The sequence below is a fragment of the Balaenoptera musculus genome, chromosome Y, assembly GCF_009873245.2.
Source record: "Balaenoptera musculus isolate JJ_BM4_2016_0621 chromosome Y, mBalMus1.pri.v3, whole genome shotgun sequence".
Lineage (NCBI taxonomy): Eukaryota > Metazoa > Chordata > Mammalia > Artiodactyla > Balaenopteridae > Balaenoptera > Balaenoptera musculus.
The window spans coordinates 2023789-2167967 of NC_045807.1; the positions used below are offsets into that span (position 1 = coordinate 2023789).

General features: G+C 41.3%; 2 protein-coding genes across 2 annotated transcripts in view; one reads left to right on the top strand and one right to left on the bottom strand.

Annotated features, from left to right (window-relative positions):
* The first annotated feature begins 58453 nt into the window (after positions 1-58453).
* Positions 58454-115835, top strand: LOC118889464 (BCL-6 corepressor-like). The gene is made up of 12 exons (XM_036841227.1): positions 58454-58474; positions 69768-72584; positions 73672-73855; positions 77022-77282; positions 77736-77972; positions 78600-78913; positions 79254-79508; positions 92688-92854; positions 112146-112291; positions 114038-114115; positions 114329-114485; positions 115547-115835. The coding sequence occupies exons 1-12, from the start codon at positions 58454-58456 to the stop codon at positions 115833-115835; spliced, it is 4926 nt and encodes a 1641-aa protein (XP_036697122.1).
* Positions 115836-128498: 12663 nt separating this feature from the next.
* LOC118889465 (lysine-specific demethylase 5D-like) overlaps positions 128499-144179 on the bottom strand; it is a 52919-nt gene continuing 37238 nt past the window's right edge. Inside the window, exons 7-20 of the mRNA XM_036841228.1 lie at positions 135804-135923; positions 135487-135681; positions 135032-135213; positions 134825-134949; positions 134552-134699; positions 132998-133094; positions 132122-132480; positions 131563-131701; positions 130960-131139; positions 130667-130804; positions 129901-130488; positions 129543-129621; positions 129214-129413; positions 128499-129102 (exon numbers count right to left, since the gene is read on the bottom strand). Coding sequence (XP_036697123.1) covers positions 128749-129102; positions 129214-129413; positions 129543-129621; positions 129901-130488; positions 130667-130804; positions 130960-131139; positions 131563-131701; positions 132122-132480; positions 132998-133094; positions 134552-134699; positions 134825-134949; positions 135032-135213; positions 135487-135681; positions 135804-135923 — 2904 coding nt within the window. The 3' untranslated portion in view covers positions 128499-128748. The remainder of the gene's footprint in view (positions 129103-129213; positions 129414-129542; positions 129622-129900; positions 130489-130666; positions 130805-130959; positions 131140-131562; positions 131702-132121; positions 132481-132997; positions 133095-134551; positions 134700-134824; positions 134950-135031; positions 135214-135486; positions 135682-135803; positions 135924-144179) is intronic.

Consider the following 144179-nt stretch of genomic DNA (forward strand, 5'->3'; position numbering starts at 1 on the left):
AAGGTCAAATGTGATCACAACTCATTCATCTGGTTTTAGCAGGTCACAGGGAATGACAGTTGTGGTCTTCTGCTGTCAAGTAAGGACCCAGTGCTTGACAACAGGCACAGTATTATAAAAAGGCTTTGATTTTTGGCTTCATTTTGCTCATGGCTAGGGTGTTCTTCTCTTATCTCTTGGTCATGATATTCTGCAAGGATAGGATTTATAGGGCATCACATGTTCCCGTGGATGTCCCCTGGGCCTTCCTCAGAGGGTGAAGGATCTTCTGGTTTCAAACTTCACTTTCCACTTTTTTCTGCTTCAATCCTCAGCAGAACTACAAAGGCCCTACCTGAAAATCCAGGCACTCCCCTTTCCCTATAGCACATACCTACAACTAAATTGTTCCCTGAAATGCAGTTCCTTCTCTGTCCAGGAGTCATCAGCAATAGGTGATATTTAAAGCCATGGGCTTGGATACTATGGTGGTGGGGAACAGGGGATGCCCAAGGCCCAAGGCAATGGGTAGAGTACAGAGAAGAGTAAGAAGGAGACTGGAAAAAGTTCAGAAACCCAGGGAACAGAAAGTAAGGTAAACTTACTTCCAAATTTTGTAATAAGCCTAACTTCTCTCCATTCTCTCACATCCACATTTATTATCCATGATTATTATTCCAGTTGATCTCTGCTTCATCCTCCTCTAGGCCATCCTCCACACAGCAACTAGGAAGATCTTTTAAAAACATGTCAGATGTCACTGTCCCAGTAATTCCCATGGCATTGGAAACAAAATACCAAATTCTTAGCAAAGCTTACAATCCCTGCCACTTCAGTGCTTGCCATGGTTTACCTCATTGTCCAAGGGCCAACCACACAGGCCACTTGTTGGCTCCTTAATAGGTTCTGAGAGTTCTTCCTTGGACAGTTATCTCACCAACAAGACTGTATACACTTCTCTATAAGGACAGGGCTGTGTCTGCTGAAGCCAAGAGAATCAAGTAATTTATAGAAGTAGTGCTCATGCTTGTTGAGTGTTCCTGAAAGGCCAAGTAAGGGGAGGTGTGACAAATACCCATCATTTTTGAAAAGAAGGAAGTATGTACTGATCCTGAATACTTTCTGCAGAATGTGGTGGAAAGATGGAGGAGTTAGTTGAAATTGATGTTACCTATAGCACCACAAAATTCTGTTATCATTGGCAAAGAAATGCTGTAAGACATGTCTACAAATTTCACAAAGGAGGTACCAGACAGCAATAACGGGTTCTGATTTATGAAAACAGAGGGAGAAACATGCCTTCATGCTTGTATGTCCACTGTTATCAAGGGAAGCCTATAGGGAAATGGCTGAGAAATGGAATGTGTCTCCTATTCTTGCTGCGTGACCTCCCAGATCCAATTTCTTGCTTTTTCCAATGAGATATTTAAAACACATTTTATACAAATTGTTGTATGCCACCCCTTTTTTTCTTAGTAACAGTCCTTGGGATCATTATCAAGGGATCATTTTAAAGTACAGATCTATTTAATCAAGAATAGATTTGATATTCTTATCTAGAGAACACTCCGTTGTATGAATGTATCATCAAAGTAATTGCTGGACATGTTCATTGTTTCTAATCTTATGCTATAAAAAAGTTACACTAAATAACTTTATGCGAAAATCTTAGAATAACTTTAATTTACAAGCATAGGAGGTAAAGAAGTAGTCTCTGCTGGGGACAATAGACTGCAAAGCCAGCGGCAGCTCGTTAATGTTCAAGCCTGCCCTGAGGCATCGCAATAACTGACTTGCCAACCGCGGCAAGGTGCGCAGTTGAAAGGCCTGGAGAACGGTAGTTCCTGGAGACAACCCAATGCACTGGTAGGACCCGCCCTCTCCCTTACGGCTTCCAGTTTGCTGGCAAGTGTTCGGCTCCCGACCCAGGGTGAGGGCCTTGCCCTGGCTCCGATGACTTGGCTCTGATCGCAGCTCCCTTGCCAAACCTCGCCTGGGGTTAATGATTGATTTACTGGCTCCACGTGGCTGGCGCCATCCCAACTACTTGTCCAAGCAAGAGGAGCTGCTGGTGAGCAACAGAAAGGCCGCGAATGCTGGGGGGGGGGGGGGGGGGGGGGAGGTCGCCCGGGGAAAGAAGCAGTGGTGCAGACTAAAACTAGCGGCCAGTTGCCCGAATGTGGGACGAACCCGCTGGAGTGAAAGGGAGCACCGGGTAGCGCCACACGTGTTGGCAGCTGGTGATTAGGCAGCCCTGACTTGAGTCCTAATATGCCTGCCGCCCAATGGCCCCTGCTCACTGTGGACGCAGCGCGGCGGGGCCCAGGAGATGTATAGATCCGGGTCGCACAGCGCAAGATATCCTGGGGTAATCGCACTCCTCTTACTTCTCGCCAGAGGCAGTACAAACACCCTGAACTCTTTCCAACAACCGGAAACTCCAAACATGAGGCATCAATAAGGAGTTCTCCTCCGTGCAACGCACGAAACACTTGTTTTATTTTTATGCAGATTATGACCCCCAAATGATCTCGCAGGTGGGGAAGAGGGGCAGGGGGATTAGAGAAACCGAACCCCCAGCTAAGAAGAGATGACGGGGTCAAAGTTGCCAAACCCACACTCAGAGACCCTCACGGCCTCGGGCGTAGCAGAACTCAAAGCTGCTGGCACTGGCCAGGTCCGACCCGCCTTATCTCCCCACCAGAGCGGTCAAAATTGTGGCGCCTCAGCCTGCCAGCAGAAGTGTATTACGGAAGCAGCGAAGCGACCTAAAATGGAGCTACAAGGCCACGTGCGACTGCCAGGATCCATATTAGCAGGGGAAAAGGCAGGCTTTGCTGAACAGTAGGTGCGCGCCAGGGTGGAACGCCACTGGAGGGGTCCGACACCCCAGCCCTGGGTTTGCCCTCTCTTAGATGGGGAGACTGGCTGTCACTCCCCGCAGTCTGTAGAGTCGCCCCACAAACGTCCTAAATGAATGTGGATGATATGATCCAACACCGAAAACTAGTTTTCATCTTCTTTCTCCTTTAAATCTACATTTCCTTCTCCCGGTACTATAAAGGAGGCAAGCGCAGTTGTGGATGAAGAATGCCAACAAATCCCTAAAATCATACACCTGAAACCCCTCTCCACTGGCAAATACAAAACCAGAGTGGCCATTACCCTAAATAGCCAACATATTTTGAAAACTAACAAAGTTGGAAGTCTCAAACTTACTAATTTCGAAACATACTGCAAACCTACAGGAATCAAAATAGGGTTTGACTGGCAGAAAGACAGATAATAGATTAAGAGAATAAAAAGTCCAGAAATAAACTCTCACAAATGTGGTTAACGTGGTAAAACCCGTGCAATGAGGAAAACACGGTCTATTCAACAGTGTTGTGAAAACTAGATATCTATGTGGAAAAGAATGACATACGACTCCTACCTTACACCACACCAAAGATTAATTCAAATGTGATCAAAGACCTGAATGTATGAGCTGAAACTATAAATCCTAGGGAAAAAGTGGGGAAAAAGCTTTACGACATTGGATTTGGCAAGGGGTTTGGGCATATGACACAAAAAGCATTGTCGACCAAAGCAAATAGACAAATGGTACTACATTACACTTAAAAACTTAGTGCATTAAAAACCCACAATAATCATAGTGAAAAGGCAACTCACAAAATAGGAAAAATTATTTGCAAATAATTTATCTGATAAGGGGTTAATGTCCAGAATACATAAAGAACTCTTACAGCTCAACAACAATAAACAACCACAACAACAAACAATTAAAAATAGGTAAACAGACATTTCTCCCAAACAATATAAGTCAACATATGAGAAGATGTTGTACATCACCAATCATACAGGAAATACAAATAAAAACTGCAATGAGATTAGGATTGCTAACTTTTTTTTTTAAGAACAAATGTTGGTGAGGTTATGGAGAAATTGGAACCCTTGTGCACTGTTGGTGAGAATGTAAATTGCTGCAGCTGTTATAGGAAACAGTATGGGAAATACCCTGGTGGTCCAGTGGTTAGGACTCCACGCTCCCACTGCATGGGGCCTGGATTCAATCCCTGGTTGGGAAACTAAAATCCCACAAGTTGTGCGAGACAGCCAAAAAGAGAAAAAATGAGTAGAAAACAGTATGGCAGTGGGGGGAAGGGATAGTTAGGGATTTGGGAACTGACATGTACACACTGCTGTATTTAAAATGGATAACCCACAAGGACCTACTGTGTAGCACAGGGAATTCTGCTAAATACTCTATTATAACAAACTAAATGGGAAAAGAATTTGAAAAAGAATAGATGTATGTATATGCACAATTGAATCCCTTTGCTGTACACCTGAAGCTAACACAACATTGTTAATCAGCTATACTCCAATATAAAATAAAATTTTTAAATAATTTAAAAATTAAAAAAATGAAACAGTATGGCAGTCCATCAAAAAACTAAAAATAGAATTATCATATGGTAGAGCAATTCCACTTCTCAGTATATATCTAAAAGAATTGAAAGCAAGTTTTGAGGAGGTATTTGTATAGCCATGTTCATTGCAGCGTTATTCATAATAGCCAAAATGTGGAAGCTACCCAAGCATCCACTGATGGACGACTGGATAAACAAAATGTGTTTTATACATATATACAATGCAATATTATTCGCCCTTAAAAAGGAAGGAAATTCTGCGATATGCTACAGCATGGATGAACGTCACCCATGACATTATGCTAAGTGCAATAAGCCCATCACAAGACACACACCACACACTCATACACTACCGTATTATTCCTCTTATACAAGGTACTTAGTGTGATTAAAATCATAGAGGCAGAAAGTAGAATAGTCCACTACTAGAGGATGAAAAAGAGGGGGCATGGGGAGTGACTGTTTAATGGGTATAGAGTTTCTATTTTAGAAGATGAAAGAGTTCTGGAGTTGGATGGTGTGGTATGGTAGCACATTATGAGTGTATTTAATAACTGTAAGCTGTCCACTTTAGATGTTATATGTGCTTTTCCACAATAAAATTTTGGATAAGTAAATAAATATTTATGTAAACAACATATGTATGTACACACACATAAGAGTTGAGATTTTTTAGGACATGATTCTTGATCATATTCTGAGTTTAATTCTTCTAAGATCTCCAATTTGCTTTGGTTGCACAACAATGTGAATATAGTTAACACCACAGAAGCCTATACTTGAGAAATGGTTTAGATGGTATATTTTGTTATGCTTTAAGGAAAAGAGAAACACAGTTAAAACAAAAAACAAACAAAAATGAGTGGCAAACAAAAAGATAGGTATCAGCTGCAAAGGTTGAGATCACCCAGTGCCCAAAACTGGATGCTGGCTGACACAAACTGTGGCCTCCTTTTACTGGTCACAGCTCCTCCAGGATTAATTTGCTGGGCCACTGAGACTTCTGGAGGAGAAGGGAAAGAGGGAGGAAGTGAGGGTAGGTGGCAGGTAGGAGGGCCTGTTAGTTTGTGGTTTCCCCCAGTTTCTGCGGTGTTGCTGTCCAAATTTCCCTGACAAAACTTTGGTTTTAGGAGACATCAGGACAAATGCAGATGTTCTGTGCAGAGTACAAAATAATAGTGAAAAAGATGTGTGAAGCTGTGGAAAAGTGGAAAGCAGGGTGTTAAAATTGAAAAGCCCAGCTGGGCTGGTGGCAGGCAGTTGCTGCAGTCTCTGCCAGCATCTCACCTGCCTAGAAATAGCCGTCCTCCGTGCTGCCTAGCTGTGTGCACTTACATTAGAGTAAAGAGGGTTGTCTATGTTGAACTCCCCCAGTTCTTCCCATCCAGGAGATCAGGGATGGGGTGGTAGTAGTGTGGCAGATAAGACAGGGTTGCAGTGAAGGAATGAACGAGGATGGGGAATGTACCCTATTTAATATTTTTCCACTGGTAGCTGATTGTTCTGAGAGGGTGTCAGTGCCACCAGGACCTAACGAAGCCCCATACTGAAGGTTAGTTTGAGGCTGAGGTAAAAATGAATATTCTTGTTTGCAGAAATAGAAGGCTCCCACAGCAGGTTTCTGCCTACTTTGTCTTAAAGAATGCCCTCATATCGCATAGCCTGATACTGAGGCAGCATGTCCTCAACCCTGAGAAGGACACCTGGACCGCAAGCAGGCAAGCTGGCTTGGAGCTGGATAACCCAGACAGAGAAGCCAGAGGCCAAGATGGGTCGTGCGTCACCTAGAGCTTCAGAGCTCCATTTTCTCTTCCACATCTGGGCAGTTTTTCCTGGCTGTGCATCACTATGTGCAGTGCTTAGGAGCTAGTGTTCCATGACATGAATGCAGAGGCTCTGCGGCCCTCGCCTCCTAGCCCCTCCTAGCCTGGAGCTTGGTAGAGGGGTAGTATGTTGGGGTGGGGAGGTGGGGAGTAAGGTGGAGAAGATGCCTGGTCCAGTAGCAGAGAGAAGTCTCCCAGCTTAGATGGTTTAAATGGGAATTGGGCTGTTTGCCTGAGGCCAGGATGGGGGGTGCTGTGTGGCTGACCTGAAGGCCAGCTGCTGGTGGCACAAGGGCTTATGGTTTGGTTTCCTTAACTGTGGCACATCCCTGGTTTCATTCACCCTCAGTAAACAACAGTCTTATCCCCCAGGAGAACATCTGAAACCCAAACCCCGTTGCTGAAGTGCCGAGTGGATTTCCTTCTGACTTAATTCCCTCTCCCCAAACATCCTTTTTTGAGCAAGGCTGGGAGACATGACATGCTGTAAAATGTAAAGGTGTATGGAAGTGTCTGCAAACACTTAAAAAAAAATTTTTTTTTAGAGATGAGTAATTTTAAAAATTTAAAAATCTTATTTTGGAGTATAGTTGATTTACAATGTTTTGTTAGTTTCAGGTGTAAAGCAAATTGATTTAGTTGTACATAAACATATATCTATTCTTTTCAGATTATTTTCCTATATAGTTTATTACAGAGTATTGCATAGAAGTACCTGTGCTATAATGCAAACACTTTTTAAACGGTGTTTCCCCTCTAAACTGGTATATTTAAACACCAGAGTGAATTGCATTTCTTCCCACTCAGTTTTTTTCCTGTGTCATCCACAGGCCTTTAATGGCCAGACTTCCAGGTGCTGTGCATTATGTGTTAGCTCCTCGTTTGATGCACACAGTGTTCTGTCCAGCCTCTGATACAATAATCTTGACAACCCCTGACCCCCATCCACTCCCTGCATGAGCAAAAGCTTTGCTCTTGGCTTCAGACTTCCTGAGGTAACCATCCTGTGCCGCTCACTTCTGTTGTTTATTGTGAGTTACTTGGAGACATGCCAAGGTTGTATTTGCTGGCTACTAACCAATTCCCAACCCAGAAGAGGTTAGGAATATGGACACAGGGCTGGCAGAATCGTCTGTTTTTCTCCAGTCCCAGAATGCTGCTGACTAAAAATCTAGGGATGGTGCCTCTCTGAAGAGGCCCTGCGGAAGTAGAAGAGCAAAGATATGTATAGTTGGTCTTAGTTGCCCCCTTTCCTGAGGTTCCCATTTACTGCCCCCAATCCAGTAAAGGAGTACTGGTCTGAGCTCAGCAGATTCCAGGGGCTGGGTTGAGCAAAGAGGTCACCTCCTCAGAGTCGCCATACTCACTAAATCCCTGTGCAGCCTGTGTTTGCGTCCATTGAGCTGACACTAGAACTCTTGCCTGACTCTGCAGTATAGACACCAGCTCACCCACTGGTGCCTCAATTTGGGGGCACTAAAGGTCTGACATTAAAGTAAGCCCAGGCCGGAAATTCTGAGACAATATTACTGATACTATGTTGGGCCTGCCCTTTAGGGCCTCTTTCCTAAAATGCTCAATAATCCTTCAAAAAGGACAGACAGAAAGAATAGCCATCTTCTCCCTAGTGACCCCCGGACTCCAACAGTTTCATTCTCTGGGCCCCAGATCCAAGCTCTAGATTAGGTAGGTTTCCCCGGAAGACAGTGACCTTAGATACTTCCTGATACAGAAATCCCTGAGAAAGAATAAATCTTCAGATATTATTTCATTTACCAGGGAAAGGAAGGCAAACAAAAATATGCTTGAAGGTAGCTGGCAGGTGGAGAAGAAGACCTGGGGTCAACGGATCTTTTAGTGCCATTCAGTAGCTGCTTACACTTCTTTGACAAAATGACTGCAAGACTTTCATTGTGTTTGTCTTGTTGTCTTATATTGCTGTTTTACACGAACAAGCTACTTTATACTACGTAAAGTAAAAACACAATATCTGTAGTCACCCGAATCCTCCTGATGAAGTAAGTACTCGTGTCTCCGAGCCCAGAGCAAAGCTTCTGGGAAGGACCACTGGACAAGCCTGTGAGGTTGCCTATTACAAATCAACCCCAAGACAGAGTTGGAGCCACCAGTCTCCCATATAAACAGGGTAAGGGCCTCACCACAGGTGTAGTAGCCTCGCCCTTTAGCCTGAGAGGAGCGAAAGGGTCCTGGCTGATCTGCCAACATCAGTGTGGTCTGAAAGCAGTAACTAGGATAGAGAGGCCTGCATACAGTAGCATCAAGCAGAGTATAAGAGGGTTAGAGACTGAATAAGAATCTGCATCAGGAAAGTACCTCAGATGGAGCCACGTTTTATAATCACAGGATCTTCTGCCGGTGGAACCTCACGCCTTTATTTTTTCTCTGCTATCTGATGCCCTCCACTCCCTCCACCTTGCTGGTTCTAGTTCTCTCTGTCTCCTTCGATTTCATTAAAATTTCCCCTTTGCTGAGTGTCAGGTAGAGTAGTCTGACTACCTTCTCGGTTTTTAAGGGGCTGGCAGAGGGTTAGGATGCAGAGAGAGAAAGGGAGAAGAAGGGTCTGGCGATGCTGCACAATAAGCAGTCTATACGGCCATCATGGAGAAGCTCAGCCTCAGTTCCTTGACAGTGGCAATCGTTGGAGATGGTGTATAAATTGGTATTGTTCTTTTGCAGCTTTGTGACTTATTTCTCTCAAACCGTTTCACCTAACCAGATTCAGGACTCATAACGAACTGTAAATATCTCAAATGGATAAAGAAAATCTCCCATTTTAATTTCCATTAAATCCCGTTCAGTCCTCTTTAGAATTTCTCCCTCTCTTTTTCTTTTCTTCTTTTTCTGTTTTTTTTTCTTTTTTGCCACGCAACGCAGCATGTGGGAACTAAGATCTGACCAGGGATCTGACCAGTGATTGAAGCCAGGCCCCCTGCATAAGCACGGAGTCTTAACCACTGGACCACCAGGAAAGTCCCTAGAATTTCTCTTAAATCATTCAAAACTCTTTAGAATGCAGGATACAGTTGGGTTTCCTTATAATAATACTTTAAAAAGTCAGTGGAATTGGAAAATGTATTCCTTTAGAGATGAAAAAGAAACACTTTTAATTCCACCAGCCTGTGCAGAATACAATGGAGCCAGGCTCACTTTTAAAAAGGATGGCTTAAAGAGCAAATTACCTCAAAGGCAAATTTACTGGCCTGTTTGTCCCCAGCAACAATTTTTTCCCCCCCATAGTCAGCCCTCCTTGCACGCTTGCCCCCTTTAAAATACTCCCTTCCTATTCATTTTACCTCCAGAACTTTGAAAGGTAGACAAACAGGCCCTTTTGTCAGCCCTACCCCACCCTCACCCCTAGAGGTCCTTGGACTCAGAGAAGCATCAGGCTCCAAGCTCTTGCTCAGTTCTTGGTTTTTCCTGTTACTTGTAATTCTGGGGAAAGCCTGTAGCTTGAGGGGGGAGTTGAGGAAGCAAGGGGTGGAGGAAGAGGTTTTTGCACGTCCATAGGGTAGCCTAATCTAGCTGGAGGAGGCTGGCATGACCTGTGCTCACCCAGGTCAGTGCTCCTCAGCAGCTCAAAAAGAGGGATAGCGCCTCCTTACCTGGAGGCACATTCAGAGGACTTCCTCAGAAATTCCCAACTCAGTCATCTGATTATTTTAGACTTGTTTTGAATGAAAGGAGACGCTTAAAAATAAATGTCGTTATATAATAGAACAAGAGGCCTTTCTGCGTCTGTAACTCGCATTCAGTCTAAGAACTTTTAATATTTGGACGTGAATGTCTTTATAAAAATTAGCTGTCTTTCTGCTTGTTACCAGGGATTTTTAAAACAAAAATGTGTGGGTTAGCTTTCAGAGACATCCACCCCCCCAAAAGAAAAGAAAAAGGTACGCATTCTCTTTTGCCTCCTAGGTGAAAGTGTGCACCAGTTGCCTGCATTGGCAGTCCAGCGCAAGTTGGGTAGTGATCGGAGGGCAACTGCCCAACTGTCTTTTTTTTTAATTGGGGTATAGTCACTTTACAATGTGTTCGTTCTGCTGTATAGTGAAGTGAATCCCCTATGTGAATACATATATCCCCCTTTTCGGATTTCCTTCCCATTTAGGTCACCGCAAAACATGGAGTAGAGTTCCTTGTGCTATATAGTAGGTTCTCATTTTGCATCAGTGATTATAAGCAGGTTTGGACTGTGAAGGTGTAGTTGTGCCTTAAGTTTACGGTTTCAGCAGACAGAGATGTTTCACTTCTAAAAGACCTGTTGTTATAGCTATGCACTGAGAAGTAAACAGAACGAATACTATCTAACGTAAATCCTGCTGTGAATAATACTTCGAGATTTTAAAGGTAAATATCTGGTACGTAGAGCTGGTTTCAGTCTTGATCTTGACTTAGGAGTCAACTTACTATTGATTGCTTTTAGAATGCGGACACGCCAGGGTATTATTTTAAAACTTTCAGTGTGGATTCACAAGTTACTTCCATTTCAAACTGATATTCTCATCGACCCTGCATAATTCCGTCCTTAGGCAGGAAGAGAGTTCCTGACCCTAGCATAAAAAGACCTCAGGAGGAGACATCTTTGTCAGCGATGTCCTTGTCTGCAGTCTCTGAGGCTTAAACTGGAGCACTCCTCCCCGCGCGGAGGAGGTGGGAACTTTGCCTCGCTGCTTTCCGCTGCCGCCTACCGGCTCTCGCCCTTGTTCCGTCCCCGGATCCCAGCAGCTGAGCAAGAGGGTCTCAGTACGTGCCAATAAAATCGATCCGCACAGTGCAGGCTACACATGGAGCTCAAGCACAGACCAGCACCACCAAACAAGACGAAAGGTATTAGAGAACATTGTAAGCCAAAACTTTTGCTCCGTGCCAAGAAAATAAAACGCTGAAGAAAATTTCCCAAGGCCAGGGAGAGGAAGCAGGGCAGATCCAGCAACCATCTGAGGTGCCTGCGAAACGGTGAGAAATGAAGGCGGATTTCCGCTACTCTGTCATCCGCTCACCTAGTGCCCCACGGGTATTCCCCCTTCTCCTCCCCACTCTTTAAACAATTACTGTACGATCAAATCATCCCAGGAATTCGGGCGTTGAGTTCGGGGGACCGGCTACTATTTTCTAGGTAGTGTTTTCTTGAGCACTTGACAGGGAAATGCGAATGGGCGCCACCGGGAGGAAATGGAGATCCGGCGTGCGGGTGGGCGTTGACGAGCACTCGCCAAGTTCTGTATGGTCCCGGAGAGGACTCGAGGCCTGGAGAAAGTAGCGCAGGTGACAAGAGGCTGCTGCCGATGGTATTTGATAACTTGGCTGAGTGGAGCGCTAGGTGAGTTATGGCAGCTGTGGTCCTCTACAGGCCTTCTGGATAGCGAGGGATTCCTTGGAGCACGGCTAGGAATGCTCCCCGCTAGTCCCCTGCTCCGGCTCCGAGGGGCAGCTCTCGCCACGGTTGCGTACGCGCGCTGGCCAACTCTGCCTGGTGGGGGAGGGGAGAACAGGGGGAAGAGGAGGAACGCCCCGGAGTGGCCGGGGATTGTGATCAGAGAAGCTAAACGGTCAGGCTGTCGACGTCCTGGGAAACTCAGGCACACCTTCCCCTTGTGAATCACCCGTCCAGAGAACCCAAAGACCGAGGAGGCCGAGGTGAGGGAAGGCTGGGGGGAGTTCAAAACTGCAACTGGAGGCGGTGGTGGGAGGGCGTTTTCTCTCCAGCTACATTTGCCCGGGGCGGGGTGGGAGGGCGGAGGGCGTGGGAGGGAGTGGCTAGTGGGAAGGAGGGCTGGCGGAGGGAGTGCAGTGAACCCACGAGGGAGACGCACTGGGATCGCGGGGTGCAGCGGCCGGCTGACTGAACTCCGGATCTTAGCAAAAAGGTGAGGCAGAGATGCATTCCTCGTTGAAGGCAGGCGTAACTTCGCGGCCTCGCGAAAGAGGCGCTGGGGCTCGGACAGCCACCGAGAGCTGGAAAACGGCAGAAATCAGAGAGGAAGCTGATGAGCCTACTGGGGCCCGCCTAGTCGCTGGGTCCTGCAGGGTCGCGTAGGGTTAGGTCACTTGCCTAAAGTGGCGGAGCCCGCTGTCTCCACCTCTGCCCAGAGTCCAGCCCTCTACTAGTCGGACCTGGACGGCACCTGGCTAAGAACAGGTGACAGGGGCGAAAGCAACGTCGGGCACTCGGAGATGGCAAACTTTGCTGCTCCCGAAGCTTCCTTAGCCGGGCTCCTTCGCTTCTTAACATCCCCCTTTCCATGACCCAGACCTTTCCCCAATTACGCAACTTCCCTCTCGATCCACTTTTCGCCAGTCCCTAGCGGAGGACTTCAGGTCAGCGCCGGAACCCTCTCTCTCTCAGGAGGCCGTAGCTTCATATTCTTTTAACGAGCTTCGGGCTGTAGTTGGCTGCCTTTCCTCGGACTCCCGCACAGGTTCTTCTCGGATTCTTTCACGCATCCTTTGGCTGCATTGTTCGCTATCGTTTTTATTTCATAGCTATAAGTAATTAAAAATGCAGCCAACTTAAGCAGCGCCGCATGGAAACCGGGGGAGGACGGGAGGGGTGTGAAAGGGACCCCGCCATTTTCCTGGGGACTGCGCTGCGGCAGATGTTGGCCTAAGGGGAGGGAGCTGCGATGGAAGCTCTGCTGAATTCTCTCGAGAACAGGAAAAGAAGGCGGCGGATTTCCACGGCTTTCTTTTTTGTACTTGGTTCTCTGAAAACACGCCGCCTCCCCGGCGTTACCTCTTGGCGGATGGATAGTTCCCTAGAATTAGTGCCACGGCGCGTGCGTGTTTACGATTATGTAGCGAGCGTCCAGAGCGCGGTGGAGCGAGACCTACGCCAAGGGTAGCGGCTCGGCGGGCAACTCTGTGGGAGAGACCGAGTTTCTCTCGGCGTGCTCCGAAGTGTTAATCTCGTAAACTGGAAAAACCAACTGCCAGGAAACAGAACAAAGTAAGGGGTTCCCATTCGGTTGATCCACCGTCGGGTTAGACATGTTGATAAGTAAATACAGTTTTACGGCTGTCTGCATTCTCAGGCGTTGCTGTTTTGAATTTTTGGTTATAAGTTCAAGGGACTGGACGAAGAATATCCGTGTGCGGCGTGAGGTCGTGGTTTGGGGTTGCGGGTGGATACTCGGTTCCCCTGTTGCGTGCAAGGAGTTCGGCTGGACGCAAGCATTGTTCCGGCTGGCTCACCGCCTGTCGCTTGCTAGACGGCACATTCCGGGGTTCTGGAGACAAACACCTTCCCTGGCTTGTAGGCTCAGGCCGGGCAAGGCTTAATTTACCATTAAAGAGGTTTTTCCAGAAAGTTCGCGATTTGCAACTGACGCTGAGTGCCTGTATTGGCGTTCGGCGTCTTAAGGGTGGCGCTTGCAGAATGGATGAGGGGGAAGAGGAAAGCAAACGGAGAATTACTTGAAGAGGTGTATTTAAATACGCGAGGACTGCATTTTAAGACAAAGCTTAGAGAGGAATTAGCTCGCTTCAAGTAGGTATTTGTATAGAGTAGTGCAAATGAGACAGCTCTGTGTTTTAGCTGCATTTGTCCCCTTTTGGGATGAGGCTAGGGCAGGACAAGTGGTATGGGTTCCCTGGAGAAGCTTCTTGACATGGGACTAAACATGTGGAAGAAACAGCGTCATCCCAGAAAGTGTGCTGAGTGGCCAGCACAGATATATTTATTTCTGACACTTTCCCTACCTCTGAAAATGGACGCTGCGTCTGTTGGATTTCTTTTGCTGTGACAGAATTCCGTGTGTGGAGGGCATTTAAATGGTAGGTCATTAAATAGATGCTCATACTTGGAGATTTCAATTATAACTAGCTTCTCCAGCCTTCTCACTACACTCCCACCCGGTGTGTGGTCTGGACTTTCTCATGTTTCCTCTCGTATTTACTTTGGACACATATTTCACTGCTTAGAGGAGCTCAGGAGATGGCGATTATTAATAGGTGGTTGATGTTTATTCCTAGACTGGTCGCCCTTGTGTAACTAACTTATACGCATCCTACACCGGGATTGCCCTCGGTTGGGAAGGAGGTCCTGAGGCTTTTTGGCGCTTCGGCTGGGACTGTGAGGGGCACAGCGAGGTCCTTGAGGCCCTGGGTGCTGAGAGTTAATAAATGTTCTGATGAATGAATTCGACAGGTCATTGGCTATTCTCTCTAGACTTCTGAAGTGCGGGCCAGTTCTGTGCCTCCTGGGCTGGGCCCCTGAGGCCCCGGTTGAGAAAAGCGCCGCTGCCAAGTGGAGGGTGACTGGCAGTGAGGACGGCCATGAGGCTAGCATAACTTATCCGGACGGACGCGTTATACGCTGCGCCTAAAGGCCAAGCACTCGGCCCTTTGTTCCTACTCTTAGTCGCCTGGACACATGTCTAAACTTGCTCCGATTCGCGTCGCTGCCGACCTGCCCCTCCTTGCCTCCCTCCCTAAACGCTTGTCGAAGCACTACGCTTGTGCTCCTTGCCCGCTTGGGGATTAGGCAAGAAAAATAAATAAGTGAACAGACTTCATACATAGAATACATACGTGTGTCTATATCCTGGAATGCAGCACTGTGACTGAGCAGGCGGCCAGGCTGGCCCGGGAAGGAACACCTATGCACTGGTGCCTTCGGGTGCGTGTATGTCCCCGACCCCACCACGTAGGCGTCATCAGGGTTGCCTGGTTGTGTCCGCCCGTGAACTGTACCGCGCCATCGAGGGGATTGTTGGTGTGCTTGTAATAGATTGGTTCGACAGAAACGGACACTCCTGCTGGCTGAAGAAGGGGGAGAGGAGAAGACTGGTAGCTGGGGGAAGGGTGGGATGCAGAAGCGCTGGCCAACACCCACTAGCAGGATTGTGCAACCCAGCCTTCCAGGTCTCATGGAGCAAAGTGGAAGGAAGGCTTCTGGGTTTTCTTTTCTCTTAACCCTGTAGAGGTACTGGAAATTGTATAATGGACAAGGTGGTGGAGCAAAGCCTAATGGATATTCCTGGAGGCAGAGTATCCTCCATAGGGAAGGGATGGCAGTCTTGGCCTACTACTTCCTTTTCTTTTCTGTTCACATCCAGGTGCATGGGGTTTAATTCTTGGACGTACCAAAAGCAGGTGCTAGAGTGTCTAGTTTTACTTGGTCATTCTTAGTGGGGTAACAGTGAGCATACACGACAGGCATGCTCCCTTAAGGAACGGAACTTGGTTGTACTAACCCCAGCATTCACAGGAAGGATTCATGCTGGTGTTCAAATACAGGAAAGTCTGCGTACCGCTCTGTGGTTGCATAGAGACCCTGACCAATGTTGATCCAGAAGGAAGACCTAAGCCTAAAATAGCAGAGCCGTGTGTACAGGTAGCCACTGGAGAGAACAAAGGGGAACCTTGAGTCATGTGTATAAATAGACACACCTTCAACCATGAACTTCTGGGGGAGACAGGTGAGAAATGGGCAGGGAGATAGCCTCCAAACAGGAATTGGAGACTAATATGTGGATGCTTTGGAGCCAATATTGGATTGGTCTAAAAACTTAATATACTGATGCAGGTATTGTCTAGTTCTGTCCAAAACTTGATTTAGTGGGTGGATTCTATCTAAGAGGATTGATGGGAGGCTGTGCTGTATCATTACTTTAGATTCCACATATAAGTGATCTCAGATGAGATGTCTTCTTTGTCTCACTGTACTTAATATGATAATCTCTAGGTCCATCTTTGTAGCTGCAAATGGCGTTATTTCATTCTTTTTTATGGCTGAGTAATATTCTAGTGTGTGTGTGTGTGTGTGTGTGTGTGTGTATGTATATATACACCATATCTTCTTTAGCCATTCATTTGTGGATGGACATTTAGGTTGCTTCCATGTATTGGCTATTTGTAACATGTGATAGAATTTTTTAAGGCTGAATAATATTCCATATGTGTATATAACACAGTTTATATATCTATGCATCTACTGAGAAATGGATAATGGTTTCCTCCTTTTTGCTGTTAGGCATAATGCTCCAGTGATGATGGTTGTGCAGATGTCTTTTTAAGACTCTGCCTTCTGTTCTTTTGGATATATATTTAGCTATAGGTAATGTGTTTTTTAATTTTTTGAGGAACCTCTCTATTGTTTTTCTGTAGAACTAGCATCATTTACTTCTCAAAAACAGTACAGAGGGTTCCAGTTACTCCATATGCTCACCAACATTTGTTATTTTCTATTTTTTTGTTTGTTTTCTGTTTTTTTTTTAAACGGCCCTCCTAATGGATGTGAAATGCTAGCTCATTGTGGTTTGTAAATTTATATTTATATCATTTTAGAGAAATGTCTATTCAAGTCGGTCCACATTTTAAAAGTTGGGGTTTTTGTATTGCTAAATTGTTGAAGTTCTTTGTATCTTCTGGATATTAACCCTTTATCAGATATACCATCAGCAAATATTTTTCCCATTTTATAGGTTTCTTTTTTACTGTGTTGACTATGTCCTTTGATGCAGAGATGTTTTTCACTGATTTAGTTCCATTTATCTATTTTGGTGTCAGATCCAGGAAATTATTGCCAACCTAATGAAGCCTTCCTATATTTTCTTCTAGGAGTTTATGGTTTTGGGGTTTTACGTTTAACTGTTTAATCCATTTGATTTAATTTTTGAATATGTTATAAGGGTCTGGCTTTATTCTTTTACATGTGAATTCCAGTTTTCCAACAGCATTTGTTGAGGAGACTGTACTGTTCCCAGTGTGGTTTTTGACACTGTTGTTGAAGATCAACTGACCATATAAATATGAGGGTTTATTTCTGGGCTTTCTGTCTGTTCTGTTGCTCTGTTTCTTTCCTTATGTACTGGTGCCACGCTATATTGATTACTCTAGCTTTGTAATATGTTTTAAATCCACAAAGTGTAAGTCCTCCAACTTTCTTCTTCCTTTTCAAGTTTGTTTGGGCTTTTTGGAGTTCTTGAGAATCCATACAATTTTAGGATTTTAAAATATTTCTGCAAAAATGCTGTTGGGATTTTGAGAGATATTGTGTGAATGTGCAGGTTGTTTTGAGAAATATTGATATCTTTACAATATTAAGTCTTCCAATTCATGAACATAGAATGTCTTTCAATATATTGTATCTTCTTTAATTTCTTTCAGCAGTGTTTTGTAGCTTCAGCATACAAGTCATTTGCCTCCTTGGTTAAGTATTTTATTGTTTTTAATGCTGTTGTAATACAATTTCTTTGTTAATTGCCTTTTCTGATTATTTATTGTTAGTGTACAGAAAATGCGGCTGACTTTTGTGTGTTGATTTTGTATCTTCAGTGTTGCTGAAAATTCATTTACTAGTTCTAACAGCTCTTTTCTTGGTGGAGTCTGTTAGGTTTTCTGCATAAAAGATTATGTCATCTATGAACAGAGAAATTCTATTTCTTTATTTCCAATTGGATCACTTTTTTCCCTTTGATTATTTTGACTCGCTTTGACTTTCAATACTGTGTTTAATAGACTGAAGAGAGAGGACATCTTTGTCTTGTACCTTTCTTGTTCCTGTGGAAAAGCTTCCAATCTTTCACCATTGAGTATGAAGTTAACTATGGACTTTTCATATTTGGCTTCTATATGTTGAGGTAGTTTCCTTCTACTTCCCAATTGTTGAATTCTTTTTATTATAAAATAGTGTTGAATTTTGTCAAACCCTTTTCTGCATCAGTCGAGATGATTATGTGTTTTTTTTCTTCATTCTGGTAAGGTGTTTACATTGATGGTTCAATATGTTGAGCCATGCTGGCATCGAAGAATCAATCTCCTGTAACTTGTCGTATAGCATAATCCTTTAAAAATGTCATCGAACTGTAATCTAGTGTTTGTTGAACATTTTTGTATAAATATTCACTAGGGATAGTTGTAGTTCTTGTTTTTGCAGTGTGTCTCATGTGCATGAGACAGTATTGCTCTAACAGAATGAATTTGGAAGTCTTCCCTTCTTTTCAACTTTTTGGTAGAGTTTGAGGAGGACTGGTGTTAAATCTTTTTAATTGCTTGGCAGTATTTTCCAGTGTGGCCAAGTGATCCTGGCTTTTTTTCTTTATTGGGAGGTTTTTGATTCTTGATTCAGTCTCCTTACTGGTTGTAAATTTGTTTAGATTTTGTTTCTTCATAGAAAATTGGTAGGTTTTATGTATTTGCTTACAGTTCTTTTTATTTCTCTGACAATATTTGTAATGTTTTCCCTTTCATTTGATTTAGTTAATTTGAATCTATTTGTTCTTGGTTATTTAGCTAAGGATTTGTCAGTTTTGCTGGTACTTTTTTTTAAAGGGCTTACTTCCTAGATTTTTTGTATTGTTTTTCTTTTCTTGATTTCATGATCTCTACTCTCATCTTATCATTTCCTCCTTGTGCTAGCTTTGGGTTTAGTTCTTATTTTTCTTGAGGTATAAAATGAAGTTATTGATTTGAGATTCTTGTTTTTCACTCGAAGAATTTACAACTATAAACTTCCTCTTTGTGCTGTTTTCACTGCATCTCATAAGGTTTTATATATTGTGTTCTCATTGTCTCTGGGTATTTTAAAGTTTCTTTTTGTGATTTCTTCTTTGACCCATTTTTTACGGAGTGAGAGTGATGTTTAATTTCCACATATTTGTGGGTTTTTCAGTTTTCCTTCTGTTGATTTCAGGTTTCATTCTATTGGGTCTGGAAAGATGTTTGGTATGATTTTGCATCTTTTTAGATTTAGTAAGAGTTGGTTTGTTCACTAACACATAGTCTGTCCTGACCATGTTCTCATGTTCTACATGCTCATAAGAAAAATGCATAATATTCTGCTGTTGGATGTAGTGTTTGGTATATATATGTCTGCAAGCTGTAGTTGGCCTTTGGAGTTAAGTTCTTTTCTTTTCTTATTCATCGTTTGTCTGGTTATTCTATCTATTATTGAGTTACTATTATTGAATTGCAGGCTATTCCTACCTTCAATTCTGTCAATGTTTTGTTTAAATATTTAGCAGTTTGGTGTTTGATGCATTTATATTTAAAATTGTTATTTCTTCCTGGTCCTTGTGAATTTGCCCTTTCATCATTGTATACTGTGTGTTCATTTGTCTCTTTTTTTTTTAAACATCTTTATTGAAGTGTAATTGCTTCACAATGGTGTGTTAGTGTCTGTTTTATAACAAAATGAATCAGCTACACATATACACACATTCCCATATCTCCTCCCTCCCGCATCTCCCTCCCTCCCTCCCACCCTCCCCATCCCACCCTCCCAGGCGGTCACAAAAGCACCGAGCTCATCTCCCTGTGCTATGCGGCTGCTTCCCACTAGCTATCTATTTTACGTTTGGTAGTGTATATATGTCCATGACACTCTCTCACCCTGTCACATCTCACCCCTCCGCCTCCCATATCCTCAAGTCCATCCTTTAGTAGGTCTGTGTCCTTTATTCCCATCTTGCCACTAGGTTCTTCATGACCTTCTTTTTTTTTTCCCGTAGATTCATATATATGTGTTAGCATACTGTATTTGTTTTTCTCTTTCTGACTTACTTCACTCTGTATGACAGACTCTAACTCCATCCACCTCATTACAAATACCTCCATTTCATTTCTTTACATGGCTGAGTAATATCCATTGTATATATGTGCCACATCTTCTTTATCCATTCATCCGATGATGGACACTTAGGTTGCTTCCATGTCCTGGCTATTGTAAATAGAGCTGCAATGAACATTTTGGTACATGACTCTTATTGAATTATGGTTTTCTCAGGGTATATGCCCAGTAGTGGGATTGCTGGGTCGTATGGTAGTTCTATTTGTAGTTTTTTAAGGAACCTCCATACTGTTCTCCATAGTGGCTGTATCAATTTACATTCCCACCAACAGTGCAAGAGTGTTCCCTTTTCTCCACACCCTCTCCAGCATTTATTGTTTGTAGGTTTTTGATGATGGCCATTCTGACCGGTGTGAGATGATACCTCATTGTAGTTTTCGATTTGCATTTCTCTAATGATTAATGATGTTGAGCATCCTTTCATGTGTCTGTTGGCCATCTGTATATCTTCTTTAGAGAAATGTCTGTTTAGGTCTTCTGCCCATTTTTGGATTGGGTTGTTTGTTTTTTTGTTATTGAGCTGCAGACCTGCTTGTAAATCTTGGAGATTAATCCTTTGTCAGTTGCTTCATTTGCAATATTTTCTCCCATTCTGAGGTTGTCTTCTGGTCTTGTTTATGGTTCCTTTGCTGTGCAAAGCTTTTAAGTTTCATTAGGTCCCATTTGTTATTTTTGTTTTTATTTCCATTTCTCTAGGAGCTGGGTCAAAAAGGATCTTGCTGTGATTTATGTCATAGAGTGTTCTGCCTATGTTTTCCTTCTAAGAGTTTGATAGTGTCTGGCCTTACACTTAGGTCTTTAATCCATTTGAGTTTATTTTGTGTATGGTGTCAGGGAGTGTTCTGATTTCATACTTTTACATTTACCTGTCCAATTTTCCCAGCACCACTTATTGAAGAGGCTGTCTTTTCTCCACTGTATATGCTTGCCTCCTTTATCAAGATAAGGTGACCATATGTGCGTGGCTTTATCTCTGGGCTTTCTATCCTGTTCCATGGATCTACATCTCTGTTTTGGTGCCAGTACCAAACTCTCTTGATACTGTAGCTTTGTATATAGTCTTAAGTCAGGGAGCCTGATTCCTCCAGCTCCATTTTTCGTTCTCAAGATTGCTTTGGCTGTTCGGGGTCTTTTGTGTCTCCATACAATTGTGAAATTTTTTGTTCTAGTTCTGTGAAAAATGCCAGTGGTAGTTGATAGGGATTGCATTGAATCTGTAGATTGCTTTGGGTAGTAGAGTCATTTTCACAATGTTGATTCTTCCAATCCAACAACATGGTATATCTCTCCATCTCTTTGTATCATCTTTAATTTCTTTCATCAGTGTCCTATAATTTTCTGCATACAGGTTCTTTGTCTCCTTAGGTAGGTTTATTCCTAGACTTTTATTCTTTTTGTTGCAATGGTAAACGGGAGTGTTTTCTTAATTTCACTTTCAGATTTTTCATCATTAGTGTATAGGAATGCAAGAGATTTCTGTGCATTAATTTTTTATCGTGCAACTTTACCAAATTCATTGATAAGCTCTAGTGGTTTTCTGGTGGCATTTTAGGATTCTCTACGTATCGTATCATGTCATCTGCAAACAGTGACAGTTTTACTTTTTGTTTTCCAACTTGTATTCCTTTTATTTCTTTTTCTTCTCTGATTGCTGTGGCTAGGACTTCCAAAACTATGTTGAATAATAGTGGTGAGAGTGGACATCCTTGTCTCGTTCCTGATCTTAGAGGAAATGCTTTCAGTTTTTCACCGTTGAGAATGGTGTTTGCTGTGGATTTGTCATATATGGCCTTTATTATTTGAGCTATTCTCTCTATGCCCACTTTCTGGAGAGTTTTATCATAAATGGGTGTTGAATTGTCAAAGCTTTTTCTGCATCTATTGAGACGATCATATGGTTTTTATTCTTCAAGTTGTTAATAGGTGTATCACATTGATTGATTTGCGTATATTGAAGAATCCTTGCATCCCTGGGATAGATCCCACTTGATCGTGGTGTATGATCCTTTTAACGTGTTGTTGGATTCTGTTTGCTAGTATTTTGTTGAGGATTTTTGCATCTATATTCATCAGTGATATTGGTCTGTAATTTTCTTTTTTTGTAGTATCTTTGTCTGGTTTTGGTATCAGGGTGATGGTGGCCTCATAGAATGAGCTTGGGAGTGTTCTTCCTCTGCAATTTTTGGAAGAGTTTGAGAAGGATGGGTGTTAGCTCTTCTCTAAATTTGCTAGAATTCACCTGTGAAGCCATCTGGTCCTGCACTTTTGTTTGTTGGAAGATTTTTAATCACAGTGTCAATTTCATTACTTGTGATTGGTCTGTCCATATTTTCTGTTTCTTCCTGGTTCAGTCTTGGAAGGTTATACCTTTCTAAGAATTTGTCCATTTCTTCCAGGTTGTCCATTTTATTCGCATAGAGTTGCTTGTAGTAGTCTCTTAGGATGCTTTGTATTTCTGCGGTGTTCTGGTAACTTCTCCTTTTTCATTTCTAATTTGATTGATTTGAGTCCTCTCCCTCTTTTTCTTGATGCGTCTGGCTAATGGCTTATCAATTGTTTATCTTCTCAAAGAACCAGCTTTTAGTTTTATTGATCTTTGCTATTGTTTTCTTTGTTTCTGTGTCATTTGTTTCCGCTCTGATCTTTATGATTTCTTTCCTTTGCTAACTTTGGGTTTTGTTTGTTCTTCTTTCTCTAGTTCCTTTAGGTGTAAGGTTAGATTGTTTACTTGAGATTTTCTTGTTTCTTTAGGTAGGCTTGTATAGCTATAAACTTCCCTCTTAGAACTGCTTTTGCTGCATCCCATAGGTTTTGGATCGTCGTGTTTTCATTCTCATTTGCCTCTAGGTATTTTTTGATTTCCCTTTGATTTCTTCAGTGATCTCTTGGTTATTTAGTAACGTATTGTTTAGCCTCCATGTGTTGCTTTTCACGTTTTTTTCCCTGTAATTCATTTCTAATCTCATAGCGTTGTGGTCAGAAAAGATGCTTGATATGATTTCAATTTTCTTAAATTTACTGAGGCTTGATTTGTGACCCAAGATGTGATCTATCCCGGAGAATGTTCCGTGCGCATTTGAGAAGACGTGTAATCTGCTGTTTTTGGATGGAATGTCCTATAATATCAACCAAATCTATCTGGTCTGTTGTGTCATTTAAAGCTTCTGTTTCCTTGTTTATTTTCATTTTGGATGATCTGTCCATTGGTGTAAGTGAGGTGTTAAAGTCCCCCACTATTATTGTGTTACTGTCGATTTCCTCTTTATAGCTGTTAGCAGTTGCCTTATGTATTGAGGTGCTCCTATGTTGGGGCATATATATTTATAATTGTTTATCTTCTTCTTGGATTGATCCCTTGATCATTATGTAGTGTCCTTCCTTGTCTCTTGTAACATTGTTCATTTTAAAGTCTATTTTGTCTGATACGAGTATAGCTACTCCAGCTTTCTTTTGATTTCCATTTGCATGGAATATTTTTTCCATCCCCTCACTTTCAGTCTGTATGTGTCCCTAGGTCTGAGGTGGGTCTCTTGTCGACAGCATATATGTGGGTCTTGTTTTTGTATCCATTCAGCAAGCCTGTGTCTTTTGGGTGGAGCATTTAATCCATTCACGTTTAAGGTAATTATGATATGTATGTTCCTGTGACCATTTTCTTAATTGTTTTGTGTTTTTTGTAGGTCCTTTTCTTCTGTTTGTGTTTCCCACTTAGAGAAGTTCCTTTAGCATTTGTTGTAGAGCTGGTTTGGTGGTGCTGAATTCTCTTAGCTTTTGCTTGTCTGTAAAGCTTTTGATTTCTCCATCAAATCTGAATGAGATCCTTGCCGGGTAGGTAATCTTGGTTGTAGGTTCTTCCCTTTCATCACTTTAAGTATATCATGCCACTCCCTTCTGGCTTGTAGAGTTTCTGCTGAGAAATCAACTGTTAACCTTATGGGAGTTCCCTTGTATGTTATTTGTCGTTTTTCCCTTGCTGATTTCAATAATTCTTCTTTGTCTTTAATTTTTGCCAATTTGATTACTATGTGTCTCGGCGTGTTTCTCCTTGGGTTTATCCTGTATGGGACTCTCTGTGCTTCCTGGACTTGGGTGGCTATTTCCTTTCCCATGTTAGGGAAGTATAATCTCTTCAATATTTGAAGAGACTATAATCTCTTCAAATATTTTCTCTGGTCCTTTCTCTCTCTCTTCTCCTTCTTTTTTTTTTTTTTTTTTTTTTTTTTTTTTTTTTTTTTTTTTTTTTTTCTTTTTTTTTTCTTTTTTTTTTTTTTTTTTTTCTTTTCTTCTGGGACCCCTATAATGCGAATGTTGTTGCGTTTAATGTTGTCCCAGAAGTCTCTTAGGCTGTCTTCATTTCTTTTCATTCTTTTTCTTTATTTTTTTCCGCAGCAGTGAATTCCACCATTCTGTCTTCCAGATCACTTATCCGTTCTTCTGCCTCAGTTATTCTGCTGTTGATTCCTTCTAGTGTAGTTTTCATTTCAGTTATTGTATTCTTCATCACTGTTCATTTGTTCTTTAATTCTTCTAGGTCTTTGTTAAACATTTCTTGCATCTTCTCGATCTTTGCCTCCATTCTTATTCCGAGGTCCTGGATCATCTTCACTATCATTATTCTGAATTCTTTTTCTGAAAGGTTGCCTATCTCCACTTCATTTAGTTGTTTTCCTGGGGTTTTATCTTGTTCCTTCATCTGGTACATAGCCCTCTGCCTTTTCATCTTGTCTATCTTTCTGTGAATGTGGTTTTTGTTCCACAGGCTGCAGGATTGTAGTTCTTCTTGCTCCTGCTGTCTGCCCTCTGGTGGATGAGGCTATCTGAGAAGCTTGTCGAATCCTTTTTATTAACACCTTCTTGGGTACAAATTTTCAAGTAATTTCTCCCGTTGTTTTCCCTCTTATTGAATGTATCCTGTGACAAGTAGAAATTTATATAATCCCATTTATGTTTTTGCTTTTACTGCTTCTGCTTTTGATGTCATATCCAACAAATCAATAACAAGTCAAATGTCGTAAAGCTTTATCCCTAGTTTTCCTCTAGCAGTTCTATAGTTTTACGTCTTACATTTACACACTTAATCCATCATAAGGTATCTTTTGTATATGAAGTAAGGTAGGGATTCAGCTTGTTGCTTTGCATGTGGACGTGCAGGTTTACTTGCAACTGTGGATGAAGAAATTTGTCCATCCCATGAGCAATCTGGGCACACCTGCAGAGCCTCATTTGACTATATACACAATGGTTTTTTTCTCTATTTTATTCCATTGGACAATATGGCTGTCTTTATGCTACTCACATGCCACTTTTATTATTAAATTTGAAATCAGGACAAATCAAGACAAAAAAACAAACCTTGCCTTTTAAAACAGATTTTTAAAATTATTCAGGGCTCCTTGAAATTCAATATGAATTTTAAGATGGATTTTTAGATGGATTTTAAGATGGATTTTTCTCTCTCTTCTCTCTTTTTTCTCTCTCTTCAATACTGTTGGTACTTTCATAAGGCTGCACTAAGATCATAGAACTGGGTAACATTAACAAGACAGAAGAATCAGAAGCCTTAGGCCGTCATTCCCCCACCCAGAGACACTGACTTAACAACAATATACAGACTAAATTGTCTTTATGATAATACCAGGAACCGGTTAAGAAGCTGTAGCAAGCCAGGCAAGTGCAAATCAAGACGAGCTGCAGTGAAGCAGGTAAGAATATTTGTTCCATTTACATTTGAGAGGACTCCCACCCTCAACTTAGCACAATGCAGGAACAATCAGGAAAAGTTCTTAGCTTCTTCTTAGAGAGGGAAAGGCAAGAATGGAACAGGTAGCAAATGTTCTAGCATTGCAGTGGGTCTACCTGAGGGATTGACTGAGGGACTGAATCCCTTTGCTGTACACCTGAAGCTAACACAACATTGTTAATCAGCTATACTCCAATATAAAATAAAATTTTTAAATAATTTAAAAATTAAAAAAATGAAACAGTATGGCAGTCCATCAAAAAACTAAAAATAGAATTATCATATGGTAGAGCAATTCCACTTCTCAGTATATATCTAAAAGAATTGAAAGCAAGTTTTGAGGAGGTATTTGTATAGCCATGTTCATTGCAGCGTTATTCATAATAGCCAAAATGTGGAAGCTACCCAAGCATCCACTGATGGACGACTGGATAAACAAAATGTGTTTTATACATATATACAATGCAATATTATTCGCCCTTAAAAAGGAAGGAAATTCTGCGATATGCTACAGCATGGATGAACGTCACCCATGACATTATGCTAAGTGCAATAAGCCCATCACAAGACACACCACCACACTCATACACTACCGTTATTCCTCTTATACAAGGTACTTAGTGTGATTAAAATCATAGAGGCAGAAAGTAGAATAGTCCACTACTAGAGGATGAAAAAGAGGGGGCATGGGGAGTGACTGTTTAATGGGTATAGAGTTTCTATTTAGAAGATGAAAGAGTTCTGGAGTTGGATGGTGTGGTATGGTAGCACATTATGAGTGTATTTAATAACTGTAAGCTGTCCACTTTAGATGTTATATGTGCTTTTCCACAATAAAATTTTGGATAAGTAAATAAATATTTATGTAAACAACATATGTATGTACACACACATAAGAGTTGAGATTTTTTAGGACATGATTCTTGATCATATTCTGAGTTTAATTCTTCTAAGATCTCCAATTTGCTTTGGTTGCACAACAATGTGAATATAGTTAACACCACAGAAGCCTATACTTGAGAAATGGTTTAGATGGTATATTTTGTTATGCTTTAAGGAAAGAGAAACACAGTTAAAACAAAAAACAAACAAAAATGAGTGGCAAACAAAAAGATAGGTATCAGCTGCAAAGGTTGAGATCACCCAGTGCCCAAAACTGGATGCTGGCTGACACAAACTGTGGCCTCCTTTTACTGTGTCACAGCTCCTCCAGGATTAATTTGCTGGGCCACTGAGACTTCTGGAGGAGAAGGGAAAGAGAGAGGAGGAAGTGAGGGTAGGTGGCAGGTAGGAGGGCCTGTTAGTTTGTGGTTTCCCCCAGTTTCTGCGGTGTTGCTGTCCAAATTTCCCTGACAAAACTTTGGTTTTAGGAGACATCAGGACAAATGCAGATGTTCTGTGCAGAGTACAAAATAATAGTGAAAAAGATGTGTGAAGCTGTGGAAAAGTGGAAAGCAGGGTGTTAAAATTGAAAAGCCCAGCTGGGCTGGTGGCAGGCAGTTGCTGCAGTCTCTGCCAGCATCTCACCTGCCTAGAAATAGCCGTCCTCCGTGCTGCCTAGCTGTGTGCACTTACATTAGAGTAAAGAGGGTTGTCTATGTTGAACTCCCCCAGTTCTTCCCATCCAGGAGATCAGGGATGGGGTGGTAGTAGTGTGGCAGATAAGACAGGGTTGCAGTGAAGGAATGAACGAGGATGGGGAATGTACCCTATTTAATATTTTTCCACTGGTAGCTGATTGTTCTGAGAGGGTGTCAGCGCCACCAGGACCTAACGAAGCCCCATACTGAAGGTTAGTTTGAGGCTGAGGTAAAAATGAATATTCTTGTTTGCAGAAATAGAAGGCTCCCACAGCAGGTTTCTGCCTACTTTGTCTTAAAGAATGCCCTCATATCGCATAGCCTGATACTGAGGCAGCATGTCCTCAACCCTGAGAAGGACACCTGGACCGCAAGCAGGCAAGCTGGCTTGGAGCTGGATAACCCAGACAGAGAAGCCAGAGGCCAAGATGGGTCGTGCGTCACCTAGAGCTTCAGAGCTCCATTTTCTCTTCCACATCTGGGCAGTTTTTCCTGGCTGTGCATCACTATGTGCAGTGCTTAGGAGCTAGTGTTCCATGACATGAATGCAGAGGCTCTGCGGCCCTCGCCTCCTAGCCCCTCCTAGCCTGGAGCTTGGTAGAGGGGTAGTATGTTGGGGTGGGGAGGTGGGGAGTAAGGTGGAGAAGATGCCTGGTCCAGTAGCAGAGAGAAGTCTCCCAGCTTAGATGGTTTAAATGGGAATTGGGCTGTTTGCCTGAGGCCAGGATGGGGGTGCTGTGTGGCTGACCTGAAGGCCAGCTGCTGGTGGCACAAGGGCTTATGGTTTGGTTTCCTTAACTGTGGCACATCCCTGGTTTCATTCACCCTCAGTAAACAACAGTCTTATCCCCCAGGAGAACATCTGAAACCCAAACCCCGTTGCTGAAGTGCCGAGTGGATTTCCTTCTGACTTAATTCCCTCTCCCCAAACATCCTTTTTTGAGCAAGGCTGGGAGACATGACATGCTGTAAAATGTAAAGGTGTATGGAAGTGTCTGCAAACACTTAAAAAAAATTTTTTTTTAGAGATGAGTAATTTTTAAAAATTAAAAATCTTATTTGGAGTATAGTTGATTTACAATGTTTTGTTAGTTTCAGGTGTAAAGCAAATTGATTTAGTTGTACAAAACATATATCTATTCTTTTTCAGATTATTTTCCTATATAGTTTATTACAGAGTATGGCATAGAAGTACCTGTGCTATAATGCAAACACTTTTTAAACGGTGTTTCCCCTCTAAACTGGTATATTTAAACCCAGAGTGAATTGCTTTCTTCCCACTCAGTTTTTTTTTCCTGTGTCATCCACAGGCCTTTAATGGCCAGACTTCCAGGTGCTGTGCATTATGTGTTAGCTCCTCGTTTGATGCACACAGTGTTCTGTCCAGCCTCTGATACAATAATCTTGACAACCCCTGACCCCCCATCCACTCCCTGCATGAGCAAAAGCTTTGCTCTTGGCTTCAGACTTCCTGAGGTAACCATCCTGTGCCGCTCACTTCTGTTGTTTATTGTGAGTTACTTGGAGACATGCCAAGTTTGTATTTGCTGGCTACTAACCAATTCCCAACCCAGAAGAGGTTAGGAATATGGACACAGGGCTGGCAGAATCGTCTGTTTTTCTCCAGTCCCAGAATGCTGCTGACTAAAAATCTAGGGATGGTGCCTCTCTGAAGAGGGCCCTGCGGAAGTAGAAGAGCAAAGATATGTATAGTTGGTCTTAGTTGCCCCCCTTTCCTGAGGTTCCCATTTACTGCCCCCAATCCAGTAAAGGAGTAACTGGTCTGAGCTCAGCAGATTCCAGGGGCTGGGTTGAGCAAAGAGGTCACCTCCTCAGAGTCGCCATACTCACTAAATCCCTGTGCAGCCTGTGTTTGCGTCCATTGAGCTGACACTAGAACTCTTGCCTGACTCTGCAGTATAGACACCAGCTCACCCACTGGTGCCTCAATTTGGGGGCACTAAAGGTCTGACATTAAAGTAAGCCCAGGCCGGAAATTCTGAGACAATATACTGATACTATGTTGGGCCTGCCCTTTAGGGCCTCTTTCCTAAAATGCTCAATAATCCTTCAAAAAGGACAGACAGAAAGAATAGCCATCTTCTCCCTAGTGACCCCCGGACTCCAACAGTTTCATTCTCTGGGCCCCAGATCCAAGCCTAGATTAGGTAGGTTTCCCCGGAAGACAGTGACCTTAGATACTTCCTGATACAGAAATCCCTGAGAAAGAATAAATCTTCAGATATTATTTCATTTACCAGGGAAAGGAAGGCAAACAAAATATGCTTGAAGGTAGCTGGCAGGTGGAGAAGAAGACCTGGGGTCAACGGATCTTTTAGTGCCATTCAGTAGCTGCTTACACTTCTTTGACAAAATGACTGCAAGACTTTTCATTGTGTTGTCTTGTTGTCTTATATTGCTGTTTACACGAACAAGCTACTTTATACTACGTAAAGTAAAAACACAATATCTGTAGTCACCCGAATCCTCCTGATGAAGTAAGTACTCGTGTCTCCGAGCCCAGAGCAAAGCTTCTGGGAAGGACCACTGGACAAGCCTGTGAGGTTGCCTATTACAAATCAACCCCAAGACAGAGTTGGGAGCCACCAGTCTCCCATATAAAACAGGGTAAGGGCCTCACCACAGGTGTAGTAGCCTCGCCCTTTAGCCTGAGAGGAGCGAAAGGGTCCTGGCTGATCTGCCAACATCAGTGTGGTCTGAAAGCAGTAACTAGGATAGAGAGGCCTGCATACAGTAGCATCAAGCAGAGTATAAGAGGGTTAGAGACTGAATAAGAATCTGCATCAGGAAAGTACCTCAGATGGAGCCACGTTTTATAATCACAGGATCTTCTGCCGGTGGAACCTCACGCCTTTATTTTTTTTCTCTGCTATCTGATGCCCTCCACTCCCTCCACCTTGCTGGTTCTAGTTCTCTCTGTCTCCTTCGATTTCATTAAAATTTCCCCTTTGCTGAGTGTCAGGTAGAGTAGTCTGACTACCTTCTCGGTTTTTAAGGGGCTGGCAGAGGGTTAGGATGCAGAGAGAGAAAGGGAGAAGAAGGGTCTGGCGATGCTGCACAATAAGCAGTCTATACGGCCATCATGGAGAAGCTCAGCCTCAGTTCCTTGACAGTGGCAATCGTTGGAGATGGTGTATAAAATTGGTATTGTTCTTTTGCAGCTTTGTGACTTATTTCTCTCAAACCGTTTCACCCTAACCAGATTCAGGACTCATAACGAACTGTAAATATCTCAAATGGATAAAGAAATCTCCCATTTTAATTTCCATTAAATCCCGTTCAGTCCTCTTTAGAATTTCTCCCTCTCTTTTTCTTTTCTTCTTTTTCTGTTTTTTTTTTCTTTTTTGCCACGCAACGCAGCATGTGGGAACTAAGATCTGACCAGGGATCTGACCAGTGATTGAAGCCAGGCCCCCTGCATAAGCACGGAGTCTTAACCACTGGACCACCAGGAAAGTCCCTAGAATTTCTCTTAAATCATTCAAAACTCTTTAGAATGCAGGATACAGTTGGGTTTCCTTATAATAATACTTTAAAAAGTCAGTGGAATTGGAAAATGTATTCCTTTAGAGATGAAAAAGAAACACTTTTAATTCCACCAGCCTGTGCAGAATACAATGGAGCCAGGCTCACTTTTAAAAAGGATGGCTTAAAGAGCAAATTACCTCAAAGGCAAATTTACTGGCCTGTTTGTCCCCAGCAACAATTTTTTTCCCCCCATAGTCAGCCCTCCTTGCACGCTTGCCCCCTTTAAAATACTCCCTTCCTATTCATTTTACCTCCAGAACTTTGAAAGGTAGACAAACAGGCCCTTTTGTCAGCCCTACCCCACCCTCACCCTAGAGGTCCTTGGACTCAGAGAAGCATCAGGCTCCAAGCTCTTGCTCAGTTCTTGGTTTTTCCTGTTACTTGTAATTCTGGGGAAAGCCTGTAGCTTGAGGGGGGAGTTGAGGAAGCAAGGGGTGGAGGAAGAGGTTTTTGCACGTCCATAGGGTAGCCTAATCTAGCTGGAGGAGGCTGGCATGACCTGTGCTCACCCAGGTCAGTGCTCCTCAGCAGCTCAAAAAGAGGGATAGCGCCTCCTTACCTGGAGGCACATTCAGAGGACTTCCTCAGAAATTCCCAACTCAGTCATCTGATTATTTTAGACTTGTTTTGAATGAAAGGAGACGCTTAAAAATAAATGTCGTTATATAATAGAACAAGAGGCCTTTCTGCGTCTGTAACTCGCATTCAGTCTAAGAACTTTTAATATTTGGACGTGAATGTCTTTATAAAAATTAGCTGTCTTTCTGCTTGTTACCAGGGATTTTTAAAAACAAAAATGTGTGGGTTAGCTTTCAGAGACATCCACCCCCCCAAAAGAAAAGAAAAAGGTACGCATTCTCTTTTGCCTCCTAGGTGAAAGTGTGCACCAGTTGCCTGCATTGGCAGTCCAGCGCAAGTTGGGTAGTGATCGGAGGGCAACTGCCCAACTGTCTTTTTTTTTAATTGGGGTATAGTCACTTTACAATGTGTTCGTTTCTGCTGTATAGTGAAGTGAATCCCCTATGTGAATACATATATCCCCCCTTTTCGGATTTCCTTCCCATTTAGGTCACCGCAAAACATGGAGTAGAGTTCCTTGTGCTATATAGTAGGTTCTCATTTTGCATCAGTGATTATAAGCAGGTTTGGACTGTGAAGGTGTAGTTGTGCCTTAAGTTTACGGTTTCAGCAGACAGAGATGTTTCACTTCTAAAAGACCTGTTGTTATAGCTATGCACTGAGAAGTAAACAGAACGAATACTATCTAACGTAAATCCTGCTGTGAATAATACTTCGAGATTTTAAAGGTAAATATCTGGTACGTAGAGCTGGTTTCAGTCTTGATCTTGACTTAGGAGTCAACTTACTATTGATTGCTTTTAGAATGCGGACACGCCAGGGTATTATTTTAAAACTTTCAGTGTGGATTCACAAGTTACTTCCATTTCAAACTGATATTCTCATCGACCCTGCATAATTCCGTCCTTAGGCAGGAAGAGAGTTCCTGACCCTAGCATAAAAAGACCTTCAGGAGGAGACATCTTTGTCAGCGATGTCCTTGTCTGCAGTCTCTGAGGCTTAAACTGGAGCACTCCTCCCCGCGCGGAGGAGGTGGGAACTTTGCCTCGCTGCTTTCCGCTGCCGCCTACCGGCTCTCGCCCTTGTTCCGTCCCCGGATCCCCAGCAGCTGAGCAAGAGGGTCTCAGTACGTGCCAATAAAATCGATCCGCACAGTGCAGGCTACACATGGAGCTCAAGCACAGACCAGCACCACCAAACAAGACGAAAGGTATTAGAGAACATTGTAAGCCAAAACTTTTGCTCCGTGCCAAGAAAAATAAAACGCTGAAGAAAATTTCCCAAGGCCAGGGAGAGGAAGCAGGGCAGATCCAGCAACCATCTGAGGTGCCTGCGAACGGTGAGAAATGAAGGCGGATTTCCGCTACTCTGTCATCCGCTCACCTAGTGCCCCACGGGTATTCCCCCTTCTCCTCCCCACTCTTTAAACAATTACTGTACGATCAAATCATCCCAGGAATTCGGGCGTTGAGTTCGGGGGACCGGCTACTATTTTCTAGGTAGTGTTTTCTTGAGCACTTGACAGGGAAATGCGAATGGGCGCCACCGGGAGGAAATGGAGATCCGGCGTGCGGGTGGGCGTTGACGAGCACTCGCCAAGTTCTGTATGGTCCCGGAGAGGACTCGAGGCCTGGAGAAAGTAGCGCAGGTGACAAGAGGCTGCTGCCGATGGTATTTGATAACTTTGGCTGAGTGGAGCGCTAGGTGAGTTATGGCAGCTGTGGTCCTCTACAGGCCTTCTGGATAGCGAGGGATTCCTTGGAGCACGGCTAGGAATGCTCCCCGCTAGTCCCCTGCTCCGGCTCCGAGGGGCAGCTCTCGCCACGGTTGCGTACGCGCGCTGGCCAACTCTGCCTGGTGGGGGAGGGGAGAACAGGGGGAAGAGGAGGAACGCCCCGGAGTGGCCGGGGATTGTGATCAGAGAAGCTAAACGGGTCAGGCTGTCGACGTCCTGGGAAACTCAGGCACACCTTCCCCTTGTGAATCACCCGTCCAGAGAACCCAAAGACCGAGGAGGCCGAGGTGAGGGAAGGCTGGGGGGAGTTCAAAACTGCAACTGGAGGCGGTGGTGGGAGGGCGTTTCTCTCTCCAGCTACATTTGCCCGGGGCGGGGTGGGAGGGCGGAGGGCGTGGGAGGGAGTGGCTAGTGGGAAGGAGGGCTGGCGGAGGGAGTGCAGTGAACCCACGAGGGAGACGCACTGGGATCGCGGGGTGCAGCGGCCGGCTGACTGAACTCCGGATCTTAGCAAAAAGGTGAGGCAGAGATGCATTCCTCGTTGAAGGCAGGCGTAACTTCGCGGCCTCGCGAAAGAGGCGCTGGGGCTCGGACAGCCACCGAGAGCTGGAAAACGGCAGAAATCAGAGAGGAAGCTGATGAGCCTACTGGGGCCCCGCCTAGTCGCTGGGTCCTGCAGGGTCGCGTAGGGTTAGGTCACTTGCCTAAAGTGGCGGAGCCCGCTGTCTCCACCTCTGCCCAGAGTCCAGCCCTCTACTAGTCGGACCTGACGGCACCTGGCTAAGAACAGGTGACAGGGGCGAAAGCAACGTCGGGCACTCGGAGATGGCAAACTTTGCTGCTCCCGAAGCTTCCTTAGCCGGGCTCCTTCGCTTCTTAACATCCCCCTTTCCATGACCCAGACCTTTCCCCAATTACGCAACTTCCCTCTCGATCCACTTTTCGCCAGTCCCTAGCGGAGGACTTCAGGTCAGCGCCGGAACCCTCTCTCTCTCAGGAGGCCGTAGCTTCATATTCTTTTTAACGAGCTTCGGGCTGTAGTTGGCTGCCTTTCCTCGGACTCCCGCACAGGTTTCTTCTCGGATTCTTTCACGCATCCTTTGGCTGCATTGTTCGCTATCGTTTTTATTTCATAGCTATAAGTAATTAAAAATGCAGCCAACTTAAGCAGCGCCGCATGGAAACCGGGGGAGGACGGGAGGGTGTGAAAGGGACCCCGCCATTTTCCTGGGGACTGCGCTGCGGCAGATGTTGGCCTAAGGGGAGGGAGCTGCGATGGAAGCTCTGCTGAATTCTCTCGAGAACAGGAAAAAGAAGGCGGCGGATTTCCACGGCTTTCTTTTTTGTACTTGGTTCTCTGAAAACACGCCGCCTCCCCGGCGTTACCTCTTGGCGGATGGATAGTTCCCTAGAATTAGTGCCACGGCGCGTGCGTGTTTACGATTATGTAGCGAGCGTCCAGAGCGCGGTGGAGCGAGACCTACGCCAAGGGTAGCGGCTCGGCGGGCAACTCTGTGGGAGAGACCGAGTTTCTCTCGGCGTGCTCCGAAGTGTTAATCTCGTAAACTGGAAAAACCAACTGCCAGGAAACAGAACAAAGTAAGGGGTTCCCATTCGGTTGATCCACCGTCGGGTTAGACATGTTGATAAGTAAATACAGTTTTACGGCTGTCTGCATTCTCAGGCGTTGCTGTTTTGAATTTTTGGTTATAAGTTCAAGGGACTGGACGAAGAATATCCGTGTGCGGCGTGAGGTCGTGGTTTGGGGTTTGCGGGTGGATACTCGGTTCCCCTGTTGCGTGCAAGGAGTTCGGCTGGACGCAAGCATTGTTCCGGCTGGCTCACCGCCTGTCGCTTGCTAGACGGCACATTCCGGGGTTCTGGAGACAAACACCTTCCCTGGCTTGTAGGCTCAGGCCGGGCAAGGCTTAATTTACCATTAAAGAGGTTTTTCCAGAAAGTTCGCGATTTGCAACTGGACGCTGAGTGCCTGTATTGGCGTTCGGCGTCTTAAGGGTGGCGCTTGCAGAATGGATGAGGGGGAAGAGGAAAGCAAACGGAGAATTACTTGAAGAGGTGTATTTAAATACGCGAGGACTGCATTTTAAGACAAAGCTTAGAGAGGAATTAGCTCGCTTCAAGTAGGTATTTGTATAGAGTAGTGCAAATGAGACAGCTCTGTGTTTTAGCTGCATTTGTCCCCTTTTTGGGATGAGGCTAGGGCAGGACAAGTGGTATTGGGTTCCCTGGAGAAGCTTCTTGACATGGGACTAAACATGTGGAAGAAACAGCGTCATCCCAGAAAGTGTGCTGAGTGGCCAGCACAGATATATTTATTTCTGACACTTTCCCTACCTCTGAAAATGGACGCTGCGTCTGTTGGATTTCTTTTGCTGTGACAGAATTCCGTGTGTGGAGGGCATTTAAATGGTAGGTCATTAAATAGATGCTCATACTTGGAGATTTCAATTATAACTAGCTTCTCCAGCCTTCTCACTACACTCCCACCCGGTGTGTGGTCTGGACTTTCTCATGTTTCCTCTCGTATTTACTTTGGACACATATTTCACTGCTTAGAGGAGCTCAGGAGATGGCGATTATTAATAGGTGGTTGATGTTTATTCCTAGACTGGTCGCCCTTGTGTAACTAACTTATACGCCATCCTACACCGGGATTGCCTCGGTTGGGAAGGAGGTCCTGAGGCTTTTTGGCGCTTTCGGCTGGGACTGTGAGGGGCACAGCGAGGTCCTTTGAGGCCCTGGGTGCCTGAGAGTTAATAAATGTTCTGATGAATGAATTCGACAGGTCATTGGCTATTCTCTCTAGACTTCTGAAGTGCGGGCCAGTTCTGTGCCTCCTGGGCTGGGCCCCTGAGGCCCCGGTTGAGAAAAGCGCCGCTGCCAAGTGGAGGGTGACTGGCAGTGAGGACGGCCATGAGGCTAGCATAACTTATCCGGACGGACGCGTTATACGCTGCGCCTAAAGGCCAAGCACTCGGCCCTTTGTTCCTACTCTTAGTCGCCTGGACACATGTCTAACTTGCTCCGATTCGCGTCGCTGCCGACCTGCCCCTCCTTGCCTCCCTCCCTAAACGCTTGTCGAAGCACTACGCTTGTGCTCCTTGCCCGCTTGGGGATTAGGCAAGAAAATAAATAAGTGAACAGACTTCATACATAGAATACATACGTGTGTCTATATCCTGGAATGCAGCACTGTGACTGAGCAGGCGGCCAGGCTGGCCCGGGAAGGAACACCTATGCACTGGTGCCTTCGGGTGCGTGTATGTCCCCGACCCCCACCACGTAGGCGTCATCAGGGTTGCCTGGTTGTGTCCGCCCGTGAACTGTACCGCGCCCTCGAGGGGATTGTTGGTGTGCTTGTAATAGATTGGTTCGACAGAAACGGACACTCCTGCTGGCTGAAGAAGGGGGAGAGGAGGAAGACTGGTAGCTGGGGGAAGGGTGGGATGCAGAAGCGCTGGCCAACACCCACTAGCAGGATTGTGCAACCCAGCCTTCCAGGTCTCATGGAGCAAAGTGGAAGGAAGGCTTCTGGGTTTTCTTTTCTCTTAACCCTGTAGAGGTACTGGAAATTGTATAATGGACAAGGTGGTGGAGCAAAGCCTAATGGATATTCCTGGAGGCAGAGTATCCTCCATAGGGAAGGGATGGCAGTCTTGGCCTACTACTTCCTTTTCTTTTCTGTTCACATCCAGGTGCATGGGGTTTAATTCTTGGACGTACCAAAAGCAGGTGCTAGAGTGTCTAGTTTTACTTGGTCATTCTTAGTGGGGTAACAGTGAGCATACACGACAGGCATGCTCCCTTAAGGAACGGAACTTGGTGTACTAACCCCAGCATTCACAGGAAGGATTCATGCTGGTGTTCAAATACAGGAAAGTCTGCGTACCGCTCTGTGGTTGCATAGAGACCCTGACCAATGTTGATCCAGAAGGAAGACCTAAGCCTAAAATAGCAGAGCCGTGTGTACAGGTAGCCACTGGAGAGAACAAAGGGGACCTTGAGTCATGTGTATAAATAGACACACCTTCAACCATGAACTTCTGGGGGAGACAGGTGAGAAATGGGCAGGGAGATAGCCTCCAAACAGGAATTGGAGACTAATATGTGGATGCTTTGGAGCCAATATTGGATTGGTCTAAAAACTTAATATACTGATGCAGGTATTTGTCTAGTTCTGTCCAAAACTTGATTTAGTGGGTGGATTCTATCTAAGAGGATTGATGGGAGGCTGTGCTGTATCATTACTTTAGATTCCACATATAAGTGATCTCAGATGAGATGTCTTTCTTTGTCTCACTGTACTTAATATGATAATCTCTAGGTCCATCTTTGTAGCTGCAAATGGCGTTATTTCATTCTTTTTTATGGCTGAGTAATATTCTAGTGTGTGTGTGTGTGTGTGTGTGTGTGTGTATGTATATATACACCATATCTTCTTTAGCCATTCATTTGTGGATGGACATTTAGGTTGCTTCCATGTATTGGCTATTTGTAACATGTGATAGAATTTTTTAAGGCTGAATAATATTCCATATGTGTATATAACACAGTTTATATATCTATGCATCTACTGAGAAATGGATAATGGTTTCCTCCTTTTTGCTGTTAGGCATAATGCTCCAGTGATGATGGTTGTGCAGATGTCTTTTTAAGACTCTGCCTTCTGTTCTTTTGGATATATATTTAGCTATAGGTAATGTGTTTTTTAATTTTTTGAGGAACCTCTCTATTGTTTTCTGTAGAACTAGCATCATTTACTTTCTCAAAAACAGTACAGGAGGGTTCCAGTTACTCCATATGCTCACCAACATTTGTTATTTTCTATTTTTTTGTTTGTTTTCTGTTTTTTTTTAAACGGCCCTCCTAATGGATGTGAAATGCTAGCTCATTGTGGTTTGTAAATTTATATTTATATCATTTTAGAGAAATGTCTATTCAAGTCGGTTCCACATTTTAAAAGTTGGGGTTTTTGTATTGCTAAATTGTTGAAGTTCTTTGTATCTTCTGGATATTAACCCTTTATCAGATATACCATCAGCAAATATTTTTCCCATTTTATAGGTTTCTTTTTTACTGTGTTGACTATGTCCTTTGATGCAGAGATGTTTTTCACTGATTTAGTTCCATTTATCTATTTTGGTGTCAGATCCAGGAAATTATTGCCAACCCTAATGAAGCCTTCCTATATTTTCTTCTAGGAGTTTATGGTTTGGGGTTTTACGTTTAACTGTTTAATCCATTTGATTTAATTTTTGAATATGTTATAAGGGTCTGGCTTTATTCTTTTACATGTGAATTCCAGTTTTCCAACAGCATTTGTTGAGGAGACTGTACTGTTCCCAGTGTGGTTTTGACACTGTTGTTGAAGATCAACTGACCATATAAATATGAGGGTTTATTTCTGGGCTTTCTGTCTGTTCTGTTGCTCTGTTTCTTTCCTTATGTACTGGTGCCACGCTATATTGATTACTCTAGCTTTGTAATATGTTTTAAATCCACAAGTGTAAGTCCTCCAACTTTCTTCTTCCTTTTCAAGTTTGTTTGGGCTTTTTGGAGTTTCTTGAGAATCCATACAATTTTAGGATTTTAAAAATATTTCTGCAAAAATGCTGTTGGGATTTTGAGAGATATTGTGTTGAATGTGCAGGTTGTTTTGAGAAATATTGATATCTTTACAATATTAAGTCTTCCAATTCATGAACATAGAATGTCTTTCAATATATTGTATCTTCTTTAATTTCTTTCAGCAGTGTTTTGTAGCTTCAGCATACAAGTCATTTGCCTCCTTGGTTAAGTATTTTATTGTTTTTAATGCTGTTGTAATACAATTTCTTTGTTAATTGCCTTTTCTGATTATTTATTGTTAGTGTACAGAAAAATGCGGCTGACTTTTGTGTGTTGATTTTGTATCTTCAGTGTTGCTGAAAATTCATTTACTAGTTCTAACAGCTCTTTTCTTGGTGGAGTCTGTAGGGTTTTCTGCATAAAAGATTATGTCATCTATGAACAGAGAAATTCTATTTCTTTATTTCCAATTTGGATCACTTTTTTCCCTTTGATTATTTTGACTCGCTTTGACTTTCAATACTGTGTTTAATAGACTGAAGAGAGAGGACATCTTTGTCTTGTACCTTTCTTGTTCCTGTGGAAAAGCTTCCAATCTTTCACCATTGAGTATGAAGTTAACTATGGACTTTTCATATTTGGCTTCTATATTGTTGAGGTAGTTTCCTTCTACTTCCCAATTGTTGAATTCTTTTTATTATAAAATAGTGTTGAATTTTGTCAAACCTTTTTCTGCATCAGTCGAGATGATTATGTGTTTTTTTTCTTCATTCTGGTAAGGTGTTTACATTGATGGTTCAATATGTTGAGCCATGCTGGCATCGAAGAATCAATCTCCTGTAACTTGTCGTATAGCATAATCCTTTAAAAATGTCATCGAACTGTAATCTAGTGTTTTGTTGAACATTTTTGTATAAATATTCACTAGGGATAGTTGTAGTTCTTGTTTTTGCAGTGTGTCTCATGTGCATGAGACAGTATTGCTCTAACAGAATGAATTTGGAAGTCTTCCCTTCTTTTCAACTTTTTGGTAGAGTTTGAGGAGGACTGGTGTTAAATCTTTTTAAATTGCTTGGCAGTATTTTCCAGTGTGGCCAAGTGATCCTGGCTTTTTCTTTATTGGGAGGTTTTTGATTCTTGATTCAGTCTCCTTACTGGTTGTAAATTTGTTTAGATTTTGTTTCTTCATAGAAAATTGGTAGGTTTTATGTATTTGCTTACAGTTCTTTTTATTTCTCTGACAATATTTGTAATGTTTTCCCTTTCATTTGATTTTAGTTAATTTGAATCTATTTTTTTCTTGGTTAATTTAGCTAAGGATTTGTCAGTTTTGCTGGTACTTTTTTTTTAAAGGGCTTACTTTCCTAGATTTTTTTGTATTGTTTTTCTTTTCTTGATTTCATTGATCTCTACTCTCATCTTTATCATTTCCTTCCTTGTGCTAGCTTTGGGTTTAGTTCTTATTTTTCTTGAGGTATAAAATGAAGTTATTGATTTGAGATTTCTTGTTTTTCACTCGAAGAATTTACAACTATAAACTTCCTCTTTGTGCTGTTTTCACTGCATCTCATAAGGTTTTATATATTGTGTTCTCATTTGTCTCTGGGTATTTTAAAGTTTCTTTTTGTGATTTCTTCTTTGACCCATTTTTTACGGAGTGAGAGTGATGTTTAATTTCCACATATTTGTGGGTTTTTCAGTTTTCCTTCTGTTGATTTCAGGTTTCATTCTATTGGGTCTGGAAAGATGTTTGGTATGATTTGCATCTTTTTAGATTTAGTAAGAGTTGGTTTGTTCACTAACACATAGTCTGTCCTGGACCATGTTCTCATGTTCTACATGCTCATAAGAAAAATGCATAATATTCTGCTGTTGGATGTAGTGTTTGGTATATATATGTCTGCAAGCTGTAGTTGGCCTTTGGAGTTAAGTTCTTTTCTTTTCTTATTCATCGTTTGTCTGGTTATTCTATCTATTATTGAGTTACTATTATTGAATTGCAGGCTATTCCTACCTTCAATTCTGTCAATGTTTTGTTTAAATATTTAGCAGTTTTGGTGTTTGATGCATTTATATTTAAAATTGTTATTTCTTCCTGGTCCTTGTGAATTTGCCCTTTCATCATTGTATACTGTGTGTTCATTTGTCTCTTTTTTTTTTAAACATCTTTATTGAAGTGTAATTGCTTCACAATGGTGTGTTAGTGTCTGTTTTATAACAAAATGAATCAGCTACACATATACACACATTCCCATATCTCCTCCCTCCCGCATCTCCCTCCCTCCCTCCCACCCTCCCCATCCCACCCTCCCAGGCGGTCACAAAGCACCGAGCTCATCTCCCTGTGCTATGCGGCTGCTTCCCACTAGCTATCTATTTTACGTTTGGTAGTGTATATATGTCCATGACACTCTCTCACCCTGTCACATCTCACCCCTCCGCCTCCCCATATCCTCAAGTCCATCCTTTAGTAGGTCTGTGTCTTTATTCCCATCTTGCCACTAGGTTCTTCATGACCTTCTTTTTTTTTTCCCGTAGATTCCATATATATGTGTTAGCATACTGTATTTGTTTTTCTCTTTCTGACTTACTTCACTCTGTATGACAGACTCTAACTCCATCCACCTCATTACAAATACCTCCATTTCATTTCTTTACATGGCTGAGTAATATTCCATTGTATATATGTGCCACATCTTCTTTATCCATTCATCCGATGATGGACACTTAGGTTGCTTCCATGTCCTGGCTATTGTAAATAGAGCTGCAATGAACATTTTGGTACATGACTCTTATTGAATTATGGTTTTCTCAGGGTATATGCCCAGTAGTGGGATTGCTGGGTCGTATGGTAGTTCTATTTGTAGTTTTTTAAGGAACCTCCATACTGTTCTCCATAGTGGCTGTATCAATTTACATTCCCACCAACAGTGCAAGAGTGTTCCCTTTTCTCCACACCCTCTCCAGCATTTATTGTTTGTAGGTTTTTTGATGATGGCCATTCTGACCGGTGTGAGATGATACCTCATTGTAGTTTCGATTTGCATTTCTCTAATGATTAATGATGTTGAGCATCCTTTCATGTGTCTGTTGGCCATCTGTATATCTTCTTTAGAGAAATGTCTGTTTAGGTCTTCTGCCCATTTTTGGATTGGGTTGTTTGTTTTTTTGTTATTGAGCTGCATGACCTGCTTGTAAATCTTGGAGATTAATCCTTTGTCAGTTGCTTCATTTGCAAATATTTTCTCCCATTCTGAGGGTTGTCTTCTGGTCTTGTTTATGGTTTCCTTTGCTGTGCAAAAGCTTTTAAGTTTCATTAGGTCCCATTTGTTTATTTTTGTTTTTATTTCCATTTCTCTAGGAGCTGGGTCAAAAAGGATCTTGCTGTGATTTATGTCATAGAGTGTTCTGCCTATGTTTTCCTTCTAAGAGTTTGATAGTGTCTGGCCTTACACTTAGGTCTTTAATCCATTTTGAGTTTATTTTTGTGTATGGTGTCAGGGAGTGTTCTGATTTCATACTTTTACATGTACCTGTCCAATTTTCCCAGCACCACTTATTGAAGAGGCTGTCTTTTCTCCACTGTATATGCTTGCCTCCTTTATCAAAGATAAGGTGACCATATGTGCGTGGCTTTATCTCTGGGCTTTCTATCCTGTTCCATGGATCTACATCTCTGTTTTGGTGCCAGTACCAAACTCTCTTGATTACTGTAGCTTTGTAATATAGTCTTAAGTCAGGGAGCCTGATTCCTCCAGCTCCATTTTTCGTTCTCAAGATTGCTTTGGCTGTTCGGGGTCTTTTGTGTCTCCATACAAATTGTGAAATTTTTTGTTCTAGTTCTGTGAAAAATGCCAGTGGTAGTTTGATAGGGATTGCATTGAATCTGTAGATTGCTTTGGGTAGTAGAGTCATTTTCACAATGTTGATTCTTCCAATCCAACAACATGGTATATCTCTCCATCTCTTTGTATCATCTTTAATTTCTTTCATCAGTGTCCTATAATTTTCTGCATACAGGTCTTTTGTCTCCTTAGGTAGGTTTATTCCTAGACATTTTATTCTTTTTGTTGCAATGGTAAACGGGAGTGTTTTCTTAATTTCACTTTCAGATTTTTCATCATTAGTGTATAGGAATGCAAGAGATTTCTGTGCATTAATTTTTTATCGTGCAACTTTACCAAATTCATTGATAAGCTCTAGTGGTTTTCTGGTGGCATTTTTAGGATTCTCTACGTATCGTATCATGTCATCTGCAAACAGTGACAGTTTTACTTTTTGTTTTCCAACTTGTATTCCTTTTATTTCTTTTTCTTCTCTGATTGCTGTGGCTAGGACTTCCAAAACTATGTTGAATAATAGTGGTGAGAGTGGACATCCTTGTCTCGTTCCTGATCTTAGAGGAAATGCTTTCAGTTTTTCACCGTTGAGAATGGTGTTTGCTGTGGATTTGTCATATATGGCCTTTATTATTTTGAGCTAGGTTCTCTCTATGCCCACTTTCTGGAGAGTTTTAATCATAAATGGGTGTTGAATGTTGTCAAAAGCTTTTTCTGCATCTATTGAGACGATCATATGGTTTTTATTCTTCAAGTTGTTAATATGGTGTATCACATTGATTGATTTGCGTATATTGAAGAATCCTTGCATCCCTGGGATAGATCCCACTTGATCGTGGTGTATGATCCTTTTAACGTGTTGTTGGATTCTGTTTGCTAGTATTTTGTTGAGGATTTTTGCATCTATATTCATCAGTGATATTGGTCTGTAATTTTCTTTTTTTGTAGTATCTTTGTCTGGTTTTGGTATCAGGGTGATGGTGGCCTCATAGAATGAGCTTGGGAGTGTTCTTTCCTCTGCAATTTTTTGGAAGAGTTTGAGAAGGATGGGTGTTAGCTCTTCTCTAAATGTTTGCTAGAATTCACCTGTGAAGCCATCTGGTCCTGCACTTTTGTTTGTTGGAAGATTTTTAATCACAGTGTCAATTTCATTACTTGTGATTGGTCTGTCCATATTTTCTGTTTCTTCCTGGTTCAGTCTTGGAAGGTTATACCTTTCTAAGAATTTGTCCATTTCTTCCGGGTTGTCCATTTTATTCGCATAGAGTTGCTTGTAGTAGTCTCTTAGGATGCTTTGTATTTCTGCGGTGTCTCTGGTAACTTCTCCTTTTTCATTTCTAATTTGATTGATTTGAGTCCTCTCCCTCTTTTTCTTGATGCGTCTGGCTAATGACTTATCAATTCTGTTTATCTTCTCAAAGAACCAGCTTTTAGTTTTATTGATCTTTGCTATTGTTTTCTTTGTTTCTGTGTCATTTGTTTCCGCTCTGATCTTTATGATTTCTTTCCTTTTGCTAACTTTGGGTTTTGTTTGTTCTTCTTTCTCTAGTTCCTTTAGGTGTAAGGTTAGATTGTTTACTTGAGATTTTTCTTGTTTCTTTAGGTAGGCTTGTATAGCTATAAACTTCCCTCTTAGAACTGCTTTTGCTGCATCCCATAGGTTTTGGATCGTCGTGTTTTCATTGTCATTTGCCTCTAGGTATTTTTTGATTTCCTCTTTGATTTCTTCAGTGATCTCTTGGTTATTTAGTAACGTATTGTTTAGCCTCCATGTGTTGCTTTTCACGTTTTTTTCCCTGTAATTCATTTCTAATCTCATAGCGTTGTGGTCAGAAAAGATGCTTGATATGATTTCAATTTTCTTAAATTTACTGAGGCTTGATTTGTGACCCAAGATGTGATCTATCCCGGAGAATGTTCCGTGCGCATTTGAGAAGAACGTGTAATCTGCTGTTTTTGGATGGAATGTCCTATAAATATCAACCAAATCTATCTGGTCTGTTGTGTCATTTAAAGCTTCTGTTTCCTTGTTTATTTTCATTTTGGATGATCTGTCCATTGGTGTAAGTGAGGTGTTAAAGTCCCCCACTATTATTGTGTTACTGTCGATTTCCTCTTTTATAGCTGTTAGCAGTTGCCTTATGTATTGAGGTGCTCCTATGTTGGGGGCATATATATTTATAATTGTTATATCTTCTTCTTGGATTGATCCCTTGATCATTATGTAGTGTCCTTCCTTGTCTCTTGTAACATTGTTCATTTTAAAGTCTATTTTGTCTGATACGAGTATAGCTACTCCAGCTTTCTTTTGATTTCCATTTGCATGGAATATTTTTTTCCATCCCCTCACTTTCAGTCTGTATGTGTCCCTAGGTCTGAGGTGGGTCTCTTGTCGACAGCATATATGTGGGTCTTGTTTTTGTATCCATTCAGCAAGCCTGTGTCTTTTGGGTGGAGCATTTAATCCATTCACGTTTAAGGTAATTATTGATATGTATGTTCCTGTGACCATTTTCTTAATTGTTTTGTGTTTGTTTTTGTAGGTCCTTTTCTTCTGTTGTGTTTCCCACTTAGAGAAGTTCCTTTAGCATTTGTTGTAGAGCTGGTTTGGTGGTGCTGAATTCTCTTAGCTTTTGCTTGTCTGTAAAGCTTTTGATTTCTCCATCAAATCTAAATGAGATCCTTGCCGGGTAGAGTAATCTTGGTTGTAGGTTCTTCCCTTTCATCACTTTAAGTATATCATGCCACTCCCTTCTGGCTTGTAGAGTTTCTGCTGAGAAATCAACTGTTAACCTTATGGGAGTTCCCTTGTATGTTATTTGTCGTTTTTCCCTTGCTGATTTCAATAATTCTTCTTTGTCTTTAATTTTTGCCAATTTGATTACTATGTGTCTCGGCGTGTTTCTCCTTGGGTTTATCCTGTATGGGACTCTCTGTGCTTCCTGGACTTGGGTGGCTATTTCCTTTCCCATGTTAGGGAAGTATAATCTCTTCAAATATTTGAAGAGACTATAATCTCTTCAAATATTTTCTCTGGTCCTTTCTCTCTCTCTTCTCCTTCTGGGACCCCTATAATGCGAATGTTGTTGCGTTTAATGTTGTCCCAGAAGTCTCTTAGGCTGTCTTCATTTCTTTTCATTCTTTTTTCTTTATTTTTTTCCGCAGCAGTGAATTCCACCATTCTGTCTTCCAGATCACTTATCCGTTCTTCTGCCTCAGTTATTCTGCTGTTGATTCCTTCTAGTGTAGTTTTCATTTCAGTTATTGTATTCTTCATCACTGTTCATTTGTTCTTTAATTCTTCTAGGTCTTTGTTAAACATTTCTTGCATCTTCTCGATCTTTGCCTCCATTCTTATTCCGAGGTCCTGGATCATCTTCACTATCATTATTCTGAATTCTTTTTCTGAAAGGTTGCCTATCTCCACTTCATTTAGTTGTTTTCCTGGGGTTTTATCTTGTTCCTTCATCTGGTACATAGCCCTCTGCCTTTTCATCTTGTCTATCTTTCTGTGAATGTGGTTTTTGTTCCACAGGCTGCAGGATTGTAGTTCTTCTTGCTCCTGCTGTCTGCCCTCTGGTGGATGAGGCTATCTGAGAAGCTTGTCGAATCCTTTTTATTAACACCTTCTTGGGTACAAATTTTCAAGTAATTTCTCCCGTTGTTCTCCCTCTTATTGAATGTATCCTGTGACAAGTAGAAATTTATATAATCCCATTTATGTTTTTGCTTTTACTGCTTCTGCTTTTGATGTCATATCCAACAAATCAATAACAAGTCAAATGTCGTAAAGCTTTATCCCTAGTTTTCCTCTAGCAGTTCTATAGTTTTACGTCTTACATTTACACACTTAATCCATCATAAGGTATCTTTTGTATATGAAGTAAGGTAGGGATTCAGCTCTGTTGCTTTGCATGTGGACGTGCAGGTTTACTTGCAACTGTGGATGAAGAAATTTGTCCATCCCATGAGCAATCTGGGCACACCTGCAGAGCCTCATTTGACTATATACACAATGGTTTTTTTCTCTATTTTATTCCATTGGACAATATGGCTGTCTTTATGCTACTCACATGCCACTTTTATTATTAAATTTTGAAATCAGGACAAATCAAGACAAAAAAACAAACCTTGCCTTTTAAAACAGATTTTTAAAATTATTCAGGGCTCCTTGAAATTCAATATGAATTTTAAGATGGATTTTTAGATGGATTTTAAGATGGATTTTTCTCTCTCTTCTCTCTTTTTTCTCTCTCTTCAATACTGTTGGTACTTTCATAAGGCTGCACTAAGATCATAGAACTGGGTAACATTAACAAGACAGAAGAATCAGAAGCCTTAGGCCGTCATTCCCCCACCCAGAGACACTGACTTAACAACAATATACAGACTAAATTGTCTTTATGATAATACCAGGAACCGGTTAAGAAGCTGTAGCAAGCCAGGCAAGTGCAAAATCAAGACGAGCTGCAGTGAAGCAGGTAAGAATATTTGTTCCATTTACATTTGAGAGGACTCCCACCCTCAACTTAGCACAATGCAGGAACAATCAGGAAAAAGTTCTTAGCTTCTTCTTAGAGAGGGAAAGGCAAGAATGGAACAGGTAGCAAATGTTCTAGCATTGCAGTGGGTCTACCTGAGGGATTGACTGAGGGACTGAATCCCTTTGCTGTACACCTGAAGCTAACACAACATTGTTAATCAGCTATACTCCAATATAAAATAAAATTTTTAAATAATTTAAAAATTAAAAAAATGAAACAGTATGGCAGTCCATCAAAAAACTAAAAATAGAATTATCATATGGTAGAGCAATTCCACTTCTCAGTATATATCTAAAAGAATTGAAAGCAAGTTTTGAGGAGGTATTTGTATAGCCATGTTCATTGCAGCGTTATTCATAATAGCCAAAATGTGGAAGCTACCCAAGCATCCACTGATGGACGACTGGATAAACAAAATGTGTTTTATACATATATACAATGCAATATTATTCGCCCTTAAAAAGGAAGGAAATTCTGCGATATGCTACAGCATGGATGAACGTCACCCATGACATTATGCTAAGTGCAATAAGCCCATCACAAGACACACACCACACACTCATACACTACCGTATTATTCCTCTTATACAAGGTACTTAGTGTGATTAAAATCATAGAGGCAGAAAGTAGAATAGTCCACTACTAGAGGATGAAAAAGAGGGGGCATGGGGAGTGACTGTTTAATGGGTATAGAGTTTCTATTTTAGAAGATGAAAGAGTTCTGGAGTTGGATGGTGTGGTATGGTAGCACATTATGAGTGTATTTAATAACTGTAAGCTGTCCACTTTAGATGTTATATGTGCTTTTCCACAATAAAATTTTGGATAAGTAAATAAATATTTATGTAAACAACATATGTATGTACACACACATAAGAGTTGAGATTTTTTAGGACATGATTCTTGATCATATTCTGAGTTTAATTCTTCTAAGATCTCCAATTTGCTTTGGTTGCACAACAATGTGAATATAGTTAACACCACAGAAGCCTATACTTGAGAAATGGTTTAGATGGTATATTTTGTTATGCTTTAAGGAAAAGAGAAACACAGTTAAAACAAAAAACAAACAAAAATGAGTGGCAAACAAAAAGATAGGTATCAGCTGCAAAGGTTGAGATCACCCAGTGCCCAAAACTGGATGCTGGCTGACACAAACTGTGGCCTCCTTTTACTGGTCACAGCTCCTCCAGGATTAATTTGCTGGGCCACTGAGACTTCTGGAGGAGAAGGGAAAGAGGGAGGAAGTGAGGGTAGGTGGCAGGTAGGAGGGCCTGTTAGTTTGTGGTTTCCCCCAGTTTCTGCGGTGTTGCTGTCCAAATTTCCCTGACAAAACTTTGGTTTTAGGAGACATCAGGACAAATGCAGATGTTCTGTGCAGAGTACAAAATAATAGTGAAAAAGATGTGTGAAGCTGTGGAAAAGTGGAAAGCAGGGTGTTAAAATTGAAAAGCCCAGCTGGGCTGGTGGCAGGCAGTTGCTGCAGTCTCTGCCAGCATCTCACCTGCCTAGAAATAGCCGTCCTCCGTGCTGCCTAGCTGTGTGCACTTACATTAGAGTAAAGAGGGTTGTCTATGTTGAACTCCCCCAGTTCTTCCCATCCAGGAGATCAGGGATGGGGTGGTAGTAGTGTGGCAGATAAGACAGGGTTGCAGTGAAGGAATGAACGAGGATGGGGAATGTACCCTATTTAATATTTTTCCACTGGTAGCTGATTGTTCTGAGAGGGTGTCAGCGCCACCAGGACCTAACGAAGCCCCATACTGAAGGTTAGTTTGAGGCTGAGGTAAAAATGAATATTCTTGTTTGCAGAAATAGAAGGCTCCCACAGCAGGTTTCTGCCTACTTTGTCTTAAAGAATGCCCTCATATCGCATAGCCTGATACTGAGGCAGCATGTCCTCAACCCTGAGAAGGACACCTGGACCGCAAGCAGGCAAGCTGGCTTGGAGCTGGATAACCCAGACAGAGAAGCCAGAGGCCAAGATGGGTCGTGCGTCACCTAGAGCTTCAGAGCTCCATTTTCTCTTCCACATCTGGGCAGTTTTTCCTGGCTGTGCATCACTATGTGCAGTGCTTAGGAGCTAGTGTTCCATGACATGAATGCAGAGGCTCTGCGGCCCTCGCCTCCTAGCCCCTCCTAGCCTGGAGCTTGGTAGAGGGGTAGTATGTTGGGGTGGGGAGGTGGGGAGTAAGGTGGAGAAGATGCCTGGTCCAGTAGCAGAGAGAAGTCTCCCAGCTTAGATGGTTTAAATGGGAATTGGGCTGTTTGCCTGAGGCCAGGATGGGGGTGCTGTGTGGCTGACCTGAAGGCCAGCTGCTGGTGGCACAAGGGCTTATGGTTTGGTTTCCTTAACTGTGGCACATCCCTGGTTTCATTCACCCTCAGTAAACAACAGTCTTATCCCCCAGGAGAACATCTGAAACCCAAACCCCGTTGCTGAAGTGCCGAGTGGATTTCCTTCTGACTTAATTCCCTCTCCCCAAACATCCTTTTTTGAGCAAGGCTGGGAGACATGACATGCTGTAAAATGTAAAGGTGTATGGAAGTGTCTGCAAACACTTAAAAAAAAATTTTTTTTTAGAGATGAGTAATTTTAAAAATTTAAAAATCTTATTTTGGAGTATAGTTGATTTACAATGTTTTGTTAGTTTCAGGTGTAAAGCAAATTGATTTAGTTGTACATAAACATATATCTATTCTTTTTCAGATTATTTTCCTATATAGTTTATTACAGAGTATTGCATAGAAGTACCTGTGCTATAATGCAAACACTTTTTAAACGGTGTTTCCCCTCTAAACTGGTATATTTAAACACCAGAGTGAATTGCATTTCTTCCCACTCAGTTTTTTTCCTGTGTCATCCACAGGCCTTTAATGGCCAGACTTCCAGGTGCTGTGCATTATGTGTTAGCTCCTCGTTTGATGCACACAGTGTTCTGTCCAGCCTCTGATACAATAATCTTGACAACCCCTGACCCCCATCCACTCCCTGCATGAGCAAAAGCTTTGCTCTTGGCTTCAGACTTCCTGAGGTAACCATCCTGTGCCGCTCACTTCTGTTGTTTATTGTGAGTTACTTGGAGACATGCCAAGGTTGTATTTGCTGGCTACTAACCAATTCCCAACCCAGAAGAGGTTAGGAATATGGACACAGGGCTGGCAGAATCGTCTGTTTTTCTCCAGTCCCAGAATGCTGCTGACTAAAAATCTAGGGATGGTGCCTCTCTGAAGAGGCCCTGCGGAAGTAGAAGAGCAAAGATATGTATAGTTGGTCTTAGTTGCCCCCTTTCCTGAGGTTCCCATTTACTGCCCCCAATCCAGTAAAGGAGTACTGGTCTGAGCTCAGCAGATTCCAGGGGCTGGGTTGAGCAAAGAGGTCACCTCCTCAGAGTCGCCATACTCACTAAATCCCTGTGCAGCCTGTGTTTGCGTCCATTGAGCTGACACTAGAACTCTTGCCTGACTCTGCAGTATAGACACCAGCTCACCCACTGGTGCCTCAATTTGGGGGCACTAAAGGTCTGACATTAAAGTAAGCCCAGGCCGGAAATTCTGAGACAATATTACTGATACTATGTTGGGCCTGCCCTTTAGGGCCTCTTTCCTAAAATGCTCAATAATCCTTCAAAAAGGACAGACAGAAAGAATAGCCATCTTCTCCCTAGTGACCCCCGGACTCCAACAGTTTCATTCTCTGGGCCCCAGATCCAAGCTCTAGATTAGGTAGGTTTCCCCGGAAGACAGTGACCTTAGATACTTCCTGATACAGAAATCCCTGAGAAAGAATAAATCTTCAGATATTATTTCATTTACCAGGGAAAGGAAGGCAAACAAAAATATGCTTGAAGGTAGCTGGCAGGTGGAGAAGAAGACCTGGGGTCAACGGATCTTTTAGTGCCATTCAGTAGCTGCTTACACTTCTTTGACAAAATGACTGCAAGACTTTCATTGTGTTTGTCTTGTTGTCTTATATTGCTGTTTTACACGAACAAGCTACTTTATACTACGTAAAGTAAAAACACAATATCTGTAGTCACCCGAATCCTCCTGATGAAGTAAGTACTCGTGTCTCCGAGCCCAGAGCAAAGCTTCTGGGAAGGACCACTGGACAAGCCTGTGAGGTTGCCTATTACAAATCAACCCCAAGACAGAGTTGGGAGCCACCAGTCTCCCATATAAACAGGGTAAGGGCCTCACCACAGGTGTAGTAGCCTCGCCCTTTAGCCTGAGAGGAGCGAAAGGGTCCTGGCTGATCTGCCAACATCAGTGTGGTCTGAAAGCAGTAACTAGGATAGAGAGGCCTGCATACAGTAGCATCAAGCAGAGTATAAGAGGGTTAGAGACTGAATAAGAATCTGCATCAGGAAAGTACCTCAGATGGAGCCACGTTTTATAATCACAGGATCTTCTGCCGGTGGAACCTCACGCCTTTATTTTTTTCTCTGCTATCTGATGCCCTCCACTCCCTCCACCTTGCTGGTTCTAGTTCTCTCTGTCTCCTTCGATTTCATTAAAATTTCCCCTTTGCTGAGTGTCAGGTAGAGTAGTCTGACTACCTTCTCGGTTTTTAAGGGGCTGGCAGAGGGTTAGGATGCAGAGAGAGAAAGGGAGAAGAAGGGTCTGGCGATGCTGCACAATAAGCAGTCTATACGGCCATCATGGAGAAGCTCAGCCTCAGTTCCTTGACAGTGGCAATCGTTGGAGATGGTGTATAAATTGGTATTGTTCTTTTGCAGCTTTGTGACTTATTTCTCTCAAACCGTTTCACCTAACCAGATTCAGGACTCATAACGAACTGTAAATATCTCAAATGGATAAAGAAAATCTCCCATTTTAATTTCCATTAAATCCCGTTCAGTCCTCTTTAGAATTTCTCCCTCTCTTTTTCTTTTCTTCTTTTTCTGTTTTTTTTTCTTTTTTGCCACGCAACGCAGCATGTGGGAACTAAGATCTGACCAGGGATCTGACCAGTGATTGAAGCCAGGCCCCCTGCATAAGCACGGAGTCTTAACCACTGGACCACCAGGAAAGTCCCTAGAATTTCTCTTAAATCATTCAAAACTCTTTAGAATGCAGGATACAGTTGGGTTTCCTTATAATAATACTTTAAAAAGTCAGTGGAATTGGAAAATGTATTCCTTTAGAGATGAAAAAGAAACACTTTTAATTCCACCAGCCTGTGCAGAATACAATGGAGCCAGGCTCACTTTTAAAAAGGATGGCTTAAAGAGCAAATTACCTCAAAGGCAAATTTACTGGCCTGTTTGTCCCCAGCAACAATTTTTTTCCCCCCCATAGTCAGCCCTCCTTGCACGCTTGCCCCCTTTAAAATACTCCCTTCCTATTCATTTTACCTCCAGAACTTTGAAAGGTAGACAAACAGGCCCTTTTGTCAGCCCTACCCCACCCTCACCCCTAGAGGTCCTTGGACTCAGAGAAGCATCAGGCTCCAAGCTCTTGCTCAGTTCTTGGTTTTTCCTGTTACTTGTAATTCTGGGGAAAGCCTGTAGCTTGAGGGGGGGAGTTGAGGAAGCAAGGGGTGGAGGAAGAGGTTTTTGCACGTCCATAGGGTAGCCTAATCTAGCTGGAGGAGGCTGGCATGACCTGTGCTCACCCAGGTCAGTGCTCCTCAGCAGCTCAAAAAGAGGGATAGCGCCTCCTTACCTGGAGGCACATTCAGAGGACTTCCTCAGAAATTCCCAACTCAGTCATCTGATTATTTTAGACTTGTTTTGAATGAAAGGAGACGCTTAAAAATAAATGTCGTTATATAATAGAACAAGAGGCCTTTCTGCGTCTGTAACTCGCATTCAGTCTAAGAACTTTTAATATTTGGACGTGAATGTCTTTATAAAAATTAGCTGTCTTTCTGCTTGTTACCAGGGATTTTTAAAAACAAAAATGTGTGGGTTAGCTTTCAGAGACATCCACCCCCCCAAAAGAAAAGAAAAAGGTACGCATTCTCTTTTGCCTCCTAGGTGAAAGTGTGCACCAGTTGCCTGCATTGGCAGTCCAGCGCAAGTTGGGTAGTGATCGGAGGGCAACTGCCCAACTGTCTTTTTTTTTTAATTGGGGTATAGTCACTTTACAATGTGTTCGTTTCTGCTGTATAGTGAAGTGAATCCCCTATGTGAATACATATATCCCCCTTTTCGGATTTCCTTCCCATTTAGGTCACCGCAAAACATGGAGTAGAGTTCCTTGTGCTATATAGTAGGTTCTCATTTTGCATCAGTGATTATAAGCAGGTTTGGACTGTGAAGGTGTAGTTGTGCCTTAAGTTTACGGTTTCAGCAGACAGAGATGTTTCACTTCTAAAAGACCTGTTGTTATAGCTATGCACTGAGAAGTAAACAGAACGAATACTATCTAACGTAAATCCTGCTGTGAATAATACTTCGAGATTTTAAAGGTAAATATCTGGTACGTAGAGCTGGTTCAGTCTTGATCTTGACTTAGGAGTCAACTTACTATTGATTGCTTTTAGAATGCGGACACGCCAGGGTATTATTTTAAAACTTTCAGTGTGGATTCACAAGTTACTTCCATTTCAAACTGATATTCTCATCGACCCTGCATAATTCCGTCCTTAGGCAGGAAGAGAGTTCCTGACCCTAGCATAAAAAGACCTTCAGGAGGAGACATCTTTGTCAGCGATGTCCTTGTCTGCAGTCTCTGAGGCTTAAACTGGAGCACTCCTCCCCGCGCGGAGGAGGTGGGAACTTTGCCTCGCTGCTTTCCGCTGCCGCCTACCGGCTCTCGCCCTTGTTCCGTCCCCGGATCCCCAGCAGCTGAGCAAGAGGGTCTCAGTACGTGCCAATAAAATCGATCCGCACAGTGCAGGCTACACATGGAGCTCAAGCACAGACCAGCACCACCAAACAAGACGAAAGGTATTAGAGAACATTGTAAGCCAAAACTTTTGCTCCGTGCCAAGAAAAATAAAACGCTGAAGAAAATTTCCCAAGGCCAGGGAGAGGAAGCAGGGCAGATCCAGCAACCATCTGAGGTGCCTGCGAACGGTGAGAAATGAAGGCGGATTTCCGCTACTCTGTCATCCGCTCACCTAGTGCCCCACGGGTATTCCCCCTTCTCCTCCCCACTCTTTAAACAATTACTGTACGATCAAATCATCCCAGGAATTCGGGCGTTGAGTTCGGGGGACCGGCTACTATTTTCTAGGTAGTGTTTTCTTGAGCACTTGACAGGGAAATGCGAATGGGCGCCACCGGGAGGAAATGGAGATCCGGCGTGCGGGTGGGCGTTGACGAGCACTCGCCAAGTTCTGTATGGTCCCGGAGAGGACTCGAGGCCTGGAGAAAGTAGCGCAGGTGACAAGAGGCTGCTGCCGATGGTATTTGATAACTTTGGCTGAGTGGAGCGCTAGGTGAGTTATGGCAGCTGTGGTCCTCTACAGGCCTTCTGGATAGCGAGGGATTCCTTGGAGCACGGCTAGGAATGCTCCCCGCTAGTCCCCTGCTCCGGCTCCGAGGGCAGCTCTCGCCACGGTTGCGTACGCGCGCTGGCCAACTCTGCCTGGTGGGGGAGGGGAGAACAGGGGGAAGAGGAGGAACGCCCGGAGTGGCCGGGGATTGTGATCAGAGAAGCTAAACGGGTCAGGCTGTCGACGTCCTGGGAAACTCAGGCACACCTTCCCCTTGTGAATCACCCGTCCAGAGAACCCAAAGACCGAGGAGGCCGAGGTGAGGGAAGGCTGGGGGAGTTCAAAACTGCAACTGGAGGCGGTGGTGGGAGGGCGTTTCTCTCTCCAGCTACATTTGCCCGGGGCGGGGTGGGAGGGCGGAGGGCGTGGGAGGGAGTGGCTAGTGGGAAGGAGGGCTGGCGGAGGGAGTGCAGTGAACCCACGAGGGAGACGCACTGGGATCGCGGGGTGCAGCGGCCGGCTGACTGAACTCCGGATCTTAGCAAAAAGGTGAGGCAGAGATGCATTCCTCGTTGAAGGCAGGCGTAACTTCGCGGCCTCGCGAAAGAGGCGCTGGGGCTCGGACAGCCACCGAGAGCTGGAAAACGGCAGAAATCAGAGAGGAAGCTGATGAGCCTACTGGGGCCCCGCCTAGTCGCTGGGTCCTGCAGGGTCGCGTAGGGTTAGGTCACTTGCCTAAAGTGGCGGAGCCCGCTGTCTCCACCTCTGCCCAGAGTCCAGCCCTCTACTAGTCGGACCTGACGGCACCTGGCTAAGAACAGGTGACAGGGGCGAAAGCAACGTCGGGCACTCGGAGATGGCAAACTTTGCTGCTCCCGAAGCTTCCTTAGCCGGGCTCCTTCGCTTCTTAACATCCCCCTTTCCATGACCCAGACCTTTCCCCAATTACGCAACTTCCCTCTCGATCCACTTTTCGCCAGTCCCTAGCGGAGGACTTCAGGTCAGCGCCGGAACCCTCTCTCTCTCAGGAGGCCGTAGCTTCATATTCTTTTTAACGAGCTTCGGGCTGTAGTTGGCTGCCTTTCCTCGGACTCCCGCACAGGTTTCTTCTCGGATTCTTTCACGCATCCTTTGGCTGCATTGTTCGCTATCGTTTTTATTTCATAGCTATAAGTAATTAAAAATGCAGCCAACTTAAGCAGCGCCGCATGGAAACCGGGGGAGGACGGGAGGGTGTGAAAGGGACCCCGCCATTTTCCTGGGGACTGCGCTGCGGCAGATGTTGGCCTAAGGGGAGGGAGCTGCGATGGAAGCTCTGCTGAATTCTCTCGAGAACAGGAAAAAGAAGGCGGCGGATTTCCACGGCTTTCTTTTTTGTACTTGGTTCTCTGAAAACACGCCGCCTCCCCGGCGTTACCTCTTGGCGGATGGATAGTTCCCTAGAATTAGTGCCACGGCGCGTGCGTGTTTACGATTATGTAGCGAGCGTCCAGAGCGCGGTGGAGCGAGACCTACGCCAAGGGTAGCGGCTCGGCGGGCAACTCTGTGGGAGAGACCGAGTTTCTCTCGGCGTGCTCCGAAGTGTTAATCTCGTAAACTGGAAAAACCAACTGCCAGGAAACAGAACAAAGTAAGGGGTTCCCATTCGGTTGATCCACCGTCGGGTTAGACATGTTGATAAGTAAATACAGTTTTACGGCTGTCTGCATTCTCAGGCGTTGCTGTTTTGAATTTTTGGTTATAAGTTCAAGGGACTGGACGAAGAATATCCGTGTGCGGCGTGAGGTCGTGGTTTGGGGTTTGCGGGTGGATACTCGGTTCCCCTGTTGCGTGCAAGGAGTTCGGCTGGACGCAAGCATTGTTCCGGCTGGCTCACCGCCTGTCGCTTGCTAGACGGCACATTCCGGGGTTCTGGAGACAAACACCTTCCCTGGCTTGTAGGCTCAGGCCGGGCAAGGCTTAATTTACCATTAAAGAGGTTTTTCCAGAAAGTTCGCGATTTGCAACTGGACGCTGAGTGCCTGTATTGGCGTTCGGCGTCTTAAGGGTGGCGCTTGCAGAATGGATGAGGGGGAAGAGGAAAGCAAACGGAGAATTACTTGAAGAGGTGTATTTAAATACGCGAGGACTGCATTTTAAGACAAAGCTTAGAGAGGAATTAGCTCGCTTCAAGTAGGTATTTGTATAGAGTAGTGCAAATGAGACAGCTCTGTGTTTTAGCTGCATTTGTCCCCTTTTTGGGATGAGGCTAGGGCAGGACAAGTGGTATTGGGTTCCCTGGAGAAGCTTCTTGACATGGGACTAAACATGTGGAAGAAACAGCGTCATCCCAGAAAGTGTGCTGAGTGGCCAGCACAGATATATTTATTTCTGACACTTTCCCTACCTCTGAAAATGGACGCTGCGTCTGTTGGATTTCTTTTGCTGTGACAGAATTCCGTGTGTGGAGGGCATTTAAATGGTAGGTCATTAAATAGATGCTCATACTTGGAGATTTCAATTATAACTAGCTTCTCCAGCCTTCTCACTACACTCCCACCCGGTGTGTGGTCTGGACTTTCTCATGTTTCCTCTCGTATTTACTTTGGACACATATTTCACTGCTTAGAGGAGCTCAGGAGATGGCGATTATTAATAGGTGGTTGATGTTTATTCCTAGACTGGTCGCCCTTGTGTAACTAACTTATACGCCATCCTACACCGGGATTGCCTCGGTTGGGAAGGAGGTCCTGAGGCTTTTTGGCGCTTTCGGCTGGGACTGTGAGGGGCACAGCGAGGTCCTTTGAGGCCCTGGGTGCCTGAGAGTTAATAAATGTTCTGATGAATGAATTCGACAGGTCATTGGCTATTCTCTCTAGACTTCTGAAGTGCGGGCCAGTTCTGTGCCTCCTGGGCTGGGCCCCTGAGGCCCCGGTTGAGAAAAGCGCCGCTGCCAAGTGGAGGGTGACTGGCAGTGAGGACGGCCATGAGGCTAGCATAACTTATCCGGACGGACGCGTTATACGCTGCGCCTAAAGGCCAAGCACTCGGCCCTTTGTTCCTACTCTTAGTCGCCTGGACACATGTCTAACTTGCTCCGATTCGCGTCGCTGCCGACCTGCCCCTCCTTGCCTCCCTCCCTAAACGCTTGTCGAAGCACTACGCTTGTGCTCCTTGCCCGCTTGGGGATTAGGCAAGAAAATAAATAAGTGAACAGACTTCATACATAGAATACATACGTGTGTCTATATCCTGGAATGCAGCACTGTGACTGAGCAGGCGGCCAGGCTGGCCCGGGAAGGAACACCTATGCACTGGTGCCTTCGGGTGCGTGTATGTCCCCGACCCCCACCACGTAGGCGTCATCAGGGTTGCCTGGTTGTGTCCGCCGTGAACTGTACCGCGCCCTCGAGGGGATTGTTGGTGTGCTTGTAATAGATTGGTTCGACAGAAACGGACACTCCTGCTGGCTGAAGAAGGGGGAGAGGAGGAAGACTGGTAGCTGGGGAAGGGTGGGATGCAGAAGCGCTGGCCAACACCCACTAGCAGGATTGTGCAACCCAGCCTTCCAGGTCTCATGGAGCAAAGTGGAAGGAAGGCTTCTGGGTTTTCTTTTCTCTTAACCCTGTAGAGGTACTGGAAATTGTATAATGGACAAGGTGGTGGAGCAAAGCCTAATGGATATTCCTGGAGGCAGAGTATCCTCCATAGGGAAGGGATGGCAGTCTTGGCCTACTACTTCCTTTTCTTTTCTGTTCACATCCAGGTGCATGGGGTTTAATTCTTGGACGTACCAAAAGCAGGTGCTAGAGTGTCTAGTTTTACTTGGTCATTCTTAGTGGGGTAACAGTGAGCATACACGACAGGCATGCTCCCTTAAGGAACGGAACTTGGTGTACTAACCCCAGCATTCACAGGAAGGATTCATGCTGGTGTTCAAATACAGGAAAGTCTGCGTACCGCTCTGTGGTTGCATAGAGACCCTGACCAATGTTGATCCAGAAGGAAGACCTAAGCCTAAAATAGCAGAGCCGTGTGTACAGGTAGCCACTGGAGAGAACAAAGGGGACCTTGAGTCATGTGTATAAATAGACACACCTTCAACCATGAACTTCTGGGGGAGACAGGTGAGAAATGGGCAGGGAGATAGCCTCCAAACAGGAATTGGAGACTAATATGTGGATGCTTTGGAGCCAATATTGGATTGGTCTAAAAACTTAATATACTGATGCAGGTATTTGTCTAGTTCTGTCCAAAACTTGATTTAGTGGGTGGATTCTATCTAAGAGGATTGATGGGAGGCTGTGCTGTATCATTACTTTAGATTCCACATATAAGTGATCTCAGATGAGATGTCTTTCTTTGTCTCACTGTACTTAATATGATAATCTCTAGGTCCATCTTTGTAGCTGCAAATGGCGTTATTTCATTCTTTTTTATGGCTGAGTAATATTCTAGTGTGTGTGTGTGTGTGTGTGTGTGTGTGTATGTATATATACACCATATCTTCTTTAGCCATTCATTTGTGGATGGACATTTAGGTTGCTTCCATGTATTGGCTATTTGTAACATGTGATAGAATTTTTTAAGGCTGAATAATATTCCATATGTGTATATAACACAGTTTATATATCTATGCATCTACTGAGAAATGGATAATGGTTTCCTCCTTTTTGCTGTTAGGCATAATGCTCCAGTGATGATGGTTGTGCAGATGTCTTTTTAAGACTCTGCCTTCTGTTCTTTTGGATATATATTTAGCTATAGGTAATGTGTTTTTTAATTTTTTGAGGAACCTCTCTATTGTTTTCTGTAGAACTAGCATCATTTACTTTCTCAAAAACAGTACAGGAGGGTTCCAGTTACTCCATATGCTCACCAACATTTGTTATTTTCTATTTTTTTGTTTGTTTTCTGTTTTTTTTTAAACGGCCCTCCTAATGGATGTGAAATGCTAGCTCATTGTGGTTTGTAAATTTATATTTATATCATTTTAGAGAAATGTCTATTCAAGTCGGTTCCACATTTTAAAAGTTGGGGTTTTTGTATTGCTAAATTGTTGAAGTTCTTTGTATCTTCTGGATATTAACCCTTTATCAGATATACCATCAGCAAATATTTTTCCCATTTTATAGGTTTCTTTTTTACTGTGTTGACTATGTCCTTTGATGCAGAGATGTTTTTCACTGATTTAGTTCCATTTATCTATTTTGGTGTCAGATCCAGGAAATTATTGCCAACCCTAATGAAGCCTTCCTATATTTTCTTCTAGGAGTTTATGGTTTGGGGTTTTACGTTTAACTGTTTAATCCATTTGATTTAATTTTTGAATATGTTATAAGGGTCTGGCTTTATTCTTTTACATGTGAATTCCAGTTTTCCAACAGCATTTGTTGAGGAGACTGTACTGTTCCCAGTGTGGTTTTGACACTGTTGTTGAAGATCAACTGACCATATAAATATGAGGGTTTATTTCTGGGCTTTCTGTCTGTTCTGTTGCTCTGTTTCTTTCCTTATGTACTGGTGCCACGCTATATTGATTACTCTAGCTTTGTAATATGTTTTAAATCCACAAAGTGTAAGTCCTCCAACTTTCTTCTTCCTTTTCAAGTTTGTTTGGGCTTTTTGGAGTTTCTTGAGAATCCATACAATTTTAGGATTTTAAAAATATTTCTGCAAAAATGCTGTTGGGATTTTGAGAGATATTGTGTTGAATGTGCAGGTTGTTTTGAGAAATATTGATATCTTTACAATATTAAGTCTTCCAATTCATGAACATAGAATGTCTTTCAATATATTGTATCTTCTTTAATTTCTTTCAGCAGTGTTTTGTAGCTTCAGCATACAAGTCATTTGCCTCCTTGGTTAAGTATTTTATTGTTTTTAATGCTGTTGTAATACAATTTCTTTGTTAATTGCCTTTTCTGATTATTTATTGTTAGTGTACAGAAAAATGCGGCTGACTTTTGTGTGTTGATTTTGTATCTTCAGTGTTGCTGAAAATTCATTTACTAGTTCTAACAGCTCTTTTCTTGGTGGAGTCTGTAGGGTTTTCTGCATAAAAGATTATGTCATCTATGAACAGAGAAATTCTATTTCTTTATTTCCAATTTGGATCACTTTTTTCCCTTTGATTATTTTGACTCGCTTTGACTTTCAATACTGTGTTTAATAGACTGAAGAGAGAGGACATCTTTGTCTTGTACCTTTCTTGTTCCTGTGGAAAAGCTTCCAATCTTTCACCATTGAGTATGAAGTTAACTATGGACTTTTCATATTTGGCTTCTATATTGTTGAGGTAGTTTCCTTCTACTTCCCAATTGTTGAATTCTTTTTATTATAAAATAGTGTTGAATTTTGTCAAACCTTTTTCTGCATCAGTCGAGATGATTATGTGTTTTTTTTCTTCATTCTGGTAAGGTGTTTACATTGATGGTTCAATATGTTGAGCCATGCTGGCATCGAAGAATCAATCTCCTGTAACTTGTCGTATAGCATAATCCTTTAAAAATGTCATCGAACTGTAATCTAGTGTTTTGTTGAACATTTTTGTATAAATATTCACTAGGGATAGTTGTAGTTCTTGTTTTTGCAGTGTGTCTCATGTGCATGAGACAGTATTGCTCTAACAGAATGAATTTGGAAGTCTTCCCTTCTTTTCAACTTTTTGGTAGAGTTTGAGGAGGACTGGTGTTAAATCTTTTTAAATTGCTTGGCAGTATTTTCCAGTGTGGCCAAGTGATCCTGGCTTTTTCTTTATTGGGAGGTTTTTGATTCTTGATTCAGTCTCCTTACTGGTTGTAAATTTGTTTAGATTTTGTTTCTTCATAGAAAATTGGTAGGTTTTATGTATTTGCTTACAGTTCTTTTTATTTCTCTGACAATATTTGTAATGTTTTCCCTTTCATTTGATTTTAGTTAATTTGAATCTATTTTTTTCTTGGTTAATTTAGCTAAGGATTTGTCAGTTTTGCTGGTACTTTTTTTTTAAAGGGCTTACTTTCCTAGATTTTTTTGTATTGTTTTTCTTTTCTTGATTTCATTGATCTCTACTCTCATCTTTATCATTTCCTTCCTTGTGCTAGCTTTGGGTTTAGTTCTTATTTTTCTTGAGGTATAAAATGAAGTTATTGATTTGAGATTTCTTGTTTTTCACTCGAAGAATTTACAACTATAAACTTCCTCTTTGTGCTGTTTTCACTGCATCTCATAAGGTTTTATATATTGTGTTCTCATTTGTCTCTGGGTATTTTAAAGTTTCTTTTTGTGATTTCTTCTTTGACCCATTTTTTACGGAGTGAGAGTGATGTTTAATTTCCACATATTTGTGGGTTTTTCAGTTTTCCTTCTGTTGATTTCAGGTTTCATTCTATTGGGTCTGGAAAGATGTTTGGTATGATTTGCATCTTTTTAGATTTAGTAAGAGTTGGTTTGTTCACTAACACATAGTCTGTCCTGGACCATGTTCTCATGTTCTACATGCTCATAAGAAAAATGCATAATATTCTGCTGTTGGATGTAGTGTTTGGTATATATATGTCTGCAAGCTGTAGTTGGCCTTTGGAGTTAAGTTCTTTTCTTTTCTTATTCATCGTTTGTCTGGTTATTCTATCTATTATTGAGTTACTATTATTGAATTGCAGGCTATTCCTACCTTCAATTCTGTCAATGTTTTGTTTAAATATTTAGCAGTTTTGGTGTTTGATGCATTTATATTTAAAATTGTTATTTCTTCCTGGTCCTTGTGAATTTGCCCTTTCATCATTGTATACTGTGTGTTCATTTGTCTCTTTTTTTTTTAAACATCTTTATTGAAGTGTAATTGCTTCACAATGGTGTGTTAGTGTCTGTTTTATAACAAAATGAATCAGCTACACATATACACACATTCCCATATCTCCTCCCTCCCGCATCTCCCTCCCTCCCTCCCACCCTCCCCATCCCACCCTCCCAGGCGGTCACAAAGCACCGAGCTCATCTCCCTGTGCTATGCGGCTGCTTCCCACTAGCTATCTATTTTACGTTTGGTAGTGTATATATGTCCATGACACTCTCTCACCCTGTCACATCTCACCCCTCCGCCTCCCCATATCCTCAAGTCCATCCTTTAGTAGGTCTGTGTCTTTATTCCCATCTTGCCACTAGGTTCTTCATGACCTTCTTTTTTTTTTCCCGTAGATTCCATATATATGTGTTAGCATACTGTATTTGTTTTTCTCTTTCTGACTTACTTCACTCTGTATGACAGACTCTAACTCCATCCACCTCATTACAAATACCTCCATTTCATTTCTTTACATGGCTGAGTAATATTCCATTGTATATATGTGCCACATCTTCTTTATCCATTCATCCGATGATGGACACTTAGGTTGCTTCCATGTCCTGGCTATTGTAAATAGAGCTGCAATGAACATTTTGGTACATGACTCTTATTGAATTATGGTTTTCTCAGGGTATATGCCCAGTAGTGGGATTGCTGGGTCGTATGGTAGTTCTATTTGTAGTTTTTTAAGGAACCTCCATACTGTTCTCCATAGTGGCTGTATCAATTTACATTCCCACCAACAGTGCAAGAGTGTTCCCTTTTCTCCACACCCTCTCCAGCATTTATTGTTTGTAGGTTTTTTGATGATGGCCATTCTGACCGGTGTGAGATGATACCTCATTGTAGTTTCGATTTGCATTTCTCTAATGATTAATGATGTTGAGCATCCTTTCATGTGTCTGTTGGCCATCTGTATATCTTCTTTAGAGAAATGTCTGTTTAGGTCTTCTGCCCATTTTTGGATTGGGTTGTTTGTTTTTTTGTTATTGAGCTGCATGACCTGCTTGTAAATCTTGGAGATTAATCCTTTGTCAGTTGCTTCATTTGCAAATATTTTCTCCCATTCTGAGGGTTGTCTTCTGGTCTTGTTTATGGTTTCCTTTGCTGTGCAAAAGCTTTTAAGTTTCATTAGGTCCCATTTGTTTATTTTTGTTTTTATTTCCATTTCTCTAGGAGCTGGGTCAAAAAGGATCTTGCTGTGATTTATGTCATAGAGTGTTCTGCCTATGTTTTCCTTCTAAGAGTTTGATAGTGTCTGGCCTTACACTTAGGTCTTTAATCCATTTTGAGTTTATTTTTGTGTATGGTGTCAGGGAGTGTTCTGATTTCATACTTTTACATGTACCTGTCCAATTTTCCCAGCACCACTTATTGAAGAGGCTGTCTTTTCTCCACTGTATATGCTTGCCTCCTTTATCAAAGATAAGGTGACCATATGTGCGTGGCTTTATCTCTGGGCTTTCTATCCTGTTCCATGGATCTACATCTCTGTTTTGGTGCCAGTACCAAACTCTCTTGATTACTGTAGCTTTGTAATATAGTCTTAAGTCAGGGAGCCTGATTCCTCCAGCTCCATTTTTCGTTCTCAAGATTGCTTTGGCTGTTCGGGGTCTTTTGTGTCTCCGTACAAATTGTGAAATTTTTTGTTCTAGTTCTGTGAAAAATGCCAGTGGTAGTTTGATAGGGATTGCATTGAATCTGTAGATTGCTTTGGGTAGTAGAGTCATTTTCACAATGTTGATTCTTCCAATCCAACAACATGGTATATCTCTCCATCTCTTTGTATCATCTTTAATTTCTTTCATCAGTGTCCTATAATTTTCTGCATACAGGTCTTTTGTCTCCTTAGGTAGGTTTATTCCTAGACATTTTATTCTTTTTGTTGCAATGGTAAACGGGAGTGTTTTCTTAATTTCACTTTCAGATTTTTCATCATTAGTGTATAGGAATGCAAGAGATTTCTGTGCATTAATTTTTTATCGTGCAACTTTACCAAATTCATTGATAAGCTCTAGTGGTTTTCTGGTGGCATTTTTAGGATTCTCTACGTATCGTATCATGTCATCTGCAAACAGTGACAGTTTTACTTTTTGTTTTCCAACTTGTATTCCTTTTATTTCTTTTTCTTCTCTGATTGCTGTGGCTAGGACTTCCAAAACTATGTTGAATAATAGTGGTGAGAGTGGGCAACCTTGTCTTGTTCCTGATCTTAGTGGAAATGGTTCCAGTTTTTCACCACTGAGGACAATGTTGGCTGTGGGTTTGTCATATATGGCCTTTATTATGTTGAGGAAAATTCCCTCTATGCCTACTTTCTGCAGGGTTTTTATCATAAATGGGTGTTGAATTTTGTCGAAAGCTTTCTCTGCATCTATTGAGATGATCATATGGTTTTTCTCTTTCAATTTGTTAATATGATGTATCACGTTGATTGATTTGCGTATATTGAAGAATCCTTGCATTTCTGGGATAAACCCCACTTGATCATGGTGTATAATCCTTTTAATGTGCTGTTGGATTGTGTTTGCTAGTATTTTGTTGAGGATTTTTGCATCTATGTTCATCCGTGATATTGGCCTGTAGTTTTCTTTCTTTGTGACATCTTTGTCTGGTTTTGGTATCAGGGTGATGGTGGCCTCGTAGAATGAGTTGGGGAGTGTTCCTCCCTGTACAATATTTTGGAAGAGTTTGAGAAGGATAGGTGTTAGCTCTTCTCTAAATATTTGATAGAATTCGCCTGTGAAGCCATGTGGTCCTGGGCTTTTGTTTGTTGGAAGATTTTTAATCACAGTTTCAATTGTGATTGGTCTGTTCATATTTTCTATTTCTTCCTGGTTCAGTCTTGGTAGGTTGTGCATTTCTCAGAATTTGTTCATTTCTTCCAGGTTGTCCATTTTATTGGCATAGAGTTGCTTGTAGTAATCTCCCATGATCGTTTGTATTTCTGCAGTGTCAGTGGTTACTTCTTTTTCATTTCTAATTCTATTGATTTGAGTCTTCTCCCTTTTTTTCTTGATGAGTCTGGCTAATGGTTTATCAATTTTGTTTATCTTCTCGAAGAACCAGCTTTTAGTTTCATTGATTTTTGCTATTGTTTCCTTCATTTCTTTTTCATTTATTTCTGATGTGATCTTTATGATTTCTTTCCTTCTGCTAGCTTTGGGGTTTTTTTGCTCTTCTTTCTCTAATTGCTTTAGATGCAAGGTTAGGTTGTTTATTCGAGATGTTTCCTGTTTCTTGATGTAGGCTTGTATTGCTATAAACTTCCCTCTTAGCACTGCTTTTGCTGCATCCCATAGGTTTTGGGCCGTCGTGTCTCCATTGTCATTTGTTTCTAGGTATTTTTTGATTTCCCCTTTGATTTCTTCAGTGATCACTTTGTTATTAAGTAGTGTATTGTGTAGCCTCCATGTGTTTGTGTTTTTTACAGATCTTTTCCTGTAATTGATACCTAGTCCCATAGCGTTGTGGTCGGAAAAGATACTTGATACGATTTCAATTTTCTTAAATTTACCAAGGCTTGATTTGTGACCCAAGATATGATCTATCCTGGAGAATGTTCCATGAGCACTTGAGAAAAATGTGTATTCTGTTGTTTTTGGGTGGAATGTCCTATAACTATCAATTAAGTCCATCTTGTTTAATGTATCATTTAAAGCTTGTGTTTCCTTATTTATTTTCATTTTGGATGATCTGTCCATTGGTGAAAGTGGGGTGTTAAAGCCCCCTACCATGATTGTGTTACTGTCTATTTCCCCTTTTATGGCTGTTAGTATTTGCCTTATGTATTGAGGTGCTCCTATGTTGGGTGCATAAATATTTACAATTGTTACACCTTCCTCTTGGATCGATCCCTTGATCATTATATAGTGTCTTTCTTTGTCTGTTGTAATAGTCTTTATTTTAAAGTCTATTTTGTCTGATATGAGAATTACTACTCCAGCTTTCTTTTGATTTCCATTTGCATGGAATATCTTTTTCCATCCCCTCACTTTCAGTCTGTATGTGTCTCTAGGTCTGAAGTGGGTCTCTTGTAGACAGCATATATATGGATCTTGCTTTTGTATCCATTCAGCCAGTCTGTGTCTTTTGGTGGGAGCACTTAATCCATTTACATTTAAGGTAATTATCGATATGTATGTTTCTATTCCCATTTTCTTAAATGTTTTGGGTTTGTTATTGTAGGTGTTTTCCTTCTCTTGTGTTTCTTGCCTAGAGAAGTTCCTTTAGCATTTGTTGTAAAGCTGGTTTGGTGGTGCTGAACTCTCTTAGCTTTTGCTTGTCTGTAAAGGTTTTAATTTCTCCATCAAATCTGAATGAGATCCTTGCTGGGTAGATTAATCTTGGTTGTAGGTTTTTCTCCTTCATCACTTTAAATATATCCTGCCACTCCCTTCTGGCTTGCAGAGTTTCTGCTGAAAGATCAGATGTTAACCTTATGGGGGTTCCCTTGTGTGTTATTTGTTGTTTTTCCCTTACTGCTTTTAATATGTTTTCTTTATATTTAATTTTTGACAGTTTGATTAATATGTGTCTTGGCGTGTTTCTCCTTGGATTTTTCCTGTATGGGACTCTCTGTGCTTCCCGGACTTGATTAACTATTTCCTTTCCCATATTAGGGAAGTTTTCAACTATAATCTCTTCAAATATTTTCTCAGTCCCTTTCTTTTTCTCTTCTTCTTCTGGGACCCCTATAATTCGAATGTTGGTGCGTTTAATGTTGTCCCAGAAGTCTCTGAGACAGTCCTCAGTTCTTTTCATTCTTTTTTCTTTATCCTGCTCTGCAGTAGTTATTTCCACCATTTTATCTTCTAGGTCACTTATCCTTTCTTCTGCCTCAGTTATTCTTCTATTGATCCCATCTAGAGTATTTTTAATTTCATTTATTGTGTTTTTCATCATTGCTTGGTTCCTCTTTAGTTTTTCTACGTCCTTTTTAAATGTTTCTTGCATTTTGTCTATTCTATTTCCAAGATTTTGGATCATCCTTACTATCATTATTCTGAATTCTTTTTAAGGTAGACTACTTATTTCCTCTTCATTTGTTAGGTGTGGTGTGTTTTGACCCTGCTCCTTCATCTGCTGTGTGTTTTTCTGTCGTCTCATTTTGCTTATCTTACTGTGTTTGGAATCTCCTTTTCACAGGCTGCAGGTTTGTAGTTCCGTTGTTTTTGGTATCTGTCCCCAGTGGCTAAGGTTGGTTCAATGTTTGTGTAGGCTTCCTGGTGGAGGGAACTAGTGCCTGTGTTCTGGTGGATGAGGCTGGATCTTGTGTTTCTGGTGGGCACGTCCACGTCTGGTGGTGTGTTTTGGGGTGTCTGTGACCTTATTATGATTTTAGGCAGCCTCTCTGCTAATGGATGGGGCTGTGTTCCTGTCTTGCTAGTTGTTTGGCATAGGGTGTCCAGCACTGTAGCTTGCTGGTCGTTGAGTGAAGCTGGGTCTTGATGTTGAGATGGAGATCTCTGAGAGAATTTTGCCATTTGGTATTACGTGGAGCTGGGAGGTCTCTTGTGGACCAGTGTCCTGAAGTTGGCTCTCCGACCTCAGAGGTACAGCCCTGATGCCTGGCTGGAGCACCAAGAGCCTTTCATCCACACGGCATGTCATTATGAGGCTTCCCACGTAGTATGTGTCAGCTGTGAAACTGTTCCATCTGCCTGAAAATTCAGCTTCTCCCTGCTGGTCTTGGAGAGTCTCCTGGAGAGGCTGGGGGTGGCTGTAGCTCACGCCGAGGACACAGACCCTAGGCTAGCGGCAGCCACACTCAAAAACTCCTTCCACCCATTTGTCTCTTTTGATAACTTTTTGTTTTGTTTTGTTTTTGTTTTTTATTTTTTTCTTTTGACAACTTTTGACTTAAAGTCTGTTTTTTTATGATATTGGTATAGCCAGTTCTCCTGTCTTTTGGTTACTATTTACGTGAAGTATCTTTTTCCATCTTTTCACTCTCAGCCTGTGAGTGTTCTAAAGTAAGTCTCTATTAGACAGCATATAGTTAGATCCTGTGTTTTTATCAAGTTAGTTAATGTATTTATTTTGACTGGAGTTTATTTAATTTACATTTGAAATAATTACTGATAGGGAATGATTTACTGTTATCTTTGCTGTTTTCTGTATGTCTTGAGTGTTTTGGTTCCTCATTTTTTCTTTTAATGTCTTACTTTGTTAGGTCAACTTTTTGTAGTGATATGCTTTGATTGTCTTTTTATTTCCTTTGTGTATATTCTGTACATATTTTCTTTCTGGTTACCATGGGGATTATATAAAACATCTTTCAATAATAATAATATATTTTAAATTGGTAACATCCATGGTATATAAAAACTATGTATTTTTAGGTTCACTGTCTCCATATAGGTGTCAAAAATTAATGTCTTTATATATATTGTCTCCATTAACATAGACATGATTTTTATTGTTTCATAGTACAGTTAAAAATGGACATACAGACCCATATTACAGTAGTACAAGGTCCTTTATTTACCTGTCTATTTAACTTTATGGGAGAATCTTGTAATCCACATAACTTTGTGTTTCTATAGAGCATCTTTTTGTTTCAACTTAAAGGACTCCCTTTAGAATTTTTTCTAGGGAAGTTCTTGTGGTAATGAATTCCTTTATTGTTTTTGTTTTGTGTCTTTTTTTTTAATCTGGGAAAAGCCTTAATTTCTCCTCCAGTTTTGAAGGACATTTTTGCAGATGTTGTAATGTTGTATTCTTGGTTAACAATTACTTTTTTTCACACTTTTAATTTTATCATCCACTGCTTTTTTGCCTGCAAGATTTCAGCTAAGAAATCCGTTAATAATTTTATAGAGGTTCCCATGTTTGTGATGAGTCACTTTTGTCTTACTGCTTTCAAGATTCTGTCTTTGGCTCTGTCAGTGCCATCGGCTGGATACATTTCTAGCCTTTAAGTAGACCCTTACAGTTTACCTTTTACCAGTAAAATATGAAACACAGGACTATCTTCAGACACTAGGGAGAGGAAACAAAAGATGTAACCACAGTTTGACCCTTAGACTCTTCATTGATTTAGAAATGAGACAGGTAATATGCCATGTTCCAGTTGTCCAATGGAAGATTGTTTTTGGTTATATTAATTTGTGCCTTCCTATATCCAGGAAAGAATCCCTTCCACAACCCTGACAGGGCTGGGGAGGTTTAGTGTGAGTTCTGAATCCCATGAGGGTAGTGCAAAGTGGTGGAGATGGTGTTCTCTCAATTGTATTATAGAATTTTTGCCAAGAAGGTGAACTTTTCAGAGTTAATAGATGACTTAATTAATAATTATATTAACTTAATTAATATATATTAACTCTAAAGGGGTAAACATTTTACATGCTTTTAGAATGCTAGTTGAACAGAGCAGTGAAGAAAGCAGGGAGCACTTTTCACTGCCATGAGATAGGATTTGTATTAGTGGAAAAAGCAAGCCCCATGAGTATTTTATTTTTAGTTCATCTTTAACCATGGTTACTCTAATGTTAGGCTGCTGTCGTAATAAATTAATTTGCAGATTTTCTTTGGGGTGGGTACTGTTGCTTTGAAGGAATGGTAAGTAACACCCATGTTCTTTTTCTGTAAAGGTGGCTGTGACTACTGCCCACTGGATCGATGGCGTGGCAGTGGTGAGCATGGACCGCAGTGGCCTGATCCCGAAAGAGCTCTGTGTACCTGAAGGCATTATATCTTCTGGTTTGTGTGAACTGGGCTCAGAGAAAGATCAGGAGGCTGCCATGAGCTCTTTAGGTGGCCCTGGGTTTTCTTCAGAAAGAAATCCAGAGATGCAGTTCACACCGAATATACCTGAGACAGTGGAGGCTTCCGCTGTCTCTGAAGAACCCCCAGATAGCTTCAATGCTGTTTACAAAACACCACCTCGTATGCAAAAAAGTGCTATACCTACAGCAGAAACATTGGGCTTAGATAGGTCTGCTAGTAACAGATGCAGACCTCTCAACATCAGTGGGGCTAATCATCTGCAGATGCCCTGGATCAATCCTTACATGGGGGAGGCCACGCCATCCATCTCCCCTTTCCACAGCTCACCAAATAAGTATTCACTGAACATGTACAAGACCTTGCCACTTCAGCAGTCTCACAGCTTAGTCCAGCCACTGTATTCTCCAGTTTTCAGAAATGAGGAGCACTTTTTCTACCTGCCACCACCTCACTCTGTCAGTCCCTACATGCCATCATCTGTTGCTTCACCTGTGAGGTTCTCAGTGCCTTCAGCCTCTCCAGATGTCCCGCCTCTGTCCCGCTTCTGGTCCAGAAGCCTGCCCTGGGAGATGGGCATCAGTCCTGGGAACCAGTTTAATTCCCACTCATATCTCCACATTCATAACAGTGAGCAGTCTAGGGTGCTCTCTGCCAAGGAAGTCACCCATGGCCAGCTGGAGGACACAGCTCTCCTATTGCCTCCCTCACCTTGGCCTTTACCAAGAGTCCACTTTGCTTCCCAGCCCTGTGCAGACACCTACTCTGAATTTCATAAGCACTCTGCCATGATTTCCACCTCGCCCTCCATTTCCCTGTCAAAGCCATATATGACAGTCAGCAGCGAGTTCCCCATGGCCAGGCTCTGCAGCAGCGAATATCTGAAGACTGCAGAAGGAGGCAGAAGTGCTCAGCCAGTTCCTGAGCACATCTGGAAAACAGCAGGTGAACACAGAAAAGGTGTCCGGTCACCTCCTCTGTTGAAGAAGCATATGGTTACCAAAGACGTCATTAATAAGCCCCTAGACTTGTCTTCTGAAGTGGTGGATGTAGATGCTTTCACAGCTGACCGCATGAAAAAGAAGGCTCCCAAGGTCCTGGTTTACAGCAGAACTGGAAGTGGCCTAGTGCTCTCCAGAAGTGAGATTCCGAAAGAAACACTGTCTCCTCCAGGAAACAACTGTGCTGCCTATAGATCTGAGATCATTAACATGGCTCCATCATCCTGGGTGGTGCCTGGACCAAGTTGTAACAAAGAGAACAATGGCAAAGGCCTGCCACTGAAAAACAAGGCCTTGGACTGGGCCATCTCGCAGCAGCACAGTTCTTCATGTCTCCAAGTGAGCAACACAGGTGCCGCAGTCACTAATGTTTTGGGGTCAGTGCTGAGCACGGACCACCCAGCCTTTGTGTTGCCAGTTCCAGATGCCAATGCAGATGGCAGCAAGACTAGCAGGAGCTCCATGGATTCAATGGCACGTTTTAATCAACACATGGGCCAGCCCCTGACCGCAACTGCCAAGCATGGCAGTGACACCAGCAGCAAGGGCACCAAAGCCAGCAACCCAGAGCCGAGTTTCAAAGCAAATGAGAATGGCTTTCCACCAATTTCAATATTTCTATCTCCAAATGAGGCGTTCAGGTCCCCACCAATTTCTTACCCTAGGAGTTACCTCCCTTGCCCAGCACCTGAAAGCACTCATCTGAGTCCCATTTCCTTACATGGTGAGGGACCTATCTACCCTCACCCAGTTTTGTTGCCAAACAGTACTCTCTTTCCCGGGCACCTTGCCACAAAGCCTAGATTGCCCTACAGGGTACCCTTGGGCCAGCCAGAGTTTGTGACCAACCAAGATGCGTTGGACGTGGTGCAGCCCACTATGCCCACTAAAGAAGAGAAACCAGAGAAGTTGTCCTCGTCCCACGACAGAGCCTCCTATGAGGACTCAACCATTCGGAATCAGATTCCTGAGATGTTGGAAGCTAACAGCACCACGTTACATCCAGAAGTCTCCACTAACAAGAACCTAAATGCAACCCTTATCTGGAATCAAGGGAAAACTCCCATCAGGAGTGACAGTCTTGTCTGTGTAGATCTTCTCCAGGAAAAGCCAGATGCGAAACCTGATGCAGACATATCCAAAGCCAGGTTCACGGCTGAGAGTGTTGGCCAGAGTGCTGAGCCCACCAAACCCCGAACTGACCCAGCCCTGCAGCCACGCCAGGATTTCATTGCCCTGAAAGAGGAGTTGGGGCGGATCAGTGACTTCCAGGAAGCCTGTACTTTCAAACAAGCTCCAGGCCAGTCTGTCTTCCGTTTAAGCAAGGAGAATGTTCCAGTGGGAACCAACAAGGAGAACCTGGCGATGTCGGTCTTGACTCCATTCCTGGAGCCAACTCTTGGGAATGATGGCCCTGCGGTAACTTCTGGTGAAACCCAAAAGGATCCCAAACCACTTTGCTTGGGCAGTGCCCCACCGAGTGTGGACGTCACCCCCACTTATACCAAGGATGGAGTTGATGAGGCAGAATCAAACGATGTCAAAGTTCTGAAACCAAAGCTATCTAAGCTGGCAAAGAGAATTGCAAACTCTACTGGTTACGTGGGTGACCAGTTCAAATGTGTTACTACTGAACTGTATGCAGATTCCAGTCAGCTCAGCCGGGAGCAGCGGGCATTGCAGGTGCATCCCCGACCCAAATTTCAGGAGGTTGACTAGTTGTCAGTTTTTTAAATGTATGAAGAGGATTGGGGGGACATGGTAGGGCAGGACACTAGGCAGATTTAATTAATGAAGCTTATGGTAATTGAAACCTTTGAAATGTCTCCAGTAAGGGGAGTACATGGTAGCACTTAGGAGGTTCGTGTATCTGCATACTTCAAGTGATTGTGTAGACTATAAAAGGACTTCACTAAAATGCTGATATCAGAAGTTTTAATAATTGCAAAGGTTGTGTGATGTTTACAAGCTGCTTTGATTTCTGTGCTGTTACTGTCTGTTAACAGTTATACCTAGAATTGCTGTTCAGAATGCCCTATGTGGTGATAGTTGGTGGAAGTGTGTAGGAGCCACATGTCTGTGGCATTCATGCAGCCTTCACACACACGCGCACGCACGTGTGCACACACCCCTAGCATAATGAGCTATAGCCTGTATCTAACTCAGTAGTGAATTATCATTCGTACAGGAATTTATCAAGATTTTTAGCATTATTTAAAAGATTAATGAAGTCAAATTATTGCTGTAATGTCATGAAAAAAGTTGGCACATGTTTATAAAAATGGATAAAGTTATGTAAATGACCCATTGAATGCCCACCTTAATTACATGAATAGAAAGATTGCAAAAGGACAGTATTGTATCTACCTGGCTCACCATCAGTTCTGCAAATTTCTTTTTTTCAAATTATTTTTACTAGAATATTACATAAACTTTTAGAATTAAATTTTATTACAAAATATTTGAAGGGAAGTTTATAGCTTATGCCCATCTTTGTTCATTGTGCATCTCTTCTTACTACTGTTTTATCTTTGTTTTTATTTATCTCCAAAAGAGAATGTATTTTTGCAATAGTGTGTTCATGAATATACATACATACAGCATATGTATCTGCATGCCAAATTTTATGAAAAGGATATGGTAATACAGCTTTATTTCATAAATTGTATTTGTTTTCAGGGAAACATTTTTTTGGAGATACTTAAAGATAAGGCAACTAAAATATCTTTAATGGTAAGGTGTATTTTTTCCATATTCATTCTCTTTCTAGCGTGCAATGTTGCGCTTCTTGGAGCTGGAGATGAAAGAGAGAAAATGTGGCCACCCTGCAACCAAAGGCTCTGAGGTGTGCAAGTTCAGCCCTGCTGACCGGGAAAGCCTGAAAGGAAATCAGGGCAAAAAGCGGAAGAAGGTAACCCTGGAGGCCACTGACAACCAGAATGATAGTGAGAGATGTAAGTAGCTTGAGTGTGGTACCACAGTTATGAGAATGGGGTTGAGTCTACTCTCAGAATTGAGGGAGGTGAGAGGAAGGAATTCACTTTGCAGTATGGCGGCTGCAGGGGGAAATAGGCTGCTCTTTCAGTCTGCAGAGTGAAGGGTTGATTGTCCTTTTGAAAGTTGGGGCATCCAAGAAAGAAGCACATAGGGTGGATTATTTCCTGGGACACATATCCTTTTTCAAAGAAGCACTGGCCCTGAAGTTAGAAATACTCTAATATGGTACGTCTCTGGGTACATCTCTGTGGCAGTGGCCTACAAAAAGGTGGATTAACTTGAAAATATGGTGGTCAAGATTTTCATTTACTCTATGATAGTATAGGCAGTTGAGTTAAATTTTCACTTTAAAAGACAGCAAATGAGTTAGGTTCTTAAAACTAGGACGTGCATTAAGTAGGAGCCATCAGTGGGAAGGACAAGGAGACATTCATCCCTTCCTTCTCAAACATGCAGTGACGGCCTTCTTTGCCAGCTGTTTGGCTGGGTCAGACTTAGGACCTGCTCAATGGAAATGGCTGGGCAGGAATTGGAAGAAGGCTGAGTCAAAGAGCTTCATGAAACTTTTTAGGTCAGGAAACCTCTCTTACACTACAGCATGTGTATGTTTTGTAAACTACTTTGAGTTTTGAACAAAGATTCCCAATGCCTCTTCTGTAGAGGAAATAAGTTTTAACAAGGTTAGCTTTTGCTGGAGTTTCTGTAATTACCTGCAGTGGATGGAATTTAAATCATTAGTAAGTCTTAAACAATCAATACTTCCCCATTTTGTTTAGTGCTAACTGGGCATGGCTCAGTAGTAGAGAGGTTGCTTTGTTGCCATGATGACTTGTAAATGTTGCCATGGTGATGCTTTTGTGAGGAAATACTGTGGTACAACATGATAAATTATGGGACATATGTGCTGTGAATCATATGACTGTGCTGCAGGAAGCAAGTGTTAAACATAGACATGGTAACATCTGCCTAGACTGCAAAACCAAGGACACGTGACTTTCTGTTTTTAGAAAAGTAGCTACAATGGCAGATCCTCATGGTCAGTGCCCCTACATATCTCTTTGTCTGTCTTCTTTGTCTTCAAGGGTAGTCATTTGGATAGGCCTTAAAATGATCTCCATTGCAAAAGACTAAATTGAGATCTGAAGGAATGTGCTGTATAGCTTCTCTTCCATGTAGGTTGTATAGCCTTTGTATGTTGCACAGTCACAGGTGTTCTTCAGGAGCCCTCTTGTGAGGGCTTCATTTAAGAGAATCCAAATCTTTTCTCTGAGAGGCAGCACTGAAAAGGTCTCAATTATTATTATTTTTTTTTCTCGTAGTGTCTTAAGTGGGTATTTGGAGGAAAGGGTGGATGGACCTAGTTTGGGAAAAGATCCTGTTGTGAAATGTGGAAGAAAACAACTAAACTGTGTGTGTGGGTGGGTGATTTCAGTGAACCATGACTTTAGCAATGGAGCTTTCTGATAATAATTCAGAATGAGGCACCACAGCCATCACACTTTGGGGTCCCTGGGGACAAGGCATGAGGAGACTGTCTGTAATTTCAGGCACAGGAGTCCCATGCCTGGCTGAGCGGGAAGGGCAACACATGTGCTGCATGCTCCCAGACCTGGTGGGTGAAGGGGCACCCTCTGCACCCAGGCAGGTTTTACCAGATGGGAAGCCTAGAGCCTGTCAGGAAAGGGCTCTTTTTGTGGGGGTGCTGTCATTCAATGAGGAGCAGGGAGATGAGGTTACCAGTGAATCACTCTTTGCCAACACATGTGGAATAAGTCATCACAAGTGTTCTGGGTATTTTCTGTGGGCAGAAGATGCCAGCCAAAATATCAGGTGGGTGAGATACAAACTAATATCACTTTTACAAAGTTTGCATGAGGGTGAAAACTTAAGTAGAAAATATTCTTCTTGAGAATGATGCCTGTTTAGGAATAGTTGAAACTGTTATTAGAGATACAGGTGACTACATGACACCTGATGTTGAAATGTAAAATTTGGGCTTGGAATCTGAAACACTTGTGCTGATAAACTGATTCTTAATCTGATGATAAGTTATATGGCAAGGAAGATAGGGTCCTGTCTATTCAACAACTGTTTTGTTGTTCATCTGGAAGACACAAAATATCACCTAGCTAATCAGTCTTCAAACCACCTGTCTTGAGACATCTGTGAAAGGCATACGTGCCAGTGAAAGGGGTGGAAGTACATAGTGTCACTGAGGTGTTGAGATATTAAGGACCTTTCTCCTGGACAGGAAATGGTAACAGTTACATGGTTTCAGAGATACCGTTTTCCCTCTTAAGTGTGACGAGAGGACAGAGAAGGATTAGCAGTAACTAGACTGATTTCTTTGAAGTTGCCTCTGAACCTGTACATACACTAATAAACTTTGCTAAAGGCTTCCTCGTCCTAGTGCTATTGGTCTTCTCAGGTTCCCTGCATTCCTCTGCTTATCTTGAAGGTTGCAGTAGTAGCCTGGGCTGTAGGCCCAGAACATACAGTAGAGACCATATGCTTTGTCCCATAAAGGACGTGGACTGTCTTTCACCACTTTGTTTACTGTCCCTTTTCCTTCATCATTTTTCCTGTTGTTGACCCAAGTGAGTATTAGTGTTTTTCTTTCTGTAGGTGATGTTTGGTAGATACTTGGTCTATTTATTATATCAGCCTTCACTTAATTGAAAATATGGACTTCAGCATATGTTTTCATAGAGATTTTTAGGTCAGTCTTGGCTTGCTTGGATTTTGCTGCCAAAAGAAAGGACCATGTATGCTTAAAAGGACTGCATATGCTTCATGCTGGTTGTTTCCTTCATGCCCCCAACTGTAAAAAGATAAAGTTACGAGTCCATTCAGTATAGAAGATAAGGCATTTGTATTTTGAATAGTTGTAGTGGAAGATACTGCTGTCTGCTTTATATGCTGATTGTTTTCAGCTGCCCTTCCTTTAGGAAATTCTATTTGTAAGGAGTTTTTACTTCCAGTGTATAAGGCCCCAGTCCCTATAGAAGACTCTGTTAAAAACAGATTACCTTGGGTATGGAGGTCGCACATGCTCCCCAGATCCTGCCTTCTCATCGTGACCTTTGGACCTTCATTTCTGTATTATTGTCTCCCGTCCCCCAGTCAACTATAGTGCTGGAAAGAAACAGCACCCCTTCGAAACCCCAGAGGATAGAGATCTTCCTGTGGAGAAGTGCTTCATGGACAGGCAGCCTGTAAGTGAGCCACCCTCCAACCATGTAGCCTTGAACATGCTGCACAACCCCACCCTTTGGCTTAACAGAAAGCACAGCATCTCGAGTGACACCAACCACACTGAGAGCACTGCAGAAGAGCTGCCAGAAGACTCTTTGTGGAAAGCCAAGAAGAGACATATTTCCAAAGGTGAGCTCATTCGGCTTTGGCCGCCTGCTTAGTGGCCTGAACAGGAAGCCAAAGGTGAACTGACACGAGGCATGCTGCCCATGCTAGCCTCAGGATGCCCTGGGGAAGTCTTAGGGTGGAGCATTGGAGGGCTCTGTTCTCATACCACCTCCAGGGCAGTATAGTAATGATTACATACAACCTACAGGCCCTGGGAAAGGTGCTTATACCTCCTCTTCCCCGTTGCTAGATGCTCAAGCCCCAAGATAGCTAAAGACAGAGAGACAAAGTCTCCCAAGACTTACGTTCCAGCAAAGAGAGTGACCACACTCCTCCCTTCCTATACTCCCATTACTGATGTGTAAGACAGGCTAACACCCACCCCCACAGAGTACTTTTTGATTAATTTGTAGTTATTTCTCCATTAGATGACTGGCCTGAGAGGGAAATGACAGGTGTGCATTGAATTAACAGGGCTCCATCCCAAAAAGCGCCACTTGCTGCACCTTAGAGAATGGGAGCATCAGGTGTTGGCAGCAGAGAGCAAACCTGCCTGGCAAGGCAGGAAGGAAGTGACCCAGGCTGTTAAGCCTGAGATCGTTGCCCAGGGCAGTGAAATCTCTGAAGAGAAACCCAACAGAAAGAGTGAAGAGGTCAAAGGCAACAGAAGCTGGTCGGAGGAGTTCCTCAAATCTAGTGACAATGATCAAGGTACACGGGGGCTTCCCCTGGAGGGTGGGTCACCTGTCGTCTGTGGCAAAGGGCCCTGGACGGGACCTGAGCACCATCGAAGTTGACTGAGTAGTACGTGGTAGGTGGGGAGTTCTCTCGTGAGGTCCTACTAGCCTCCATACTTCCTTCTGCAATGTACAGTGAGGAACTCAGTTGAAAGGAGGGAGCTTTATTTCTTGGGCTTTTCTTACCCAGACCATGGCTGCTCAGGAAGGTAAGTCTTGTTGACCCTGTGGCGTGACAGTGCCCTCATTCCAACATCTTAGTATGTCAATTTGGTAGTTCCTTAGAATGTACGCTGGTTGTCCTTGGTTGGGAAAGTCCTGCATCTGAGCCCACTAGGTGGGGGTGTAAAATCATGAAGAGCTGACTCTTGCTCTCTTGTCACGGCTCTTTGACCAAACATGACACTTGTCATTTTGTGGGTTAACTTATTTGCTGTTTGAATTTGAGTAATTAAAATGTTAAGGCTTTGAAGTGTAATTAGTATATCTTTGAAAACTGAAGTGATCAGTGTTAACAATAGGTTTTTCTTCCTGTACCAGCTAAAACTTGTAACGCATGTTTCTGCCTTCCCTACACCTCACCCCTCCACCGCCGTTTTAGACTTTCCTGTATTCTCCAGCTCCATGCCCACGAAGAGGCTTTTATCCACCATTGCAGGCAACCAAATGCAGACCCAGCCAAGCTGCACATCAGGCTTGATGATGCATACCAAACAGCAGAGAATTAAAGAAAGCCATGAGGCAGATGTACTGTACAGAGATGATCAAGAGGATTGCCAGGGTGCCATGCTGCTGCAGAAATACACTAATGACCCTGAGAAAACATCTGGGAAGAGACTGTGCAAAACCAAGCATTTGATTCCTCAGGAGCCCAGGCAGTGCACCTCACTGAAAAGCGACAATGCAGATAGCAAGGTACATTTTGACATCTCCTGAATCAGGCTTGTGCAGGCACTCCATGAATTATTGCTTGCCTACCTGTTCTCTGCTTCTCAAAGAACAAAGCTTTCCTTTTCCTGATCTCCTTCCCAAAGTTCACTCACTTGTCCTAGGGACCATATCTCCTAGGTGGTGTTGAAGTTTCAAACTAGTACGAATTAAATCCTTTCCCCAACACCCTCTGACACCCCTCCCTCCTCCAAACAACTGAAAAGGAAAAAGTGCCTCCTTCTCAGGTTTGTAAGTCAGGGAGAAGGGCAAGAATCAGCTCTTGGAAGATGGCCTTAAATGTTTGTACTGCCTGGTTTTGTGATAGGTGAACATCCAGAGATTCCGAAATCAGCCTGAGCTCACTTCTAACTGCGAACGGTCACCAGCCAAGCAGGACCAGAAGTGCTTCAACGATTTGCAGCAATTGCTGCCTGCTTCACAGACCTCACAGCTGCTATACTCGGGGTCATCTCCGCAGACAACCCAGTGTCGCCCTTTGCAACTGAAAGCACAGAGACTTACTGTCAATAAGAATGCTGGAGAGACCCTCCTGCAGCGGGCCGCCCGAGTTGGCTGCGAGGTGGGTGTCCTTGTGGGTTCCTGGATTCAGAAATCACTGGCCGCTGCTCCGTGACATGGGGTAGGAGGGTGCACTGCCTGGGACCAGGGCAGGGGAGGAGATGGCATTCAGAGCCCAGCCCCCTTAACATTAGGAGCTGGGCTAGGTATTCTACCAGGATGTTTGTATTAGCCCTGCTGGTGCTGCCCTTCTTTTGGTGACTTGTTCAGTCAAGGTGTGAAAAGAAAGGCCACTCTGATATTTACTTTGTTTAAGCAGGTAGCTTGGTTTGGCATCCTTTAGTCTTGCTCGCTTATGTCTGCTATCAAATTTGACATAACCCAGGGCTTGTGGAAATAAGCCTTTTGGATTCTGATTAGCAAGGGAAAGAGAACTTACTAGCCCATTTTGGCTTGCTTATGAACAGATACACATTGGGGTTAGCTGTTGGTCAGTGTCTGCAAGGTAGGTGCTGAGGCAGCAGGGTTGTGGAAATGGAGAGGGACAGACCTCTATTCCTGAGAGGGTAGGAGAGCCCAAGGGCAGATGAGAGGAGGGACTAAGACTTTGCTCCGAACTCCCTGCCCATTTCACCTGCATTTCCCCACCTAGCGTGGCTGATGTCAGTGATAGATTGTATTGTCTCAGCACTCATTCTAAGCCCACAAGATCATGGTAACACATTTCATCCTTTCAACCTTTTCGTGTGGTAGTAACAGGTATTATCTTGACTTCACACGAGGAAATTGAACCCCAGAGCAGTTAAATGATACTTACGCAGGTAGCAGTTCACCAGTATGGCTCCAAAGCCAAGGGCCCCCATCTTCCCTTCTCTCCCCTACCCCACTGCTCTCCAAGGACTGCATCACATTGGAATTGCCCTACTTACAATTTGAAATATCTGTGAAATAGATTACTGCCACTGTGCATCTTTACCACCACACAGGATTTAACTGAAACTGTGTCTCCTTCAGCTTGGCCAGATTTGTGCTGCTGTCCATTGTCCTGTGAGCCCTTTCTGAGTGCCCAGTTGTAGGTCTCCCATTGACCCTGAGCACACTTCATGAGTGGGTGGGAAGTTGTAAGTAAGCTAGCACCCTGTGGGACAGTCCTTTGAAACAGTAGCATTTTCTTAGTCTGGGATATTTTTAATTTGTGCAACAAAAACAGTTTGATTTTGTTTGGGAATGGGTGGGGTACCCTTCAAACATTCCCAATTTCTAGTGTTAAAAAATAAACCAGCAATGTATAGAGAGACTTACTTGGCATCTTAACTATTCTAACTGTTGGTGACAGCAGTTATCATTTGTTTAGAAGCCACCACCCTTAAAAACTAGAAGGCAGGTATTTAACCAACTTGGCTGCAACAGAGAAGGTTTTGCAGGTGGTTATCACATTTAGCTTACATCTCTCTAGCCAGGGCTATTGATTTGACCTTTTGACTCTCAACACTAGACGTGAGTTATAAGTTTCGTAGGTCATGTAAACTTGAAGTTGGGGTTTGACCTCTCTTGTCTGCAATTTCCCCAGGTGTTGAGTAAGAATAATCCTGTTCCTGGTATCTCATAGGTATTTCTGTGGGATAACATAAGATATATTCATTTGCAGAAATGGGAAGTACTATGTGATAGTAACACAGTTGAGTTGACAGTTGATGGCAGAAAGTCTGACCTGGTTACTGCTGCTTTGCTGCCACCCTCCACATGAAGAGAGTTGAAATAGCCATTAGCTGTCATGTCTTTTTATTTCTGTGCACCCATAAATCAGCTGTAGTAGTGATGAAGGTCTCCAGGTGAAGGCCATAATTGTCAGAGCAAATAAACCCTTGATTGATAGGATACCAGGTGGGCTGCCAAGATCTGGGTAAATTGATCTGTACAGAGTAATCAGTGCCTTTCAGAGCATTGTGACAGGGCCTCACCCTGGCTGGGGCACAAAACTCATTAGCTTTGCAGGTGTTCACTTGAGTCTGCCTAGTGAGGGCCTGCTAAAAGAGCAGCTTCATGTGATATCCTAGTTCAGTAACCAGGGCTTCAGTGCAGGTGGCCTGGGAGTCCAGACGATCGTGGGCTTTCTGGCAGGTTAGGATCTGAATGAAGGAATCCATTTATGTGCGTGCCTTCTCTCTTTCTTCTCTTGTTTTGGAAGGGAGCTGCCATAGTGACTCAGAGTAACAGGGTGCTGATGGCCAGGTTTGCCAGCATGTCACATTAGGTTCATGGGATGAGCAAATGGAATATTCTAGTTAGCTCCCAAGTGGGTGGTCACCTTTGGTTGATGTGTCCTTGAAAAGTCATGAAAGGCTCCTCACAACCCACCTCACTTCTGTGAGTGGCTAGAATGGCCCTTGTTTTAAATTTAGCAGTTGAGTTATTTAAGAGTTGTCACAATGAGGCTTGCTGCGCCTCCAGTGAGCTCCCCCTTAACAAGTATTGGGTCCCCTGTAGACTCTATCTACTTTGTTTCCTTTGTTGTCAGAGCATGATAGCACTCTGCTGAGCATGACTTGTAGGAAAACAGTGTAACTTGTTTATTGGTGGCACATTTTGTGCTATGTTTATGAAACTTTCTTAACCAAGGTAATAAAACATTGAATAAGTTACTGCTCTTGTGTAGTGGGAGTATATCTGTGTATATATTTACACATTTTTAATAAACTATTTTTTAGCAGCTTTAGGTTTTTAGAATTGAGCAAAAATACAGAGTTCCCCCTGTATTTGTACAAACTTCTCCCCCTCAAATTCCTATTATTAATGTTTTGTTACAGTTGATATGTTGATAAGGACGCATTATTAGTAACTAAAGTTCATAGTTTCATTAAAGTTCACTCTGTTTTCTACAGGCTCTGGTTTTAACTGCTATTATAACATACCAAAGAAATGAAATTAGTTAACAGTGATTCTAATACAAACTCTTCATATTCTGTTCACATTCTGAAAAGTAGGAGGAATACACTTTTACTTAATACCTGAAATACATAGGTTGATTCCTGTCACTAACATAAGTAAATATGAAATGTTACATTGATTCAACCCCAATTGGGATGGAGAATGAAGCAAAATACAGCACTTTATGTAGTACATGGGGAGAGACTCTTCTTTTTATTCTGTATTTTTAAAATTGCAGTATAGTTGCTTTACAATATTGTGTTAGTTTCTGCTGTACAGCAAAGTGAATCAGTTATACATACACATATATCCATTGTTTTAGATTTCCTTCCCATTTAGGTCACCACAGAGCATTGAGTAGAGTTCCCTGTGCTATACAGTATATTCTCGGTAATTATCTGTTTTATACATAGTAGTGTATATATGTCAATCCCAAACTCCCAGTTCATCCCACTCACCCCCCCATCCCCCTTGGCATCCCATATATTTGTTCTCTACATCGGTGTCTCTATTTCTGCTTTGTAAATAAGATCGTCTATACCAGTTTACTCAGATACCACATATATGAGTTAATATATGATATTTATTTTCCTCTTTCTGACTGACTTCATTCTGTATGACAGCCTCTAGGTCCGTCCGCATCTCTATAAATGACCCAGTTTTGTTCTTTTTATGGCTGAGTAATATTCCATTGTATATATGTGCCACATCTTCTTGATCCATTCATCTGTCTGTGGACACTTACGTTGCTTCCGTGTCCTGGCTATTGTAAATAGTGCTGCAGTGAACATTGGGGTGCATGTGTCTTTTTGAATTATGGTTTTCTCAGGGTATATGCCCAGTAGTGGGATTGCTGGGTCGTATGGTAGTTCTATTTTAGTTTTTTAAGGAACCTCCATACTGTTCTCCATAGTGACTGTATCAATTTACATTCCCACCAACAGTGCAAGAGTGTTCCCTTTTCTCCACACCCTCTCCAGCATTTATTGTTTGTAGATTTTCTGATGATGCCCATTCTAACTGGTGTGAGGTGATACCTCATTGTAGTTTTGATTTGCATTTCTCTAATGATTAGTGATGTTGAGCATTCTTTCATGTGTCTGTTGGCAGTATATCTTCTTTGGAGAAATGTCTATTTAGGTCTTCTGCCCATTCTTGGATTGGGTTCTTTGTTTTTCTCTTTTGGACTTCACTCTGTATGACAGACTCTAAGTCCATCCACCTCACTACAAATAACTCAATTTCATTTCATTTTATGGCTGAGTAATATTCCATTGTATATATGTGCCACATCTTCTTTATCCATTCATCTGTCAATGGACACTTAGGTTGCTTCCATGTCCTGGCTATTGTAAATAGAGCTGCAGTGAACATTGTGGTACATGACTCTTTCTGAATTACGGTTTTCTCAGGGTATATGCCCAGTAGTGGGATTGCTGGGTCGTATGGTAGTTCTATTTTCAGTTTTTTTAGGAACCTCAATATTGTTCTCCATAGTGGCTGTATCAGTTTACATTCCCACTAGGAGTGCAAGAGGGTTCCCTTTTCTCCACATGCTCTCTGTCATTTATTGTTTGTAGATTTTTTTTCTTTTGCTGGGTCGTATGGTAGTTCTATTTTTAGTTGTTTTATTTTTTAACATCTTTATTGGAGTATAATTGCTTTACATTGGTGTGTTAGTTTCTGCTTTATAACAAAGTAAATCAGCTATACATATACATATATCCCCATATCTCCTCCCTCTTGTGTCTCCCTCCCACCCTTACTATCCCGCTACTCAAGGTGGTCACAAAGCACCGAGCTGATCTCCCTGTGCTATGTGGTTGCTTCCCACTAGCTATCTGTTTTACATTTGGTAGTGTATATATATGTCCATGCCACTCTCTCAGTTTGTCCCAGCTTACCCTTCCCCCTCCATGTGTCCTCAAGTCCATTCTCTATGTCTATATCTTTATTCCTGTCCTGCCCATAGGTTCTTCACAACCTTTTTTTTTGTAGATTCCATATATACGTGTTAGCATATGGTATTTGTTTTTCTATTTCTGACTTAACTTCACTCTGTATGACAGACTTTACGTCCATCCACCTCACGGCAAATAAGTCAATTTTGTTTCTTTTTATGGCCGAGTAATATTCCATTGTGTATATATGCCACATCTTCTTTATCCATTCATCTGCTGATGGACACTTAGGTTGCTTCTATGTCCTGGCTATTGTAAATAGAGCTGCAGTGAACATTGTGGTACATGACTCTTTTTGAATTATGGTTTTCTCAGGGTATATGCCCAGTAGTGGGATTGCTGGGTTGTATGGTAGTTCTATTTTTAGTTTTTTAAAAAGGAACCTCCATACTCTTCTCCATAGTGGTTGTATCAATTTACATTCCCACCAACAGTGCAAGAGTGTTCCCTTTTCTCCACACCCTCTCCAGCGTTTATTGTTTGTAGATTTTTTGATGATGGCCACTCTGACTGATGGGAGGTGATATACCTCCTTGTAGTTTTGATTTGCATTTCTCTAATAATTAGTGATGTTGAGCATCTTTTTGTGTGCCTCTTGGCCGTCTGTATGTCTTCTTCAGAGAAATTTAGGTCTTCGCCGTTTAGGTCTTCCACCCATTTTTTGAGTGGGTTGTTTGTTTTTTTGATATTGAGCTCCATGAACTGTTTGTATATTTTGGAGGTTAATCCTTTGTCCGTTGCTTCGTTTGCAAATATTTTTTCCCATTCTGGAGCGTTGTCTTTTTGTCTTGTTTATGGTTTCCTTTGCTGTGCAAAAGCTTTTAAGTTTAATTAAGCCCAATTTCTTTATTTTTGTTTTTATTTTCATTACTTTAGGAGCTGGGCAAGAAAGATCTTGCTGTGGTTTATGTCAAAGAGTGTTTTTCCTCTAAGAGTTTATAGTATATATTAGTATATATATATATATAGTATATATTTAGGTCTTTAATCCATTTTCAGTTTATTTTTGTGTATGATGTTAGGGAGTGTTCTAATTTCATTCTTTTACATGTAGATGTTCAGTTTTCCCAGCATCGCTTATTGAAGTGGCTGTCTTTTCTCCATTGTATATTCTGGCCTCTTTTGTCATAGATTAGGTGACCATAGGTGTGTGGGTTTATCTCTGGGCTTTCTGTCCTGTACCATGGATGTATCTTTCTGTTTTTCTGCCGGTACCATACTGTCTTGATTACTGTAGCTTTGTAGTATAGTCTGAAGTCAGGGAGCCTGATTACTTTTGCTCCATTTTTCTTTCTCAAGTTTGCTTTTGCTGTTTGAGGTCTTTTGTGGTTCTATACAAATTGTAAAATTTTTTGTTCTAATTCTGAGAGAAATCCCATTGGTAACTTGATAAGGATTACATTGAATCTGTAGATTGCTTTGGGTAGTATAGTCATTTTCACAATGTTGATTCCTCCAATCTAAGAACATGGTATATCTCTCCATCTGTTTGTGTCAGCTTTGATTTCTTTCATCAGTATCTTGTAGTTTTCTGTGTACTGGTCTTTTGCCTCCTTAGGTAGATTTATTCCTAGGTATTTTATTCTTGTTGTTGCAGTGGTAAATGGGATTGTTTTCTTGATTTCTCTTTCTGATCTTCCGTTGTTAGTGTACAGGAATGCAAGAGATTTCTGTGCATTAATTTTGTAACTTGCAGTTTTACCAAATTCATGGATGAGCTCTAGTAGTTTTCTGGAGGCATCCTTCGGATTTTCTATGTATAGTATCATGTCATCTGCAAACAGTGACAGTTTTACTTTTCCAATTTGGATTCCTTTTATTTCTTTTTCTTCTCTGATTGCCATGGCTAGGACTTCCAAAACTATGTTGAATAACAGTGGCGAGAATGGGCACCTTTTTGTTTCTGATTTTATAGGAAATGCTTTCAGTTTTTCACCACTGAGACTAATGTTTGCTGTAGGTTTGTCATATATGGCCTTTATTATGTTGAGGAATGTTCCCCTATGCCCACTTTCTGGAGAGATTTTTTTTTTTAAATTATTAGCACCTTTAATTATTATTTATTTATTTATTTGGCTGTGTTGGGTCTTCGTTTCTGTGCGAGGGCTTCCTCTAGTTGCGGCAAGTGGGGGCCACTCTTCATCGCGGTGCGCCGGCCTCTCACTATCGTGGCCTCTCTTGTTGCGGAGCACAGGCTCCAGACGCGCAGGCTTAGTAGTTGTGGCTCACGGGCCTAGTTGCTCCGCGGCATGTGGGATCTTCCCAGACCAGGGCTCGAACCCGTGCCCCCTGCATTAGCAGGCAGACTCTCAACCACTGCGCCACCAGGGAAGCCCTGGAGAGATTTTATCATAAGTGGCTGTTGAGTTTTGTCAAAAAACTTTCCTGCATCTGTTGAGATGATCATATGGTTTTTATCCTCCAGTTTGTTACCATGGTGTATCACATTGGTTGATTTGTATATATTGAAGAATCCTTGCATCCCTGGGATAAATCCTACTTGATTATGGTGTATGATCTTTTTAATATGTTGTGGGATTCAGTTTGCTAGTATTTTCTTGAGGATTTTTGCATCAGTGTTCAAAAATTTGATATTGGTCTGTAATTTTCTTTTTTTGTGCTTTCTTTGTCTGGTTTTGGTACCAAGGTGATGGTGGCCTTGTAGAATGAGTTTGGGAGTGTTCCTCTCTGTAATTTTTTGCAGTGTTTCAGAAGGATAGGTGTTAGCTCTTCTGTAAATGTTTGATAGAATTCACCTGTGAAGCCATCTGGTCCTGGACTTTTGTTTGTTGGAATATTTTAAATCACAACTTCAATTTCATTACTTGTGATTGGTCTGTTAATATTTTCTATTTCTTCCTGGTTCTGTCTTGGAAGGTTGTACTTTTCTAAGAATTTGTCCGTTTCTTCCAGGTTATCCATTTTATTGACATACGGCTGCTCGAAGTAGCCTTTGATCCTTTATTTCTTCGGTGTCAGTTGTAACTTTTTTTCATTTCTAATTTTATGGATTTGAGTCCTCTCCCTCTTTTTCTTGATGAGTATGGCTAAAGGTTTATCAATTTTGTTTAGAATTTCAAAGAACCAGCTTTCGTTTTATTAATCTTTGCTATTGGTTTTTTTTCAGTTCTGTTTTATTTTATTTTATTTATTTCTGCTCTGATCTTTATGATCTGATCATATGATCTTTATGATCTTTCCTCTACTGACTTTCGGTTTTGTTTGTTCATTTTTCTCTAGTTGTGTTAGGTGTAAGTTTAGTTTGTTTGAGACTTCTTGTTTCTTGAGTTAAGATTGTGTTGCTGTAAACTTCCCAGTTAGAACTGCTTTTGTTGCATCCCATAGATTTTGGGTTGTCGTGTTTTCATTATCATTTGTTTGTAGGTATCTTTTTGATTTCCTCTGATTTCTTGAGTGATCTTGTTGGTTATTTAGTAGCATATTATTTAGCCTCCATGTGTTTGTATTTTTTACAGTTTTTTTTCCTGTAATTGATTTCTAATATCATAGCATTGTGGTTAGAAAAGATGCTTGATGTGATGTCAGTTTTCTTAAATTTACCGAGGCTTGATTTGTGACCCAAGATGTGATCTGTCCTGTAGAATGTTCTATGTGCACTTGAGAAGAAAGTGTATTCTGCCACTTTTGGAAGGAATGTCCTATAAATATCAGTTTAAGTCCATCTTTTTAATGTGTCATTTAAAGCTTGTGTTTCCTTATTTATTTTCATTTTGGATGATCTGTCCATTGGTGTTAGTGGATTGTTAAAGTCCCCCAGTCTTATTGTTTTACTGTCAATTTCCCCTTTTATGGGTCATTTGCCTTATGTATTGAGGTGCTTCTATGTTGGATGCATATATATTTATAATTGTTATATCTTTTTCTTGCATTGATCCCTTGATCATTATATAGTGTCCTTCGTTATCTCTTGTTACAGTCTTTATTTATTTATTTATTTTTTAATATAATGCCTAGAAGTTAATCAGCAAAGGTTTTTCTTTTTTTTTTAGATTTATTTTTGACTGTGTTGGGTCTTCATTTCTGTGCAAGGGCTTTCTCTAGTTGTGGCAAGTGGGGACCACTGTTCATCTCAGTGCGCGGGCCTCTCACTATCGTGGCCTCTCTTGTTGCGGAGCACAGGCTCCAGATGCGCAGGCTCAGTAGTTGTGGCGCACGGACCTAGTTGCTCCGTGGCATGTGGGATCTTCCAAGACCAGGGCTCTAACCCGTGTCCCCTGCATTGGCAGGCAGATTCTCAACCACTGCACCACCAGGGAAGCCCGACAGTCTTTATTTTAAAGTCTATTTTTTGTGAAACGTGTATTGCTACTCCAGTTTTCTTTTGATTTCCATTTAGATGGAATATCTTTTTCCATCCCTTCATTTTCAGTCTGTATGTGTTCCTGAGTGAAGTGGGTCGTTTGTAGACAACATATATACAGGTCTTGTTTTTGTATCCATTCAGCCAGTCTGTGTCTTTTGGTTGGAGCATTTAATCCATTTACATTTAAGGTAATTATTGATAAGTTCCTATTGCCATTTTCTTAATTGTTTTGTGTTTGTTTTTGTAGGTCTTTTCCTTCTCTTGTGTTTCCTGCCTAGAGAAGTTCCTTTATTATTGTAAAGCTGGTTTGGTGGTGCTGAATTCTCTTAGCTTTTGCTTGTCTGTAAAGCTTTTGATTTCTCCATCGAATCTGAATGAGATGCTTGCTGGGTAGAGTAATCTTGGCTGTAAGCTTTTCTCTTTCATCACTTTAAGTATATTCTGCCACTCCCTTCTGGCCTGCGGAGTTTCTGCTGAAAGATCAGCTGTTAATAACCTTATGGGGATTCCTTTGTATATTATTTTTCGCTTTTCATTTGCTGCTTTTAATATTTTTTCTTTTTATTTAATTTTTGTTAATTGGATTAATATGTGTCTCGGCATGTTTCTCCTTGGGTTTATCCTGTATGGGACTCTCTGCACTTCCTGGACTTGATTGACTATTTCCTTTCCCATGTTAGGGAAGTTTTTGACTATAGTCTCTTCAAATATTTTCAGACCCTTTCTCTCTTTCTTATTCTGGGACACCTGTAATTCGAATATGGTGCACTTAAGGTTGTCCTGGAGGTCTCTGAGATTGTCCTCATTTATTTTCTTTCTTTTTTCTTTATTCTGCTCTGCAGCAGTTATTTCCACCATTCTACCTTTCAGCTCACTTACCCATTCTTCTGCTTCAGTTATTCTGCTATTGATTCCTTCTAGAATATTTTTAATTTCAGTTATTGCTTTGTTCATCTCTGTTTGTTCTTTAGTTCTTATACGTCTTTGTTAAACATTTATTGTATTTTCTTCATTCTGTTTCTGAGATTTTGGATTATCATTACTGTCATTATTCCGAATTCTTTTCCAGTAGATTGAGTATTTCTTCTTCATTTGTTTGGTCTTGTGGGTTTTTACCTTGCTCCTTCATCTGCAACATATTTCTCTGTCTTCTCATTTTGTTTAACTTACAGTGTTTGGGGTCTCCTTTTAGCAGGCTGTAAGGGTCATAGTTCCACTTGCTTCTGGTGTCTGCCCACAGTGGGTGAGTTTGGTCCAGTGGCTTGTGTAGGCTTCCTGGTGGGAGGGAGTGGTGCCTGCACTCTGTTGGATGGAGCTGGATCTTTTCCCTCTAATGGGCAGGGCCACATTAGGTGGTGTGTTTTGGGGTGTCTGTGGGCTTAGTGCTTTAGGCAGCCTGTCTGCTGGTGAGTGGGTTTGTGTTCCTGTCTTGCTTGTTGTTTGGCATGGGCCATTCAGCACTGGAGCCTGCAGGCAGTTGAGTGGAGCCAGGTCTTGGAGTTGAGATGGAGACCTGCAGGAGAACTATAGCTGTTTAATATTCCCTGGGGCTGGGAATTGTATAGTGTTCCAGCATCCTGGACTCAGTTCTCCCACCCCAGAGGCCCAGGCTCGACTTCCAGCCTGGGAACTAAGACCCAGCAAGCCACACAGCTTGGCGTAAAAGGGAAAAAAAAAAAGAAAGAGTTGTAAGAAAACAAATGAAAACAAACATTCAACACCAAGACAAATAGCAATGACAAAACAAGAAAACAGCAACAACAATTAAGAACAAATAAATGAACAGACAGAGAAGACCCCAGACAGATGGTAAAAGCAGAACCAAACAAGAACAAAGAAACACGCACACATACAAAAAAAAGAAACAAAAACAGGGAAACCAAAACACAAGAGAAAAAACAAACGAAAGAACCCCAAAATGAAATCAAACAATTAAAAACAAAACTGACAAAAACAAAAAATAAAAAAAAGGCAGAATGCAAACTGAAGGAAAAAGGAAAAAAACAAAGCAAACAGAAAAATGATTAAACAAAAAATAAAGATGAGAACAAAGAGAACATAGAAGAAAAATAACAAAATAGAACAAAGGAAAGGGAAAAAAACAAGGAAGAAACACAGAGCAAGAAAAAAGTAACATAGAAATAGAAATATAAAAACAATTTTAAGAATCTTAAAAAGTTTTAAAAACTAAATGAAAATTAAAAAATAATTTTTAAAAATCCAACAGAACAGAACAAAACATACATGCATACAAAATAAGAAACAAAAACAGAGAAAACAAAAAACGAGGACAACCAGACAAACAAAAGAATCCTAATATGAAATCAAACAATTAAAAAGGGAACTAAGAAATACAAAAAATAAAAAATACAAAAGCAGAATGCAAACTGAAAGAAAAAGCAAAAAAAACAAACACACAAATGATAAAAAAAGTAAAAGATAACAAATTGAACAAAGGAAAAAGATAAAAAGAAAGTAGAACAAAGGAAAAGAAAAAAAAACAAGGAAGAAACAACAAGAAAAAAGTGATACATAGAAATATAAAAAATAAAAAATATATGAAAAATATAAACAATAGAAATAAAAACAAACAAAAAAACAAGAAAACAGAACAAAACATAAAAAATAGTAATAATAATATATTTCTGGGTCTCACCTGTCAGTGTCCTTGCCTCCACCATGAAGCACAGTGAACCTCCGCCTCCCCAGGAGGCCCTCCAAAACCTCTCGGTAGATCTCTGTTCCTCCTGTGGGAACTGTGGAGGCAGCTCGGACTCTGTCCTGGGCCAACTTCTGCATGTACTAGTACCCAAAGTACACAACTGCTTAGAGTTAGACCGGTGTCATTTGTGTGAACATTAATCCATCCAGTTATTCCATAGATGCAGGGTTTACCAAGCTGATTGTAGGGACTTAATCTGTGGCTTGTGCAGTTGCTCAGAAAGATATTTTTCCTGTTCCTTAGTTGCCCTGCTCCTGGGGCTCAGCTGTGGTTTTAGCCCCACCTCTGTGTGTGGGCCACCCACAGGGTTCTGCTTCTGAGGCTGCCCTGGAGCACTCAGGTCTGCCCCCATGAGGACAGGTTGTGGAGGTGGCACAACTCCCTGGGTCATGGGGACCCTGGCAGTGACAGGTGCATGAGAAAGCTGGAGGCCATGGGCACAATAGATGTGCCCTAATGCCTAGCTGTCTGTGCTAGAAGGTCAGCCCTGGAGGGGGCTTTTCTTAGCCCTAGCTGCAGGCACAAGAAGGTCAGCCCTGGTGGGGGCTTTTCCTTGTGCCTGGTGGCAGGTGTGACAAAGTCACCCCTGGAGGAGGCTTTTCTTAGCCTTGGCCACAGGCGTGAGAAGGTCAGCCCTGGGGGGGGGGCTTTTCCTAGTTCCTTGTAGCAGGCATGAGAAGGTCAGCCCTGGTGGGGGCTTTCGTAGTGCCTGGCGGGTCATGGGGCCAGCACATGGAGAAAGCGGCTGCAATAACAGGCTCCACTCCTGTGTGTCACTCAACAGTGGCCCCTTCTGTGACAGTCTGGGTTTTCTCTACTAGCATTCTCGAGAGAGACTCTTCTTTAATATAAAAACAGAAGCATTTGCTTCCCAGGTTCTGATCTTTACAGGAGCGTGGGACCTGGCTAACCTCCTGAGTTTCCCTCCGTCTTTAAGGTTAGGGATGTTCTTTACCTCATTTACTCTCTTCTTGTGTATTGGTTTTCTATACTTTTATCTAAACTTGTATTGTTATCCACTACCACCTACCAAGTATACGCATCAAATGGGAGTGCTTTTGTACTTATCCGTGCATCGTCTAAGGTATTAGCAGCCCTTGACAACACTGTCTCCATCATCAAGACTTTCACACATGCTGTTACCTTTCACCAATATGGATATTGCCTGCCCACGCTACAGTGGGGTCGGTCTCAGGCCTGATGGTGGACGTCTTTGAAAATGGATACTACCAAGCTATGGAGAGATCATTATTATGAGGTTTATTGTGTGCTATCTGATGGCGTCCCCTTTTCTCCTCCTCATAGAAATTGGTCTTGTACTGCCTGGAAAACAAGATTTGTGACGTTAATCATCAGGACAATGCAGGTTACTGTGCCCTGCATGAAGCTTGTGCAGAAGGGTGGCTCCAGATTGCTGAACATCTTCTTAAGTATGGTGCTGACGTCAACTGCAGTGCCCAGGATGGAACCAGGTTAGTGGTGTGTCTTGCTAGGGCACTAGCAGTGGTCCTCAGGTATGTGGGAAACACTTAAGGAAATACGAGTAATCACATTGATGACAAAGTACTCCAGAATTGAATCAAATGTATATTTCTGGCAAAGTTGAGTATTACTTCAATTTTTCTTATTTTTTTCAATTGAAATATAGGTGATTTACAATGTTGTGTTAGCTTCAAGTATACAGCAAGGTGATTCAGTTATACCTATAAATATATGTATATTTTTCTGATTCTTTTCCATTACAGTTTATTACAAGATATATAGTTCTTTGTGCTATACATTAAATCCTTGTTGATTATCTATTTTATATATAATAGTGTGTATATGTTCATCCCAAACTCCTAATTATTCCTTTCCCCCCTTTCCCCTTTGGTAACTATAAGTTTGTTTTCTGTGTCTTTCAGTCTATTTCTGTTTTATAAATAAGTTCATTTGTATCATTTTTTAGATTCTACGTATAAGTGGTATCAGTCTTTGACTTCACTTACTATGACAATCTTGGGGTCCATCCACGTTGCTGGAAATAGCATTACTTCATTCTTTTTTATGGCTGAGTAGTATTCCATTGTATATACGTATCTCATCTTCTCTATCCATTCATCTGTCAGTGGACATTTAGCTTGCTTCAATGTCTTGGCTATTGTAAAAGTGGTGCTATGAACATTGGGGTGTACGTATTGTTACTAATTAGAGTTTTCTCCTTATACATGCCCAGGAGTGGGATTGCAGAATCACGTGGTAGTTCTGTTTTTAGTTTTTTTGAGAAACCTCCATACTGTTTTCCACAGTGGCTATACCAATTTACATTCCCACCAATGTGCACAGAAGTTGTCTTTTAATTTTGTGGTTGGTTTCCTGTACTGTACTAAATCTTTTAAGTCTAATTACATTCTGTTTGTTAATTTTTGCTGTTATTTCCTTTACTTTAGGAGATAGATCCAAAACGATATTGCTGCAATTATGTCAGAGAGGGTTCTGCCTATGTTTTTCTCTAGGAGTTTTATACTGTCCCACCTTACATTTAGGTGTTTAGTCCATTTTGAGTTTATATTTGTATATGGTGATAGACAGTGTTTTAATTATATTCTTTTACATGGAGCTCTCCAGTTCTTCCACCATGCCTTATTGAAGATGCTGTCGTTTCTCTAGTACATATTCTTGTCTCCTTTGTCATAGAATAGGTGACCATAAGTGCATGAGTTAATTTCTGGGCTTTCTACCCTGTTCTGTTGATCTGTTTGTCTGTTTTATGCCAATACCGTACTGTTGGGGGTTTTTTTTCAGTTAAATTTTTTCAATTTTTATTTATTTATTTTTATTGGAGTAAAATTGCTTTACAGTGTTCTGTTAGTTTCTGCTATACAAGGAAGTGAACCAGCTATGTGTATATGTATATCCCCTCCCTCTTGGACCTCCCTCCCACCCCCTTCATCTCACCCATCTTGGTTGTCACAGAGCACCCAGCTTAGCTCCATGTGCTATATACAGCACGACCCACTAGCTATCTGTTTTACACATGGTAGTGTATTTATGTCAAACCTAATCTCCCAGTTCGTCCCACCCTCCCCTTCCCCACTGTGTCCACATGTCCATTCTCTATGTCTGTGTCTCTATTCCTGCCCTACAAATAGGTTCATCTGTATCATTTTTTTAGATTCCACATATATGCATTAATATATGATATTTGTTTTTCTTTTTCTGGTTAACCTCACTCTGTATGACAGACTCTAGGTCCATCCATGTCTCTACAAATGACCCAGTTTCATTCCTTTTTATGGCTGAGTAATATTCCATTGTATATATGTACCACATCTTTATCCATTCATCTGTTGTTGGACATTTAGGTTGTTTCCATGTCCTGGCTATAGTAAATAATGCTGCAATGAACATTGGGCTATATGTGTCCTTTTGAATTATGGTTTTCTCAGGGTATATGCCCAGTAGTGGGATTGCTGGATCATATGGTAGTTCTATTTTTTGTTTTTTAAGGAACCTCAATACTGTTCTCCATAGTGGCAATATCAATTTACGTTCCCACCAAGAGTGCAAGAGGGTTCCCTTTTCTCCACACCCTCTGCAGCATTTATTGTTTGTAGAATTTTTGACGATGCCCATTCTGACTGGTGTAAGGTGATACCTCATTGTAGTTTTGATTTACATTTCTCTAATAATTGGTGATGTTGCACATCTTTTCTTGTGCCTCTTGGCCATCTGTATGTCTGCTTTGGAGAAGTGTCTGTTTAGGTCTTCTGCCCATTTTTGGATTGGATTGTTTGCTTTTTTTGTTATTGAGCTTCATTAGCTGCTTATATATTTTGGAGATTAAACCTTTGTCAGTTGCTTTCTTTGCAAATATTTTCTCCCATTCTGAGGGTTGTCTTTATGTCTTGTTTATGGTTTCCTTTGCTGTGCAAAAGCTTTTAAATTTCATTAGGTCCCGTTTGTTTTTTTGATTTTCATTACTCTAGGAGGTAGTTTCCCAGCACCACTTATTGAAGAGACTATCTTTTCTCCATTGTATGTTCCTGCCTCCTTTGTCATAAATCCATGCACATATGGTCACCTGATTTATCTCTGGGCTTTCTATCCTTTACCATTGATCTATATTTCTGTTTTTGTACCAGTACCATACTGTTTTGATTATTGTAGCTTTGTAGTATAGTCTGAAGTTGGGGTGCCTGATTCCTCCACCTCCATTTTTCTTTCTCAAGATTGCTTTGGCTATTCGGGGTGTTTTGTATTTCCATGCAAATTGTAAAATTTTTTGTTATAATTCGTGAAGAATGCTATTGGTAATTTGATATGGGTTGCTTTCAATCTGTAGATTGCTTTGGGCACAATAGTCATTTTCACAGTATTGATTCTTCCAATCCAAGAACATGGTATATTTCTCCATCTGTTTATGTCATCTTTGATTTCTTTCATCAGTGTTTTATAGTTTTGTGCATAGAGGTCTTTTGTCTCCCTAGGTAGGTTTATTCCTAGGTATTTTATTCTTTTTGTTGTGATAGTAAATGGGATTGTTTCCTGGATTTCTCTTTCTGATTTTTCATTGTTAGTGTATAGGAATGCCAGAGATTTCTGTGCATTAATTTTGAATCCTGCAACTTTACCAAATTCATTGATTAGCTCTAGTAGTTTTCTGATGGCATCTTTAGGATTTTCTATGTATAGTATTATGTCATTTGCAAACAGTGACAGTTTTACTTCTTCTTTTCCAATTTGTATTCCTTTTATTTCTTTTTCTTGTCTGATTGCTGTGGCTAGGACTTCCAAGACTATGTTGAATAAGAGTGGCGATAGTGGACATCCTTGTCCTGTACCTGATCTTAGTGGAAATGCTTTCAGTTTTTCACTATTGAGAGTAATATTTGCTGTGGGTTTGTCATATATGGCCTTTATTATGTTGAGGTAGGTTCCCTGTATGCTCACTTTCTGGAGAGTTTTTATCATAAATGGATGTCAAATTTTGTCAGAAGCTTTTTCTGCATCTGTTGAGATGATCATATGGTTTTTATTCTTCAAATTTTTAATATGGTGTATCACATTGCTTGATTTGCATATATTGAAGAATCCTTGCATCTCTGGGATAAATTCCACTTGGTCATGGTGTATTATCTTTTTATTGTGTTGTTGGAGTCTGTTTGCTAGTATTTTGTTGAGGATTTTTGTTTCTATGTTCATCAGTGATGCTGGTCTGTAATTTTCTTTTTATGTGATATTTTGTCTGGTTTTGGTATATCAGGTGGTTGTGGTTTCATAGAATGAATTTGGGAGTGTTTCTCCCTCTGCAATTTTTTGGAAGGGTTTGAGAAGGATCTGTGTTAGCTCTTCTGTAAATGTTTGATAGAATTCACCTGTGAAGCCGTATCTGGTCCTGGACTTTTGTTTGCTGGAAGATTTTTAATTACGTTTTCAATTTCATTACTTGTGATAGGTCTGTTTATATTTTCTAATTCTTCCTGGTTCAGTATTGGAAAATTGTGCCTTTGCAAGAATTTGTCCATTTCTTCGTGGTTGTCCTTTTTATTGGCGTATACATGTTTGTAGTAGTCTCTTATAATCCTTTGTATTTCTGCGTTGGCAGTTGTGATTTTTCTTTTTTCATTCCTAATTTTATTGATTTGTGCCCTCTCCCTGTTTTTCTTGATGAGTCTGGCTAAAGGTTTATCAATTTTGTTTATCTTCTCAGAGAACTAACTTTTAGTTTTATTGACGTTTGCTATTGTTTTCTTCATTTTTATTTCATTTATTTCTGCTCTGATCTTTATGATTTCCTTCCTTCTACTGACTTTGGGTTCTCTAGTTGCTTTACATGTAAGGTTAGATTGTTTATTTGATATTTTTCTTGTTTCTTGAGGTGAGGTCGAATTGCTATAAACTTCCCTCTTAGAACTGCTTTTGCTGCATCCCATACATTTTGGGTTGTTGTGTTTTCATTGTCATTTGTTTCTATGTATTTTTTTATTTTTTCTTTGATTTCTTCAGTGATTTCTTGGTTATTTAGTAGCGCATTGTTTAGCCTTCATGTATTTATGTTTTTTAATTTTTTTCCTGTAATTGATTTTCAGTCTCATAGCATTGTGGTCAGAAAAGATGCTTGATACAGTTTCAGTTTTCTTAAATTTTCCAAGGCTTGATTTGTGACTCAAGATGTGATCTATCCTGGAGAATGTTCCGTGTGCACTTGAGAAAAAAGTGTATTCTCACACCTTTGGGTGGAATGTCTTATAGATATCAATTGAATTTATCTGGTCTATCATGTCATTTAAAGCTTGTGTTTCCTTATTTAGTTTCTGTTTGGATAATATGTGCATTGGTGTAAATGGTGTTAAAGTCTCCTAATATTATTGTGTTACTGTTGATTTTCTCTTCTATGGTTGATAGTATTTGCTTTATGTATTGAGGTGCTCCTATGTTGGGTGCATAAATATTTATAATTGGTATATCTTCTTCTTGGATTGATCCCTTGAACATTATATAGTGTCCTTTCTTATTTCTTGTAACAGTCTTCAGAGTCTGTTTTTTCTGATACAAGTATTGCAGCTCCAGCTTTCTTCTGATTTCCATTTGCATGGAATCTTTTTCCATCCCTTCACTTTCAGTCTTTATGTGTCCCTAGGTCTGAAGTGGGTCTCTTGCAGACAGCATATATATGGGTCTTATTTTTGTATCCATTCAGCCAGTCTGTGTCTTTTGGTTGGAGGTTTAATCCATTTACATTTAAGGTAGTTATTGATACGTATGTTCCTATTACCATTTTCTTAATTGTTTTCGGTTTGGTTTTTAGGTATTTTCCTTCTCTTGTGTTTCCTGCCTAGAGAAGTTCCCTTAGCATTTGTTGTAAAGCTGGTTTGGTGGTGCTGAATTTGCTTAGCTTTTGCTTCTCTGTAAAGGTTTTAATTTCTCTGTCAAATCTGAATGAGATCCTTGCTGGGTAGAGTAATCTTGGCTGTAAGTTTTCCTCTTTCACCACTTTAAGTCTTATCCTGCCACTCCATTCTGACCTGCAGAGTGTCTGCTGAAAAATCAGCTGTTAACCTTATGGGGATTTCTTTGTATGTTATTTTTCACTTTTCCTTTGCTGCTTTTAATATTTTTTTCTTTTTATTTAATTTTGATAGTTTGATTAATATGTGTCTTGGAGTGTTTTTTCTTGGGTTTATCCTGTATGGGACTCTCTATGCTTCCCTGACTTGATTGACTATTTTCTTTCCCATGTTAGGGAAGTTTTCCACTGTAATATCTTCAAATATTTTCTCAGATCCTTTCTTTTTCTGTTCTTCTCTGGGACCCTTATGCTTCGAATGTTGGTGTGTTTAGTGTTGTCCCAGAGGTCTGTGAGATTGTTCTCAATTCTTTTCATTCTTTTTTCTTTATTCTGCTTCTCGGCAGTTATTTCCACCATTCTGTCTTCCAGCTCACTTATTCGTTTTTCTGCCTCAGTTATTCTGTTATTGATTCCTTCTAGTGCATTTTTCATTTCAGTTATTTTGTTGTTCATCTCTGTTGATTTGTTCTTTAGTCCTTCTAGATCATTATTAAACATTTCTTGTATTTTCTCAATCCGTGCCTCCATTCTATTTCTGAGATTTTGGGTCTTTACTGTCATTACTCTATATTCTTTTTCAGGTTGGTTGCCTATTTCCTTTTCATTTATTTGGTCTTGTAGGTTTTTACCTTGTTTTTACCTTGTCATCCGTGACATATTTTTTTGTCATCTAATTTTTTTTTTGGAAGGGTGAGACTGTGTTCCTGTCTTACTGTTTAGCCTGAGGCTTCCAGAACTGGAGTTTGTAGGCTGTTGGGTAGAGCTGGGTCTTTGTACCGAGAGTAGGACTTCTGGGAGACCTCACTCTGAGGAATATTCCTTGGAGTCTGAGGTTCTGTGTTAGTCAAGTGGTTCAGACTCAGTGCTTCTACTACAGGAGCTCTGGCTTGATCCCCGGCTCATGAACCAAGATCCCAGAAGCCACATGGGGCAGGGAAAAAAAAAGAAAAAGAAAAGGAGCAGAAGAATAACAAGTAGTAAAAAAATAAAATAAGATTAGATAACTAACAGATATGTTACAAAGAATTATAAAATAAAAATATAGATGACACAATAACTGGAAGATAGAACCACAATAGTAAAAAAAAGAGGAGTAAAACCAAACCAAACCAAACAAAAAGCCGGAAAAGGCCTTGGCTGTGGGGGCGGGGCTTAGGCAGGGGCGGAGCTTAGGCCGTTGGAGGGAGTCTATGCTTAGGACCCACAGGGCCGGAAAAGGCCCTGGGGGGGGTGTTGGGGGTGGGGCTTAGGCTCAGTGCAGCAAGAGGGGCCCACAAGTGCCTCTGGCCCTGGAGGTCAGAGGACCAGGTCCAGGACCCCAGCAGGCTCACTGAGCCCAAGTGGGCAAGGGAAACACTAGGTGCGTTCCCCCCGATCCTCCGATCCCAGAGGGCCTCTCCCCCTTGGGCTCTCTTCTTGCTCCTTCCTCCCCCTGGGCTCTTCTATACCCCCCAGGACCCATGCAGCTAGAGGGGGCCCCAGAAGGCAGAGGACCAGACCTAGAAGCCTAAGAGGGTTCCTGGAGCTGAGTGGGTGTGGGAACGCCCGTTCCACCTCCTCTGGTCCTCTGGTCCTGGAGGGTTCCCCCTACACTGTCTGCGTCTGCTCCCCATCCTCCTCCTGCCTCCCTCCCTCCCATGCCCCTATGACCCAAGAGGCCAGAGTGGGCCGTGGAGAACAGAGGACCGGGCCTGGGCACCCAGCATCCTTCCCTGGGCCCAAGTGGGCGGGAGAAACTCCCTCCGTGCCTCCCCTGATTCTTTCTGGTCCTGGACAGTTCCCCCCCAGCCGTCCCCCTCTGCTCCTCTTACCCCCTCCTCCCTCCCTCCCAGACCTCTAGAACCCACGAGGCTGTAGGGGGCCCCAGAGAATGGAGGACCAGGCCCAAGAGCCTGGCAGGCCTCCTGGGGCCCCAGTGGGTGGGAGAAATGCCCGCTGCACCTCCCCTGATCCTCCAGTCCTGGAGGGCCTTTCCCACCCACCTCTTCTCTTCTCCCCCCACCTCCCTCCGATGCTCTAGGATCAACGTGGACTGGAGGGGGCCTTGGAGGGTGGAGTACCTGGCCCAGGAGCCGCGCAGACTTCCCGGGCCTGATTGGGCAGGGAAAATGCCTGATTCTCCAAACCTCCGAGGGTCCCTCCAGGAGTGGGAGTCCCTCCCCTTCCCAGCCACCCATCAGGGGCACTGGTCCTGTCTGGTCTCCACTTCTCCTCCCCCTGCATCCTACCCAGTCACTCAGGTGTTCCTCCTGTCTCCTTGGGCATCGAGGGCACCCACCAGTGTCCAGCAGGTGCCCTATTTATGGGGAGACACAAACTCTGCGTCCTCCCCGACCACCATCTTGACTCTGCCCTACCATACTGTTCCGATGACTGTAGCTTTGTAGTATATTCTGAAGTCAAGGAGCATGACTCCTTCAGTTCCATTCTTTTTCAAAATAGTGTTGCCTATTCCAGGTCTTTGTGGTTCCATACAAATCTAAAAATTTTTTGTTCCAGTTCTGTGAAAAATTCTATTAATAATTTGATAGGCATCGCATTGAATCTGTAGATTGTCTTGGGTAGTATAGTCATTTTGACAGTATTGATTCTTCCAATCCAAGAGCATTGTATATCTTTCCATCTGTTTGTCTAGTCTTCAGTTTCTTTCACCAGAGTCTTACAGTTTTCTGAGTACAAGTCTTTTGCCTCCTTGGTAGGTTTATTCCTACCAAGGAGGCAAAAGATGTTTTATTCTTTTTGATGCTATGGTAAATGGTATTGTTTTCTTAATTTCTCTTTCAGATAGTTTGTTGTCAATGTATAGAAATGCAGCAAATTTCTGTGTATTAATTTTGTATCCTGAAACTTTACCAGACGTATCTCAACATAATAAAGGCCATATATGACAGATTGATAGCTAATATCATACTCAACAGTGAAAAACTGAAAGCCTTCCCTCTAAGATCAGGAACAAGAGAAGGGTGTGCCCACTCTTGCCACTTTAATTCAATGTATTCTGTTGCTTTTGGATGGAATGTACTATATGTCTCTGTTAGGTTCATTTGATCTCATGTATGATTCAAGTCCAGTGTTTCCTTGTGGATTTTCCATCTGGATTTCTGTCCATTGCTGAACATGTTTTGAAGTCCTCCGCTCTTACTGTATTGTCTATTTCTTCTTTCAGATCTGTTAGTATTTAGCTAATGTATTTTGGTACTCTTAGGTGCACATGTATTTACCATTGTTATGTTTTCTTAATAGGTTGACCCTTTATCATTATATCATGACTTTCTTTGTCTCTTCTTATCCTTTTTGGCTTAAAATCTGTTTTTTTCTTATATGAGTATAGACCACTACTCTCTTTTTCATTTGTATGGAATTCCTCTTTTAATCCCTTAACTGTGAGCCTGTGTATGTCCTTAAAACTGAAGATACTTTCTTGTAGATAGTGTACAGTAGAGTCTTGTTTCTTTATGCATCCACCCACTTTGTACCTTTTGATTGGACAACTCAGTCCATATAAATTTAGAGTAGTTATTGATATGTAGGGACTTACTATTGCCCTATAACTGTTTTCTGGTTGTTTTGTAGTCGTCTTGTTACTTTCTTATTCTTTTAGTATGTTTCTTTGTGAACTATTGATTTTCTGTGGTAGTTTGCTATGATTTCCTGTCTTTATTTTTGTGAATCTGTAGTTAGTCTTTGCTCTGTAGTTACCGTGAGACTTACATTAAACATCTTGTAGGTATAACAGTCTGTTTTATGTGGTCGGCAACATCATGTCTATGCCATACAAAAACATTACCCTTTTATGCACTGCTTCAAGTGTTTAGAGTTGCAATTTGATTTTTATATTATATATTCTTCAACAGATTACAGTAGCCTGAGTTATTTTTGATACCTTTAACCTTTTTAATATAGTTAATTGGTTTAACACACCCTCGTGTTACAGTATTAGAGTTTCACAATTTGACTATATATGTGCATTTACCAGGGTGTTGTATATTCTCATATGTTTTCATTACTAATTAGCATCCTTTCGTATCAGCTTGAAGAACTCCTTTCAGCATTTCTTTTAAGACAGGTCTGGTGGTGATGAATTCTTTCATCTCTGTTTCTAAAGGATAAGGTGGCAGCTTTTCTGTTTTAACACTTTGAGTATATTATTCCATTTTTTTTCCTGGCCTATAATTGTGCTCAGAAATCTGTTGGTAGCCTAATGGGATTTTCTTGTAGGTTACAATATTTTTTTCTCTTGCTTCTTTTAGAATCTTTGATTTTTGACAGTTTGCTAGAATGTGTCTCAGAGAAGAACATTTTGAACTGAAATAATGGGTTGATATTATATCTTCATGATTTTTGGATTCCAAGTCTCTCCCCAGGTTTGGGAAGTTCTTGGCCTTCCATTCGTTCATTCATTCATTCATTGAATTATAGTTGATTTACAATATTATATTAGTTTCAGGTGTACAGCATAGTGATTCAGTATTAAACTTTCTGTTCCCTTCTCCCTCTCTTTTCCTTCTGGATTTTCGGTGATTTGGATGTTGTTGTTGTTGTTAGCTTTATGGTATCTCTTAGATCATGTAGGTGTTATGCACTCTTTTCCTTTCATTGACTCTATCTCACTGATTCTGTATTCTGTTTGGTCTCTTCTGATATTGGTGCTGTCTGTTGCATTTTTCATTTCATGTATTGAATTCCTCAGATCCAGAATTTCCCTATGACTCTTTTTATGATTTCTGTCTCTGTTAAATTTCACATTTGGATTGTGTTTTGTTTTCTTTATTTCATTGAATTGTTTTTCTGTATTCTCTTGTAGCTTATTGAGTTTCCTTAAATAGCTCATTTGAATTCTTTAATTAGTAAATATAGATGTCTGTGTTTTTGGGTTGGTTACTGGAAGATTATTGAAATCCTTTGGTGATTTTATGTTTCTTTGAGTTTTCAAGTTCCTTGGAATTTTGTGTTGCGGTTTTCATGTTGGCATAGTCACCTCCTCCACTTTTTTGCTAATTTCCTTCAGGGTAGAAATACATTTACGTCAGTCCTGCTATAGATTCTGAGGCTTTCTTAGACCTTGTATAGATAGGCTATACCTGATCCATGCTTCTAGCGCTCTCTTGAGGCAGAATTCTTAAGCTTGTATGCATTCTCCTGATCCTGCAAAGCTAGGCCATGAAGTTTGGAAATGATCCCACTTTTCCATTTTTTTGGAAGGAGTTGAGGCGTATGTTGTTAATTTGACTTTAAATGTTTGGTATTTACTAGTGAAGTCATTTGACCCTGGGGTTTTCTTTGTTGGGAAACTTTTGATTACTTACTCATTACTCGTTGTTCAGATTTCCTGTTTCTTCATGATTCAGCTTTGAAGTGTTTCATGTTTCTAGGAACTTATCTTTTTTTCCAGGTTATCCAATATGTGGAAATTTAACTGTTTATATTAAATAATTACAGAGCAAATTATTTCTTTTTATTTCTGTAGCATCAGTTGTAACATTACCTCTTTCATTGCTGATGTTATTTGAGTCTTGTTAAAGGTTTTCAGTTTTGTTGATCTTTTCAAACAACTAGCTCATTTCATCCATTTTTCATATTGTATAACTTGAAGAGGTAAATAATTCACAGGGTAACCACAAAGAAAAAACAATAGGACATGAATAAAAGGAGCTGAGGTCATAAGAGTAGGGCCCTAATACAATAGGCCTGTGGCCTTATTAAAAGAGGAATCTCTTTTTCTTTCTACCATATGAGAACACAGTGAGAAGGTAGCCACCTGCAAATCAGGAGGTGAGTCAATCACTAGGAATCTTAATATTGTACTTGCCAACTTCCAGAGCTGTAAGAAATAAATTTATCTTATTTAAGCCACCCATTTTGATTTATTAATTTACAGTAGCCTGAGCAGCCTAATGTAGCATCCAAAGATTATCTCTGTTGACTTCAGTGTTCTGAGTCAGGCATATAGACTCAGTCCCTCAGTCAATCCCTCAGGTAGACCCACTGCAATGCTAGAACATTGCTACACATTCCATTCTTGCCTTTCCCTCTCTAAGAAGAAGCTGAGAACTTTTTCCTGATTGTTCCTGCATTGTGCTAAGTAGGGGGTGGGAGTCCTCTCAAATGTAAATGGAACAAATATTCTTACCTGCTTCATTGCAGCTCTTCTTGATTTTGCACTTGCCTGGCTTGCTACAGCTTCTTAGCTGGTTCCTGGTATTATCATAAAGACAATTTAGTCTGTATATTGTTGTTAAGTCAGTGTCTCTGGGTGGGGGAATGACAGCCTAAGGCTTCTTATTCCTCTGTCTTGTTAATGTTACTCAGTTCTGTGATTTTAGTGCAGTTTTATGAAAGTACCAACAGTATTTATTGAAGACAGAGAAAAATCCATCTTAAAATTCATATTGAATTTCAAGGAGCCCTGAATAATTTTAAAAATCTGTTTTAAAAGGCAAGGTTTGTTTTTTTGTCTTGATTTGTCCTGATTTCAAAATTTAATAATAAAAGTGGCATGTGAGTAGCATAAAGACAGCCATATTGTCCAATGGAATAAAATAGAGAAAAAAACCATTGTGTATATAGTCAAATGAGGCCCTGCAGGTGTGCCCAGATTGCTCATGGGATGGACAAATTTCTTCATCCACAGTTGCAAGTAAACCTGCACGTCCACATGCAAAGCAACGAACCTGAATCCCTACCTTACTTCATATACAAAAGATACCTTATGATGGATTAAGTGTGTAAATGTAAGACGTAAAACTATAGAACTGCTAGAGGAAAACTAGGGATAAAGCTTTACGACATTTGACTTGTTATTGATTTGTTGGATATGACATCAAAAGCAGAAGCAGTAAAAGCAAAAACATAAATGGGATTATATAAATTTCTACTTGTCACAGGATACATTCAGTAAGAGGGAAAACAACGGGAGAAATTACTTGAAAATTTGTACCCAAGAAGGTGTTAATAAAAAGGATTCGACAAGCTTCTCAGATAGCCTCATCCACCAGAGGGCAGACAGCAGAAGCAAGAAGAACTACAATCCTGCAGCCTGTGGAACAAAAACCACATTCACAGAAAGATAGACAAGATGAAAAGGCAGAGGGCTATGTACCAGATGAAGGAACAAGATAAAACCCCAGGAAAACAACTAAATGAAGTGGAGATAGGCAACCTTTCAGAAAAAGAATTCAGAATAATGATAGTGAAGATGATCCAGGACCTCGGAATAAGAATGGAGGCAAAGATCGAGAAGATGCAAGAAATGTTTAACAAAGACCTAGAAGAATTAAAGAACAAATGAACAGTGATGAAGAATACAATAACTGAAATGAAAACTACACTAGAAGGAATCAACAGCAGAATAACTGAGGCAGAAGAACGGATAAGTGACCTGGAAGACAGAATGGTGGAATTCACTGCTGCGGAAAAAAATAAAGAAAAAAGAATGAAAAGAAATGAAGACAACCTAAGAGACCTCTGGGACAACATTAAACACAACAACATTCGCATTATAGGAGTCCAAGAAAGAAGAGAGAGAAAGGACCCATGAAGATATTTGAAGACATTATAGTCGAAAACTTCCCTAACATGGGAATGGAAATAGCCACCCAAGTCCAGGAAACACAGAGAGTCCCATAGAGGATAAACCCAAGGAGAAATACGCCGAGGGACATAGTAATCAAATTGGCAAAAATTAAAGACAAAAATTATTGAAAGCAGCAAGGGAAAAACAACAAATAACATACAAGGGACTCCCATAAGGTTAACAGCTGATTTCTCAGCAGAAACTCTACAATCCAGAAGGGAATGGCATGACATATTTAAAGTGATGAAAGGGAAGAACCTACAAGCAAGATTACCTGGCAAGGATCTCGTTCAGATTTGATGGAGAAATCAAAAGCTTTACAGACAAGCAAAGGTAAGAGAATTCAGCACAACCAAACCAGCTCTCCAACAAATGCTAAAGGAACTTCTCTAAGTGGGAAACACAAGAGAAGAGAAGGACCTACAAAAACAAACCCAAAACAATTAAGAAAATGGTAACAGGAACATACACATATCAATAATTACCTTAAACGTGAATGGATTAAATGCTCCAACCAAAAGACACAGGCTTGCTGAATGGATACAAAAACAAGACCCATATATATGCTGTCTACAAGAGACCCACTTCAGTCTTAGGGACACATACAGACTGAAAGTGAGTGGATGGAAAAAAATATTCCATGCAAATGGAAATCAAAAGAAAGCTGGAGTAGCTATACTCATATCAGGTAAAATAGACTTTAAAATAACAAATGTTAAAAGAGACAAGGAAGGACACTACATAATGTTCAAGGGATCAATCCAAGAAGAAGATATAACAATTATAAATATATATGTACCCAACATAGGAGCACCTCAATACATAAGGCAACTGCTAACAACTATAAAAGAGGAAATCGACAATAACACAATCATAGTGGGGGACTTTAACATCTCACACCAATGGACAGATCATCCAAACAGAAAATTAATAAGGAAACACAAGTTTTAAATGACACAATAGACCAAATAGATTTAATTGATATTTATAGGACATTCCATCCAAAAACAGGAGATCACACTTTCTTTTCAAGTGTGCATGGAACATTCTCCAGGATAGATCACATCTTGGGTCACAAATCAAGCCTCAGTAAATTTAGAAAAATTGAAATCATATCAAACATCTTTTCTGACCACGGTGCTATGAGATTAGAAATCAATTACAGGAAAAAAAAGTCAAAAAAAAAGTCAAAAACACAAACACATGGAGGCTAAACAATATGTTACTAAATAACCAAGAGATCACTGAAGAAATCAAAGAGGAAATCAAAAAATACGTAGAGATAAATGACAATGAAAACACGATGATCCAAAACCTATGGGATGCAGCAAAAGCAGTTCTAAGAGGGAAGTTTATAGCTATACAAGCCTACCTAAAGAAACAACAAACATCTCAAATTAACAATCTAAGCTTACACCTAAAGGAACTAGAGAAAGAAGAACAAAAATCAGAGCAGAAGTAAATGAAATAGAAACAAAGAAAACAATAGCAAAGATAAATAAAACTAAAAGCTGGTTCTTTGAGAAGATAAAATTGATAAACCATTAGCCAGACTCATCAAGAAAAAGAGGGAGAGGACTCAAATCAATGAAATTAGAAATGAAAAATGAGTAGTTACAACAGGCAATGCAGAAATACAAAGCATTCTAAGAGACTTCTACAAGCAACTCTGTGCCAATAAAATGGACAACCTGGAAGGAATGGACAAATTCTTACAAAGGTATAACTTTCCAAGACTAAACCAGGGAGAAACAGAAAATATGAACAGACCAGTCACAAGTAATGAAATTGAAACGGTGATTTAAAATCTTCCAACAAACAAAAGTCCAGGACCAGATGCCTTCACAGGTGAATTCTGTCATACATTTAGAGAAGAGCTAACACCCATCCTTCTCAAACTCTTCCAAAAAATTGCAGAGGAAGGAACACTCCCAAACTCATTCTATGAGGCCCCCATCACCCTGATACCAAAACCAGACAAAGATACTACAAAAAAGAAAATTACAGACCAGTATCACTGATGAATCTAGATGCAAAAATCCTCAACAAAATACTAGCAAAGAGAATCCAACAACACATTAAAAGAATCGTACACCATGATCAAATGGGATTTATCCCAGGGATGCAAGGATTCTTCAATATATGCAAATCAGTCAATGTGGTACACCATATTAAGAGATTGAGGAAGAAAAACATATGATCATCTCAATAGATGCAGAAAAAGCTTTTGACAAAATTCAATACCCACTTATGATAAAAACTCTCCAGAAAGTGGGCATAGAGAGAACCTAGCTCAAAATAATAAAGGCCATATATGACAAACCCACAGCAAACATCATTCTCAATGGTGAAAACACTGAAAGCATTTTCTCTAAGATCAGGAAAACGATAAGGATGTCCACTGTCACCACTATGATTCAACATGGTGTTGGAAGTCCTAGCCACGACTATCAGAGAAGAAAAAGAAATAAAAAGAATACAAATTGGAAAAGCTGAAGTAGAACTGTCACTGTTTGCAGATGACATGATACTATACATAGAGAATCCTAAAGATGCCACCAGAAAACTACTAGAGCTAATCAGTGAATTTGGTAATGTTGCAGGATTCAAAATTAATGCACAGAAATCTCTTGCTTGCATTCCTATACACTAATGATGAAAAATCTGAAAGAGAAATTAAGGAAACACTCCCATTTACCGTTGCAACAAAAAGAATAAAATACCTATGAATAAACGTACCTAGGGAGACAAAAGACTTGTATGCAGAAAATTATAAGACACTGATTAAAGAAATTAAAGATGATACAAACAGATGGAGAGACATACCATGTTCTTGGAATGGAAGAATCAGTATTGTGAAAATGACTATACTACCCAAAGCAATCTACAGATTCAATGCAATCCCTATCAAATTACCAATGGCATTTTTTTACAGAACTAGAACAAAAAATCTTAAATTTTGTATGGAGACCATAAGAGCCCGAATGGCCAAAGCAGTCTTGAGGGAAAAAAATGGAGCCGGAGGAATCAGACTCCCTGACTTCAGACTATACTACAAAGCTACAGTAATCAAGACAATATGGTACTGGCACAAAAACAGAACTATATAGATCAGTGGAACAGGATAGAAAACCGGAGATAAACCCACGCACCTAACCTATGATAGAGGAGGCAAGGATATACAGTGGAGAAAAGACAGCCTCTTCAATAAGTGGTGCTGGGAAAACTGGACAGCTACATGTAAAAGAATGAAATTAGAACACTCCCTAACACCATACACAAAAATAAACTCAAAATGGATTGGAGACCTAAATGTAGGACCAGACACTATAAATCTCTTAGAGGAAAACATAGGAAGAACACTCTTTGACATGAATCACAGCAGAATCTTTTTTGATCAACCTCCTAGAGTAATGCGAATAAAAACAGAAACAAGTGGGACCTAATGAAAGTTAAAAAGTTTTTGCACAACAAAGGAAACCATAAACAAGATGAAAGGGGAACCCTCAGAATGGGAGAAAATATTTGCAAATGGAAGCAACTGACAGAGGATTTATCTCCAAAATTTACAAGCAGCTCATGCATCTCAATATGACAAAAATAAACAACTCAATCCAAAAATGGACAGAAGACCTGAATAGACATTTCTCCAAAGAAGATACACAGATTGCCAACAAACACATGAAAGAATGCTCAACATCACTAATCATTAGAGAAATGGAAATCAAAACTACAATGAGATATCATCTCACACCAGTTAGAATGGCCATCATCAAAAAATCTACAAACAATAAATGCTGGAGAGGGTGTGGAGAAAAGCGGAAGCCTCTTGCACTGTTGGTGGGAATGTAAATTGATACAGCCACCATGGAGAACAGTATGGAGGTTCCTTAAAAAACTAAAAATAGAATTACCATATGACCCAGCAATCTCACTACTGGGCATATACCCAGAAAAAAACCATAATTCAGAAAGACACATGCACCCCAGTGTTCATTGCAGCACTATTTACAATAGCCAGGACATGGAAGCATCCTAAATGCCCATCAGCAGATGAATAGGTAAAGAAGATGTGGTACATATATATAATGGAACATTACTCAGCCATAAAAACGAACAAAATTGAGTTAATTGTAGAGACGTGGATGAATCTAGAGCCTGTCTTACAGAGTGAAGTAAGTCACAAAGAGAAAAACAAATATCGTATATTAACACATATGTGTGGAACCTAGAAAAATGGTACAGATGAACTAGTTTGTAGGGCAGAAATTGAGACACAGATGTAGAGAACAAAAGTATGGACACCAAGGTGGGAAAGCAGCGCACGGGAGGGGGGTGGTAGTGGGATGAATTGGGAGACTGGGATTGACATGTATACACTAATATGTATAAAGTGGATAAGTAATAAGGACCTGCTGTATAAAAAAATAAATAAGTAAAATTCAAAAATTCAAAGAAAAAAAGGCATTCTATAAAGTAGTTACCCTCAAAGGATTGATTATGGTTTCTAAGTTGGTAAGTGTGTGTGTGTTTGTGTGTTCATGTGTGCACGTGTGTGCTTGTTCAGGCCAGTTAGGGATGCTTCAGTGATGGACTCTATAATTTTATTGTTCTGATTTTATAATATTGCTTACTGTTGTTTTTAAAAACCTTGATCATTTCCCCTTTATTTCTTGGTCTTTCAGTTTTTTTCTTTCCAAAAGTCAGTAACTAAACTATTTTACTGTTCAAAACCAATAAAAAGTAAGATACAGTTCAGTTTAGGGCAATGAGACATTATTTTGACCACTTTTTTTCCCCTAAATTTACATAGCTTTCCAGTGTGTCCAGCAGAAGAAACTTCCTGCTCCATGAGGTCTGCTTGGCCTCCATAATCCTTCTGCACACTTTATGCCTGTTCTCAGTAATTGCAAGCTCCTACTCCAACGTTCTGTGCCAGCCTTTGTTTTGGGGCCTCCTCTTGCACATTATTGGCAATTTGTACTATTGCTTCTTCCTAATTTTCTTTGTGTTTATTTTTTCTCCTCAGATGGCTTATAGAGTCAAGGCATTAAACATTGGTCATTCGTACAATGACCCCGTAGGTTAGTCCCTGAAATAATCAAGGGTTACATGAATAAATAGTAGTGCTAAGTTTTAAGACATTGAATTCTTTAATCATTTCTTTAAATCACTGCGTTCAAAATATATATGATCTTCAAGTCCCAACAGTACAGAGTGCAGACCTGTGTTGGCTTTGTGTACAACCTGCTGTCATAACCCACATCCTCAGACCTGGCCCCATCCTGAACATGATCACAATTTATTGGCCTGAGGACCCAGTTTGTGCTTGTGTGCATGAAATGCTACCAAGAGGCAATGTACTAGGGCTCTCCCACAGTTATAAAGTAAGCAAAATTGAAATGTTTGTGGTATTTTATAGTTTCAAATTACTATTCATTCAGGTTGGGAATGCAGGCAATGTTTCATCCGCTAGTGGAAATGGATGGAGGACTCTTTATCCTCATGAGAACTCACCATAATGACTCTGGTTCTGGGCTGACTCTGGACCCTGTTTCTTCTCTCCCCATCAGTCACTGAGGTTCTGAGGCAGAGAGTTCATCATTAATGTCTACAAATTCCTAAGGCCCAGCTTCCAAGAGAAATTTCCACTGATCACTGATATTTGTACCCTGGTTCTTTTTAAAATGGAGTAGGTATTTTTAAAAATTGTGTAACAATTGATACTTCTGTTGGCTTCTATAGCGATGGGATTTTTTTCCCCTCTGATGTATCTTTATATACAGTCTGTCATTAGTTAAATGCCTTCAAAATATTTTCATCTTTGTCTTGAATTAGGCCTTGGACTAAAATAGATTTTCATTTGAGAATTATTTCTGAAATTGTTCATTCACCTGTCCTATAAATGACTGATAACAGAACTAAGAGTAATTTATCATTTCATCTTGGGTCAGTTATCATGCCTCAGTTTCCCTTTGTGTAGAATGGTTAGAAAGTACGTACTTTCTTGGTGAAAGATTCCATGTAGGAGGTTTATCACATATAGTACACACACTGTATTTTGCTTATTGTTAAATGAAACTACTCCAGAAACAAGTATGTGTACACAAGTTTAATCCCACTGTACATCTCTTCCTAGGCCTCTTCATGATGCAGTTGAGAGTGATTTCTTGGAGATTGTTCGCCTGCTTCTCTCCTATGGTGCTGACCCCACTTTGGCTACGTACTCCGGTAGAACCATCATGAGTATGACTCACAGCAAAGTTATGGAAATGTTTCTGGCAGGTAGGTAACTTCAAAGAATAGGAAGAATAAACAAAGAATAAACTTCAAAGAATAAAGTTTAACAAATGTTTTAAATTAAAAATTAGATGGTAATTTGCAACACTTCTAATTTCTCTAGATCCTCTCACTCACTGTTTTTTGTTCTGATTGATGTGAGGTGGTATCTTACTATAGTTTTTATTTGCTAATTTATGAAAATGTGCTTATTGGCCATTTATAGATCTTTGGAGAAATGTTTATTCAAGTTCTTTGCCCATTTTAAAATTAGATTATTTGTTTTTTGTTGACTTGCAGGAGTTCCTTATATATTCTGGCTATAAACCCCTGTCAGACTTGCAGTATTTTCTCCCATTCTGTAGATTGTCTTTTCACTGTATTTCGTTTGATACACAGAAATTTTTTAGTTTGATGTAGTCAGATTTATCTTATTTTGCTTTTGTTGCCTGTGTTTTGGTGTCATATCCAAGAAATGTTTGTCAAATTCAATTTCCTGAACCTTTCCTCCTATGTTTTTATGGCGTTGGGTCTTATTTATTATATCCATTTTGAGTTAATTTTTGCATTTGGTGTAAGGTAAGGGTCCAGCTTCATTCTTTTCCCAACATCATTTTTTTGTTGCTGTTGTTTTGGTTTTTTGACCACACCACATGGCTGGTGGGATCTTAGTTCCCTGACCATGGATTGAATCGGGGCCACTGCAGTGAAATCACCAAGTCCTAACCACTGGACCGCCAGGGAGTTCCCCCAGCACCCTTTGTTGAAGAGACTGTCTTTCTCCACGTGTAGCCTTGGCACTCTTGTCAAAGATTATTTGACAGTGTATTGTCTTTATGCCAGTGCTATACTGTTTTGATTACTTTGTTTTGTGGTGTGTTTTGAAATCAGGGAGTGTGAGGCCACCAATTTTGTTCTTTTTCAGGATTACTTAGGCTATTCAGAATCCCTCGAGATTCCACGTGAATTTTAGGGTAGACTTTTCTATTTTTGCAAAAAAAAAAGGCTGGGATTTTGAGAATGATTGCCTTGAATCTGTAGACTGCATTGGGTAGTATGGACATTTTAACAATAAAGTCTGCTTAATCTATGAACATGGGCTATCTTTCCATTTATCTGAATCTTCTTAGATTCCTTTTAGCTAAGTTTTGTAGATTTTAGTGTACAAGTCTTTGTCCCTTTGTTTTTTTTTTAACATCTTTATTCGAGTATAATTGCTTGTGTGTTAGCGTCTACTGTATAACAGAGTGAATCAGCTATACATATACATATAGCCCCATATCTCGTCACTCTTGCGTCTCCCTCCCACCCTCCCTATCCCACCCCTCTAGGTGGTCACAAAGCACCGAGCTGATCTCCCTGTGCTATGTGGCTGCTTCCCACTAGCTATCTATTTTACATTTGGTAGTGCATATATGTCCATGCCACTCTCTCACTTCGTCCCAGCTTCCCCTTCCCCCCCCCCCGTGCCCTCAAGTCCATTCTCTACATCTGCGTCTTTATTCCTGTTCCGCCCCTGGGTTTTTCAGAACCATATTTTTTTTAGATGTCCCTTTGTTATTAAGTTTATTCTTAAGTATTTTTTCAATGCTACTGTGAGATTGTTTTATTTCCTTTTTGAATTGTTTATTGTTAGTATATAAAATTGCAACTCATTTTTGTATGTTGACTGTGTATCATGCAACTCTGCTGAAATCATTTATTACTTTTAACATTTTTTTTAAAAACCCTTTTATTTTGTCACCTCTCTAGATTACTTAAAGGACCTACAAGGTCACAATGATGATGAACTTGGTGGCCCTTGGGAGTTCTATGGAAGTTCTGTATGTGGTGAGAAACATTTTTTCTCCACATTTTTCTTTCAGTGGGAAGTGAATGAGTAACAATATTTCTCTCTGGTATGGGTGAGGGGATGATGGGTGATCGGTACTGTAAGCAGGGATCATTAGGAAATTATCTGTTTTTATTTAGAATTATTTCATCATTGAGAGCTGAAATCTGACAGAGCCTACTGACTCCTTTCTTTCTTTTTACCTGCATTAGAACCAGATAAAAAGGCTGGATTTAATGTTTTGACAAATCCTCCAGGACCAGAGGACGAGGATGATGAGGATAAGGCTTTCAGCGATGTGTTTGAATTTGAATTTTCAGATAGTCCTCTCTTACCTTGTTATAACATCCAAGTGTCTGTTGCTCAGAGGTAAGGATGTATATATCATGTGGTTGAAAAATAGCTTGCAGTAGTTTTCTTGGGGAAGCAGGACCTAAAACCCCTTTTAAGCAGATGAGGGTGGGTGAATGATTTCTAATTCTCCATGAACCTCACTTAATGAAAATTTCTGGAAAAGATTAATTATACACAGTGGGGATCAGATTCATAGCCCAGTATAAACTATCCTCAATAGAACACCACCAAGGCAAATAAGACCCTGGGCCCAAAGTGTTGAAGTTGTCATTCAGTGGAATTTCACAGAATAGTTGCTCCCTTGGAGACTTCGGCCATGAAATGTTTGGGAAAGAGTCCTAGAAGCTCCCAACATAGGGGACTTCTTAGGCACCTGAAGTGTGTAACAATGTATTGATAATCTGCCTTCTCGTGTAAGATTAGAAAAATCATTTATTCATGGGCTTTTATATATCGTATACACATAAGAGACTAATCCTTTGCTGTGTTAACAAAGGTACTTAATAAATAAAAGTATATATGCCATTAAAACAGTGAAATTTTATAGTAACAGAAAACATGAAGTTGTGTTGCAGTGTGCATGTAAGGAATGTCACAATTTGCTTCTAAAAACCATCAGTCCCGAAAGAGATGAAGGTTAGGGTGTGGCATGTGTAAAAAGAAATGTGGTGTAATGTGTATTTAAAATGTGTTCTATTGTGGGGGTAGGAGGAGGGATCAGAAAAGGTGTTTGTAATCAATCCTCTTGGGTTGGGATACAGACTTCCCTCAGTGAATATAGTGGAACACATAGCGAGTTATAACTTGAATTGTGATCAGAGCTCAGTGAATAGGAATTAACCCGTTTCTGTTAGCAGTGAAAAGCACATTTGGTGAATCTCATTAAGATGTTCCTTCTGCTTTCTAAAAATCAGACAGTCTTCTCTAGATGTTCTCTTAAAACCAGATGAGTTCAGAGTTACTCATACTAGAAGTAAATACTTTCCCTTACTTTGATAAGAGAGCATTGGTCAATGATGGGTATGGTTAGAAAATTTTTGCCAGCAACTGGAACCACTTTCTTTTTTATTTTGTAGGCCACGAAACTGGTTATTGCTTTCAGATGTGCTTAAAAAACTGAAAATGTCATCCTGTGTATTCCGCTGCAATTTTCCAAATATTGAAATTGTCACAGTCGCAGAGTCAGAGTTTTACAGGCAGGTTTCTGCAAGTCTCTTGTTCTCTTGCCCCAAAGACCTGGAAGCCTTTAATCCTGAAAGCAAAGAGCTACTAGATTTGGTTGAATTAACAAATGAGCTTAAGACTCTTCTCGGCTCCTCTGTGGAGTGGTTAAATCCCAGTGCCGTGGCCCTGGAAGACCACTGAGCAGTTTAGTTTCACTGTATACAAAATGTGTTGTTGTGTTAATCCTGTGCATTATTGTTTAAATACAACTTTGTCTGTAAAGAAGGGACATTATTACATATGAAAATATATATCTGCTTTATCTAAAACACGTTTGGAAAACGTACAAGCTTGTCTTTCTTTTTAGTTTTTGTGAAATTGAAGTGTTTTGCCTTTAAATGTACACAGGGTTTTTTGAAATAAAGTTTGTTTTACATGGAACGTTTTTCTTTTTCCTTTTTTTTCTTTTTAAGGGAAAAACAAATTATAGCAGATTTTCATTCATTGACTTTTTTTTGTACAGAGCCCCAATGACAGAGGCAGTTAAGAGAGGTCACCAAAATTGAGAAGGTGTTTGGGGAAACAAATTTTTGTTTTGTTTAGAGACTATATGCTAATGCCCAGGTATATGCTGTTGGATATAAGTCAACTTAAAATCACATCTGTACACAACAACTAATTGTATGAACTCCATATCATAACTTAAGTTATGAAATCAGTTTTCATGCCTTAACTGGATTGTTTATGTATTCTATTGTCTTATTTAAGGAAGACTTTGAGCTCTATTTCTATCTACTATATAGAATATTGAAAATTATTATTGTAAGTTGAAGTTTTGCTTAAAAATGTATATAAACTGAAGTTTTATATTTTATTTTATTTTTTTTTTTAAACATCTTTATTGAAGTATAATTGCCTTACAATAGTGTGTTAGCTTCTGCTTTATAACAAAGTGAATCAGTTATACATATACAATATGTTCCCATTTCTCTTCCCTCTTGCATCTCCCTCCCTCCCACCCTCCCCATCCCACCCCTCTAGGTGGTCACAAAGCACCGAGCTGATCTCCCTGTGCTATGCGGCTGCTTCCCACTAGCTATCTATTTTACATTTGGTAGTGTATATATGTCCATGACACTCTCTTACCCTGTCACATCTCACCCCTCCCCCTCCCCATATCCTCAAGTCCATTCTCTAGTAGGTCTGTGTCTTTATTCCCGTCTTGCCACTAGGTTCTTCATGGCCTTTTTTTTTTTCCCTTAGATTCCGTATATATGTGTTAGCATACTGTATTTGTTTTTCTCTTTCTGACTTACTTCACTGTATGACAGACTCTAACTCAATCCACCTCACTACAAAAAACTCCATTTCGTTTCTTTTTATGGCTGAGTAATATTCCATTGTATATGTGCCACATCTTCTTTTTCCATTCATCCGATGATGAATGTTTAGGTTGCTTCCATGTCCTGGCTGTTGTAAATAGAGCTGCAATTAACATTTTGGTACGTGACTCTTTTTGAATTACAGTTTTCTCAGGGTATATGCCCAGTAGTGGGATTGCTGGGTCGTATGGTAGTTCTATTTTTAATTTTTTAAGGAACCTCCATACTGTTCTCCATAGTGGCTGTATCAATTTACATTCCCACCCACAGTGCAAGAGTGTTCCCTTTTCTCCACACCTTCTCCAGCATTTATTGTTTCTAGATTTTTTGATGATGGCCATTCTGACCGGTGTGAGATGATATCTCATTGTAGTTTTGATTTGCATTTCTCTAATGATTAATGATGTTGAGCATTCTTTCATGTGTCTGTTGGCAATCTGTATATCTTCTTTAGAGAAATGTCTATTTAGGTCTTCTGCCCATTTTTGGATTGCGTTGTTTGTTTTTTTGTTATTGAGCTGCATGAGCTGCTTGTAAATCTTGGAGATTAATCCTTTGTCAGTTGCTTCATTTGCAAATATTATCTCCCATTCTGAGGGTTGTCTTTTGGTCTTGTTTATGGTTTCCTTTGCTGTGCAAAAGCTTTGAAGTTTCATAGGTCCCATTTGTTTATTTTTGTTTTTATTTCCATTTCTCTAGGAGCTGGGTCAAAAAGGATCTTGCTGTGATTTATGTCATACAGTGTTCTGCGTATGTTTTCCTCTAAGAGTTTGATAGTGTCTGGCCATACATTTAGGTCTTTAATCCATTTTGAGTTTATTTTTGTGTATGGTTTCAGGGAGTGCTGTAATTTCATACTTTTACATGTACCTGTCCAGTTTTCCCAGCACCACTTACTTAAGAGGCTGTCTTTTCTCCACTGTATATGCTTGCCTCCTTTATCAAAGATAAGGTGACCATATGTACATGGGTTTATCTCTGGGCTTTCTATCCTGTTCCATTAATCTATGTTTCTGTTTTAGTGCCAGTACCATACTGTCTTGATTACTGTAGCTTTGTAGTATAGTCTGAAGTCAGGGAGCCTGATTCCTGCAGCTCCATTTTTCGTTCTCAAGATTGCTTTGGCTATTCAGGGTCTTTTGTGTTTCCATACAAATTGTGAAATTTTTTGTTCTAGTTCTGTGAAAAATGCCCATGGTAGTTTTCTCAGGATTGCATTGAATCTGTAGATTGCTTTGGGTAGTAGAGTCATTTTCACAATGTTGATTCTTCCAATCCAAGAACATGGTGTATCTCTCCATCTCTTTGTATCATCTTTAATTTCTTTCATCAGTGTCTTATAATTTTCTGCATACAGGTCTTTTGTCTCCTTAGGTAGGTTTCTTCCTAGATCTTTTATTCTTTTTGTTGCAGTGGTAAATGGGAGTGTTTTCTTAATTTCACTTTCAGATTTTTCATCATTAGTGTATAGGAATGCAAGAGATTTCTGTGCATTAATTTTGTATCCTGCTACTTTACCAAATTTATTGATTAGCTCTAGTAGTGTTCTGGTAGCATCTTTAGGATTCTCTATGTATAGTATCATGTCATCTGCAAACAGTGACAGCTTTACTTCTTCTTTTCCGATTTGGATTCCTTCTATTTCATTTTCTTCTCTGATTGCTGTGGCTAACACGTCCAAAACTATGTTGAATAATAGTGGTGAGAGTGGGCAACCCTGTCTTGTTCCTGATCTTAGTGGAAATGGTTTCAGTTTTTCACCATTGAGGACACTGTTGGCTGTGGGTTTGTCATATATGGTCTTTATTATGTTGAGGAAAGTTCCCTCTGTGCCTACTTTCTGCAGGGTTTTTATCATAAATGGGTGTTGAATTTTGTTGAAAGCTTTCTCTGCATCTATTGAGATGATCATATGCTTTTTCTCCATCAATTTGTTAATATGGTGTATCATGTTGATTGACTTGCGTATATTGAAGAATCCTTGCATTCCTGTAATAAACCCCACTTGATCATGGTTTATGATCCTTTTCATTTTCTGTTCGATTCTTTTTGCCAGTATTTTGTTGAGGATTTTTGCATCTATGTTCATCAGTGATATTGACCTGTAGTTTTCTTTCTTTGTGACATCTTTGTCTGGTTTTGGTATCAAGGTGATGGTGGCCTCATAGAATGCATTGGGGAGTGTTCCTCCCTCTGCAATATTTTGCAAGAGTTTGAGAAGGATAGGTGTTAGCTCTTCTCTAAATGTTTGATAGAATTCGCCTGTGAAGCCATGTGGTCCTGGGCCTTTGTTTGTTGGAAGATTTTTAATCACAGTTTCCATTTCAGTGCTTGTGATTGGTCTGTTCATATTTTCTATTTCTTCCTGGTTCAGTCTCGGCAGGTTGTGCATTTCTAAGAATTTGTCCATTTCTTCCAGGTTGTCCATTTTATTGTCAGAGTTGCTTGTAGTAATCTCTCATGATCGTTTGTATTTCTGCAGTGTCAGTGGTTACTTCTTTTTCATTTCTAATTCTATTGATTTGAGTCTTCTGCCTTTATTTCTTGATGAGTGTGGCTAATGGTTTATCAATTTTGTTTATCTTCTCAAAGAACCAGCTTTTAGTTTTATTGATCTTTGCTATTGTTTCCTTCATTTCTTTTTCATTTATTTCTGATCTGATCTTTATGATTTCTTTTCTTCTGCCAACTTTGGGGGGTTTTGTTCTTCTTTCTCTAATTGCTTTAGGTGCAAGGTTAGGTTGTTTATTTGAGATGTTTCCTGTTTCTTAAGGTAGGATTGTATTGCTATAAACTTCCCTCATAGAACTGCTTTTGCTGCATCCCATAGGTTTTGGGTCGTCGTGTTTTCATTGTTACTTGTTTCTAGGTATTTTTTGATTTCTGCTCTAATTTTTTCAGTGATCTCTTGGTTATTAAGTAGTATATTGTTTAGCCTCCATGTGTTTGTATTATTTACAGATCTTTTCCTGTAATTGATATCTAGTCTCATAGCGTTGTGGTCAGAAAGGATACTTGATACGATTTCAAATTTCTTAAATTTACCAAGGCTTGATTTATGACCCAAGATATGATCTATCCTGGAGAATGTTCCATGAGCACTTGAGAAAAATGTGTATTCTGTTGTTTTTGGATGGAATGTCCTATAAATATCAATTAAATGCGTCTTGTTTAATGTATCACTTAAGGCTTGTGTTTCCTTATTTTCATTTTGGATGATCTGTCCATTGGTGATAGTGGGTGTTAAAGTCCCCTACTATGATTGTGTTACTGTCGATTTCCCCTTTTATGGCTGTTAGTATGTGCCTTATGTATTGAGATGCACCTAAGTTGGGTGCATAAATATTTACAATTGTTGTATTTTCTTCTTGGATCGATATGTAGTGTCCTTCTTTGTTGTAATAGTCTTTATTTTAAAGTCTATTTTGTCTGATATGAGAATTGCTACTCCAGCTTTCTTTTGATTTCCATTTTCATGGAATATCCTTTTCCATCCCCTCACTTTCAGTCTGTATGTGTCCCTAGGTCTGAAGTGGGTCTATTGTAGACAGCATATATATGGGTCTTGTTTTTGTATCCATTCAGCATGTCTGTGTCTTTTGGGGAAAGCATTTAATCCATTTACATTTAAGGTTATTATTGATATGAATGTTCCTATGCCCATTTTCTTAATTGTTTTGGTTTGTTATTGTAGGTCTTTTCCTTTTCTTGTGTTTCTTGCTTACAGAAGTTCCTTTAACATTTGTTGTAAAGCTGGTTTGGTGGTGCTGAACTCTCTCAGCTTTTGCTTGTTTGTAAAGGTTTTAACTTCTCCATCAAATCTGAATGAGATCCTTGCTGTGTAGAGTAATCTTGGTTGTAGGTTTTTCTCCTTCATCACTTTAAATATGTCCTGTCACTCTCTTCTGGCTTGCAGAATTTCTGTTGAAAGATCAGCTGTTAACCTTATGGGGATTCCCGTGTGTATTATTTGTTGTTTTTCCCTTGCTGCTTTTAATATGTTTTCTTTATATTTAATTTTTGATAGTTTGATTAATATGTGTCTTGGCGTGTTTCTCCTTGGATTTATCCTGTATGGGACTCTCTGTGTTTCCAGGACTTGATTAACTATTTCCTTTCCCATATTAGGGAAGTTTTCAACTATAATCTCTTCAAATATTTTCTCAGTCCCTTTCTTTTTCTCTTCTTCTTCTGGGACCCCTATAATTCGAATGTTGGTGCATTTAATGTTGTCCCAGAGGTCTCTGAGACTGTCCTCAATTCTCTTCATTCTTTTTTCTTTATTCTGCTCTGCAGTAGTTATTTCAACTATTTTATATTCCAGGTCACTTATCCGTTCTTCTGCCTCAGTTATTCTGCTATTGATCCCTTCTAGAGTATTTTAAATTTCATTTATTGTGTTGTTCATCATTGCTTTTTTCCTCTTTAGTTCTTCTAGGTCCTTGTTAAATGTTTCTTGCATTTTGTCTATTCTATTTCCAAGATTTTGCATCATCTTTACTATCATTATTCTGAGTTCTTTTTCAGGTAGACTGCCTATTTCCCCTTCATTCATTAGGTCTGGTGTGTTTTTACCTTGCTCCTTCATCTGCTGTGTGTTTTTCTGTCTTCTCATTTTGCTTATCTTACTGTGTTTGGGATCTCCTTTTCAAAGGCTGCAGGTTCATAGTTCCCGTTGTTTTTGGTATCTGTCCCCAGTGGCTAAGGTTGGTTCAGTGGGTTGTGTAGGCTTCCTGGTGGAGGGAACTAGTGCCTGTGTTCTGGTGGATGAGGCTGGATCTTGTGTTTCTGGTGGGCACGTCCACGTCTGGTGGTGTATTTTGGGGTGTCTGTGGCCTTATTATGATTTTAGGCAGCCTCTGCTAATGGATGGGGTTGTGTTCCTGTCTTGCTAGTTGTTTGGCATAGGGTGTCCAGCACTGTAGTTGCTGGTTGTTGAGTGAAGCTGGGTCTTGATGTTGAGATGGAGATCTCTGACAGATTTTCGTCGTTTGGTATTACGTGGAGCTGGGAGGTCTCTTGTGGACCAGTGTCCTGAAGTTGGCTCTCCCACCTCAGAGGTACAGCCCTGATGCCTGGCTGGAGCACCAAGAGCCTTTCATCCCAATGGCTCAGCATAAAAGGGAGAAAAAATAGAAAGAAAGAAAGAGGATAAAATAAAATAAAATCCAATAAAGTAGGATAAAATAAAGTTATTAAAATAAAACATAATTATTATGAAACAATTTTAAAAAGAAAAAAAGAATGGACAGACAGAATCCTAGGACAAATGGTGAAAGCAAAGCTATACAGAAAAAATCTCACACCGAAGCATACACATACACACTCACAAAAAGAGGAAAAGGGGGAAAAATAATGTATCTTGATCCCAAAGTCCACTACCTCAATTTGGGATGATTCGTTGTCATTCAGGTATTTGTTGAATTCAGGTATTCCACAGATGCAGGGTACATCAAGTTGATAGTGGAGCTTTAATCCACTGCTTCTGAGGCTGCTGGGAGAGATTTCCCTTTCTCTTCTTTGTTCGCCCAGCTCCTGGGGTTCAGCTTTTGTATTTGGACCCGCCTCTTCGTGTAGGTCGCCTGAGGGCGTCTGTTCTTCGCTCAGTACGGGGATAAAGGAGCAGCTGATTCGGGGGCTCTGGCTCACTCAGGCTGGGGGGATTGAGGGGTACAGACGCAGGGCAAGCCTTCGGTGGCAGAGGCTGGCATGACGTTGCACCAGCCTGATGCGTTCTCTTGGGGAAGTTTTCCGTGGATCGCGGGACCCTGGCAGTGGCAGGCTGCACAGGCTCCCGGGAGGGGTGGTGTGGGTAGTGACCTGTGTTTGCTCACAGGCTTCTTGGTGGCGGCAGCAGCAGCCTTAGCGTCTCATGCCCGTCTCTGGGGTCTGCGCTGATAGCCACGGCTCGCGCCTGTCTCTGGAGCTCGTTTAGACAGCGCTCTTAATCGCCTCTCCTTGCGCACCAGGAAAGAAAGGGAAGAAAGTCTCTTGCCTCTTCAGCAGCTCCAGACTTTTTCCTGGACTCCCTCCCGGCTAGCTGTGGTGCGCTAACCCCTTCAGGCTGTGTTCACACCGCCAACCCCAGTCCTCTCCCTGCGATCCGACCGACCGAAGCCCGAACCTCAGCTCCCAGCCCCGCCTGTCCTGGCGGGGGAGCAGACAAGCCTCTCGGGCTGGTGAGCACTGCTCAGTGCCGCTCCTCTGTGAGGGAGTCTCTCCACTTTGCCCTCCGCACCCCCGTGGCTGCGCTCTCCTCCGTGGCTCCGAAGCTTCCCCCCTCTGCCACCCGCAGTCTCCGCCCACGAAGGGGCTTCCTAGTGTGTGGAAACCTTTCCTCCTTCATAGCTCCCTCCCACTGGTGCGCGTCCCATCCCTATTCTTTTGTCTCTGTTTTTTCTTTTTTCTTTTGACCTACCCAGGTACGTGGGGAGTTTCTTGCCTTTTGGGAGGTCTGAGGTCTTCTGCCAGCGTTTAGTAGGTGTTCTGTAGGAGCAGTTCCACGTGTAGATGTATTTCTGATGTGTCTGTGGGGAGGAAGGTGATCTCCACGTCTTACTCCTCCGCCATCTTCTTGTCTCTGAGGTTATCACTTTTGAGGCATGCTGGTACTACTGCATCTTGTTGTCCTATGGAGGAAATCAACTAATAAAGGGGGAAAATCTTCAAGATATCTTCAAATATCCTTAAGAACACCAGGAAATTGACTGCATAATCAAAGCCGATACAGAAACTGCATTTATGGAACTTACATTCTTGCCTGAAAGATGAAGCAATAAAATGGACATCGGCTGTTGAATCCCATGGCAGTGTGGCCTGCCTTGCTCTGCAGTGAAGGAGCCCTGTGTTCACATCCTAGCATGATCATTAATTGGTTTCGGGAAGGTGGATAAGATTCTTAAATTCTCTAAGCATCAGCTTTCTCATAAAAAAAACAAAAAAAAAATGAGTCTATTAATATTGCTTCCATAAGAGGGTTGCTTTGAGAATTGAATCAAACGGCATATTCAGAATGCCTAGCAGAGCACCTGGCAGATATTTAACTGTTCAGTAAATTGTGGTTATTATTATTAAGATGGCTTGCTGCTCCTATGAACCTGAAAATTCAGGAGCAGCAGTTTGTTTGGAACAAAATTAGTGTAGAATTCTGATGAGCTGTGGAGAAAAGTAATGAATCACAATATTTGTGACATAGAGAGTGGCCGCTCTTTGAAAATGGGGCAGATTTTTTTTAAAAAATGTCATCCAAAGAGACCCAGGCCCAAGGGGTTAGAGGAAGCACGACAAGGATTGAGGTGTCTCATTGGAAACCAGATGTGGACACATCTGAAGAAAAGAGATCATCCAGAGCAATGCTCAGGTAGGTTATTAATCATACAAATTAGAACGGACCCTGCAGGCAAAGTTACTGATGCTCCCAAATCATTAATGATTTTTGGAATCCCACGAAGACTTTAGGAACTGTGGAATCACCAACTTTGGTATATGTTAAATAATCACAATGATAAAAATAATTATCCATTAGGGGAAATGCAGAAAATGTAGACAAGTGAGAACAAGAAGAAAAAAAACCTAGAAATGTCTTTTTTCAGAGCATCAACATTCTGGTGTATTGTCTCCCAATCTTTATTCTTCTTGACATTTAAAGGAGAGCCACAAACTAAACTGGAAATTATTTCACAGAAACAGGACACGTTTTTTCCCCCTGAAAACAAAACAGGTGTTATTTCATTGTCTCTGACAGAGAAAGCTGAACAATGAATCTCAGACTCCAAAAAAAGCATTTCAGTAAAATATCAGAGTTACCGTTTGCACCCTTAAAATTGCTGTAATAGACCTCGGCATTTTTGAATCTTTGTTCTACTAAAAGGTGAGAGGAAAATGTGCACAGGTGTCTGACATAAGCAAGATGGTATTAAACGACCCTATATTAGTGGGTTGGAAATATGCTAATGAAATAGAACTAACACAATACCTTGACTAAAAAAGAAAAGTACTCGCGTCTCTCTGTTGGAAACAAAGCACAACTCTGAAATTTGCTTCCGTTTTGAGTTTATGGGCACTCCAACTAATCTCTTTTCTTCCTTAGGGTGTTTGAAAATGATCCCAGAATGCTTCCCTTCAGCATAATCCATGGATCATAGTGGTAGAAGTTTATTCGATTCCCTGATAGCCATTGTAATTAGGCACATGAGGCTGTACTGGTTGCCTCAAAGTTCTGTCCAGATCCCTCATAGGTTATGGATCCAAAAGGACGTGGGATGCAGTACAGACTGACCCAAGCTGGGAAGGCTGTTGGAAAGCTAACGGGGGCAATTGCTCTTTTAGGATTTGAGACTAAATCAGTGGATATTGGATGGAAATAGATGTCCTGAGTTACAGTGACTCGTTGGGACCTTGTAAAAACAGCATCTTGCCCTGGAGTGATGTAACTTGGGTCATGCCATATACTCGTAGGTCTCCAGCTTGATGGACATCCACCCAGCATCTCAATTAGCCAGCTCTGCATGTGCACACGTGTTTCTGTGGCTCTGAGTGCACAGCCCAGAACACTGAGGACCAAGCAAACCTTCCAGTACATACGGGAAATTGCAAGTGAACCACTTGTGTGACCGAAGATTTAAGCCGTATGAAGGCAAGAGATGCCTATTCGTCATCCGCACCCCTGCATCCTGCAGACGCAACGCAACAACTGAAGAGAACTTTTCAGTGCATGTGCTGAAGACATGAATTTCTCTTCTCATTCTCTGTAGGGTTAATTTCCAGAGATACAGCAGAATGTAACAGAACAATGAATCAGTGCCTGGCAGAGCCATAAGTCTTAACAAAGAGGCCTGACTGGTCATCTGCCAGATGGCAGAGGAATCCCTCTGCCAATCATTGCCTTAACTCGGATTTACAAACGGGTATTAAAAGTACTGAAGGGAGGTTCCAAATCACCAGCTTTAAAAGGGAATATCCAGAGCCCTAATAATCCTATTTTTTTTCTAGTCAATACCTTGTTTTTACCATATATTAACTGAGTATCTAGTTGAGTCCTTCTGTGTCTTTTCTATCAACACACCATGGTTTTGGCACTTCTTAATCTGTGTCCAGTCAATAAATTTGTTTTTTATTGGGGTATAGTTGCTTTACAAGGTTGTTAGTTTCTGTTGTACAACAAAGTGAATCAGCTGTATATGTACACATATCCCTTTCTTTTTGGACCTCCCTCCCACTGCCCCCCATCCCACCCATCTAGGTCGTCACAGAGCACCGAGCTGAGCTCCCTGCGCTATACAGCAGGTTCCCACTAGCTATCTGTTTTACACGTGGTAGTGTATTTATGTCAAACCTAATCTTCCTATTAGTCCCACCCTCCCCTTCCCGCAGTGTTCACATGTCCGTTCTCTACGTCTGCGTCTCTATTCCTGTCATGCAAATAAGCTCATCTGTACCATTTTTCTAGGTTCCACATGAGTTAATGTACTGTTTTCCAAAAAAAATTTTTAATTGGGGTAAAGTTTTACAATGTTGTGTTAGTTTCTACTGTACAGTGGAGTTCCCCGTGCTACACAGCCGGTTCTTGTTATCTATTTTATATATGTCAATCCCAATCTCACAGTTCATCCCACCCCTCACTTTCCCACCTTGGTGTCCATACATTTGTTCTCTACACCTGTCTCTATGCCTTGCAAACTGGTTCATCTGTACCATTTTTCTAGATTCCACATATATGTGTTAATATATTGGTTTTCTCTTGACTTCACTCTGTACGACAGTCTCTAGGTCTGTCCACATCTCTACAAATGACCCAATTTCATTCCTGTTTATGGCTGAGTAACATTGTGTGTATACACCGCATCTTCTTTATCCATTCATCTGTCAGTAGACACAGACATTAGGTTGCTTCCATGGCCTGGCTATTGTAAACAGTGCTGCAATGAACACTGGGGTGCACGTCAGTTTTTGAATTATGGTTTTCTCAGGGTATTCCCAGCAGTGGAATTGCTGGGTCGTATAGTTCTACTCTGCAGGCAGAAGCTCAACTCTTTCACTACATTATCAGTATTTTCCATTAAATGGTAATTCTCAAAACGGTGAGCTGCATATGTAGACTGAGGGAACAAATACAGGGAGCAGATGCTGTATTTAGAAGACACTCTTTAGAAAACACAAAATTTCTGAGGCCCATGGGGAATCATAGGTCCTTTTGCCATATTGCGGGGGAAGAGGAAAGACACAAAAGCTTAAGAAATAATTCTTCTACTTCGATAAAATATCACAAGACATTCTATTTTACCTGATCCTTATGCTGCAAGAGGATATCACTTTTTTTTTTTTTTTTTTTTTGGGCAAGTGAAAAAGGTAAATCTGGGGGAAGGAGACTATGATTAGGTTTCCCAGTAACAAAGCTGTACTTTAGTATCACCTGCTGGATTAAAGAAGAAAAGGGAAAAGAATAAACAGGGTGGCAGTGATTACAGGCATGAAATTTCATAGAAAAACAAAGAAGTCTACACTGCTGGGGTCAGCAGGAAGAGAGGGAGCAGCATTGACTTAAGACATTCAAACCAGGTAGACAGAATTAGATTACTGGAAAGGAGTAATAGTACAACAGCATCTATATGACTAGACCCCTTAGAGAGAAACAAGAAAAACAAATTGATTAAAGGTCTTGTACTGGTCTTGCCTGAGATATTTACACATTGGTCTCATTGAAATCTTACAAAAAATGCTATTAGATGGGATGTTATATTTATCATTTGAAAGCACAGGAAAAGCTGAACAAGTAACTTTTTCCACTTCAAATCTATCAGAAACAGAACTCAAAGCCAACTGTATATGGAAAAACAGATTGGTTCTAGGCTACTAGAACAATTTGAAAAAGAATAAAGTGGGAGAAACCACTCTACCTTAACGTAAAACTTCCTAAAAGCTACATTAATCAAGACAATGGAATAGATCAAGACACAGACACACAGTAGAAGCAACATTTTTGACATAATGCTAATAAAGAAAGAAAATAACGTTTCAGTAAATGGTGCTGAAACTGGCATCCATGAGAAAAAAAGTGAACCTTGACCTAAGTCTAACACCTTATACAATGAACAGTCCTTCATCCCTACCAAGAAAGACATTATGCATTTTAAAACTAAATTTTTACATTTCCAGACCTCAGCCCTTCACTTTTTCTGTATTCCCAAAAATGCAAAAAAAAGATCTGCAGTTTCAAAACACACCTGGTGGTGTTTTATTTCTAAGTAAATAAATTAAACATAGACAACAGCTCAAACAATGTGTTTTGCTCTATTCTTTTTGGCCTTACCAAATAATTACATCATAAATGTCTTTTATTACAATGTGAACCAAGGTGAGAAAAGAAAAGGATGTAGAATGAAGGTGGAAAAAGACTTTAAGCACCAAAATATTTTAAAGATATAAGGGGGAAAAGAAGAGGAATACAGGAAGAGAAAAAAAAAAAAAAAAACCCAAGACATTTGCCTTTCTCAAGTTTTATTTGCACCAGTCTAGGAAAAAAAGTGGCTTAGGAAATATCTCCCTGTATGCTAGTCACAGTAATGTTGCTGGGAAAAGGTGCTATCCGTAGGGACACAGCTTAAAAAATATGACCTTTAGGAGTTAGGATTTGAGAACTGTCTGAAGTGACAAATCCTAGGTAGAAAAGAAGGTATAGGACCTACAAAGGTCCAGGAGGCAGTTGTATTAAATAAAAATCTTTTGTGTTATTGTCACAACTCTTGCTGCTCAGGGTACGACAAGTGTACCAAAGGTGTTAAAGAAGGAAATGGTGTTGTAGGAGCTGAATCCTTCTCTTGTAAGTTATTTTGGTTCCCTTTCAAGATAGGGTTATGCTCTGCAGGAGGTGTCATGAATGTATTTTCACAATCTGTTCCCTCCTCAAACTCTTCTTCCTCTTGGCCCTCCTCAGGCTTGATCTGTGAACTCCGGGCCTTTTTTGACTCCACCTCTTCTTGAACAATACGTTCACTCTTTCTACCCAGATCTGCTTTCCGCTGCCGCCGCCGTCGCTTCTCAAGTACCTGGCCCCTTATCCGACTTCCTTGATGCTCAGGCTTCTCCAGCTAAAATAATACACAGACAAGTAGAAAGGAGTTGTGGGTCAGTGGCCAGGCCTGGAATTTCTGCCTACTTGGTCTGATCTCCTGGCCCTGGCCATCACCCCACCACATCACCTCCAGAAGCGTGCGGATCCGTGCTAGGTCTGGAGGCTGCCCAGCTTGCAACAGCTGCCAGATGCTGTGGTTCTCATCCAGAGTCACCTCAAGGAGATCCCCCTCCAACATGAGCTCCTCCAGGGGGGCCCTAGTTGCCTCAGGCAGTTCCAATACGGGGCCAATCAACTGGGGCAGTACTGAGGAGAGCTGTTCCAAGTCTGGGGCATGTGGAGACAGGCTGCATTAGAGTCTGCTCCTGTCTGATCCACAACACCTTGACAAAGCCAAGGACTACATGGATTACTCTGGTAGTATCTATTCAACAGCCTACCTACACTTAGACATACCTGTCTTATACAAGTCATACCCAGCAGCTACCTTCTCAGGACTGCTTACACTGTCTCTGTTCTCCAGCAACCCTTGGACCTGCAAATGAAAGCAAGGATGAGTCACAACAGCAGAAGTACCAGGCCCTATTGTTCCTCCCCAAACACCAAGCATGGGGATCCTCCACCTCCTGCAACAGGAAAGCAGACACAAGTTTACAGAAGTGGGAAGTCTAGGGATCTGCACAACATGAATGGGGCAGGGATGCTAGACCAAGAGAGACTGAAAATTCAAGAACAAAAACAGGGCTGCATAGTAAATACAGGTAGTGAGAGGAGAATGAAATTTAAGGACAAGAGCTGGCACTGGGCTGCTAACCTTGGTCATCTTGCCATTGCCTTCTCTGGGAGGGTCAGAGACAGCAGCTGAAGAGCAAGTATGGGGATCCTTGGGTGTGGGTTCAAGCTGCAGCCGCTGGCGAAGCTCAGCCAGCCGTTCCAAAAGAGCAGTCACATCCTTAGACGCCAGAGCTTCTCTGGCACGGCCTTGCCACCCAATGGCCCTCTCTGTGAGGCACTGTAGGGCCTCACCCTCGGGCAGCCGCACAGGCAGTCTCTGCAGTGCTACCAGCAGTGACAGTATGGTCTCCAGGCGTGGGCGCCGTGAGCGCATGCACAGTGGACACAAGAATTTGGTGTCCCACTCCCACCAGGCCAGCAGTGGTGATGAGGTGGCACTGGGTCTCAGGGAGCTGAAGAGGCGGGGTACTGACACACATCGCCCGTGGAACCAGTCCTGACATAGGTCACACTGCAGAGCTTCCACCCCGGCTGGCATCTGCCCACACACACAGATGGAGGTTGCAGAGGAGGCTGTAGTTGATGGACTGAGCTTGGCGGAGTTGGTGTGACGAACCTGCAGGATTCCCTCCTTCTCCTTCTGTTCCCCCTCCTTGAAGGCCATAATCTGCCAGGCCCAGGACAGAAGAATGGCAGATCAGCAGTCTACCCCATCCCTCTTTTGGTGCCATTAACACCACAAACCACGAGTACTAATGCCCAGGGAGCAAGTGGTCTACCTGCAGTCACACAGCCGAGACACTTTTGGGCAGGTTCTTCACCCCATCTGTGCCCAAGTTCCTTACCACAGAGCCTGGGTCCCTGAGGTCCTTCGCAGAAAGTCCCAGCAGCTCTGTATCAGATTTATATAACCCCATCTCCTTCTCCATCCACCAGCTGCGCTTGGTCCTGTCTGAACCAGTGTCTGCACATGGGCAAAGCACCTGAGGCAGACAGACAGAGAAGTCAGGATTTCCCCACCTCACACCCACTTTCCTCTCCTCCCAGGACCGTCCAAAGTCCCATGTTCTTATGTGAGTCATGTCACAAGAGCAAGGCCAGGGATATGACTGGTGTGGTTCATGGTCACAGGATGCACCTCCAGCAATGTGTAGCATGAATTCTTCTTCAGGAACATCTTGGAAGCCTTCTCTCTCCAGGAGTGTGCTGTCAGTACCTGCAACTCTAGCTGTTTCAGCTCTTCCAGCCCTACCGGTAGGTCCCGGCCCACAGCTACCAAGCCCTCCAAATCATCCAAGCATGGGTAGTGGTCACCATTCTGTGATAGGGGCAAGAGAAAAGCTCAGCTGAGTAATGTCAAAAACTAAGTGCAGACATGCTGACCAATGTTGAGTTTCATGCTGCATAGTCATGAAGAATCTAGACTATTCTGGAGGAAAAAGAGGGATAGCAACAACTTTTCTATCAGAACTCCCAGTTTCACTTCAGGAAAAAACATCTACTTAACAGGCCACTTGTTCTGTTCTGCTTTGTCTGGCCCCTTCCACATTGATACTCTCTGCTCTAGGCCCGTGCACGTGCTTCCCTTTCACCTGTTCTCATGCTGATACCCTTAGTTCCTTAAGGGTGCCCTTCAACCTGCAGCTTCCACTTTCTAGCAAAACCCAACTGAGTTATCTAAGACCGAAGTGTCCTTCTTTTAGCTGAATGTTTGAGGTAGGAAAAGAAACAAGGTTCTCACTTGAATCTCATCCACATCAGCAATCCAAGCCTGTGCCTTGGTCAGAGCCTCTTTGAGTGCCTGGATGTTAGGTAGGTGAACAGGGATGTTTTCTGTCTCACGAATTATGGCTTCCAGTGTAGCTAGTGGATGCTTCTGCCTAAAAACGTTTGGGGAGAAAGAACCAATCCTTAATGTATATATACACTGGGTTTTTTTTGGTCCTAGATTTCTTTGGCAAAATCAGAGGCAATGAAAACTTTGACAGAGAAAGTGAGCAACAATTCTCCAATTCTTAGGAACTCTCTAAACACCAAAGTAAACGTGACTCTTCTAGAAGTCACGTCCAGTGTCTCTCATCTGAGAACAAACTCAGGCCAGGAGTATTTCCTCAATTATTGCCTTTAAACAGTAAAGTATCTATAGGACTGTATGACATGTCATATTAATCCTTTATAGTTTACTGTATGGGTAACTGGGACTCTGGTACCAGGGTCGTGCATTAGAAGCCATACTTAGGATCACCCCCAAACTACAAAGACTTCGAGTCACAGTAATATGAAAAAAGCCTGGGCTCCACCTGGCCTCCAAGCAGAAATGAGCCTTTTCTTCCCAGCGCTCTGCAATGGTCAGCAGCTCCTGAAGCTCAGCCCGGGCCTTCTCCACAAAAGGGCTGGAAGCTACTTTGGCACCTGTAACCAACAGCCCCTGCATGATGACCAGGGAGCCCCTTTGGGCTGAAGGGTCCAGTGCTTGCTTTACTTCATCTAGCCATCGTGCTTGCTCCACTTGCTGCTGGAGCTGACGGGCTTCAGGCACTTCCACACCCAGCTGCTGCCCCCTTTCCAACAGGGACCGCAGTTGCCCCAGACTGGGTGGCAGTGAGGCCAGGGCTTCCCGGGCCTCAGCTTGGTAGTCCTCCACCTGCTGCAGGAAATCCTGTAGAGAAATTGAATAACAAACATATTCTTTATTCACCCTGATACTCAACCAGCTGGCCTTGTTGTGCTCCCACTTATCTTCAATGATGTCCTAAGACATGGTCTGCTTGATATCAACTGATTTATTTACCATAAATACCCCTGCTTCTCCTTTAATTATTTGAAATTTACTTTTTTTTGGCCTACTTTAACACCATCTTACTCTTCTAGAAAGCTTCCTGAGACTTTAAAGTAAAAAAAAAAAATCTTCCCACCCCCTTCAGGTTCTCCAATGACAGGAGTAAGACTTTCATGTAGCCCTCTGCTTAGTATGTATAATAACTTTTGTTTGGAGGATATCGCCTTGTACTGTAAGCTATCAGGATAGACATTGTTGGACCAGCCATCTGCATAGCTTCTAAGAAAGATGTATCATAAGGAGCTACTTAGAATAATCAGTTCTCACACCTTCCTAGCATCTTAGACTTTGCTAGTATCTGATGTTAACAAGCATTCCATGCCACATCCCTCTTCACCTTAACATCCCTCATCTGACGCATGGCACAGGGGAGGCTGCCCATCTGCTCAAGAAGGACCCGGAGCTCAGTCAGGGTCAGTTGTGGTGTTTCAATCCTGCAGGAGTCAGGCAGAAAGAATTCACTCAATGAACCTGCAAAGTCCATACTTCATGCATTCATGAGAAACCCATCATCCTTATCTCTCTTCCATGTAATTAAAAGTCATTTTCTAAATTGGTACTGTGAACCAGTAAGTTAAGATAAAAAAGACCTGAGGACAACTGATAGCTGACAGAAACTGTTAACGAAGAGAGTGGAGATAACCTAAGTGAGATAATCTAAGTTTTTAAAAAATTTTATTTATTTTATTTTTGGCTGTGTTGGGTCTTCGTTTCTGTGCAAGGGCTTTCTCTAGTCGTGGCGAGCGGGGGCCACTCTTGATCGTGGTGCACGGGCCTCTCACTATCGCGGCCTCTCTTGTTGCGGAGCACAGGCTCCAGACGTGCAGGTTCACTAGTTGTGGCTCACGGGCCTAGTTGCTCCGCGGTATGTGGGATCTTCCCAGACCAGGGCTTGAACCCGTGTCCCCTGCATTAGCAGGCAGATTCTCAACCACTGCGCCACCAGGGAAGCCCAAGAGAATCTGAGTTTTTGAGGAAATTTAATAGTTTGGGGTCTAGGGTGAGTGTCATTAGTTAGAAGAGTGAAAATAAATACAGTGTTTTTCTGGACATAACGAAAATATGACATGGTCCCTAGATAACTTATTTGCTGTAGTATTCAGTTAAGACACATAAGGAGATCTAAATGTAGAATAAGTAAGACATAAAAGTAAACAGCCAACAGGATATGAGCAGCAGTCAAGGCCACTGACCATGAGTATCCCTTGTCAAGGTGCGAAAGTTTTTATTTCTTTTGAAGTAGAAAAAGGAAAGAAGTTATCTACAAGAAGGGAATTCACCTCTACTACCTTTAACTTTTTAAAAACTTCTTTAAGTTAAAAAGAAATGCCTCTGACATTCTGATTACTTCCTACTTTTCCTTTACCTAAAATTTATAAAGCATATGTATATAAATAATCACTAAGTTAATTTTTCAGTCAGAGAAGCAGGCATATATCAGCTAATCATGTACTTCTGCAACCAATTATGTAAACACAATGTGAGGATTTCTTCCAAATTCTAAAATTTTATCTGCCTACATAGAAAAACATAAATTTTGTGGAAATTCCACTGGTTGAATATCTTTATGAAATTTGCTGATAGGTCAGGACTACAATTTTTCCATTCATGACATATTATGTTTGAAATTGCCTATTTTCAATGGTTTGTTGTTCATATCCCATTGTTTTCATGTCTTAATAAGTTCTCACTGTAAGTCACCCTATGTTGAATCCATGCCTTGTCAACTAGATTATAACTACTGGTCACCAATAAATATAACTTATTATATATACACAAATATATAACATATTAACTTTTGTTACATGGATTCTTCACTTACGGTCTACCCATTTTTTCTTACCGATTTTCACATACTGCCCATCCTTTTTGGCTCTCTTCTCTAACATACCTGACCTCTTGGCCACTGACCAGACCCAAGACTTGGGAGACACAAGCCTCTGCTTCATTCAGGCAGTTTGTCAATCGCTGAAGCAGCTCACTGTTAGGGAACCTTCTTTCACGGGCCTCAGACTCCAGTGCCCTTAGCTCTTCAAAGCCTGGAGAGACAGTTAAAGTTTCAAGAGGTAGGCAGTATTACGAACAGTTGGAGAAAAGAGGTTGGGAGTGCTGAAGAAAAAGAAACAACGCTTGCCCTTGGGTTGTTCCACCTCTTATCACTTACTCCGCTTCCGGCCATCCTCTACCTCTAGGGCCACTCGCACTTTGTTAGCCCAGGTGTCAAAGGACTTGGCCCGAACCTTCAGCTTATGTAGCATGGCAGGGAGCTCATCCAAGGTGTAACGATACCTGGGGGAATGGTGCAAAGAAAAGCACATCTGGCCCAGTTCTATAAACTCCTCTGTGTCCTCTAAGTAGGCCCCATGCTCACCGCAGGTACTGCCGGCTACTGGAACACTTGCAGAGGTCATTGATGTGGGAAAGGCAGACAAGGCCATCTGGGCAGTCATAGCAGGCCAGGGCTGATAGGAAGCATGTCGTCTTGCACTTGATGCACTGGCGTTCATCATCTGGGAGCAGCTCGAAAGCCTCTCGCTCAGCCTCCGTGATGCCCTGGGGGTGTTCAACCCACATATACTGTAAAGACTAGGAGCAGGGTTGTGGACACCCCACCTCAGCCAACACCGAGCCCTGCTGTGGGCTCAACCTTGTAAGGACAGCTGTAGAGAAATCGGAAGAAAAAAATATAAACAAATACAGTTTTTCTTCATCTTCAAAATGTATGACTTAAGAGATGAGGAACAGAATTCTTACTCAATTTCTGTCTATGTCTCCCATCCATAGGCTACTTCATTGAATCCCTGAGTTCTGTTCTCCATCACGCACCTTGTCCAATAGGGATTTTCGTAAACGTCGCTCCTCCTGCACCATAATGAACATCTCCTTGTACACAGCCACAGCCAGGTTCAAGTCTAACTTCTCTGGAAAGGCAGCCATTTTGCATATGAGCTCCTCATGGGAGAAGACACAGTAGCGCCGAAGTCGGCGGTAGTGTTCGATGCACTGGCGTCCAGCAGGCAGCTGTAAGCAGTTCAAGACTATATTAGAGAATCTGGAGACCAGAGTGCTTACCTTCTCCACAATAACCTCTACTCATATTCTTTACACTTTTCTATCTGCAAACCCATCCATTCCAGACTCACCCAGTCAGCAGTACAAAAGTTGACAGCCTCTGCAAAGTTGTAGCCTTGGTTAAAGCCGCTGTGGTAAGCTCGAGGGAAAGTGATGACAAATTCTCCTGCACACTGATTTGTGCGCACAACCTGAAAAGAAGAGACAGGAGGGTGTGGGTCAGGACTAAGGATGGGAGGACGTAGAGTTAAGAATGCTTTTCACATAAACTCTACTTCATTTACGTGCCCTAAAAGAGAAAATGAAGAGTGTGATGGTTAAAAGTGATATTCAGACAAAAGTACAGAGGAAAATAATGCCCAATTGAAGAATTAAATACACGAATCATCCATAAACGAGAAGAAAATTCTTAACGTCAACAAATAAAGAAATGTCAATTTCAAAGGTCGGGAAATAATATTAGCACAAATGATGGAATGGGAACTCCAAACTTTTGTCCCTCTACCAACGATTAGGCTGGCAAAAAGTGTCCTAAGCATTTTCAAAATTCTGCAGTAAAATCACAAACTACAAAAACCATAAATTAAAAACAAAAAAATGAAAACACAAAGAAGAAGAAATTTTTAAAATGTCACAAGTACACCATGGTGTCATAACTTCTCTGCCTATGACCCCTTCAACCCAATCTTAACAGCTACCTTGAGGACAGCAGTTTTAAGATCCTGGTGCAGCCTGCTGGTGCCTGCAGCACAATGTACACCTTGTTTTCAAAAAACTGATGTGTGTTTTGACCTGTCATATGGCTCCCTGAAAAATTAGCTCAAGTACCTCCCCTTATTTCATCTGCCTGAGGGTTTCCCCTCAGGAATAGAAGTGGCTTCACATGTTCTGTTTGTTGAAAGCATGCAAAGAAAAATGTATTACCCATTGTCACCTTTACTAAGAGAAAAAAGACTGACCAAAAAATAAATTCTAAAATGCCTGGGAAGTAAAAGGCAAGGGAAAGAGATATTTGGGGAAATAAGGGCTCTGAAAAGCTCCTACTTATTTCTGAAAATTGAGAAGGCTATACGAATACTAAGGAAAAAAACCTGTGAAGACCCTAAACTCCTACCTCTGGCTGATTTTTTGGCTACAATCAGGTGGTTACAGTTTTAAACAGTTTTCACTAAGCACTGAAAAAGAGGCCCCAACCAGAGCCAACCTGGGAAGACTGGGAGGATATATTTTTCTTTCTCCTTGGTTTAAGGAAAAGTCTCACTGATAGATGACTACCACTCTAATGGAACAGAGAAAAAGAATAGACTTTACAAGATTACTTCAAGCCCATAAAAAAGACATTCAAAGTCATTAGTCATTAGGGAAATGCACATCAAAATCACACGAGATACTTCTTCTTACCACTGTGATGGCCAAAAAAATTTTTTTAAAGAAAATAACTGGATGGCAAAAATGTAGAAAAAATGGAACCTGTCAATAGGAAAGTATACTGGTGGATCCACTATGGAACACAGTATGGAGGTTCCTTAGAAAGTTAAACGTTGAATCATATGATGCATTTCTGGCTATATAACAAAGAATTGAAAGCAAGCGCTCAGGGACTTCCCTGGCGGTCCAGTGGTTAAGACTTCACCTTCAAGGAAGACCTTCAAGATGGCAGAGGAGTAAGACATGGAGATCACCTTCCTCTCCACAAATACATCAAAAATACATCTACATGTGAAAGAACTCCTACAGAACTGAACGCTGAACAGAAGACCTACTGAACGCTGGCAGAAGACCTCAGACTTCCCAAGAGGCAAGAAACCCCCCACGTACCTGGGTAGAGAAAAAGAAGAAAAAAACAGAGACAAAAGAATAGGGACAGGACCCACACCTCTGGGAGGGAGCTGTGAAGGAGGAAAAGTTTCCACACACTAGGGAGACCCTTCACTGGTGGATGGGGGTGGCAGGGGGGAAGCTTCGGAGCCACGGAGGAGAGCGCAGTAATAGGGGTGCAGAGGGCAAAGCAGAGAGATGCCCGCAGAGGATCGGTGCCGACCAGCACTCACCAGCCTGAGAGGCTTGTCTGCTCACCTGCTGGGGCAGGTGGTGGCTGGGAGCTGAGGCTCGGGCTTTGGAGGTCAGATCCCAGGGAGAGGACTGGGGTTGGCTGCATGAACACAGCCGGAAGGGGGATAGTGAACCACAGCTACCTGGGAGAGAGTCCAGGAAACAGTGTGGAACTGCCTAAGAGGGTAAGAGACCACTGTTTTGGTGTGTGCAAGGAGAGGGGATTCAGAACACCATCTAAACGAGCTCCAGAAACGGGCGCGAGCCGTGGCTATCAGCACGGACCCCAGAGATGGGCATGAGACTCTAAGGCTGCTGCTGCCGCCACCAAGAAGCCTGTGTGTAAGCACAGGTCACTCTCCACACATCCCCTCCCGGGGCCTGTGTAGCCCGCCACGGCCAGGGTCCCGTGATCCAGGGGCAACTTCCCTGGGAGAACACACGGCACACCTCAGGCTGGGGCAACGTCACGCCGGCTTCTGTGGCTGCAGGCTCGTCCCACATCCCATAGCCCTCCTTCTCCCCGGCCTGAGTGAGCCAGAGCCCCCGAATCAGCTGCTTCTTTAACCCCGTCCTGTGTGAGCGAAGAACAGATGCCCTCAGGCGACCTACACGCAGAGGCGGGTCCAAATCCAAAGCTGAACCCCAAGAGCCGTGCGAACAAAGACGAGAATGGAAATCTCTCCCAGCAGCCTCAGGAGCAGAGGATTAAATCTCCACAATCAACCTGATGTACCTGCATCTGTGGAACACCTGAATAGACAACGAATCATCCCAAATTGAGGAGGTGGACTTTGGGAGGAACTGTAGACTTGGGGTTTGCTTTCTGCACCTAATTTCTTTCTGGTTTTATGTTTATTTTAGTTTTTAGTTCTTATCATTGGTGGATTAGTTTATTGGTTGGTTTGCTCTCTTCCTCTTTATTTTTATTTCCTTTTTTCTCTTTTTGTGAGTGTGTGTATGTTTCTTTGTGTGATTTTATCTGTTTAGGTTTGCTTTACCACCATTTGTTTTGGGATTCTTTCTTTTCTTTTTTTTTCTTCCTTTTCTTCCGAGCTGTGCAGCTGGCAGGATATTGGTGCTATGGCCAGGTGTTGGGCCTGAGCCTCCAAGGTGGTAGAGCCAAGTCCGGGACACTGGACCACCAGAGACCTTCCAGCCCCACATAACAACAATCAGTGAGACCTCTCCCAGAGATCTCTGCCGCAACACTAAGACTGAGCTCCACCCAACAGCAAGCAAGCTCCAGTGCTGGATGACCCATGACAAACAACAATCAAGAGAGCAAAAACCCCACCCATTAGCAGAGGCTGCCTAAAGTCATAATAAGTTCAGACACCCCAAAATACACCACCAGACGTGGACCTGCCCACCAGAAAGACAAGATCCAACCCCACCCACCAGAGCACAGGCACCAGTCGCCTCCACCTCAAGCCTACACAAGCCATTAAACCAACCACACCCACTGGGGGAAGATACCAAAAAAACCCAGGAACTACGAACCTGCAACCTGAGAAAAGGAGACCCCAAACACAGTAAGGTAAGCAAAATTAAGAAGACAGAGAAACACACAGCAGATGAAGGAACAAGGTAAAAACCCACTTGACCAAACAAATGAAGAGGAAATAGGCAGTCTACCTGAAAAAGAATTCAGAGTAATCACAGTAAAGATAATCCAGAATCTTGGAAATAGAATGGAGAAAATACAAGAAAGGTTTAACAAGGACCTAGAAGAACTAAAGAGGAACAAAGCAATGATGAAAAACACAATAAATGAAATTAAAAATACTGTAGAAGGGATCAATAGCAGAATAACTGAGGCAGAAGAACGGGTAAGTGACCTGGAAGATAAAATAGTGGAAATTACTACCACAGAGCAGAATAAAGAAAAAAGAATGCAAAGAATTGAGAACAGTCTCACTCAGAGACCTCTGGGACAACATTAAACACACCAACATTTGAATTATAGGGGTCCCAGAAGAAGAAGAGAAAAAGAAAAGGTCTGAGAAAATATATGAAGAGATTACAATTGTAAGCTTCCCTGACATCGGAATGGAAGTAGTCAATCAACTCCAGGAAGCACAGAGAGTCCCATACAGGATAAATCCAAGGAGAAACATGCCAAGACACACATTAATCAAACTATCAAAATTGAAGAAAAGAAAGAATATTAAAAGCAACAATAACATACAAGGGAAACACCATAAAGATAACAGCTAATGTTTGAGCAGAAACTTTGCAGTTCAGAAGGGAGTGGCAGGATATATTAAAAGTGATCAAAGGGAGAAACCTCCAACCAAGATTACTCTACCCAGCAAGGATCTCATTCAGATTCGACAGAGAAATTAAAACCTTTACAGACAAGCAAAAGCTAAGAGAATTCAGCACCACCACACTAGCTTTACAGCAAATGCCAAAGGAACTTCTCCAGGCAGGAAACACAAGAGAAGGAAAAGACCTACAATAACAAACCAAAAGAATTAAGAAAATAGTAATAGGAACATACATATCAACAATTACCTTAAATGTAAATGGATAAAATGCTCCAATCAAAAGGCAGAGACTGGCTGAATGGACACAAAAACAAGACCCATATATATGCTGTCTATAAGAGACACACTTCAAACCTAGGGACACAAACAGACTAAAATTGGGGGAAGGCAAAAAGATATTCCATGCAAATAGAAATCAAAGAAAGGTGGAGTAACAATACTCATGTCAGACAAAACAGACTCTAAAATAAAGACTATTACAAGAGACAAAGAAGGACACCACATAACGATCAAGGGATGAATCCAAGAAGAAGATACAACAATTAAATATTTATGCACCCAACACAGGAGATCCTCAATATAGAAGGCAAATGCTAACAGCCTTAAAAGGGGAAATCGACAGTAACAGAGTAATAGTAGGGGACTTTAACACCCCATTTCACCAGTGGACAGATCATTCAAATGAATATAAATAAGGAAACACAAGCTTTAAATGACAGAGATGGACTTAACTGATTGATATTTATAGGATATTCCATCCCAAAACAACAGACTACATTTTCTTCTCAAGTGCACATGGAACATTCTCCAGAAGAGACCATATCGTGGGTCACAAGTCAAGCCTCAGTATTTAAGAAAACTGAAATCATATCAAGTACCTTTTGTGGCCACAATGCTATGAGACTAGATATCAACTACAGGAAAAAACCTGCAAAAAATACAAACACATGAGGGCTAAACAATACACTACTGAACAACCGATGGATCACTGAAGAAATTAAAGAGGAAATCAAAAAATACCTAGAGAGGAAGGAAAATGAAAGCATAATGTTCCAAAACTTCTGGGATACAGCAAAAGCAGTTCTAAGAGGGAAGTTTACAGCAATACAACCCTACCTCAAGAAACATCTCAAATAAACAACATAACCTTACAACTAAAGCAATTGGAGAAAAAAAGAACTAAAAAAGCCCAAAGTTTGCAACAAGAAAAAAATCATAAAGACCAGATAAGAAATAAATGAAAAGAAATAAAAGAAACAATAGCAAAGATCAATAAAACTAAAAGCTGGCTCCTTGAGAAGATAAACAAAATTAATAAACCATTAGCCAGACTCATCAAGAAAAAAAGGGAGAAGACTCAAATCATCAGAATTAAAAATGAAAAAGAAGTAACACTGACACTGCAGAAATACAAAGGATCATGAGAGACTACTACAAGCAACTTTATGCCAATAAAATGGTCAACCTGGAAGAAATGGACAAATTCTTAGAAAGATATAACCCTCTAAGACTGAACCACGAGGAAACAGAAAACATGAACAGACCAATCCCAAGTAATGAAGTTGAAACTGTGATTAACAATCTTCCAGCCAACAAAATTCAAGGACCAGATGGCTTCACAGGTGAATTCTATCAAACATTTAGAGAAGAGCTAATACCCATTCTTCTCAAACTCTTCCAAAATACAGCAGAGGGAGGAACACTCCCAAACTCATTCTACAAGGCCACCAACATCTTGATACCAAAACCAGACAAAGATGTCACAAAAAGGAAAACTACAGGCCTAAATCACTGATGAACACAGATGCAAAAATCCTCAACAAAATACTAGCAAACAGAATCCAACAGCACATTAAAAGGATCGTACACCACAATCAAGTGGGGTTTATCCCAGGAATGCAAGGATTCTTCAATATATGCAAATCAATGTGATATACTACATTAACAAACTGAAGGAGAAAAACCGTATGATCATCTCAACAGATGCAGAGAAAGCTTTCGACAAAATTCAACACCCATTTATGATAAAAACCCTCCAGAAAGTAGGCATAGAGGGAACTTACCTCAACATAATAAAGGCCATATATGACAAACCCACAGCCAACATCGTTCTCCATGGTGAAAAACTGAAACCATTTCCACTAAGATCAGGAACAAGACAAGGCTGCCCACTCTCACCACTATTATTCAACATAGTTTTGGACGTGTTAGCCACAGCAATCAGAGAAGAAAAAGAAAAGGAATCCAAATCGGAAAAGAAAAAGTAAAGCTGTCACTGTTTGCAGATGACATGATACTATACATAGAGAATCCTAAAGATGCTACCAGAAAACTACTAGAGCTAATCAATGAATTTGGTAAAGTAGCAGGATACAAAATTAATGCACAGAAACCTCTTGCATTCCTATACACTAATGATGAAAAATCTGAAAGTGAAATTAAGAAAACACTCCCATTTACCATTGCAACAAAAAGAATAAAATATCTAGGAAGAAACCTACCTAAGGAGACAAAAGACCTGTATGCAGAAAATTATAAGACACTGATGAAAGAAATTAATAAAGATGATGCAAATAGATGGAGAGATATACCATGTTGTTGGATTGGAAGAATCAACATTGTGAAAATGACTATACTACCCAAAGCAATCTACAGATTCAATGCAGTCCCGAGAAAACAACCACTGGCATTTTTCACAGAACCAGAACAAAAAATTTCGCAATTTGTATGGAAACACAAAAGACCCCGAATAGCCAAAGCAATCTTGAGAAAGAAAAACACCATACCAGAGCTGGAGGAATCAGGCTCCTGGACTTCAGACTATATTACAAAGCTACAGTAATCAAGACAGTATGGTACTGGCACAAAAAAAGAAATATAGATCAATGGAATATCATAGAAAGCCCGGAGATAAACCCATGCATCTTTGGTCATCTTATCTATGACAAAGGAGGCAAGAATATAGAGTGGAGAAAAGACAGTCTCTTCAATAAGTGGTGCTGGGAAAACTGCACAGCTCCATGTAAAAGACTGAAATTTAAACTCTTCCTAACACCATACAGAAAAACTCAAAATGGATTAAAGACCGAAATGTAAGGCCAGACACTGCAAAACTCTTAGAGCAAAACACAGGCAGAACACTCTATGACATAAATCACAGCAAGATCCTTTTTGACCCACCTCCTAGAGAAATGGAAATAAAAACAAAAATAAATAAATGGGGCCTGATGAAACTTAAAAGCTTTTGCACAGCAAAGGAAACCATAAACGAGACACAAAGATAACCCTGAGAATGGGAGAAGTATTTGCAAACGAAGCAGTTCACAAAGGATTAATTTCTGAAATACACAAACAGCTCATGCAGCTCAGTATCAAAAAACCAATCAACCCAATCCAAAAATGGGCAGAAGACCTAAATAGACATTTCTCCAAAGAAGATATACAGATTGCCAACAAACACATTAAAGAATGTTCATCATTAATCATTAGAGAAATGTAAATCAAGACTACAATGAGATATCATCTCACACCAGTCAGAATGGCCATCATCAAAAAATCTACAAACAATAAATGCGGGAAAAGGGTGGTGGGAATGTAAACTGATACAGCCACTATGGAGAACAGTATGGAGGTTCCTCAAAAAACTAAAAAAAGAACTACCATATGACCCAGCAATCCCACTACTGGGTATATACTGTGAGAAAACCGTAATTCAAAAAGGGACATGTACCACAATATTCACTGCAGCACTATTTACAATAGCCAGAACACTCTATGACATAGATCACAGCAAGATCCTTTTTGATCCACCTCCTAGATTAATGAAAATAAATACAAAAATAAACAAATGGGACCTAATGAAACTTAAAAGCTTTTGCACAGCAAAGGAAACCATAAACAAGACAAAAAGACAACCCTCAGAATGGGAGAAAATATTTGCAAATGAAGCAACTGACAAAGGATTAATCTCCAAAATATAGAAGAAGCCAAACTGAGTTATTTGTAGTGAGGTGGATGGACCTACAGTGTGTCACACAGAGTGAAGTAAACCAGAAAGAGAAAAACAAATACCATATGCTAATACATATATATGGAATCTAAAATAAATGGATGTGATGAACC

What these genes read in the sequence shown, in the direction of transcription:
- LOC118889464 (XM_036841227.1), top strand. Translation starts at nt 58,454, where the DNA reads ATGAACTTCTGGGGGAGACAG. An exon ending in CCGCCCGAGTTGGCTGCGAG is followed by an intron (nt 79,509 to 92,687) that starts GTGGGTGTCCTT and finishes TCCTCCTCATAG; the next exon opens with AAATTGGTCTTGTACTGCCT. An exon ending in TATGGAAATGTTTCTGGCAG is followed by an intron (nt 112,292 to 114,037) that starts GTAGGTAACTTC and finishes TCACCTCTCTAG; the next exon opens with ATTACTTAAAGGACCTACAA.